This window comes from Phragmites australis, chromosome 1 (genome assembly GCF_958298935.1).
Source record: "Phragmites australis chromosome 1, lpPhrAust1.1, whole genome shotgun sequence".
NCBI classification, from domain to species: domain Eukaryota; kingdom Viridiplantae; phylum Streptophyta; class Magnoliopsida; order Poales; family Poaceae; genus Phragmites; species Phragmites australis.
In genome coordinates this window covers 36,901,168-37,044,640 of record NC_084921.1, presented here as the reverse complement: position 1 = coordinate 37,044,640, position 143,473 = coordinate 36,901,168, and the positions used below count along the sequence as shown (strand labels likewise).

Sequence of the window (143,473 nt, the reverse complement as noted above, 5' to 3'; positions counted from 1 at the left end):
ATGCTCCGTATATATCAGAATACAGTTCGAGTGGGTGTGGCAGCGCTTGGAAAAGTGGATTTGTTTGCTGCCTTTACTAGAGCAAAGCTGATGAAGACACAATCAACATACGAGCAAGGTTGATTCTGCAGGACCCAAAGCTGGATGGATTTCCGTGCTTTTTGCCATATGTTTGTGTATGTGTTTTCATGTATTGTTCTCTTAGCAATTTTTTGTTTTATCTGCAGCCAAGATTTTAAACTTGAAGTCAACTTGCTAATAAAGCCAAGACATTCAAATATTGTCCAGTTCCTTGGACCAGTGATTCAATGTTGTATGTATTTGTGCATCATGGTGTATCTATTCATAAAATTCATGTCATTATCCAGCTGATGCATATTCATATGAGTTTGTTAATCACATCAAATCTAAGTTTTTTAGTCATGTTACTATTGATGTATTTTGTTAGCTAGCCAATACCTACAGATGATGTATATGTGCATTAATGAGTACAAATCTAGCTAGTTTATCTTTCTTTTTTTAAAACACACATCAATAACGGGTTTAGATCCGACCCGTCACTCCAAACGCGTCACTAATATGAACTCATCAGTGATGCGTCTAAATCCGACCCTCTACTAATAAAAAGTCCTAGCTAATCATCAATAACGGGTCGGATCTAGACTCATCATTGATGTACAGTCATTACTGATGGATCTAGATCCGTCACCGATGAGTCCATGTTAATGACACGTTTGAAATTATGAGTGTGACACATAGCACTAATAAGGGTTAGTATCCATTACTAATAAGCTTTTTTAGGCAGTGATTCTAGATGTAGCTTGACATATCTCTCTTGACTGTCAATCTTACGCTCGACTACAACGTACATACGCATGCATTTCTTAGTTATTGAGTATGCGTTGGTAAGTAGTATATTATCTAATCTCAGGTACTGGTCCTAGCTGATTAGCTAGCTTGCAGGACAAGTCTCACCGTCGTCCTAGCTAACTCCTCCGTCATGTTGAAAAGTGGCGGCAGGTGCTTCCAAATAGGAATGAAGGTAGTTTGATTTCGACGTTTTAACGCAGTACTTTTTCAACAGATGGGATCAAACGCATGAAAAAAAAAAGACTTCAAGGATGCAATCGATCACTTCTCTCCTAGCTAGCTATTCTACTGTATGAATTCGAAGTTGTCCAGAGAGAGATGCACCAGATTTCTTGATTTGGCCGTTATAACTCATAGCTGTCGTCAGTGTCACGGTCTCTTTGGTCCCCATAAATGGGGGGGAAACATAAAACACTATAAGAATAAGAAAAGGAGTAAACTTACCAGTATTTTAATATAGGTTATAAAAAATATAATTTTTTAAGATCTACTTACATAAACCTACAACTATTTTAACATATAATTAGAAAATTATAATTTTCTTATCGAACCGTTGCTGCCACCATGGCTCACCCATCAATCTCTGTAACATGCAACGCTTCCTGTTTTCGAGCTGGATGCAGACATGATTGTTTTTTTTTTGGGAAATAGGCGTGACTGTTGTCCACATAGATCGAGTAGGCCAGAATAGGCGCACGTTATAGCTGCCCAGGAAAAGACCCATGGCGGTCACCTAACCGCTCCCAAACGCAAAGGATGATGGCAGGAGATCAACGCGAGCTGGTTGTAGTTTTATGTAATAGAGCCACCAGTAAGGTATAGTTTTTCGTAACCTATATTAAAATACTTGTAGATTTTGAAAATATAAGAATTTCGTTGGAATGCAAGTTTAATATAGAGAATAACAAAACAAAGTAATATTTGATAAATTACATTTTGGACGGAACATATGTCGGGACTGGTCTAAGGACAAACTAATACCTATATTATATATTGAGCCAATAATCAATCTCAATATATAGGGACTTCATAAATAATAAACAAAATATAATGTCGTTAACTTAACGTAAAAAGTCGTTCTTACGGAGAAGACCTTCAAGGGTCAAAAGAAAATAAATACCTTAGCGTGATCTTCTTATTCTGCATCTCCTACAAGCAATCGATGTAGAGCACCACCTTAGAATTCTCTATCCTCAGAGTAATCTTCAGAATTTTCTCCGACTGAGCAGTATGGTTATAGAAAGTGTGAATACGTCTCGTACTTTGCAAGTTGTGGTAAAGTAACGAAATGAAGACAATCACAATAATAAAGCTTCATTTAAATAAATCGAAAGTAAATAGCTTAAATTAAATAACCTCAAGAATTAACATTCTTGACATAAACCAACTCAACCGAAGTTGACCACCTCAAACATGGTTCCCACAACCATGAATGAATCATCATCCCAAAGTTATTCGAAAATAGTGTATTCTAATCATGTGTGTCATTCCTCACTGCTCATGACCGTGAGCATGACTGATTAATCAGTTTTATACTTTGCAGAATTGTACACTTTACCTAAAAGACGTGATTATCTGTTATGCCCATGTTGATCAAATACTTACACACTTCCAAGGTGTGTTGCTAGGATTCTCACTGTAAAGACCTTTACAAAGTTTCTCCCAATAAGTGTCTACCTGCTAAGATTTTACTGCCGTGTGACACAAATATCCTCAACAACCGAAGCCCCCTCTTGCATCATACGATTCCAAGAAAATTCATCTATTCCTCATTCCACCACCAGGTCTACACTATATTAGAAGAGACTAATTAGTTAGCTAGGCCCATCCCATAATAAACTTGTGGTTGTATTGTAAAACTCGATCCGATCACACCATGAACCGGTCCTTAATGTGGTATGGGAAAGACCGTCATCATCCAACAGAGGGGAATCACCATTTATCTGATAAACCCACATTGGCCTGGAACACATCACAAGCCAATCCAACATGCCAAACTTGCCCATACCCTAAGTTCCATATTGCTAAAAACATTATCACAAGTTTATCTCATGTTGCATAAACTATTGTAAGTTATTATACCAAGTGTGATCCAACGCCCAAGCATTGCTAAGCCTTTCTACCCTTGAACCATCAAAACCGTGGTGACAAGGTAGGTATGAGAAAACTAAGCTATAGCCTAACTTGGGTTTCCCACCGACAACTATAAGCATGCAACTTTATAAAACAAAAATCATTTAGAAATTGAGGACCAAAATGCATCAAAGACAACTTGACTTTACCCTAGTGCTCAACGGGATCCTCAAACTCCTGGTTCTACAAACCTGCAAACTCCTTCTCCTAGACATCGGTGTCTAATCGCAAAATAAAACAAGGCAATAGACACGAAGAACCAAGAAAGAGCCAAAATCACACAAGATAGCTCGATTTATTATTTCTATGATTTTTGGTGAGTTATGGCAAAGGAAATGATTAGATAGGAACTGCGACGGTGGATATATGGCTTTGGAAGGGTGAAAGAAAGGCGTAAGAATTGTTCTGGAATTTTCTGGAGGCTTCTGGTATTTTCTAGGATTTTTCTTAATTTTCTTGCAATTATTTAGAATTAAAAAGGATTTTTTAGGAATTTAAGAAACACTAAAAAGAATTAAAACAGATTATTCCAAATTATTTTACTAAATAAAGCTCATTTTTTATAATTATTTACTATTTTTATAATTAAAAACATTAAAGAAAACCTATTAAACATTATTCTAGATCATTAAAACATTATTCCGAATTTTATTTATTACTTTTAACACTAAAAATATTAAATATAATTTAGACATTTATTTTATTATTGGAAAAGATATATAAAGAATTATCAGGAGTATTAAAGAATTTTACCCAATTTTATTATTTAGACAATCCTATTTTCATATTTATGAATTATTTTCCTAAGGAAAAAGGGAATTATTGTGCATGGTTGATGTCAGCAGAGGATTAAAAGAAAATAGGAAAAGAAAAGTTGATGTGGCATGTTGACTCGGCTTGGGCTGCTGACGAGGCTTGCTACGTCAGATAAAATGCCTATGTGGCATGCTGACGTGGATGGTTGACTTGGATTATGTAAGTTGACTGGGGTAGAGGTGAAGGGGTACGTGGAAGATCTAATCGTAATCGTATGTTGGGGATTGAATAGTGAAGCGCGAGTTACCTCGGCTCTAGCGATTGGGCGACGACGACAATGAGCATACATGGCGGCGCGGGCTCGAGAGGTCGCCAAAGTTGAGCTCCGGTGGCCAAATTACAACGGTGAGCGATGGCGTAGGATACCCATGTCATGGTGAACCTGTTTTGGGGGCACGTCGGTATCGGAGTGCGGCATAGCGGCCTAGCATCTGTGCACGGAGCACGGTGGGAAGGCTCTGGGGTGGCGTTTGCGCTCGGAAGAGATGCAGGAAATGATGTGGGGAGGTTGAGGATGCTTGTGAGGGGTCTGGGGGGCTTTTATAGGCTGAGGAGGCGAATTCAACGTCGGGCTAGGGTACGGGACTTGCGTGGTGTGTTTCCTAATTGCCGAGCTTCAAATCCGAGCGTCGTTGATCTCTCTTTCCTTCTCTATGGTTGAGCCTTCCATCTGTGCGGACATGGTGAGCTGGCTTCCCCTTCTTCGGCCCGGAATCGGTGGTTGTGCCGGACGTGGCACATAGAAGAAAGGGGCGCGAGGTAGGAGACAACGTTGACATGCGAGACTTGGCAGCAACGGGTGAGAAGTGCAAGCGCATGGGGGAGGGGGAGAGGTTGGGCTGACGCGAGTGTGGCCCAAAGGGTGGCGTGCGCAGGAAGGGAGGGGGCGGGCTGGGCCGATTGGTCACGTGTGAGCGTGAGAGAGGAGGTGAGTCGACTCGGGCGACTGGGCCAGGGAGAGGGGGGAGGAGCGGGGGTGGGCAGGCCGGAGCAAGGATTAGGCCAGAGGGAGGCAGTGGGCTACGGTGAGAGGAAGAGAAAAAGAGGGAGGGACAGTGGGTTAAGCTAAGCTGGAAGAAAGGAAGCCCAAGAGGGAGAGAGGGCCCGGGTAAGGTCTTTTTTCTTTTCTCTTTCTCTTTTCTTCCCAAGCATTTTCTTTATTCTTTCTTAAGCAAATTCATTTAATTATCAAAAAGGGATTAACATTTCTTGAGAAAATTTTATTTTGCAAAAATTGGGCTGTTACAACACAGGAAACCCCCATGAGTTTTAAGAGAAATAACACAAATGCATTTTTCCAAGAGATATTCATGTTTTATAATTTATCAAAAAATTCCTATGAAATAAGGTATTATGTATGAAATTCATAAGATCTTTAGAGGCTTGCCTCTTTGTTTCAAAGGGGAACATCATAGGATTTTTTTTCTAAAGAAATTGTCTATTTTTGTTTGAGTAAATTTTAAAAACCTACAACTATTTTGACATATATTGCAAAAAAAACTACAACTTCTGGTGTCTATTTCAAAAATCTACAACTATTTTGACACATGTTGCAAAAAACTACAATTTTTTTACCGTGAGAAAGTTGTAGTTTTTTACAATATATGTCAAAATATTTATAGATTTTTAAATGAGCACTAAAAGTTGTAGTTTTTTGCAATATGTGTCAAAATAGTTGCATGTTTTTTAAATTTACTCTTTTTGTTTTTGTTTCAAAGAGGGCCTCAATTCACTTAGGTAATATATATTTTTTAATAATGACTGTCGTCAGATTAATTAGTTTCTTGCCTCTATGAATACTCATTTTTTTTCACTAGTAATTATTACAAGCATTTTTATAGGATAATTTGCCCCCATTAAGTTTTAGTGGAGCGTGGGGAGGCACACACATCAGACCTTGGACCTACAGTTAGTTTGTAGCTGTTGCGCTATATATGCTGTGAAATGTAGCTAGTTATAGGAATCATTAGTAGTTTTAATTTGAAATTTTGTTGTTTTAGCTACGATTCTTCCAATTAATGTTTGTATAAAAAATATAATATAGAAAAAGAGCTTTTAAAAAGCTACCACGCACAATGGCAAGCTAAACCTCACAATTTCCACTAATCCAAATTTGCCGGGTAGTTGGCAAAAATAAAAGGAGACTGCTATTTTTGAACCGAACCGACAGGACCACTGCCTGTTAAATTAATTAAAAGAAATCCCAATGGGCAACGAACAAAGTTTAAAGGAGAGGCTGGAAAAGAAAAGAAAAACACAAGGGTTAGGATCCTGGCAAAATCCCAATCCGGAAACAGACGTCCTACTCTTGCGCTACAAGGCGCCCTAGGTGGCGCGCTCCCGCGAATGCTCAAAGAGAAGCTTCGTCCTTGATGACCTGGACGAGTTGGGTCATGGCTTGCTCTTGATGGTCAAAAACACACCGATTTTGCTTCTTCCAGATTTCCTAGGAAACCAATATGATGAGAGATCTGACTCCTTTACACAGGGAGTGCTGGATGTTAGTGATGGCCATCCACCAATCGTGTACTGAGTCCGTATGGGGTCACTTGGTCAGGTCGATGCTAGGCTGAGCGAGCCAAACCGCCACTTGGGCTCAAATGCGCTTAGTGAATCTGCAGTCTGCGAGGGGATGATGACAAGTCTTAGGGAACCATCAGCGGAGCCCGCAGATGGAGGTAAGGAGATTGCCATCTTAATAATGGGACAATTCCTCCTATGCCACTGAAAATTCACCAATTCTTTTATATGTCACTCAATGTGTTAATGACATATGGGTGCTGCATTGGCACATCAAGTGAATTGTTGAATTCTCAGTGGCAAATGAGAAATTTACTCATTAATATACATGTATTGCTCTTTGTGGAACATTCATGTGATATGTTGCAAAGTGGATAAAGACACATCCACCTTAAAGAGTGAAAGGATGTTACTTGCTTCATGCGACACTGATATTTAGGGTTGCTTCTGAATTCCACTGATAGAATGCATGTACCTAATTAAGCTCGATATGGTCATTCGTGATATAACCTACCACGGAAAGGTCATCATAAATTTTGCCGAGAACGAATTAACGAGAAGCTATATTATAGCGTATTTCTTTTCTAGAGTTACGCTGAGGAAAATTTATGTACACATACATAAACTACAAGATCATCTACCGCTATATGGGTGCTTAGCTGAACTAAAGCTACTTACATGATCATGCTATGATGCAGGATGGATGGAAAGAGAGAAACACATGATTAAAGACATATGCTGTCGTACTGGCAATTTACAATGTTCCCCCAGACTCCTGGTGAGCGCTACATGATATGCTGCAATATACGTGTTGGTATCTTTCGTTCGTCAGCAAAGCTGCTGGATGAGCAGGTGGACCACTGCAGAAGAGATTTTGTCTTAAGAAAAGCATTTTACTTGTCGGAGACTAAAATGGTTTGTTCCATTGATTTTATTGTCTCATGCATATGGCATGCGTGGAAGCATATGCTCTTCTTCTTTTTCATGGAGAGAGAAAGAGAGATCTAGAGAGAGAGGGGGGATGGAAGCATATGCTTGCCTGCATTGTTGTTCTGAAACTATGCATCAATGGATGACCAGGTGGCTCTAGGTTGGGCTTTTGATCAACAGGTCGGCCCATATATGTTCGGCCTGTCTCACTTTCCGTGGTCTTGGGGCTTCCTTTTTATAGCAAGCTATCTTCCTGCCTTTTACCCTAGTCCTGTAACTTCAATACGAGGCAAATAGAAAAGGAAGAACCAGCAAAAGTTTGCCCGTTGTCCGTTGATAATGTGTTCGACTTGACAGCTACGGAAAATGACCAGTAGATACAGAGAGAGGGGGAGCGGAGTGTTGTTAAACTATGCTAGTCAAGTGAAAAACTATTGCCGTGGCAGGACCATATCATCAAGGCATCGAGCCTACAACCTGTCCATGTTCTTTTCACTTAGAACACAGCAAAGTAAAGACGACATGATTCTTCTACCAATTATCGACAAAACATTCACATATCAGTTCACCTAGTAGGATATCGACCTTTGGACGCAGTACCACAATAGCAAATTGCCCTCCTCCTGGTTCTTAACACGTCCAGTTCCCCCGGAGAAGAAAACAAAGCCGAAGGTCATAGTTATGCATTTGCGTGACTACCATATAGTAACCGAATGCTTTACACCGCTAGTACTAATTACTGTTCTCGCAGTTACCCAAATGTGCGTTAAAACAGCTGGAGTGAGCACCAAAACTCTTAGTGTTTCTCTCGTCAGCAACCTAAAAAAACTCCCAGCTTGTTTCGGTTTTGCTTCCTATTTTTATTGCAAGGGCATCCAAAATGGGCAGCAAACAGAAACCGACCACCAGCTTACTTACCCTTCAAATCCCTTCCATTACACCATAGGCAGAAGCGCCAGTCTTCTCTCCGCTGAATCTCCGATATAATATCCCTTGAGGCTTGTTATACCGAATTAAACTAAGAGGGGAGCAACAATGGCTGCTCCACACCATGATGCAGAATCGCAGCATGATCAGAGGCGTCCTCTCTTGTCGAACAGAACTGATGGCAACAACAACATGAGCCCCATGCAGAAAGCAATAGGCCAGACATACCAGAGCACTGGGCACCTTGCCAAACTCCTTCCTTCAGGCACTGCACTGTACTTTCCTTCCAGCTCCTGCAAAACAAGGCCACTGCGGTAACATGAATCAGATGATGACAGGAGTGCTCGTGATGCTCTGTGCACTATCCTGCTTTCTTCTCAGCTTCACAGATAGCTTCAAGGATGAGGAAGGAAAGGTACGATAAGGGTTCGCCACATTCAATGGATTGCGGGTCATCAACGGTGGAGCTCCTCTCGACCCACTTTCAGCAGCGGAATACAAGATACGGTTTCTGGACTTTGTGCGTGCCATTGTTTCGGCAATGATTTTTGTTGCAATCGCACTGTTCGACCAAAATGTGGTGTCTTGCTTCTTACCATCCGAGTATACAAAGGAACTTCTCACAACATTGCCAGTTGCTATTAGAAGCATGCTGTTTGTTAGCTTCCCAACCACCCGACATGCCATTGGCTTCCCACTGTCTCAACATTAATGGGGTCTTCAAAACGTATGTTCGTTCTAGTTCCTGCTGAGAAATCAATCAGCTGTAAGCCCCTTTAGTAGGAGGTCAGATTTATAATGCATTACAGCACCTATCTTTGTTCAATAATGCCTTAGGATTTTGGAGCTTCGATTCATTTAGTAGTAAGAAAGGAAATTATTCAACATGTACAAATTGATTTTGTGTATGCAATCTATGCCTGACATATATTATCTTCTTTTAATATGCACTGTGGACAAACGGTGGGCACCTGTACCAAAAGCATGAAATCATTTGATATACCAGCAGAACCAGGCAAAATAAAACATTTACTCATTGAATTAAATTTGTATTGGTTCAATTTCATAGTCACTTGACTCGCTTCTGCTGTTGAACAATTTGAATTATCAATGATGCATCTCCAACGAAGATACGCAAATGTAAAGTGTATCCACTGCATTGAAGAGATTGCAGGTTGCAATAAACTAGCTTTGCACATGATGGGGACCGTATATTATACATCTTTTTGACAAACTGTACGAGTATCAAAATCTTTGTTTGGGTTTTTGAACAATTAGGAATGGTGAATGGTTGAAGAGATTGCAGGTTGCAATAAACAAGCTTTGCACATGATGGGGACTGACGGACTGTATATTATACATCTTTTTTACACATTGTACAATTATCAAAATCTTTGTTTGGATTACTGAACAATTAGGAATGATATACTTATTGTTGTACGATTGTTTGCATCTGTTTCGTTACATGCAATCCAAGATTAAGTGTCCTGGGGACATCCGAAACAGAAGTTCACAACGACTAGCATGCGTCCTAAAAAAACTAAAACTTTTATCAGTACAAGGAAAATTAGAATTTTTCTTTCCAATTTCTTTACATGATATTTTTCTTTCTTGGTTAGGAAACAAAACAAAAATAGGCATGCAAAATTAAAGTATTTGCAATTTCTTTTTGTAAGAAAAACAAAGCTGGCAAATAACAGTGACAGGTAGCAACACAGCATTCGTATGGCCCATTGTGCAATAAGCCAATAATCCCGAACAAATGGTTAGGCTATCCATAAAATGATAAAAGGAAACATAAGACAGCATATGCAGCACACAAGAAACTAGTTGTTTCACTTTGCCGATAAACCAAACACCATTGCTAGGACGCATATGTCAAGTTGTTGACTATTGCATTTAACTTATCAGCATTGAGGCTATGCAATAGTTTGGTCTATAGGTTGTATTATCTAAACTAAAAAACCATGAATATTATATTCTACAATTACTGGGTGTTTGGATTAGGGGGACTTTCTTTGTTTTTTTTCTCTTTTTGGAATTTAGCTCGCCGCACCCCCCTCCTTAGCACACTCATACCCACGCTCACCATTTTGTATATCTTTATACACATTGCGCATGGAAGAAATCATCACACCATACCTGAAGAGTAGCTGGCCAAGATTTACTTGCTAGTTGCTAACAGTTTGGGCACAACAGGTAATAGCACACCATAGCACCATATTTTTCGAATCAACTAACAGTTATCTGGTTCCACATCTCCTCGGCTTCTTGTCTCACCCTCTTCTTACTCCAGTACCCGCTGATAATAACATCCCATGTTTCCCTCTCAGGGATGCATCTCTCTGACAGCATGTCAAGCAAAACACGAGCAGCTTTCTCTAAATTGTTCTTTTTGGAGAAGCTCTCAACAAGGAGATGGAAAGTGGTCGGCTCTGTAGAAATGCTACGAGTCCTTGTGCTCTGGTACACCTGAAAAGCCCTGCCAAGTTCACCCGCAGCACACAATGCTGTCAGCACAGAATTGTTTATCCTGGCATGCAAGCTCCAAGTCACCCGGTTCGGTTCAATGCCAGTAAGAACCATCTCATCCAGGTAATTTGCAGCCTCCATGGCCCTTCCTGCATTACACAGACCAGCAATCAGCTTCCCAAACAACCCAGCGTCAGGCTTCCGCCCCTGTAGATGCATCCGGTCCAAGACCTCCATTGCCTCACTCAGCCTGCACTCCTTACAGAGCCCATCAATCACCGAGCTATATGTGATTGTATTTGGCAACTTCCTCTCCTTGGTCATCCTATCCAATAATTCCAATGCTGATGCTGCACGTCCACCCTTGCACAATCCATCAATCAGCGAACTATAAGTGATCAAATTAGGCGAGACCCCTCTTCTCCCCATTTCATCAAATATCTTCAAGGCGTCATCAAAGCAACCCTCCCGTGCAAGCCAGTGGATGACAGTGGTGTAAGTAACCACCGTGGGCGCAATGTCTTTCGCTACCATCTCTGAGAACAGCTCGAGGGCCTCGGCCAGGTGGCTACGGCGGCAGAGCCCGTCGATGACGGTGTTGTAGGAGCAGGCGTCGGTTTTGGGGATGCTCCGGAAAAGGCGGAGGGCGTCATCGATGGGAGCGGCGGCGTCGGAGCAGTGGGCCTTGAGGAGGACGTTGTAGGTGGCGGTGGTGGGGGCGAATCCGGCGGCGCGCATGTCGGCGAGGAGTGAGCGGGCGAGGGGTAGGTGGGAGTGGGCCACGAGAGCGGCGAGGACGGCGGTGTAGGAGCGGGCGGAGTGGGGGAGGGCGAGGGTGGAAGGCGCGGAGCGGAAAAGGTGGAGGGCGGCGAGCGGGAGGTGCGAGCGGGAGAAGGCGCGGAGGAGGGTGAGGAAGGGGGGCTCGAGGGCGGCGGCGGAAGGGAAGAGCGCACGCGAGCGGGAGAGGAGGGAGGCGGCTAGCGGAAGGAGCCCGGCGGAAGCGAGGCGGGAGGTGAGGAGGGAGACGGTGGCCGGGGACGGGGTGATGGGGCCGGGCGTGGAAGTGAACGTTGACGGGGACGCGGCGGTGGCAGCGTCGAAGAGCGCGAGGGCGCAGCGCGGGTCGCGTTCGGCGCGGACCAGGCGGTGGAGGTGGTCGGCGGTGAGGGTCTTCGGCCATTTGGTCGGGGTGGAGTTGGCCGGCGGCATCGGGGGCGGTGATGGGAGGTATGCCTGAGAGGTGTTCGGCGGAATGCCGGAAGGCGCGAGGATGTGTGGGCTGCAGCTAGTAATTTTTTTCCTCAAACTTGGGTGGGGTGGGGAGGGATCCAAATCCTCTATGTAGACCAGAGCAATTTGTGGGGCCGGACCGGGCTCGACCAGGCATTCAGGCCAAAGAAAATAACCCTGAGGAACAATTTGTGAGTTGCGTAAGCTTGCTATGCTAAGTTGCGAAATCTAAAATAACCACTGATATCATATATATGCAGTACTATTAAGAGAAATATAAGTAGAGTTAATTGTCGTATCTCAGTGCTCAAGATTTTTCTAACCAACTTAAAATGAGAGTTAGCTTTAGGAGTCCGATGTGGAAAGTGTTTAAATTGAGTTTCAGAGTATTTCTAGTTTGATCCAATATGTTTGAGATCGTGAATTCAGATAGGATGTATAGCTCTCTGAATAAGCTTTTCGTAGAGTTCAAAATCGTCGAAATCAGATTTTTAGATCAAAAATTATCATCATTTTTTAGATGGTCTATTGTGTTAACTCGGATACTACAGGTTGACCTGGATACTCCGGATTGACCGGAGTCTTCAGATTTAGCTCCGAGCTGAGTGGTCTGTTAGGGCATTTTTTATTTACTCGGATACTCCGGGTTCCTGATACTCCAGGTGAGGTTCTGAGTTATGGTCTAGGTTGTGGCCTTTTTTAGTTTACTCAGAGACTCCGAGTTAACCTAGATACTCCGGATCAGCACAAAAAATATTGTAACGGCTAGTTTTGGAAGGTTGGGTATAAATATCTCCTCACCCCCCTCCTTTGTGCAGCTGCTAACACTTTCTAGAGTAAAAAGAACTCCCTCATACTCCGATCTAGTGTGTGATTTGAGAAAAGAAGTGAGTTGAGATATTAAAAGATTGAGTGTAAGTGAGCTAAACTTTATTCTTGAGCGCTTGAGTTCATCTGCAAGAAGTTCGTGAAACATTTGTTACTCTTGGAGGTGAAACCTCCTAGTCAGCTAGGCGTCGTCATTGAGCTCTCGTGCTTGTGGTGAGCCGCGGGAAAGTTTGTGAAGGTCTATCTCGCCTCCATAAGGGGAGAGATCAAACTAGTGGATCGAGAAAAATGGTTGAAATAGATCCAGCTTCTTGGAGCTTCCTCAACGGAGACATAGGATTCACGGTGGTAAATTTGAACTTTGGGAAACAAATCGCGTGTCTCCTCCCTTGTTTTCGTATTCTTGTGTTCTTGCTTAATATTTGTGCATTTTGCTCGATCTACTTGTTTGTGTGTATTTGATTGTAGATTCTATGTGGATCTACTTGGAATCATCACTTGTAACACATGACTTCACTTAGTTTGAGCTAGAACCCTTTAGGCGTTGTTTAATTTTAATTTCGAGTTCATTCTCTCTTAAACCCGGAGGTTCCGGATTTAACCCAAAAACTCTGGATACTTTACAATCAACTCTGAACTCGGAGTCTCTAGTGAATAGTATTTTCAAGATTTTTCAATTAATGTTTTCTTGCATATCTTTTGCTAGATTTGAGTAATATTTGTCACACCAGGATTGTAACCTACACACTTACTTTGGGTGATTGTGCACTAGTTGAGCCTAGCATATTTAGGATTTTCACTTGTAAAAAATTCGTTAGTTTATTTTTCACTGTAAGTTTAGACCAACGATAAAATGGGATGAATTTTTGTACAAAACGTCTATTCACCCCCTCTAGGCGACATCATTGTCCTTTCAAGTATTGAACCCCTTCCCACTCTCTCTTCCTCTAGGGTACCGTCTTTCTTCCCTCGCCACATGCGCTTCCCGCCACCGCATGCCATTATCGGCGTCACACTATCACCTTATCTCTCTGATTCCGCTGCCTCCCTTCAGATCTATAGGCACCATGGCCAGATCGACGAGCTCCAGGGGTGATAGGTCAACGGGGAGCTCGATTGTGAGGCTGCTGTCATGGATCCCTTACCGAGAGGGACCCTTGGACTACAAGCCAGCCATGTTTTGTGCTTGTGGGAAGAAAGTTGCTCGGTGGCTATCATGGAGCGACGACAATCCAGCGAGGAGGTACATGGCATGCGCTCATCGTCGAGTAAGTTTGAATTTCTGATTCGTTCCTTAAGTTTTGTTTGGTTTTTGTGTTGTCCTGAGTTTGGATTCATGGCCATTGCTCAGGTTGAGGGTTGCCAGTATTGGAAGTGGTTTGACTCAGAGAGCACACCATTTCTCAAACAAATTTTGTCGAGTTGTGTGATGTGGTTATCGATTTGAGGAGGGAGAACAATGAGCTTAGAGGTGTTGTTTCAGCTGCAAATGAAGAGGTCCAGGAGCTGAAGATGAGGCATGGAGAAGAGGTTGCTACGCTGCCGAGCTGTGTGAAGCAAGAATCTGAATCTATCGTTGAGATTGTTGTTAGCATTAGCAGGCTAGAGAGGCAGAAGAAAATGCTGATATGTACACTTGTATGTTGTATTGTGATGCTATTTATTGTGCTAACAGCTTGAATCAATGTAATTTACTATCAATAATGAATGTTTAGTGGATATTATCTGAGTTCAATTTGTGAATTAATAATTTAATGTCAGTTCTGGTAGGAATATATCTCATTGTCAACACTTTGGTGATAAATACAAAATCGTCTGAAGAAACTAACCATACTTAGTTCTGATAAATAAGCATATAAATCTATAGAATGTCAATTCAATACATTACAAGCACTTAATTATGAGCACATTACACACATAAAAGCACACAGTTCTGGTAGGATGGATAAGCCAAAGTTTGGCATTTAGGTATGATAAGCCACATTGACGGCACATTACACACATAAAAACTTGAGAACTAGATCATTATGAACTAGAAGATGGCAGAAGCCTTGGAGGTGGCTTGGTGCTCTTGCGTGGCCTCATTTTCTTGCTGGGTTTCTAGGCATGGACTTAAGCAGATGCAGAACCAGAGGTGACATAAATGTTCACCCTTGAACTTGCTCTGGCTGGCACATTGGCCTCCAGATTAACAGAAGTAGTTCCACCTTGATGTGTGGAGACTCTGACCTTGCAGTAGTTATGACTATCCTCTGATTTGACATTCCAGGCTGCACAAAAAGGATGTACTTAAACTCAGTACCTGGTGGATTCTTGTGGCAGTACTTGCATTCAGTATGGGTACTTACATTCTGAATTGTTGCGCCAGTCCTCTCTGAGTACAAGATCCCTAATTCGGAGCACCTTCTCTTGCTCTGGCGTGATGGGTTGGTGTCTCCTTGATCTCTGGAGCTCCTCTTATTTTGGTTAGAATAGCTCTGTTGTGAAGTAGGGAATGAAACCTAAGAGAGCAACAAATTCTTAAGGAATTCCTATTGCTAATGAAGATACTTAGTCAACATGAAAGGAATGTGTTAGTGTAGTGTAATTACCACAACATTTTGTTCTTGTGCAGCAGATTTTCCAACACTTGCAGCCGGTGTGTTCTGATTGTGTCCATTTCTCTTCTCACAAGTGGACTTGTTGTGACCTATCCCTTTTCACTTCCTACACCTTATGATCATGCCAACTTTGGACACCTTAGTAGTAGGTTTGAGCTTCTCTCGAGGCTTCCTGATTCTGCAAGTCTTTGGCCTCCCTGGCATTTTTAGGTTCTTAGGAGCCATTGGTCTAGACCTGTCAGATGTTGGCCAGAAATGCATTCCCTCTACTGTTTGTAAGCAGAACTCATAAGTCTTTTGTACTCCTCAATTAAGTAGCAGTGAACAATATAGTCATCAAGTTTGTCGATTCTCCAATGAATGCATGCAATGGCATGTGGGCAAGGCAGACCAGATAACTGTCAATACCTACAAGAACATGTATTTGTGCTCAAATTCACAGTAAATCTATGCTCCTTGTGAGTCACCTCAAAAGCAGACTCATTGATGTATCCTTTTAGCTTCTTAAAAATATTGGGGCATACTAATCCTTTCCAGTTCTCTGCCTTACTTAAGTTGAGTTGGATCCTTACCATCATTTTTCTCCTGATCCACTCTAGCATACTAATGATAGGGAGGAACCTTGAATCAACAATGGAATGATTGAAACTCTCACATATGTTGTTGTCAACTGACTCGCAATTTGATCCAAATCTGAACCACGATCTACTCTAATGCTTTGGATCAGTTCTCATGATTGTCTCTTCCCCTGCAGGTGTGTCTTCAGCCAGCTTTGCCTTATGATAGTTGAAGAGATTAACACATAGAGATTTTACACATTTCTAGAACTTCTTCTGCAACTTCCTGTCCTTGAACTTCTTCCTCCAATTTGCATAGATGTGCCTAGCACACATCCTATACTTAGGTTGTGGCACCCATTTCTCTATAACAATGATTAGACCTTTCTGTTGGTCTGAAATAATAACACATCCTTCACCATCGCCTAGCTACAAGTCCCTGGATAGAATATCACAGAACCAATCCCAAGAATCATTTGTTTTCTTCTCAACAACAGTCCAAGCTACTTGGTACATTTGGTTATTTCCATCTCTACCTAAGGCACAAATCAATTCTCCAGTGGTATGACCCTTGAAGAAACATCCATCTAGTCCAATTACTTTCCTGCATCTTGCAAGGAAACTTTTTTCAGATATCAAGACAGATGTACATTCTTTGAAATACATCCTCTGTTCTGTCTGGATGGAGCTTAACAATCACAATGCTGCCTGGATTGCTCCTCAACAACTCTTCTTGGTAATCAAGCAACCTTGCATACTGCCTTTCCATTGAGTACAACAACTTGTGCATGACAATGGACTTGGCTCTCTTGCACTTTGATATGCTAACATCAGCATGTATCACCTCTTGCATTCTTTGTTTCATATGCTCAATCTTCTAAGCTGGATTGGCCATGACAGATGTCTCAAACTTTTATGCAATTTTTCTTGATGTCACTAATGAATTATTGTAACACCCTGATTTTTCAGATTTCTCAATTTTCTAAAATTTTTCAAGATTATTGAATAGCTTCACCACTAGAATAGGTTTAAAACCTATTTTCTAAATCAATCAATCAATATAGGTTATTATTTCTTATGCATTACATGCTGAGTTTTGTTAGGAGCCAGGTAAATGCATTAGAGTTCTTTTTTCTTTTTCTTTATCTTTGATGTTTTGGGTGAAAAAGATTTTGAAAATGTTTTTACAAAACTCAGTAGCGAATAAGTTAAGGATCTTAATGGTTGGAATTCAAAATCTTTCAATTCATCATCTTTCAGAATAGAGAGCTACGAAAAAGAAAATCGTAACCGACTCGAACTCAAATCCGATTCGTATTCGGTTTGGACTCCACCTCAACCAGCCGCCCCTAGCCCTATATATATGAGTTACACACCCTCTCCTACCTCTATTCCACGCCCCCAAGCCCTAGAAATCGCTGCTGCCCTGCCCGTGCATCGCTGGAGCGCCGCCGTTCGCTGGAGCCGCCGCCGCCGCCTGTAATGCGCTACATCGTCTTCTCCGCGAATCCTCCTTCCTCGACCATCAAAGCAATGTGAGGACCCCTTCTTCTCATCTCTTACTACTATTTTAGCATCATACTAAGTCTCTAACCAAGCCCTAGTCCCAGCCAAAGCCTGATCTACGCCGCCATGGTCATCGCTGTCGCGGACATTCGCGAGACAGCCGCGCTGTAGCTGATTGGCATCGATGTTCCCGACCGACCAGAGGTCAAATCACCAAGCCCTTTCACCGGTGCATGTCCCATGATGTTCCCCATGCCCTCACCAACCAGGTCGGCCAGTAGATTAGCCAAACTATCGAAATCAAGATCGACATACCCGTTGTTCGGTTTTTAGACGTGTTCTGCACGCGCACCGGATTTGCATTCGCGTCCCCCATCAATCCGAAAGTCATATGGATGCACCAACCACGTCACGGCGTGTCCCATGGAGTCTTCTACGTTACCCTAGGAGCCCATCCCCGTTTGTGCAGCGACACGACCAGGACGCCTTTGCCAACTACAGCATGTCACAGCCATCACCCGTCTCATCTATGCTGATCGTTCTTTCTCTCAGTGGATGATCTACCAAAATCCATACCATAGTATTGTGTTCCCGGGTTATATGAACATGCTTTTTCAAACGGTTCCTCAAAATTCATAGCCAATCTCCTGGAACGCGAGCGTCTTCGTTCCTATATCTGTTCGCGGTCACCACCAAACCTAGAAGCAGTCATCGCTATTTTGCCGCTACCTCGGATGACCCCTTCCAAAATCAACCATACCGGTTAGTTAGTCTTTCCGCGTTCTACGCCATGCTTCCCTCATTTCACTAAAACACCATTGAAGCTGACATCAATGTCTGTGGCCACATGCCCGATCGCCATCTCCGACGAAACCCGAACCATCACCGCTATATAGAGTCATCAGTAGTATCCTTAACCTAGAAGCGCAACTTTCTGCTTTTTTAATCCATCATAGGTAGTCGATACTAGATCTCAGTGTATCCTTTCTTTAATCCAAGATGTTACTTGCATAGCATGTCAAGTCAGCATCACATCATTCTCCTTAGCCTAGTCAGTGAAGTCTAGTCTACCCTACACTTCTTGAATCTTGCGCAATAATGTTGTCGAGCCTAACACAGTGATTGTGCAATAAAGTCTTTCCCATAGGAAGATAGTTCCGAAAAATCAGCATTTCCTTTCCAATCTAATCCATCTCCCGAAAGTTGTTCTCTTTTCATCTTTAACTCCGATTTAGACTATTCTTGTGTCTAAACATTTCTAAAATCTTACCTATCCAATCATAGTGTTTTTAAAGTGTTTTAATGATATTTGGTATGGTGTTCTTAGTGTTTGCTTTGTGTTGTTTGTCGGTAGTTCTCGTGATTAGTTGATAACGTTCCGGAGCAGTTCGAAGGACTTCAAGACCAAGATTTCGACAACATTGAGCAGCATTGGGTAAAAGGTAAGTGTCCTTAATCATATTGAACCTATGTTTTTAAATGTTTTATTTTACAAAATTGCATGTAGTGTCAATATGATGGGTTGTCACCTATGTTAGAGTTTTCCCTAGATTTTCCCTTATCATCCCTTGGGACCTAGATAGTTTATGGTTAGACGTCTTTTATGGGTAGATTGCTTAGCCATGCTTTTGGGATGTTGAGAAGTGTCATAATCTTGACTAATGAACATATGCAACAATGTTGGTTAACTGTTTAATGGTCTAGCAACATGGAATCTTAGGCTTTGAGCAAAGTGGTTTTGATGGTTATCATGGTTATGATGTTGGTTTAGTGTTTGCTCAAGTAATATAAGTAAGGACCGGTTTGTGAAGCGACAACCCAAGAAGTAACGTACCAACCACGAGGCTGATATGGGTAAGGCGTGACATACTCATTAGAGTCTATCTAGTGTGTGTTGGGTCAATACAAAAGGGGGCTTCTGGGTAGGAGCTTAGCTTGCGTAAAGCCTGACGGTGAAATCTAGTGGGCAGACACATACTGGATTAGTCTCTGGTTAGTGGAAAGTGTCATATAGTGATTCTTGGTGGCACACCACTGACGTGTGTTAAGTGTTTCGCGAACATGTTAACATTGAATTCACTGACTCGTGGGGAAAGCTGGACAACCTCTGCAGAGTGTAAAACTGTTATAACATCCGTGCTCACGGATATGAGAGACTTGGATCCTCACATGATTAGTTGGGTTGTGGTTATGGGTTTAGTTGTGGTTCTGGTACAGGGAGTACTAGATGGTTGTGGTTATGGTTCTGGTACAGGGAGTACTAGATGGTTGTGGTTTTGATTATAGTACAGGGAGTACTAGACGGTTATGGTATGCAAGGTGGGGAGTCTTGTATGCTGCGTATTGGACTGTATGGGTTATATTCACTTAATAATTACTTAATGCTTTTGAGTCTAAATATGTTTTCATTACTCGCATTTATGCAATAATACCATTTGTTAGCCTATTCTTGATAAAAGCCTACATATCATTATTTTCCCCTAATTACTGAGTACTCTATGTGTTCACACTTGCTATTTTTCCTATACCATGCGACATGTATGCTGCTACTCAGTGAGTGAAGATGTTGAAGACTATCAAGACGAGGTTGTGACGTTCTAGGCACGTGTCTCCCGGTCAGTTACCTGCGGTATTGTTGGGCACCGGTTCTTCTGTTCCGCTGCAGATATCTTCATAGAAGATAATATATGTCAATTGCTGTAAGAGTTTAACGTTTATTCTATAAAAGTATTACTTTTGTTACTTCACATGTGACGTCCTTATGTGTGTTGAACATCCTGAGCACACATACTGACCGTAGGACGCAAGCCTAGATAGAATAATCGTGCCATAAGGTCATATTTAAAAGCCTATTTTGAAAAAACCATCCCCATGCTTTTCTGACCTCTCAGTTTCTCTCTCTACTTACCCATTTCAATCTGTTGAGAAAAATGAATTTCCAACACTCCTTCTTTCAAACTATTAGTTGTTGAACCATCCCAGTTACTCTGTTCGAGGAGGATGCAATTGAAGATCGCTCTTGGCGCTCCTACCTTGCGTGAAAATTTATATGATAAAGATAAAGATCCATCATGACAAGGAAGATTCATCTACCACAACACTGAAGATATGAAGATCTGCCTCTGCGCTTCTCCTAGTTTTAGTTCTTCGAGTTATAGGAGGATTCTCCCCTCTTCTTCGTAAACGTTAGAGCAATGTAGGGTTGTGTGCTTGTGTTGTGTGCCTTGTGTGATTTGGATTTTCTGTTTGAGTTCTAGAATGCATTGAGGGATGCTTTAGGATCTGATAACAGCTACATTCCTTATATATCTATATAGCTGATAGTATAGTTGGGTTTTCTCCTTCTAGCATTTTCTCTTCATGCCCCAACCTTCCTCCTCAATTCCGATCAGATGGTGAACTCGAAAGAAGGTCAGCCCGGTCAAGGTACCACCACCACCAACAACAACAACAACCAGTGGATGCCACCTCAATTCAACAAGGAACAAATTGTGGAGACGCAGACTCAAATCCTTCAAGGCATGACTCAGAATATAGAAAGTTTGCTACAGATTGTTGAAGCTCTAGGAGCAGAAGACGAGTGTGGAAAGCAAGGCAACATCCAGAAGAGGAAGAAATCCTTTGAAGACCATCAAGCAAACAACAGTTCTCGATTACGTTCCACTCCTGAACAAGCACTTTGTTCTGTCAACTAAGAAGTTTCACAGGTCGAGAGAAAATTTGCAGAGTACCCCTACAAGGAAGGTGTGTTTTGTTGTGAAGAAGAAAGACGCTATGCCAATCGATGTCCCCTGATCATAAGAAGGTGTGTGTCCACTCTGGAGAACCTACGCGTTGGGTCAAAAGATGTCCCACGAAGCACCCCGCACGGAACTGGATCAACCCCAAATCCCATATGAAGATCTCAGTTCAACATTCAGACTGTCACGACTTTCAGGCTGTAACTCAAGATAGCCAAGATCGACGAGATCCCATCAAACTCCCAGAAGCTCAGTAGGCACATAAAAAAAGTAATATATTCCATGTCAAAGGCTACATGTATCTCTACTTCTCATGAACTGGAAATGTAAGTCAGAGAAGTCCGCTCCTTTTTAAGGGGTAGACTTTCTAGCCAATCTCTTGGTTCTGCAACCTCAAGACAGATATTGCAAACGACTAGTCAGCAATGGTAATGAGGTAATAAAGTGTGCTAAAGGACGGACAACACCTAGAAGATGCACTCTAACCATAGAAGCGACTGCTAAGAACAAGTATTCTTTCCTCGGAATTAGGATGAAAAATATGAAGTATCACTGCACTCATGCAAAACATCCGTTTGTTCATCCAGTTGCATTTGCTCGAAGACCTTTTTGGTGATTGCTTCAACACCTTGAGGATCCACATGTACCATGTATTCTCCCTCCTTGAACTTCTTCTTGAACTCCTTATACTTTGTCAAGTTCTCCAAAGTTTCTTCATCTTCCTTAGAAGTGTTATTATCTCTCGGAAGATAGTCGCCATCACTGCTGTCATTATCAACTTCTTCTTGAACTGCAGATGTCAGAGATGTTTTACAAGTGTCTGGAGATCTAACACTACTGCCTTTTGAACAAGATGGAGATGAATAGAATGACTTGAGAAATGCTATATCCCTCTTTGTTTGTTCTGGTGACATTGATGGTTGCTCAACAATTTATCTTCCTAAAGCCTCACCAGCCACCATCTCATTCTCCCAATCACTGCAATTGTCTTCTTTATCAGCATCAGATTCCACTGACTCTACATAAATGTCAACAACAACACCATCCGTGATGTAATCTGACATTGTCTAGCATGTCTTGTCATCATAAAGCACTCTTAGTCCATTTGACAACTCCTTGCCAAGGAACAACCAACTCAAAAGCACAAAACCAATGTCTTTGCGGTGGTATTCTAGATGGCCTCTTATCTCTAGTAATGGCATGTTATCTTTTTCAATATAGGACATCCCCTTTAAACCTCCATAATACCACACAACCTTACCATCATTGAAAAACTCCCCATTGTAGTGAAATCTCACTGCAAAATTATCTATTCTGTCAACCTACAAGTATATAGAATTCACTCAATACTACATGGGACAGCACAAAAAATGCAAGCTCTACCAATAAAACAATCGCACAACAGCTTAAACAAATGCAACCAGTATCTTAAACAAGTGCAACCAATAGCTTAAACTACTCAAATCAGCAGCTTAACTAGGTCTATTTTATTCAATTCACATATCGATGTGAATATTTCCCAATACAATATAATTGCAGCTACACTCACCTTTTTCCTCATTGAGCAATGTCAATCCGTGCATAACTCCCGCGTATTCTCCAACAATGTTTGGGTTCCAGACCTGTGACGGCCAGTTTTGAACGGCGCGATGACGACAATGGAGTGCGGTGGTGGGATTGCGAAGGCGATGGTGGCGGGAGAAGAGGGGAATGGGGGCTAGGGATTTGGGAGCATAGGGCAGGACAGGGTGAGCTCAGGCGTGGGTTTGTAGCATTGAGACCCCTAGGTCAGTGGTAAGTGTTTGGTGATTAATGACAATCATATCATTATGACTAACAAATTTGTTTTGAAGCATATAACATTTTTAATTCACAATGATGATTGGGTATTCTTAGTCATTAAGTTGATTATATGGATGATCAAAGAATATGTGCATCAAAATTAAGGATCTTCTAATTCTAAGTGTCACAAGGGAGAAGAAGGACACTTAGAGTAGTATATGTTTTCTTTTTTAGTCTTTTGAGCGTACTATAAAGAAGGACTAAGGGTAGTAGTTTGATCTAGTTGAGTCTAGACTTGGTTTTATGCACACTTGTGAAATTCTAGCACTAGGTAGCTCATAGAAGCCTATGGTTAAGATATCGTGAAGTTAGAGCTCAAAAAAAGATTGAATTGGATGAGCTTAGTGAAGTTAGCCTCACCAGATAATCAAATGATGTTACTTGTATTCTCACAAGAGCATTTTTTTTGTTTAGATAGAAATCACATGTCTTGACTGGATGGTCCGGTGATTAACATGCAGGATCAACGGAACATTTTCTTGGTGACACATGTTCTAAACTTTTCGAATGTTGTAACGGATGGTCTGGTGTTATCACCATGAGAGCACCAGAGCTTTTTCAGCCGAAGCATTTTTCTCAGATGAAATTGAAGTTAAGCTCACTGGATTATCCGGTGATGGAAAGATGGGAGCACCAGAGAAATTCTTACAGAGAAGAATTTTTTGTTCCAGAGGAAGTTGTACTCACCTGATGGTCCGGTGAAGGTAAAGAGGAATCACCGGACTAATTTTTGCAGAGAGATTGCTTCAGACAGTTTAAAGTTGCTTAGATCATCGGATGATCTGGTGATGGAAAAAATGAGCACCGAAACAATTCTTGCAGGGGAGGGTGCAAATGCTTGAAAAATTGGAGGTCAACTGACCGGATGGTCTAGTGCTAAATGTATGATCACTAGATGCATACACCAGATTATTCTCAGCATTAACAGCTAGTGACAGCTGGCATAGTGTATTTTTGATAGTTGTGCTCACCGGATTGTCCAGTGATTGTGAGGAGATACTCATCAGATCATCCGGTGTTAACAAAAAAAGTGGGTTGTAAGGCAATGGCTAAATTTGGATCTCTAGTCTATAAATACCTGTTCACTTGATTTCAGTTGGTTCTCTTGCGACCCCAGAAGAGTTCATACACTGTGTGCTATCAAGAAGTAAGAGAGTGCACTTGAGTGAATTTCAAAGTTCTTAATTGAAGGTTAAGAACATCTTTAGTGTTTGGAGAGTAGCAAGTGTGCATCTAGCTATAGTCTAGGCTTGATCTTGGTCAAGTGAAGCAATTGGCTTGTTACTCTTGGTTGTTGGCAACATCTAGCGAGTCTTTGGTGATTGAAGGTGTCTCGGTAAGCTCTTGGAGTTCTTGTGTGAGCCTCGGGAAGAACTATATGCTTGGTTTGATGCCCACCAATCTGGAGATAGAGAAATGGTAATAATGAGTAAGCATTTGAGACTTCGTGACTCAAGAGGGAGCGATATCCTTTGTGGATGCTCCAACGAGGACTAGGAGTGCCAACTACTCGATACCTCAGAAAAAATTGGTATTCTCTTATCCGTCTCATTACTTTCCCGTATTTACATTTGAGCATTTTACTTATTTGCAAGGTTTACTTTCCGCATTTACTTTTGTGTTCTAGCTTGCTTATTTTTCATATTTTTGTCTAGTTTGATCGTGTAGTCATATTTCAATTCATCTAAGCTAAGGTTGCTATTTATTTTAGAATTCGGCATGAGTAAATTCTTTTTTAAATAGTCCAATTCACTCTTTCTCTTGGGTCATTCGATCCTTTCAGGATTAACAAGGGGCCTCGCGGCTGACTCAGCACGTCAGTGCCACGTCAAGTACTAGTCGATGACGCAAACCACTCAAAACGGTGCGAGGGACAAGCTCTGAACGGATTTGTGACTTGGAGGACTTAGGATTTCTGATTTTTAAGATGAGGAATGATTTTTAAACCAAATCAATAGTTGAAGGATAAAAAATAGATTGTTTTCCCTGTACACCCTCATTTTTCACATCACCTTCTTTGTACTCTCTGTAAAAACAAAGCATCCCCACACTTATAGCTGCTCTTGGTTCGACGCCATGAAACCAAATGGGTAGCTTGTCCTTTGTCAGCCATGACACGTAAGCCACCACTTCCCTGCCTCTCTCTTCATGTCATGCATTAGTTAGCACTGGTTGTGGTGCAACCAACAACTATAATCTTACGAGCCATGCATGTGGGAGGAGAGGATTGATGACAATAAGACTAGTAGGAGAGGAGATGATGGAGATGAAGGGACATGGAATTGGCTATGGCCATCCAAGCTTGATGGAGAGATAATGAAGAAGGTGTATGCTCGCTTACATGTGGCCTTATCATGAAGATCCTTTTTATATATTTTGTTCCCTGACTAAGTAACACATCATAGCCACATCATGGCCTATAATGGCAACATTCAAAACCAACAACTGAAGAAGTTATTTGGCTCGGTTCAAGAGTCAAGAGCGAGGGGAATGTATTTAGACAATTTATGTTTTAGGGTGGAGACCAAACACATTTTAATAATAGTTCATGAGTTTAGATATACTTTTTTATATAAAAAGAACTCATTACTCGTCAGGCTTTGTCTTGCAAAAAGATGGGTTTAAGCTCATGTGAGAGTTTGGGCTTCAATGGTAGGGTTAACTAAGAGCCTTTTTGTTTTATTTAGGTATTTTGAAAAACAGTTTGTATGTTGTGGATTGTAAAAAACTGAATTGTAAAAAGCTTTTAGATTGTAGATTTAAAAAACTTTAACAGGCAATTCAGTAAAATAGCTTATTGAAAAGCTAAATGAAACCAGCTTATTAAATTTCCATAACTATCTATTTATTTCAGCTTCAAATTGTAAAAACTGAAAGTCACAATCTAAAATTGAAACAAATAGACTCTAAGTCCACTACTAGACTAACCTAGTTTTTTAGGCAAACAAACCTCGTTTGACATGCACGTATACGAATTTTTTTATATGTTTACAGGCATATTTCCATCAGAATAATAAAAAAACTAAAGATATGAATTTGTATTTTTTTTCCCGAGTTTAGTACTGGGATCATGTCAGGCATTCAAGGACGAGATTTTTTGGGCCTGGTACAGACCTCATCACAAGAATAATCCGCTTGTAGTCCGGCACAATTAGTATGACTCGCAGTTCAACCATCCGCCCCAGACTCGAGTACTCGACCCAGGTAACCCCACTACCAGTTGGGTCCAGAGGCTAAACAAAACCTTCTGATACACGCAGCAGCCCAAGGATGCACCCAGACCCCGCCGCTAGCCACGTGCACGGCTGGTGTCCCCGTCCTAGCTCCCAGACACCTTAAGGACGCACTTAGACCCCGTCGCTAGCCACGTGCATGGCTGGTGTCCCCGTCCCTGCTCCCCGGACACCCTAAGGCTTTATTTAGGATGCCTAAATCTTGCCTGGATCTCAGCCCTTTCTCAAGGCAACGAGCCTACAGGAAAGAATTTATAGGCTATGTAAAATATACATTTGAAGGCCCACACGATGAGGATCTCTAATCCGACCCACGCCGTTTCTACAGAGAATCATGCCTCACCTATATAGGTTGGGGAGGACTCCCCCGTCTCGCTTGCGACTCATGGCTGATGCTCGCTCGCGACTCCCGACCGATGCCGCCACCTCCTCCACCTCTGCGGCCGGCCCTCTCCACCTCAGCCTCCACCGCCATCGCCTCCACCACCTCTGTTGCCACCGTCACCACCTCCGTCGTCACCCCTTCTCCACCTCAGCTTCCACTACCACCGCCTTCACCATCTCCGTCGCCACCGTCTCCACCTCCGTCGACGCCACAACCACCCACCTCCACGGCTGCCCCCTCTCCACCTCTACCTATGTGGATGCCACCTCCACTTCCTTCTCACGTGGCGACTACATGAGTTCTCCTCCCCTTTGCCTCTCCTGTTGCCACTAGGGTTCATAAGCTCTTCACCTTTTCCTCATAGATCTTGGTCCGAGAGGGTCAGAGAATGGATTCATTCAGTCCTACCTCGCAAGAACGGAGAGCAACAATGTTCTGATCACTCAAGCCAGTCAAGGAAGAGCTCCCTATCCTGTCCTACGCCGATCTCTACTAGGTTTGCCATGATCTTGCTCCAATTTGCTTTGATATGACCAAATGGATGTGATTTTTGATGGGTTTTTTTCCCACTTATGCTTATGCTCTAAACAAATTCATGCAGTCCTACCTCACAAGAATAAAATAAATTTCAAGTAAATTACCTATCATTACCCTGAGTCTATTAAATCATCTAGGAGATTAGATGCTTCTTGTTAATCTGCAATTCTTTTGGGCAATGCCATGTTGCTGATGAGAGGTCCTCTTCCGTGATCAATCATGTCTAGTTTTTCTATCGCTTCCAGGTGTACAGAAGAGATATCTTTACATATCGAGCCACATTTCTTTTCATTTAAATACACCATGAGATTCTTCATATATAACTGACCAATGGCAAGATGATTCATGATCCGATGACAAGATGATCCATGATCTGATGATAAGATGATCCATGATCCATGACCAATAAGCATCAAAATGGATTTTATATTCTAAATTATCTATGTGGATGTATGGATGGAGAGAACCATATGATGTGGATTATGTGCTCTATTTTTACACTGATACGGATCTACGGAAACAAAAGTTATTGACATATGATTTGCATTGCTTAGTTACAACGAGTGTACAAGTGCTGTTACACACCTATACTGTTTGATGCTTGGATTGTTTAAGTGAGATTTGTTTGTGGATTGGAATGAATTGTCATGAGTATATGTGCTGGTTTGATTAGTTTTGATCTTAATTATTTCCTCACATATGATAACTTCGCATTTCATGTTTATTTGGTTGGTAAGATGTTTTGGTTGTGATCCGTGTGAAATTTCACAACAATTAATAATTTGATTCAATCATGTGTGAGGTTAATTGTATGAATCATCTTGCAACGTTGGTGCAGATTCTTTTCAATTTTAATGATCTTACATTGAGTTTCGCATGGATTTTTTTTCTTCTGGTTTTTAGCCTTTCTTTTGTGTTCAACCGGTCTCATACTCCCAGTTTTATTCCGAGCAGGTCGACCGGTGCATGTTCAACAGTATGTACCACCAGCAGTAACATACTGCATGCTTTGTAAGCTTTCATCTCGAGGGAAATCCCGGAATAAGACCTATTGATCCCAAACATCAGCAGGGGTGGATCTCCTCCTAGGGTTTGCATGTGCTATCAAAATTCCCCAGGGACGTCCTTTTTCTGGTTTGCCTCCTTTTGCTTCCAAACAAGAACTAAGGGTGTGTTTGAGTCTGATTTGGTGAATACGTATAATTTTAGGAAGAATTATGTTTGGTTACTTGCATATACTGTTCTCGTATGTATGAGCGGATACAAATATATGATTTTATCCTGCCTGAGCGAATGCAGGCTCTGCATCTGGTTATACAAACGGACACACTTGTCAATATCACAAAATTATCTTCATACGAATAATCAATTATAATTTTAACTCTTGCATTAGCTTCTGACGATCTCAGATTCAGTCAACCAAATAAAAAATCAGTTCAGTCTATTCAGACAGATACCATCAACAAAATATATATTTTTAATATATATAACACCATTTAACCTGATTATAATACAATTCCATAAAACCCAGTTCGAACCACCAAACTCATACTAAGCCAACGCCGCAGAGGATCCGGTCAAGTTCTAGGCCCCCCTTCCCCGCGCGCGCTTTCGTCCAATGAATCCTATGAACAACACACACCAGCACCCAAATCCATCTCCACCTCGCGCGCGCACACCAGCAGTAAAAAATTTCCCACCGAACCCAACTAGTCAAATGCTACCCCAGAGATCAAAACCCCGAGAAATCCAAGCACGCACTAATTATTCCATCCCCTCATCCATCTCTCTCTGCCACCGATCCAAATATTCGTTTACTTCTTTCTTTTCCCCATCACACAGCAGCACGGACGGAACATACAACCACAACTAGCACAACACAAGCACAAAGAAAAAGGAAAGGAAATAAAAGAAATAAAAAGCCTGAGCCCCCAAACCGAAAGGGAAGGAAACAAGGTTTGGTTTTTATTAGCTGCAGAGAATGGCAGCGATCCGAACCCAATCCACAACGCCGCGCGTGGGTAATAATCCCCAGTTCGAGCAGTATTCTGTATTCCAGCCCTCCTGCCTGTTGCTATTCCTCCTGCTTGCTTCCCCAATCTCATCTCCCCATCCCTATCTCCGCCGTGTTGTGTTCGCCTCGCCTTGCCCCCACTTTCTATCGCAGTGTTGTTCGTCGTGGCGTTCAAGTTATTGTTGCTGCCATTATTATTCCTTTCCCCTCCTGCTGCTGCGATCGGCGCTGGTATGGTATCCTTCGCAGCGGAGATCCGGCCGCACATCGATTCGCCTTTTCTTTGCCCCCCTCGGCGAGGCGGGGGTATATAGCGAGCGGGGGCGGCTGGCATTCGGTGCCGGCAGACGCTACGAGGTGGGGTGAAAAGGTTGGGGAGTTTCGTTTCTGCGCCTCGCTTTGGTGGTCGCGGAGGTGTTCGGATCTAGGATTCGAGGCCTCCGATTGTCGCCATGGACGCCGGCGGCGGCGGAGACGGGGACGGCGCGGCGAAGGCGGAGCTGGAGGCCCCCGCCGAGACGACGCCCCCACCTCCGGCGCTCGCGGTGGCCCCGATTTCTGCGTCCGGGGCGGGCGCGGGGGCCTCGGGGTCTGGGGAGAAGCCGGTGAAGCGCACGATGAAGAGCCCCTACCAGCTCGAGGTCCTCGAGAAGACCTATGCGGGTTTGTGGATTTCGTTCGATGGTCTCTAGTGTCTTTTCGGGTTTTGAATTTTTGATGATTTTTTGATCGAGTGCTTCGGGCGGTTTTGGTTTGGTGCAGCGGAGCAGTACCCGTCGGAGGCTCTGCGGGCTGAGCTATCATCGAAGATAGGCCTCTCGGACAGGCAGCTGCAAATGTGGTTCTGCCACCGTCGGCTCAAGGATCGGAAGCCGCCATCCAAGCGGCAACGGTGGGACGAAGAGGCCGCACTGGCACCACCGCCAGTACTGCCACTACCGGCAATACCGCTGGCAAGCAGTGAGCTTATGGTGGGTGCGTCTGGACCGTATGATGAGCCGCTGCACCCGACTCACCCACGAAGGGGTGCTGGGCGGTCCTCAGCAGTGCCCAGGATTTCCATGCCGGATATTGGGACGAGGTATTATGAGCCACTGCCAGTTATGCTACGGCCACCTGTGGCATCAATGCAGCTCACACAATCTGAGCTCTGTGTGATTAATTCTGTGGAGTCACAGCTTGAGGAACCATTGAGGGAGGACGGTCCAGTGCTTGGCATTGAGTTTGATCCGCTTCCTCCTGGCGCCTTTGGTGCACCAATTGGTACGTATATTGAAATCCAAAATATTTGTGTTTTACGCTGAGCTTTAAACCAGCGAATGCTCAATGTTGCCTGTTAAAGTGGTAAACTGAGTGGTAACATTCATCCTCTCTGATGTCTGGGCTGAATGTTTGTAATGTGATTTTGCAATCCCCTTTGTGGAATGTACTAGTGTTAAACCCAATAATCTTCTGTGTTCTTTTTTCTAATGGTAAAATCTTATGATTGAGTTTACTCAGTCTTTTGATATCCCTGTAATTAATAGAGGCAGTATGGATGGAGATGGGTGTCTATTTAATAATAGAAGCATATGGTAGATGATATGTTGAGGGAAATGAATGATTGATCAATGAAAAATCAAGATGAGAAGTAAGGGTGGAAACTTCACAGGTCACTTTTTCGTAAGAGACAAGGGATACCTTGGACCAAGAAGTAAACTAATGTTCTTTAGAAAGATGAGAAGTAAACTACTATTCTTACTAAGGATGAGTGATTAAGTAAATATTGTACATCGTAGGGTCCTATTGAGGGAGCCCATTTCTTAGATCTTATTGAATAAAACTGAGAAACACCTTGTCAAATAAATATGCAGGCGTACTATCCCTGTAATACACACAACCCATTCTAGCTCTTACTCAAATGAGTTATGTCTTAGATTTCTTTTTATGTTATCAGTCTTTTTGGGGAATCATCTTTGTTGTCCATTGACATGCTTCTTCAACTGCCATTTTCTTGCCACAGCATACACCAAGTTGCCTAAACGTTCCATACATTTGCTTTCCTAGATACATCCTTATAGTACTTAGTCAACACTTTCCTTGTTTTCTCTTTTCAAGTTATTTGCTTTATGCTGCGTGAATCTTCCGTATTATTTTTTCCATCTGTACTTTGTTGTATGTATCATAGGAGGAAATTTGAATGCTGCTACCAACATATACTGCAGCCCGGTCAAGTGAAAGTGTGCTGATTGCCGCGCCTTATGTCCAACTGGTTCATTGGGCCTAGGTGAGGCTCAATTTAGTTTCAGGACAGGGTGGAGCAGTGCAGCAGCCTCCCTAGAAATTTTGCATGGCTCCATTGTCTATTTCCATCGCATACCAGAAGAGAGGGAGGGATCAAATGGGAGACCACAACACGAGGGCCTCCCTAACTCCAAGAGCAAGAACCACCTCCCCGAATACCGTCTTGCACGTCCAGTCGTGACCATATAATCTGGTTGTTGCAGCTGCTGCCACTAACATCTACTATAAACCATCAAGTGAAAATGTGCTGATTGCTGGGCTTTATGACCAACCGGTCCATCTGGGCCTTAGGTGAGACCCAATTTAGTATTAGGCCATGGAGAGCAGCCGCCACCTACCCCTCTATTTCCATCGCATACCAGGAGAGAGGGAGGGATCTGAAGGGAGGCAGCAAAACGAGGGCCTCCCATCTCAACTCCAAGAGCAAGACTTGCCTCCCATAAGTCTTTCCCGCCCATCTCCATTTCTTACTGAGATGGAGGAAGGGTACCAACTGGGAGGTGAAAGCGACAACGTTATGGCAGCGGCGGGGCCTCGCTACGGTTTTGCTTGGCCCCTCGTATGCTCTCTCCTTGATTCGTGGCTTCTGAATCTAGTATGACTTCTCATGCCCTGAGCCAATACTCCCTCTTTTATCCCATTATGGCCTTCCACCAGACTGGGATGGCAATGGGTTGGGTTGGGTACGGGCAAAGCAGATCCATATATGACCCAAGACCCGAATCGGGTTGTCCGACCCATGCCCGCGAAGGGTGGCAGGCAGAATTTCGTACCCATGCCCTTGCTTGCCGGATATCTGAAACCTGCCGGTTATTTGACTAGCAAGGCAACAACAAGCCAACATCCAAGTTCCACCAATCCAACAAGTCACAACAGGAAGCAATTATAAATTTAGGCAAGCAAAGAACATTACAATACTAGTGGTAAGTTATAAGTTTAGTCTTTCAGACAAATCCTAACCAAATTGTTGGGTTCAAACAAGTCAAACGAATGAATCAACAATTGGCAACCAGGTCTTCCCTAGAGTATCACTGATTTGGTGGTGCTCCAACGAATCCATAAGTCCTAAATAAATCATGTTTGCAGTTCATCAGGGTAGATAAATTAACCCCAAAATCCACCATAATCACTCGATGGAAAGAATCATACTAACCATGGATGGATCTTAAAACTAGGGAATCGACTACTAGAATCAAACTAGCTGACAAAAAAAGGAAAGGGAGGATGAGAATAAAGCACATACGAGGATGAGGTCGAAGAGGTAAGGGAGGGCGTTGACCACTGTGATCAAGAAGAGGGGCAACAAGCACGTGACGTAGACCTAATCAACATACAACAATCAAGCCATTAGGTGAGATTAGAATTTGCCATGCAACAGGTGATGCAATTGCAATCGGAAGACAGGGCCGGCTAGGGGTGGCACCTGGCTAGGAGCGGCACTCGGGGACTGCGGTCGGTTGTGGATGATGGCTGGATGGGGGTGACAGTCGGCTGGGGGCGCCACCCGAGGACGACGACCGGCGGTTGCCGGGCTGGCGCTTGGGGGCAAGGTGCGTGTGCAGTGGCTGGGGGTGCGCCGTGTGTGTCTGTGTCTTGGCCCTTGGGGCGTTAGGGGCGCTTGATTACCTGAGTGAAGACTGAAGATCTAGGGTTAGATATTTAGAATTAGATGGGCTAGGCTAGAGCCTCATGTAATTGGGCTGGGCCGTTGGGGTGTTCTTCCCATGGGCATACCCGTGGTTACTCATGGGGGGATTGTAATACCGACCCGTGACTTCATGGGTACCCGACCCGCTGTGCCCATGGGCGAAATCTCAGACCCGTGCCCGCGCCGTACCCGTAAGTAGGATTGCCATCCCTAATCAAGTCGCTGAACCAGCTAAGGCTAGTTCAAGTGGATTAGGTCTAGGGGGACTTGAAGACCATGTGGATGAACATTTTCCATTTTATAAGCAGATTCCACTTATCTCTAAATCCGATCCATCCATATCTCATCCGATGCCCAAAGTATGATTTTGCATGCTAGCATGCAGAGAAGGCTTTGCACTAGAGTACACCCCTTTAGCATTGTACAAGTAAAAAAAATAGATCATCACTTCTAAATTGCATTTGACTAAGGCCTGTATAACTTTCTCTATTTGTTGAATAGAAGTTCTTTTGTGGATTCCATTAATAGCATTCACGTACTTACCAATTTATTCATATTATTCTAATTATTGACATTCCTCTTCCCCTTGTATTTTTAGCAGTTCCAGAGCAACAAAAGCAGCCTGTGCGATCTTATGATATGAAGATATATTCTAGGCACAACCCAAAGCTCTTAAAGGTACATCTGTAAGCAACTTACAAAATTAAGTCTGCATGTCTTATAGCAATGTATGGTGGATTTGTGTCATTGCATAATCTGCTTTCTGATCTTCTGCGTGCTTACTTTTTGGAGTGGCATTGTCTCAATATTAAATTGTGATGGTGTTGAGCTGATATCTGCTCTTTACTTACATTACCATCTCATATGATATAGCAATATATGGAATCATGAATATCACCGTAGCTGTGCTGATATGTTAGCTCCAAACGTCGAAATGGTGTGCCCTGCTCAAATGAGTGCATGTGCATCACACCTCCTACGGGGTTTTTCCAAGTCAGTCCGGAATAGGACATTGATTTGGATCTTCTAAATAATAACAATGCCTAGGAGGTTCAAAATCATAAATCATTTTGTGCCAGTTTTATGTGAACCCCCCTTTACCTCCATCTCCTACAGTGGTCAAGAGTTGACCTATAATTAGTAACATTGCAGGCTGAGTGATATGACATGGTGAGGCTATTAGGTGTGAGTTGGTGCCAACAAATAATGGCTTGGCACTATTATTGTGTAGTGCTTGGTGGCACTATGTATGTGTGTGTTAGTTCTTCTCGTCTAGCTATAAATGAATGATTTATGTTTCCTATGGCCTTAGTAACGGAAGTGCTCACTATCTTTACAAGTGTTACCCCATGCACATATATCCTTTATTGATGAGTATTCATGCTGCAATCTTTGTTCCCCTAATGATCTTTGCAGCAATGTATATTCTGAAAATTCAGGGTGAGACTACTTTGTGTCATATTTACCTTTTTAAGGCCTGTATTCCTCCCCCTTGATTTCCTTCATAACACCTGTAATCTTCTGTTCCTCCCCTTTTCCCCTTAGGCTTCAGCATTCTTACCTACCATGGAACCCCCTTTTGCTCCAAATTCATTTGCTGGGAAGAGAAAATCAACTGTTGGTAATCCACCCATAGTTCAACCTCATGGATCATGGGCAGTTCATGAGTACCAATTTCTTCCTGAGCAATCAAGCGATACATATGAGAGCGCAAGCCGATCTCACTACTATGACACTCCAGTGGAAGTTTCAAATTCGAGAATATCTCCTCTCACCTCAGGATCACAGCTTCTCCATGGATCTGAGGAGGTGGCACCTAGTTATGCTTTTCAAGGTCAAGCATCTGGTTCTGGCCTTTTGCCTCAATCTGGCAGGTCTCAGGCGTTTCCAGCAGTACCGGCAGATTACACGATGACTCAGTCTAATAGCAACCTTAATTCTGTTCCAGTTGAAGGCGAGTTTGGTATTTCTCAGGTTGCTGGATTTGAAAACCCACTTATATCATCTGACAGAAGGGTCTATCATGATGAAAATGCTTCTCGATTGAATAGAAAACTAAAAGTATGATTTCTTCTGACTTCATATATGCATCTTGCTTTTCAGCCATAGATATATACATATTAAATTTATCTAGGATTTTCTTCAGCGTTATGAAGAAGCAAAGATTGCAAAGGAAGTTGAAGCTCATGAAAGACAGATCAGGAAGGAACTTGAGAAACAAGATATTTTGAATAGAAAGGTATTGCTTGGTTTCTATTACTATAGATCAGTAGATCCGAAATGTCTTTGGTTTTAAATTCATTTACAATGTGATTGATGCCTGTGCAGAGAGAGGAACAAAGGCGTAAGGAAATGGAGAGACTTGATCGTGAGAGAAGAAAAGAAGAGGAGAGATTTATGCGTGAGAGGCAGAGAGAAGAAGAGAGGTTCCAAAGAGAGCAAAGGCGTGAACATAAGCGAATGGAGAAATTTGTGCAGAAGCAATCTAGACAGGTTAGTTTTCTGGTTCCTATAGTAAACTGTAATGCAGTGTAGTAAATAGCTTATGCCTCTGTTTAGTGATAGCTTCCACCTGCCTACACCTATGCAGGCAGAGAAACAAAGGCAGAAGGAGGAACTCCGAAAAGAGAAAGGGGCCGCAAGGCAAAAAGCTGCCAATGAAAGGGCTACAGCTCGCAGAATTGCACGGGAGTATACGGAATTGATGGAAGATGAGCGCTTGGAACTAATGGAATTGGCTGCACAAAGCAAAGGGTTGCCCTCAATGCTTCATCTTGACATCGACACATTACAACAGCTTGATTCCTTTCGAGGTATGTTAGTCAAGTTTAGGTTCAAACTTCTTAATAATACACTCTCCTAGAAGTAATAATTCACTTTAAATGAAGTCCAGTTTCTCGTGCATCCTTAATAAAGTATAAATAGAGGTTGTGACATCCCAATTTCCCCTCTCTCGCTGCCAACCGGGCCCACTTGCCAGAATCATCCCCAACCTCCTCCCAATCCCCTTTCCAACCGATTCCGTCAGCAGCTGCATCAACTCTTGTCGACTCCATGCGAAATCAAGGCAATTCAATGCCGATTGAAGCCACATTTGGAAACCGCCGGCCACTAATGGAAGCAGGTCATCAAGTCCGCGAAGGTCTTGGTCAATTTGCATGGAAACCGAAGCCTATTTCCGTCGCCACGATTGAACCCCGGCCGATCCAAAATCCGCCTCTTGGCTATAAAACCCGCGATTGAACCCTGAACGAGGCTTCTTTCGCTACACCGCACTCAAAGCCCCAATTCCTGTTTATTTCCCCTCACCCGAGAGCTCCCGCACCGCCGCTGTCCTTCCCCCAAGCTCCGTCGCCATCTCCGGGTCACTTTGCGTCTCCCCAACGCTGTTCGAGTACACACTCGTGTTCACTGACCACATCTCATCGACCTTGACCGCTCGCTGTCAAGTTCCGCCGCCGCAGTCAAGCTCTAGAGGCCGCCAAAGCTCGCCGTTGAAGCCTCACCATCGCTGAGCCGCTCCGGTCTTCCTCGACTCCGTCCAAGCCCTCAAGCGCGTTCACTGTTGTTTTCCGAGCATCGTAGCGCCGTCTCCGCTCTTCTCCGACCGTCCTCCGCCATTCCCGAGCTCGTCGTCGTCGTTGCTTGTCTCGCCAGAGTTGAGGTAGCTCCCTCTCATATGTCCGATCTCTTTTGTACGACGTGGATTAGATCTGAGATACCCCTTCGCCTTAGATCATCTCAGCCGCTCGTTCCCAGATCAACGCGTGTGATTTAAATAGCCTCCGGTCGAGTCAGCGATCCTAGTCAGCATCCACGTCGGCATTCTTGTTCGATGTGGCAGTCCAGTCAGCATGTTTTTCTGAGTTTGCAGCCCAGTCAGCCTAGAGATGTCGGCGCTTGCGCAGTAAATCCAATTTTCTAGTTAGAAAATAATTTGTGATAATCCGATTAATCCGAAAATAGGTTTTCTTTTAATAGAAAAAATTCTAGAAAATATAAAATGGTTTAGATAAATATTTATAATTTTTTTTACCTCTGTTTTGTTTCTGAAAATGTTATTTAATGTTTTTTAGTATAAAATCTATTGCAAAAATGTTGAAATAAACGGTTTATTTTCCAAAAAATATAAATTAATTTTGATAATGTTTTGAATATATTTTCTTTGATAAAATAAATACTTTTAATATGTTTTGTTTCATAAAAATAGTTTTATTTCATAAAAATGTAAATAAATTTTACAAAATTGTTTTACTCAGTTTTATGCTATAAAATAATTCTAGAAAATTTTAAATAAATGTTTTAGGCCTTTTAAAAATTAGGTTTAATTCTAGAAAAATAGTTTTTATCGTTTTTAGCTGTTTAAAAATTCGTTTAGCCGTAGTTCTCGCATCGTAGCTCCGATTTAAGCAAATCTAAATCTTTCTAAAATCGTGCCCTAACTAGCCTTAGCATTTGTTCTTAGCGTGTTGTTCTCTCCGCATGTAGACGATCATGTCCCGAAATCGTTTAAGAATTTCCAAGATCAAGACTTCGGTGACTTTGAGCAGTACTTCGAAGAAGGCAAGTGTCTTTGAACATATTGCACATACTTTTGAAAAATATTTGTTTATAAATTGCATGCTTGTCAAATATGTGAGATCCCATAGTTAGGGTTCACTAGTTTTCCACAATATTTCTTGTAGACGTAGTTTGGTTTTCATGTTATGGGTAGATTGTGCTTAGTGTTGCTTATTCATGGGTAGCATAGGCAAATGATGACTTTTGATTAATAATGTGAACTATGATAGACTTTGGTAAAAGTGCTTAGACATGGAAGTTAGAGTCTGGGAAAGTGTGGCATGATGGTTGGCATGTAGATGTGTTCCAGCCAGATTATGGGTTTTGTCAGATATTGGTTATTACCATGTCGTTGGGATGATGGTGGTCTTGCCTACATGTTAAGGACCGATTTTTGGAGCGATCACCTATGAAAACAGTACAATTACAAGCTTGGTATGGGACGGGCCTAACCAAGTAATTCGCTGTTCTCTCAGTATTGTGAAGATCAATTGGTGGTGCGGGGACGGAAGGGTGTACTTTCTGAAACCGTAAGGCGAAAGAGGGGGCTTTTGGGGTGGAGGGTGTACTCCACTTATGTACGGCGGTGAAACCTTAGCGGGGCGACACGTGCTGAGAGAGGCGTTGGATAGGCTTTCCAGTAGATTCATGGCGCACACCTCGAAAATGTGTAAAAGTCATCCGTTGGCCAGCGGGTGCTTGGGAAAACAGGAAGACACGTCTTGTGGGTAAAGTGTACGACCTCTGTAGAGTGAAAACTGATATACTAGCCGTGCTCAAGGTTATGAGCGGTATGGACTCACATGATTAGTCGAGTAGTTTCGGAGGGTTTGGATGATTTTTGGTTGGTTCGAGTGGATCACAATGGTGGGAACTGTGATTTGATCTTGGTTTTGGGTAGAGGTGGATGGAACCTTAGATGAGGAGCAAGGTGGTTGGAACCTTGGCTCATGTCTTAAAGAATCATCCACATAGAAATAGATTGCTTTTATAACCGTTTTACTAAAAAATGGCATTTATGCAAATAAATCCCTGAGTTAAGTCATTCTTGATATTGGTTCGTATTTTATACTTTCCCACACTTGCTGAGTATTCCATGTACTCACGCTTGTTATATCCAAACAATGTTGCTCAGTCGAGGGAGATTTTGAAGACATGCTCTAAGGTGTGTTCTCCGTCGATTGCTTGTGGTGTCGCTCGGAAGATTGAAGAGTACGTTTAATTCCGTTGCCTCGCTAGTCCATTTTGTAGGAGCGAAGGTACGTTTAAGTTAATGATATCGTTCTGTTATTCCACTAATGACGTCATTGTATATATATGTGTAAACTGATCTTGGCATACATATAGCTACATTCGTTTTGGTCTTAAAACCGGGTGTGACAGATGTATATACTAATTTAACTGTATTTATAATCTTTTGTACGTTACAAACCTCTGGAACTTCTAGGTAGGAACCTGAGCATTAAAGAATGCCTTACGCTTACTGCAATATGTTTTAACAGTAACGCTATTAGGGATTGTTTGGATCTCGAGTTAGGCCTTACTGCCTAACAGCTTGATTGGTTAATTTGAAACCAAACGACAAATCTAGTTTTTCTAAAATGGTAAAAAGAAAAGAACAATATTGGTTTTTGTGAAAAATCACTCGAACCTTTTTCTTTCAGAAAAACTCAAAGTAGAATATCCAAAACCCACTTTTTAGCAAATAATGTTCTCACTTCACACTATTCTAATTGAACAACAAAAATCCCCTTCCCCATAACTCACACGAAACATTCTTTTTTTTTTTTCTCGAAAATGCAGGAGAGCTGTGTTTCTTTGTATTATAGATAGAAGAAAGACCGGCCACCATTTACAATGCCCCTAGAGGCTGAGCAAGAGAAAGCAAGAAGAAAAGGTGAAAGACAAACAAAGAAGAAAGCAAAAACAACAACACCAGGGAGCTAGGCCGAGACAGGACTATTCTTGCCAAAGGGCTCCAAGCCCTCTCGCCCCCGCCAAAATCCATAGTTGTGTCTCCATTGAGATCTCTTGCAGAACCACTTCAACTCTCGATGTAGTCTTGTTGAACACGTAGTCATTGCGGTGTTTCCACAGCCATCATTCTCCGAGGATGATTAGTGAATTAAACCCTTTGCTATGGTCCTTGCCTGCATGTCGAAGCGCTCGACGTCACCAAATAGCGAAGGTGTCCTTGGTAGGAGAAGGTGAGAGGCGCTGAAACTGACCTGGCTAAGAAGCCTAAACCACATCTCATGGGCAAAAACACAAGAGCAAAGGATGTGCTGTACTGTCTCTTCTTCTTGGTCACAGAACGGGCAGTTTTTAGGCTGTAACATGCCACGACGCGCCAAGTGACCCACTGTCCAACAACGATTGAGAATCGCTAGCCAAAGGAAGAATTTGCAATAACGCGACACCCATGACTTCCATAGTCTCTTCCACAGCTAAAAACTAGTACTGCCGGTGAAGTAGGCGAGATAGGCCGACTTGAGAAATGACCTGAGGCCATATGGTGCCAGATATGCCAATCAACCTCATCGGGGTTCAGCACAATATTTTGGCCATATGGTGCCAGATATGCCAATCAACCTCATCGGGGTTCAGCACAATATTTTGGAGTGTCCCATAACTGACGGTATTGAATCAAGGTTGCTGTTGAGGGACCACCTTTTATGTCACACACTCAACATCGGTCCTTTAAGGCCTTCTCGACTGTCCTCATTGATTGAACCCACTAAGGTACTGAAGCTGTGAGGGCCAACGCTAAATCTTGGATGGACTTGCTGTGTATCCAGTGGTCAGTCCAAAAAAGAGTGGTGGCGTCATTGCCCACCAAGGAGGAAACCGAAATCACAAACATGGCTCTGGTGTTGGTGCTCACAAGAAGCTCAAGTTCGGCCCATGGTCGCTCCGGCTCAACCTTCCTAAACCAAAGCCACCTCATGCGTAAGGCCCAGGCAAGAACATGTAAATCATGAATTCCCAGACAACCTAACTCCAGCGGGCGACAATTTTTTTGCCAAGCAACAACGCAATTACCTCCATTAGCCTGTTTCCCTCCCTTTCCATAGAAACCCACATCGCAGTTTATCTATTGCTTTAATAGCCCACTTCGGAAGACCCAGGGCAATGAGGTGATGGATGGGAATGGCGGTGAGCACCGCACTAACCAACGTTGCACGAACTGCACACGGCACAACAGCCGTCACTTCCTCCATATCCTGTTCTTGACACTGGATGGGAAGAACTGAACACTTTTGAACGTTTGTACGCAGACCAGAGGCTTCTCCAAACATATGAAGAATGCTCATCACAAGGCCAAGCGTAGTCGCATCAGGTCTGAAAAACAATGCCACATCGTCCGCATACAAGGACACCAGGTGGCTGAGAGGCCTTGTTGCTAGAGGCTGCAAGAGACATTCCTCGCTTGCCTTCGTAAACATAGCATTTAGGACATCCATGACAATGATAAAGATCATCGGAGACAACGGATCACCTTGCCTAAGTCCTCGGCGGCGCTCAATCACCTCTCTAGGCTCGCCATTGACAAGAACTTGAGTGCTTGAAGTTGAGAGAAGAGCACATAATAGATCGCACCATTTGTGACTAAATCCAAGGTGAGAGAGCACTTCTAGAAGGAAATGCCAAGAAATGGAGTTGAATGTCTTAGAAATATCCAACTTCATCGAGATCCTTGGCGCTTTTTGCCAATGCAAACATTTTGCAGTCTGCTGGACAAGCAAGTTGTCATGGATAGTGTCTCCCTGAACAAATGCACTCTGATTGGGAGATACTATCATGCTGAGCCTTGGAGCTAGCCAATTCGCCATCAATTTAGCCACGGATGAGGCTTATCGGCCAAGTCCTTCACTAGGATGGCATCAGTTTTTTTGGTAGCCATGTGAGGAGCGCAGAGTTCAACAATCCCATCTCTAAAATTTGTCACCAAAACAATCACTTAAACATAACAGATGTTTAACTGATTGAAAAATTGACTCACTCATTTGACAGGCATTGTTATTGAAGGCATTATCAAAGCAACAGATTTGTGATGTCATAATTAGTTGGTTTTCATGCACTATTTCCAACATGAGAAGCCTAACTGCATAATGTGATTTACATGGTTTTGATATTGTTTTTTGTCCCCTTGTTCCAGGCGTGTTGAGTCAATTCCCTCCTCAAATGGTGAGACTGAAGGTGCCATTTTCAATAAAGCCTTGGACCGGATCCGAAAATAATGTTGGAAAGCTTTTGATGGTAATGCTGTATGCATGTTACATTCTTGCTCTTTTAGTTTGGTGTTTTGTTACATTTCTTAAGGGATTTCAAGGTCCTAAACTTACTAACTAGTATTAGAAAAATATTCACAGTTAATCTCAATTTATAAAGGCCACATTATATACATTTGCACAATCAATTTCTAGGGGACATTAAATTACAACTGTAGGACCTTGTTGCTTTTAATTAATTGAGAAAGCATATTTGTATTGTTCTTGTTTATGGATCTTTGCTTATGCTGCACTAGTACTCATGGATAAATGAATTCCCTTGTTAATACATCATGCATCAAGTCTGCTGATATCTATGTACTATAGTATGTATGGTGTTCATATAACTTTATACATATACAATATTCCAAGAATGCATTTTCTCACAAGACATTACATTAGTAGCACTAGTCTTTTATTATGTCGTTTGACAATCCATTTGTGATTTATTTTCATCTGTTTTTTCTCGAACGCGTATGAGAGCTGCGTGTTATTTCATTAAAAGAAGGGAAGAAGAAGTTTGTTAGGTTACATGACCTAATTACCTACGAAAAACATATAACAGACACGCCACAAACATAAAAGGAGCGACCAAACAACCCGACCCTAATCTACCCATGTAGCAACACCCGGGAGTCTTTGGCTCCGGCTGTACACCACAAGGAGCCTTCATTCATCACAGCTTGTAGCATTTTGATCAGGTCAGGTGACGCGCCATTGAAAACACAGTCATTGTGGTGCTTCCATAGCTCTCAAGCAACCAGCAGAACCAACGTGTTGAAGCCCTTACGAGTCCCTTGATCCACTCTTTCAAGCGCGCCACTCCACCAGCTAGAGAAGGAGGTGTCCTGCTGTGGCATTAGAGTCTGGAGATTGATCCTTTGGAGGACTGAAAACCATACCTCTTGAGACACCACACGAGACGAGGAGGTGTTGCATTTTTCCTCCGACTGATCACAAAGGGGACATTGCGCCGGGTGGGGTAGACCCTACCACGCCAATCTATCCGCAGTCCACCACCAGTTCAGGAGGGTGACCCAGAGGAAAATTTGCATCGCAGTGGGGCCCAACACTTCTAGAGCCTTTTCCATGGAGCAAACCTTATGGAGCCAACAAAAAAGGCTGAATATGCTGACTTGCTTGAGTAGTTATCGGAATCCAACAACCTCCAGTTATGCCGGTCCAGTACATCATGCTGTAAATATACCCTTTCCAGCATCTCCCAAAGCTCAAGGTACTCGACCAGAGCCAGTATCATTAAAGCTCCTCGAATATCATTCACCCAACGGCGATCAGCAAGCACCTCTTGCACCATTCGGTGGTTTTGTATTCGTTTAGAAACAAGAGCAACAAGATTAGGCGCCAGATCCAGAATGGTCTGTCCATGTAGCCAGCGATCTGTCCTGAACTAGGTGGACGCTCCATTGCCCACCGTTGTGTCCATAGCCAGCGCAAACATTGCCCTTGCGTTCGGATGGACTTGTAATTGCAATCCATACCAAGGTCACATCGGATCAGTTTTTTTAGCCATAATCACCGCATTTGAAGGACCCAACCAAGCGACTGAAGGTCATGAATGCCCAAACCACTATACTGAATCAGCCTGCACACCCGCTGCCATGAGACCAAGCAATTACCTCCATTAGCTCGCTCCCGACCTTTCCACAAGAACCCTCTCCTCAGTTTGTCAATTTCTTTTAGAGCCCACTCAGGAAGATCCATAGCAATCATAAGATAGACGGGAGCAGGCGAGAGGACTATTCGGACCATGATCAATCTGCCGGCTCGGTTCATAAGAGAAGCCTTCCAACCCGGTAGATAATCGACAATCTTATCAATAATCAAACGCAAGGCAGCCTTGGTTGGTTTTCTCACTGACAATGGAAGCCCAAGATAAGTGCAAGGGAAATCCTTAATCTCGCAAGGCAAGAACTCATGGATGATGAAGAGGTCCTCTTCTTGGCATTGTATGGGTGTGACCGAACATTTTAGCATATTGTTCTTGAGTCCTGATGCAATGCCAAAAAGGTGTAACAAGTTTTTGATGAGATCCAAGCCAGTAGTGAAAGGACGAAGAAATAGCACCACATCATCCGTATAAAGAGATACATGATGCTGCAGCCCACGAGCTGCAAGAGGTTGTAGCAGTCCATGTGAGCTAGCTCAGTTAATCAATGAATTCATCACGCCCATTACCAAAATAAATAGCATGGGTGAAAGCGGATCACCCTGCCTATGTCCACGTCAATGAAAAAACTCCTCCCCATTCAGCATCACTCGAGTGGAGGAGGTTGCCAGGATAGAGCATAAGAGATTGCACCACCCATGACCGAATCCAAGACTCTGAAGAACCTCTAACAAGAATGGTCAAGAAATCGAGTTAAAGGCTTTAGAAATATCTAGCTTGAGCAATATGTGAGGTTCCATTTGCATGTGAAGCCGCTTAGCTGTTTGTTGCACCAGGAGAAAATTATCTTGTATGCAACACCCCCGAACAAAAGCACTTTGGTTTGCTGAAACCATAGAAGAAAGGCGCGGAGCCAATCGCATAGCCATCAGCTTAGTAAGCAATTTAGCAAAGCTATGGATTAGACTTATGGGTCGATATCTTTGATTTGAATCGCATCAGCTTTCTTAGGTAGCAGCATGAGGAAAGCCGTGTTCAACAGCCGAAGCTTGGAATTATGCCCCCTCTGGACAGCCAGCAATGCATTCATTAGATCTTCTTTGGTAATCGACCAACAGACCTTGTATAAATGCCACGTGAAACCATCGGGGCCGGGTGCCTTGTCTGAAGGGAGTTCCTTGATCGTATACCAAACCTCCTCTTCCGTAAAAGCAGCATCTAGTGACTCAAGCTCATGATGTTGCTGATGAAATGCATCGAGAACTAGGGTGTACTCCTGCTGGTCAGCTGAACCAAGTAACTCAGAGTAATAATAAAAAACAACAGTTTGTTTATCCTCCTGAGTCAACACAACCGGATCACCCACTTGCAGTTTTGCAACAAAATTTTTCCTCTTCATATGCCTGGACTGAATATGGAAGAATGATGTATTGGCATCCCCATCCTTCAAGTATAAGATGCGGGAGCGCAGTCGGGCGATAGTACGTTCTAGAGATGCCAGCCTCAAACAATGCATCTTGAGCTTCTTCCACAGCCAATCTTCAGCACTCGAAAGCTGCCTAGAGTCCCTAGCAATCTCCAGGCAGTACAGAATCTCCTTTGCAAGGGCCAACTAAAACTTGATGTTGCCGACCCGATGTTGGCTCCAACTTTGAAGGTCTTTACTCAGCCTCCTCATTTTGGTGTATAGGTGTTCAATGGGGCATGACCCAGAAACTAGCACTTCCCAGCTACGCTGCACCTCATCATGGAAACCATCCAAAGTGGGCCAAAAACTTTCAAAGTGGAACCACGGTTTACCACAGATAGAACTCTTGAGGCCAAGCAAAAAGGGGCAATGATCTGAGACAATTGACACTGAACTTTGCAAAAATGAATCAGGGAACAACTCCTCCCAGTCAGCTGAACAAAAGGCCCTATCCAACCTGACCAGGGTAGGGGACTTATCCAACCTGACCAGGGTAGGCCCTATCCGCGAAATGAACTGAGACCGAGAAGGTGTCGTCCCTTGTGCTGATCACCCGGCAAACTGAGCTCTTCCAAGCTATCAAAATTCCACCCCGCGTGCCATCCGCGTGAGGGCAATATGTTGGTCGAAATCAACACCGAGGACCGGGAGGAGCAGATGTGTGGTGAATGAGGTTATCTTTGTTTCCTGCAAGCAAACGATGTTGGCCTTGGAAGAGAGGACAACGTCTCGGACCGAATTGCATCGAGCAGTCTGGTTGAGACCCCGCGCATTCCAAATTAGTATGGATGAAGGATTCATAAGGTGCTTAACAAAGGAGCGACTAGGAGTGCCAAGAGTATAGTCCGCACTCAACTGGCCACCGCCATGCCATCTAAATTCCTAGCCTAATCCGTGTCATCCGTAGTCCAGCCAAAAAGCATGGCCAAGGCCATCAGATGCATTGGCGTGAGCGGCTTCTCAAACAATTTACAATAATTATCTACAACTTGTTGATCCACGTTTTCCCGTTCAGAAATCAGCTCCAGGCAACGCATGACTTTCTTCTGAACACTTATTCCCCCTCCCTGAGGGGGAGATGGGCCAATTCCAGCTAGGCGTCTGCTGTGTTGAGGGGCCGTGCCTGGTGGTGGCCCCCTCTTCCTTTTCTTCTGCAGTCTCGACAATGGTTAGATCGAATCTATAGCCCTGGAAATCTTTGCCAAGAACTCCTGTCTGTGAGTAGAAGCTTGGGCGGTCGGAATGCATGGTAAAGAGATCCTCACATTCCTATTTCGCTGCCTTGAGTAGACCAGCAGTGGCTTCGTCGTACAAGGCGTGTGTGGCATGGGCCCAGCTAGCGTATAATTAGCAATCAACCCAGATTCAGTGGATGAACCAAAGTCTGCCGACCCATCTTGGTGAGAAGGCATCATTTGCCCAGGCCCACAAGCAAGTTGGCCACCCAGAGACATGATTGGTTCACGAGCAGGTTCGATCAAATGCGCAGCTTCTGGAGGTGGAGAAGATTGCACAACCGAATCATTCGTACGACGGTCCACATAAGGCAATATATCAGAAGAATCAACGCGCATCATGTCAGAGGAAAAAGGAACTTCCAGCTGATAGCCTGCTGTCGGATCCACTTCATGTCCTGAGCCGTACTGGGCATGAGACGGTTCGCCCACGTTCAACATTAAAGGGCTTGCTCCTTTTGCATGGGTAGAAGCAGCAGCGGCGATCACGCTTCCAACAATATCGGTGGCTGGGATGCCATCAATGATCGCCTCCCTGGGCGACGGGGGAGAATGGCCGCTTGGGGACGCCTCCTGGTAGTGGATTCGCCTGACCTGTCGCCACGTGGCCTGTACCGCAATTGGTAGGCTCACGCGATGCATGTAGCACCGGAGCGCAAGAAGAACCCCACCGCCGCCGTAGCCAGAGTTACCAGAGCCCTCACCGCCATCGCAACCGGAGTTACCAGAGCCACCACCGCCGCCTAGATAACCACCATAGCTAGCTTGGTTTGGAGCAACAGGCTCGCTTGCTCCGAGCACAACCACGCCGACAGTCGTTGCCATCGTCCTCTTCTGAGGAGGGCAGGTGGGAATCCACACCCCACACCTTGAGCACTCGAATATTCACCGTGTACGCCAAAGTCCTCTTTACTTGCAGCTCATCTATGGCCACCACCTCTGGCTTAGTAATGAGCAGAACCTTGCTTGTCGGAAACAATTTTGGATGACAGGTCTAGGCAGTGAGCCGTAATGTGGACAAGTTCGAACGATCAGTTGTAGCCAGATGTAAGCTCTGAATCCAGAAATATGGGTTGAGAAGATGCTCTACTGCTGCCAGTCCCCATGCATGAGCTGGAATGCCATCGAGATCCAGCTCGATCATGTAGGGTAGTGACTTAGCGATGGCATGGGCTTGCTGAGACCACCGTTTGAGCAGCATACCGAAGCGCGAAGTGCGAATCGGCCTACCACCGTTGAGAACCAGTGTCGTTGTCGGCTCATCTGGCAGGAGGAGAAAATCTTCAGGCCTGGAGCGATGGATAGATAGGGACTTGACATCGAGACCAAACTCCTCCGCGATAGCCACTGTCGCCTCCTGTAATGAAAACCACATGACGCAGGTCCTCGCGCTGAGCGATGTCAACCGATCGAACAAGCACGCAACGATCCCTCACAACCCGCGAAGAGTTAGCCTCCGAAAGTGGCACCGACGCATGGATCATCGATGGCTTGTCCGCCCCAGAGTCATGGCTGTTGGGCGAGATCGGCGGTGAGGAAGCCGACGGAATCCTCCGTTAGCAGAAGAGTGGCGCCTGCGAGGCCGACAGCGCGGGTGACTGCACCACCCACCATGGCCCTCAGTTGGTGCAGGGGCATCGACTGCATGCTCCTTCATCCCTAACAAGGCTGAAGCATGATCAGCTAGGGCAATTGAGCTTGCCGCTAGTGGAGGGGAGACGCAACCCCAGTTGAAACGACGGCCAGTTAGAGACTCAAGAAACTTGACACGGCTCCAATCGAAATGACGACTAGCCAGAGGATCCGGAGGAGTGCGGTGCCAGTCGAAACGACGGCTAGTCTGCAGCTCAGGAAACTCGACATGGCTAAAATCGAAACGATGGCTAGCCAGCGACTCCAAAGAAGTGCGGCGCCAGTTGAAACGACATCCAACCGACGGCCTTGGGTTAGCACCCATGGACGAAAGCGCAGGGCGCTGATGACCGCCCAATCGCAGACAATCAAACGATCGATGGCCCAGGAACGGCAGCGAAAGCAGCGGGTCTACCGCCGACATTGGGCCGCATGGTGATCCGCCGCATAACATTTGAAGCACTTCCCCATAATGTCTTCGGGGATAGTCTTGCACATCCGGCGCGGAGAACGAAGATGTTGCCGACGGGCGCGTTTGCTAGTCACCAGCCAGTTGTCCACATCGGGGCTGTGCGCGATGCCGGAGACACAGTGAACCATCGAGCGAATGGCAGGGTGGGGCTCTTGTAGTGGCACTCATTGAACCGAGGTGTCGCTGGGAGAAGACGAAGCAACACGAGTCGACACCGAAGTCAAACGGGGGTTCCCCATCACTGCATCGTGGTAGGAAGTCGGGGTAACAGCACGCAGCACTGACACTGAGCAAGAGCCGCCGGACTTGGGAGAGCCAGGGTCCGAGTCATGCCACCGCAGAATCTTGTGACGGCCCGCCAGAGTGAAGGAAGAGGGGTGAGTAGGGGGCACTCCGGGCTGCATGAATGGTGGTACTGTCTATCCGCCAAAGTGAAGGAAGAGGAGTATTTATTTATTTTGATATTGCTATTGACTTTGACTCGTGGTGCTAAATTGCATATGGATAAATTAAGGGAAGTCCATGAATTAGCTATAGCAGTTCATTTTTCTTTTCTAGATTGGGCATAAAATTTTAAGTGTATCATTTTTAACCAGGGATTAAAATTTCATCGAAATTTCCGGAATTTTGGAGGGGAACGAAATATCTAATTTTGGAATTTTCTTCCACTGACATGTGGGACCCATAGAGCAGAGAACAAAAATGATCGAAATTTCGGTGAAATTTCACAAATTTTGGTCTTTTTGCCGATGAATGAAAAAAATTGTAAAATGAAATTGAAATCCCTGATCACTTATATGTAATATCTTAGCTTACTACACCATTCACAGATATATATTCCAGCTTATTAGAATGCTAGTGCTTATTTAAGCTATTAGTGGTTTTAACATTTGGCCTTGTTACTTCAAAATTTTTAGCTGAATAATTCCCTTCGAATGTGTATTTGTCAGTGTTTGTAAAGGGAACTGTTGCTACTTGAATTGCAGGTGTGGAAATTCTTGATTACTTTTACTGATGTTCTAGGGCTTTCTCCAGTTACACTTGACGAGCTTGTTCAGTCTCTTCATGATTATGTAAGTTTTTTCTTTGGACAAGGATAATAGCTTTTTTTGGCATGTACAGTTATGGTGAAAGGGATTTTTTTTTTTTGGAAGAACAGATTTGTATGATTCAGTTATTCACGCTTTATAATATTGGTAAGATCTAGGTACGAAGATATGTGTGGATGATTGATTAAATGTTATCTCTGGCTCTGGGCAATAAATGAATAAAATTAAAATAAATAGGAGTTACCACAAGCCTTATTTTTGTCGGGTTAGTTTCTGCCATTGCTTCTATAGCATTTCTTATGTCAGATTCGATATTCCGGATTTGGTTGCTTTCTATGGGCATACTTATCTATACTGGTCATAAGAAATTTATTTATAGTTCCCTTTGTATATTTTGTGAAATATTGATAATCAAACATGGATCTTAGAGACCGTGCAAAGCTGAAACAATTCCAAGTTCTTTGTTGGTCCAGAGGGATATTCATCAGGAATATGGTTTATATTTGACTTAGAAAATGGAAGGGACAGTTTTGTTTCTTTTTTGGGTCTTTTTTTTTTTGTATAGTTGAACTCAGCAGAGTTCTCTCTTGTTGTTCCATTTAACTTCATAGGTGCCATAAGCAGTGTTACCGGGACTCGCGTATCCGAATTTTTTTGCCGTGTCGAGGCGTATCCGCGCGTCGACTTGTGTCCAACATGGCGCGACGCGGATCGGACACTTGAGGCCGCGTCGAAGGAGAGGAGGGGGCGGCAGGGGAGTAGAGGAGGCGGCAGCGGGGGAGTAGAGGAGGCGGCGGCAGAGGAGGGGAGGAGGCGCGAGGGAGAGGAGGCGGCGGCGGCAAGGGAGAGGAGGAGGTGGTGGCGGAGAAGAGGAGGTGGAGGCGGCGGAGGAGGGGAGGAGGCAGCGGCGCGGAAGAGGAGGCTGCGACGGCGAGGGAGAGGAGGCGGAGGCGGCGTGTAACTGAGGCGGAAGCGGTGGGGAATTGAGGACTTGAGGAGAGGAGGATCGGCCGATTGGGAGGGGAGTTAAGTAATTGAAGCCCTAGTGGGCTTGTGGGCTCACTAGGCTGCAGTTGGGCTGGATCTGTTTTTCTCTTCTTTTTTCTCTTTTCTCTTTTCTCTTTTTCTTTTCTATTTTCTGCAGCTTTTGTGTAGTTATTTACACGTCCTATATACCTATAACCCGGTGTTTTGATGTTTGTTAATTACAAATTAATGTGTTATCTCAGAAACACTGATATTATTTACTAATAAAAATATAAACAATGTATTTTTAATATAATATTAATATAAATTAGAGGAATCCCAGAATCCTATTTTTTAGAGGTTGCTGAATCGGACATCCGTATCCGAGTCGGACTCCAACACCTGCACTGGTGTCCCGGTAACACTGGCCATAAGGCAGTGAAGGTATTCTTGCCAGAGTTGTTTATTATGCTATCTACATCTTATTTCTTTTCTTTTTTATGCTATCTACATCTTATTTCTTTTCTTTTCTTTTTGGTAGCTGTTGGGTGATTTAGTACTGGAGGAGTCTGTTGTAAACTTGTAATGTTATATACTTCTCCTTTTTTGTGTGTGGATGTTATATAAATTCATATAGGCACTTGGAGTTATCTTACTGGAGGAGTCTGTTGTAAACTTGTAATTTTATATACTGCTCCTTTTTTGTGTGCGGATGTTATATAAATTCATATACTGCTTTTGTAAGAATTAATAGCTTTGGACGATTTAGCCACTAGGCTGGGAAGCTAGCATCTTATGAATTAATATAGTGATGATTTACGAATATTTCTTATATTTAGCGTTTAACCTAAATGATTATCATATTTCTTTTGATAGGATTCAAGGTTGTTAGGGGAACTGCATGTTGGTCTTCTCAAATCCATCATAAAGGATATCGAGGATGTTGCTCGAACTCCATTGGTTGCACTGGGGGTGAATCCAGGAGGTGGTCATCCACATATTGTTGAAGGGGTGGGTGTGTTTGTGTGTGCAGATTTAATGCTTTTTCAAAGCTTCTATATTTCTTTTAAGCTTGTCTGTTATGTGCTACTCTCTGACAGGCATATGCTTGTATATTCTTGAACTTTCATGTTTCTCTCTGACAGGCATATGCTTGGGGATTCAATATACGTAGCTGGCAGCGCCACCTGAATCTTCTTACATGGCCTGAAATATTACGACAATTTGCTTTATCTGCTGGTTTGGGACCTCAACTAAAGAAAAGGAATGTCGAAGATGCTTATTATCATAATGATAATGAGGTGTGTTATCTTGTACTATCCACCTGCCTCTAAGATGATCTCAGTTCAGAAACTTTCTTGATATTATGTATTTCTCACTGAAATCATCAGCACATTTGTGTTCTACTATAAATATTCTTCCCAACTTTTTGTTCAAAAAAAATTTCTTCCCGACTAATACATTACTTTGTAATCTAACTCTCAACTGATTCCTGTGAGATTCAAACTGGAAACAGCCAGCAACTTACTAACAATACTAAGGCTATGCCTTATTTTATGCCTTTATGCCAAATTTCGTGTACTCAATTTGCATCACGTTGCACCTATTTATGATGTTGTGCAATTACAAGTCTGGAGCATTGCTGTCAGAAAAATGACAACAATATTGTTTACAAATATATAAAAAATAAGGATAAAGAGCTTCCCTATTCTTTTTTCCAGTATTGACTGCAACAGGCTGGGGTTAGTGTGATCTGTCTAACCTAATCTATGATATATTTGGGATCTTGGTTCTAGTAATCAGAACAAAGTGTCAAGAAACTCAAAGTACTTGGATTCTTTGCTCTCTGTTGTTAGGGCTGAGGTGGGCATGCCCAAACTCAAAAAATATGATTGGGATATATTGAAACTTCTCAGGGCAAATTGACATATATGTTTAGTCATGTGGATAGAAAATTAGTTCTCAGAAGCAGGATCCCTTAGTTCATTATTTACACCATATTCTCAATTTTATGCATGTCAAGAAAACATCTAGAAGAGTTTTGACGAGGTCGGTGCAAAATTTGATGCAGGGTCATGATGGCGAGGATGTTATATCAACGCTCCGAAATGGTTCAGCAGCTGTGAGTGCTGCGACTTTGATGAAAGAAAGAGGCTACACCCATCGCCGTAGATCTTGGCATCGTCTTACTCCTGGAACTGTAAAGTTTGCAGCTTTCCATGTGCTATCTCTTGAAGGAAGCAAAGGTCTCACAATATTGGAAGTTGCAGAAAAAATTCAGGTATGTTTTCCTACATATATATAGCTCCGTTTTCCTTTATTTTTCTGCCTTCTGTTTTTATCTCTAATTTAATAAGTTGACTATTGCCCTGTTCAGAAATCTGGATTGAGAGATCTCACAACAAGCAAGACACCCGAGGCATCCATAGCTGCTGCCTTGTCTAGGGATACCAAACTTTTTGAGAGAACGGCTCCTTCAACATACTGTGTGAAATCGCCTTATAGAAAAGAGCCAGCTGATTCTGAGGCTGTGTTGTCAGCAGCACGTGAAAAACTTAGGGCTTTTCAGAATGTGCTTTCTGACTCTGAAGCTGAAAAGGAGGTGGACGATGCTGAGAGGGATGAGGATTCTGAATGTGATGATCCTGATGGTGATGATGTGAATACTGAGGTAGGAGATGACAAGGATGATGTGAATACTGAGGTAGGAGATGACAAGGACCCCCTTCTTGCTGTTGATGCACAAGATGGCGTACCAACTACAACTACAGTTGATGGCATAAAGACAGAAGCAGATAGTGTGGGTAATGCGTTAAACACACCAAGTTGTTTTACTAAATCTGCAAAAGGTGCTCCCCTCTCTTCTTTAGGCAACTCCAATACAGCTGGCACTTCAAGTGATTCACCTCTTGGAGCCTCATCTGATTATCATGAGGTAATCCCTGGCGATTCTGAAGATACACAAATTGATGAAAGCAATCAAGTTGAGTCTTGGATACAGGCACTAGCAGAAGGTGACTATTGCGATCTTAGTGTTGATGAACGCCTTAATGCACTGGTTGCGCTTGTTGGTGTTGCCACTGAAGGGAACTCTATTCGTGCTGTTCTTGAGGTAACGATTTTACTTAAACTACCCTTCTATCTTGTTATTTCTCATCGGGAAACACCTGATCAAGAGTCTTGCAGGAACGCTTGGAATTAGCAAATGCCTTAAAGAAGCAAATGTGGGCAGAGGCGCAACTTGATAAGAGGCGTTCCAAGGAAGAATTTGCTAGCAAAATGCAATGTAATTCTTACATGAGTTTGAAGGCTGATATAAATCAAGAAAACAATGCTACAGAGAGTACTCCAACTCCAGCCTTTCATGCTGATAAAGAGAATGATGAAAATTTTGGGGCCATTAACAACTGTGAGATACTTGATCAGCATAGTCAGGGTAATGCTGGTGGTATGTCTTATGAGAGGAATGGTGTAGGCCCGGAAATCAGTGCAACCCCAGATACTTTATCTGTTCAGCAATATGCTTATGCTGACAAAACACGATCTCAGTTGAAATCATACATTGGTCACCGGGCAGAACAGCTGTATGTTTACAGATCCCTGCCCTTGGGTGAGGATCGGAGGCGAAATCGGTATTGGCAGTTTACAACGTCGGCATCACCAAATGACCCTGGCTCAGGAAGGATCTTTTTTGAATCCAAAGATGGATATTGGAGAGTTATTGACTCAGAGGAGGTAATCTTCCATTGGCTAAATCCATAATATGCCACTGAATAACTGCATATGCACAATATGCCATTCATTTTTTTCAAGAATAACGGAGGGAGAAGCACCTTCCTAATGTGAGCACCCGAGTTCGAGCCTGGGTGGGTGTGCCCCTCTCCTGTAGCCTTTATCAACCAAGCTATGCTCAGTCCCCGAATATGCTATTCATTGTGAGGTTGACATGTGGGACCTAGGCCCACATGTCAGTGAGACACCAATGGCACATAAGGATCATTCGAAGTTTTTCAGTGGCATAAACTATGATTCAGATGTTAAATCCCATGCCATTTTCTGGATAATGTGTTCATTAGCATTGTGTTATCTTTTCCTGTACGTTGTTATTTATCAAATGCCATGCACTAATCCACTTGCGAGGATCTAGGTGATGTTTGCATTTGGTACTGGGATTTCCAGTATTAATATTTGTGTTATAATTTTGGCCGTTACTGCTGGCTTGCTCAGGTCAGTGTATTACTAGCAAATGGTGGTAACCAAGCAGAAACTACCAGCTTACTTCACAGTAAAAAATGTTGGAATTTTACTTATAAGCAACACTTTTTTAAATAAAACAACAACAGTAACTTGGATAGTTGGATGTTGATTTTTATAGTTTTATTTAGTGTGCCAAGTTTGAAGTTATATTTGAACTAAGTTTAACTGTTCTAGATTAAGGTTTGAATTGAGAATTTTACTGCATGTCAACATTGCACATACCCACTCTGGTTCTAAATCCCGACAGTGACCTCGCAGCTATCACCGGTCACTTGGAATCCCGGTTGGTTACAGAGATATGTAATACCTCCCAGTTTTGGTGAGTCTAGATGTTATTTCAAAAGAATATGAAGCACCAATGTTGTTTGAAGGTTTAAGAATTATCAAAGATTGAGAAACAGTAATCCACCAGGAAACCAGCTGGTTACCGTCCAGTCACCAGCGTCCCTGTGGGTTCCAAGATCTGTCTGCAATGCAGGAAATGAGACTTTTTAGTCTTGAATGCATATATTCTACAGCTAACTACTGAACTAAGTTCCACCGCCAGATGGCAAAAAACCTTTTTACTTGGACTCCACTTGCAGCTATTAACATTTCAGTGACACGCTGTCATGTCCAGCCCATTAGGGCCATTTAGATCGGTCCATTATATCACTTATGTGCACGAATTACTGTTCCAAGAATTAATCTAACTCTCCCCAATCTATAGTCTAATCTCTCCCCTAGCAGCTGACACCGCCTAGCTATCCTCCCGGCGGATGTTTATTCCCCTAATGATCCTAGGATCTTAACACACACATTGTTATTGCTGCTGCATGGTTCTTTAGCACTTCGCTGTAGTATTATCTTTTGTCTTTTGCGCGATAGTGCCAGCTGTTCATGCTGTTGCATATAAGCCAGCTAGGCAGATATTCGCTAGGTCATTGTAAGCTCGATAAGTAGAAATCTGCTCGACTCTAATTTCAATGTTAGTTACATTAGCATCCGTTTTAACAAGCATCATATATATCACATTCTCTCTAATTCTTGGATATGGTGTCTGATGAAAGTGCAGGCCTTCGATTCTTTAGTAGCTTCCCTCGATACACGTGGCAGCCGGGAGGCACAGCTGCATTCAATGTTGCAAATGATTGACCCATCCTTTAAGGAAGCTATTAAGAGGAGTGTGGCTATAGAACAATCTGCTGGAAGGAATATAAACGAAGCTACTGACATGATAAGGGCAAGTTTTCATAGTGAGTTTGGAAGCCCAAGCAGTACTCCTTTTAGTGTTGCATCTAATAGTGCCACAGCATATTCTGATTCTTTCAGAATAGAGCTGGGGCATAATGATTTTGAGGAAGCTGCTATTTCAAAAAGGGCAGATGGATTTTTAAAATGGATGTGGAGGGAATACTACAATCAAGAATTGACATGTGCCATGAAGTACAGCAAGAAAAGATGCTCTGAGTTGATGCATTCTTGTAATTTCTGCTATCAGATTTACTTAGCTGAAGAAAGACACTGTTCTTCTTGCCATAAGACCTTCAAATCCATTCACAGTTTTTCTGAGCACACAGCACAATGTGAAGAGAAGCGGAGAACTGACCCTAACTGGAAGATGCAAATTGCGGACTATTCTGTTCCAATAGGAATGAGATTGCTCAAGCTGCAGCTAGCTTCCATCGAGGTCAATTCACATGTTTCCCATATGTTGGTTCCTTCTCAGTTTTTCTTATTTTGCTTGTGAATTGTTTTGGTAACATGTTAGTCTTTTGTTTACAGGCTTCAATACCATCAGAAGCACTTCAATCATTTTGGACTGATGTGTATCGGAAATCTTGGGGTTTGAAGTTGTACTCTACCAAATCTATGGGTGAAATATTCCAGGTTCTGTATTTTTTTCTCCATTACTCTGGTGAAATGCATTCTTTTTTTTTAACGGAAACTCTGGTGACATGAATTCAGGTTCATTTGCTTGGCAGGCATATATTAGATTCAGTTTTAATGGATTTTCCAACACTTGTTGGCTAGACCAGTTGCAGTACATGGTTGAGGACTATTAGAAAACCACCTTAAACAATCATGGAAGTATAACTACCTTATTACGTGTTAATGAATGCTGGTAGTTATTGAATTGCTGATATAGCTTACCCAGTATCCTCTTTTAGCTGTCATTAATTAGGAGGTGATTTGGGAAACTGGCTGTGACCAGGACTTTCCATGACCAAGAGCATGGTAGCTTGAGTCATGCTATTTTTTTTCAAGTTCACAAGTCACGCTCTGTTTTACGAGTTCCAGCCTTGCAGCAGACCTAAATTGAACTACTGATAATATTAGCATAGCTAAATAACCGTATTTTCCTTAGTAAATTTACATTGATTCAAGCTATGCCACTTCTGTAGCTAGTCTTGTCTGTAAAGGTGTATGTATCACATGCTTATTTATGGTTTGGTGCTTGTTTCTTATATCTGTCATGACACTTAACATCTGAGGCTTGTCTTCCACTCCCTTGCAGCTTTTGACTCTGCTGGAAGGTGCAATAAGACGGGACTACCTCTCTTCTGATTTTGAAACAGCAAGTGAGTGTCTAAACTCAAACTCACAGGATATTGCATGCCAGAATCTTGTAGGATCGGTTGGATCTGCTGCTGTGCTTCCATGGGTTCCTGACACTACCGCTGCTGTCATGCTCCGAACGTTAGACCTAGACTCGGCTATTTCATACATACAAAATCAAAAGATGGAGAGAGATTTCATGGTAAGCTAAATTCTGATAACACTGAATTTTTAGTAATTACTTAATATCTTCGTGCCATTGGATTGATAATCACATGCATCGGATTTATAGTTCATGTTTTGGTTGAGCTTATTACTCTGCTTCTTTTTTTTGTACAATTAAATTATGAGATGTTGCCAACTTGCCATGTATTTGATTTATCTGGACAATCTTGTCGTTAATATATGATGCTATTATCGCTTGCCTTACAGATTGTATAATTATGGTCTTCCTGCAGAAACTTCCATCAAGGTATACAGTTGCTAAGAGCACACAAGAAACAGCTCCACTTGAACCAACTGGTTTTGATCTGTATGATCGAAGGTGGCTTCCAAGTGGTGGCCGTAGGGGTCGTGGAAGAGGAAGTAGAGGTGGTAGCAGGGGAGGCAGAGGTCGAAGTCGAGGTGGAAGGGTCCCAAGAGGTATTAGCAGCTCATCTAGGATTGAATTCAAGGATGACAGTGTTGCGTATGAGAAAGCACCAAGGAAGAATGCACGTCGAGGGCGTACACGTGGTTGTGGTCGTAGACGAGGACGTCGAACTGTTAGGCCTCGGCAGCCATCTGAGGGCAGAGCCAGATCAATTCCGAAGGCAAATTTGTTAGGAAGCTTTAGCATGGTTAGCAGTTCAAAGCCTGCTACCATTGAGGAGTCTCCACGAAGCTCTGGTGCTGATGAGTGGGGTTTGGGGACCAGAATGCCATATACTGAAGGTGGTGGGAACAGTTCTGCATCTCAGTCAGATCAATCAGAAGATAATGAGGAAAACGGCCAACCAATGGATGAGGAATACGAAGATCAAGTTCTAGATTACTCCATAGGCTATTCTGGTGGGTCCAGGCTGCCTCATGGAATGATGTCCACGTTGGATCATGAGGAGGATGAAGATGCTAAGGGTGATGAGTATGTGGAGGAAGATGGTGCAGACCATGCTGTTGATGATGTCGACGGTGAGATGTATGAGGATGATGAAATGGCTGATAACATAGGTGAAGATGACGGTGATGGAGTGGAGATGAATGCGGACGAGGATGAAGGTGCTACCTCATATTCGTCTGATTACAGTAAATAAGAGAGGCATGAAGAAGGGCCCCTTATCCACATATCTTCCCTGGACATCTAGTTCAATTAATACTGAATAGACATTACCTTCCTTTGTGGGTGAAAAAATGCCTAGATGCGTTGATTTTTTTTTTTTTAAATGCTAGATGCGTTCATGAGAAAAAGAAAGAGGCTAGATGCGGAATGGGGAAACTGATGTTCAATGGGTGGGGTATGCAGTGCTACGTTTTAGTACTGCAGGTTTCTGTGGATTTTCTGGCACAGCGTGGCTGCCTATGCAATCGACTAGGGTTAAGTTGTATCTTGGTGGTTATGGCGTTGGGGCAATTTCCAGATTTGTACAATGTGCCCAAGGCAAAGTATAATTAACCGCATTGTCTGCCTTACATGTACATTCTGTCCGGCACTTCCAAGCCCATATGCTTCTGTACATTCTATTTTTGTTTACTGTCACTCGGTCACTACCATAACTAAGATGACATCCATAGTCACTCGGCGCACTGTTTCCACCTTTTTTTTTTTATGATTCTGTGCGTCAACGTAGCCAATTTGGCATAGTAAGTTATGAACCAGGTAGAAACCCTTATGGATCTTGTTGGTCACAGGTACTATAGAATTAGTGGCTGCATATCCAAATGTTGTGCAAGTGGTGATAGCTGGCATGCTAAATTGATGTGCCTTGGTGGTTTTCTGCCTTCGACTCAGCTACTAGGTTTTGTGCCATTGGTACTTTCGCCCACAGCTAGAGTCGAACACTAGAAACGATCGACCAAGTGCAGCAGCGGGAGGTATTTGGGTGCTGTACTCCTTTGCTTCTATCCACTTCACTATGTAGCATGTCAATCCTGGTAGGTTTGCAGCATTGCACGATCGGGCGGAGTACCATTGGTGTGAAAACGCATCTAAGCAGCCTGGAGTGGATCTGGATTTTGTGCACTAAAAAATACATACATGAACACGTGCATTATTTGAAATTTAAACTTTCAATGGTGCAACACAGATCCCAACATGACAAGGAAGAATGTTCCCACGAAAGATCAGCAGAAGGTAAGAAGACTGAAGCAATGGCTGAAGAACTAACGATCAGTCTTTCCAAATGTCTGATCCAAAAAATGGTTGTGAATTTGTTCTTACATGTTACATATAACATATATGTGCACACGACCTGTAGAATAAACGCCGAGACAACACAGCTATACGCATACTCCTCGATGCACGGATAAATTAAAAGAAATTTTACGGTGGTCTCGGAGTAACTTGAGCTATTTAATTTTTGGATCGGATAGTCTAGACTGGTTAGAATACTATTTATTATGTAGATGTAGAATATGTAGTATACGGGTATTTTTGAAAAGAAATAGCAACATTGCCATTGAGTGCCCCTACCTTATCCAACTCTGCTTTTACTCATAGCACAGAAGTCCGGTTTGTTCGCTTTTGGTAAGAACGACTGTTTCGCGCGCGGGAAGACAACGAAGTTCAGACTTCTGGTATAGGGTGACACCCTTAATGAATCAAGTACTGAGGTGGTAGAGTTATTAGCTACATAAGTGAAAACTAAAGGATATTTACTGACAGTATAATACTCTAGAAAAGGAATATGCGCAGAGAAAAGTGTTTTTCTTTCGCTCAAAGGCGGTGGTTTACCCTTTGGCGGATGTCAGCGGTTCGATTGGCAACATTGGTGGACCCACCTTGATGCATGGGTATGCAGTTGCATACCTAATTTTTTGAGAAAAAATCGATTATATGTATTATATATTAGACATATGTGTAATACACAGGTAATTTGATCTAAAATTCACAATCTTAGCCTTCCATCAGGTATCCGTTGTCAGCCTATCCTCACTTCTGCATACTCCCATTGGCCTACGGCCTACGCACGCGCGTACCAGTCACTCACCAGCCCAATTAACCTTCGCTAGTTCGCTCCCTCGCAATCTTGCATACATAGCACAGAAATCCTGGGTCCACCATTGATTGGCAAAATGTAAATTACTAGATTGGCAAATAGGAAAAAAAATACCACTCACTGGTAAATAGCGCAATACTTCCTCGTGAATCTACGATGCAAGATTTCTCGTGCAATCGCTTTGGGGTTGATATTTCTCCTGGTCACTAAACCTGGATTCATTCATGCAGCTTATAGTATGGTGAAACAAAACCCTAGCCTCGATCGACATGTTCTTCCAGCACGAGCTTCCTTTGCAGAGTTGCTTCAGCTTCTTTACCTCCTCCTCTATATTGTTTTTTTACTAACCTTGGGTATATAATGTTGTACTCCAGGTGAAACTCTTCTCAAGCAAGCCGAAGAGTTGTTGGCACGTGAAGTAATAACGTGTAAAATCATGGATTCAATGTATGGATTCATGGTGGCTCCTAGTTGGGGTTCATGGTGTGTGTCTGTCGTTGTTGTATGTTCTTGTAGTACTGGTTGTCCAGCGTGATCAACGTTACCACGTCCTGCACCACGGTGGGGTCGTTGGTCACGTTCGGGCTGGGCAGGCACTGCCGCCGTAGCGAGTCATCTAGTGCTGGGTTCATGTCGGATGTTGATGAGTTTAGATGGTTGTCTAGGACGAAGGGAAAGTAGTGGGACACACCGACGGTGTGTGCGCCGGAGAGGACGACGAGGTCATCCACGTCGAGCCCCTTAGCGATGAAGCTGGCGATGAGCTCAATGAGGTTGAATGACGGCAGGGGCAAGAACCGCAGGGCCTCACTTACGTTGGACACGCGCAGGGCCTCAATAACTAGACTCAATAACTAACTCTTTGTTTTGCAGGATTTCCCGGATGAGAGCGGCATCCCAATAGATTGTAAGTGTTTTCCAATTTAAGAGCTTGACTGCCTGATCGATAGCTTTCCCGCCGACTAGGCGGTCAAGGGCTAGAGTAGTTCAGATATACTCCTTCTTCCCTTCTTTCCCGTACTACTAGTTACTTTGTCTGTTCATTTTTATGGTGAGTACCAAGCCGTTGAAAGGGGGTTCAAGTTGTCACTCGCACAATTTCTAGGATATGGGCGGCCGGGGGTAACAACCTCGAAGCCACAAGTTCAAACTCAGGTTGGGCGTTGGTCACCACCGAAGAGCTTGTCGTGTCAATGGTTCTCCTAGGTGCTACGAACCTAACTAGCGAGCGGTACGGAAGCCTTAGTCCCCCCTTATTGTAGCGGGCACTTAGAACCTACTCGCCACTTGAATCCATGGAAAGTTTACATAAAAGTAGGTCCTTACATTACAAAATAACCGTCCAGGGATTTCTTAGGGGGGGGGGGGCTATTTCTAACATTTTCATTCAGTATCCCTAGGATCCGAAGATGCCCCTCAGCGGGTCAAACTGGACGGTCCAAAGGAAGGAGCAAGCTGCGTACAGAAATGAGTCTGTGAGAGCGCCGAGCTCCTCTGTGGACCTCTGAATCCTGCCAAAGCTGGCAGCAACTACTGAAGTAAGGTCTAGGTCGGGGATATGGTCACGAACGTAGACAAGGGCAAGATAGGCGCTGGTGACTCTGGCCTTGAAAAGGTGGTCGCCGACAGTTTCACGAAGCTTCCGCTCAAGATCGCCAGCCTCCTCAGAGGCTGCTAAATACCAGTCGACGTGACCAGTCATAATATCTCCAGGAGTTGAGCGAACCTGAATGTTGGTGGACCACAACAGCGAGTCAAGGGGTGTAAAAGCTCGACTGAGGTGGTTGTAGAAGTATTCTCATCATTGGTCACTCTCTGGTCATTCACTCCAGGTCTCTCCGCACCGTGAGTAGCTCCTCCCGGCAAGCTGACCAAGCAAACAGGTCACGGACCTCATATGGCTCAGCTAGTCGAGCCTCGCTTAGCTGGCCTAGGACTACACATGACTGAGTGGTTGTAAGACCAACACACTTCAGAGGTCACTCTGCAGGATCTCACGCTCGACTGCTGTCAGTGTATTAAGTAAATGAGTACCATGACTAAACGGGCTCCACAGGGGATCTAACAACTAGAGCCACGTACTCCCCCAAAATCTGGTCGATCGTGCGACCACAGTGACCAGTCTAAATGCCCGCCCGACCAGTCTCCCTATACCATCACTTACACCCGCGACCAACCCCATTGGTCGCAGGGCCAGAGTGCAGTCGCTAATATCCACTCAAGTGTTTTTCTTTCCCCAGGCACCAGCACCAGAGGACGAAGTCATGGACGACGTAGTTGGGTATTGTCCCATCTCATAGCATTAAATGCGACGGCACACGGCGGATGAGACATTGTCAGCAGCCCAACCAGGCAAGTGGACGGGATCGATGTCGAAGGGCCCTGTCCCGTCCCGTAGCATTAAATGTTGTAGGATAGAACTTTGTAGGCCGGCATGATGGCGCACAACGGATTGGACATTGTCAATAGCCCGACCAGGCAAGTGGATAGGGTTGGCGCTAAAGGGCATTGTCCTGTCCCATACCATTAAATGTTGCGGGATAGAACTTTGCAGGACCGGCACGGTGGCGCACGGTGGATGGGACGTCATTAGCAGTCCGACCAGGCAAGTGGATAGAATCGGCACAGAAGGACCTTATCCTGTCTCGTGGCATTAGACGCACGGCAACTAGACGCATGGTGCCCTCAGAGCAAGTTGGCACGCTGATCCTCCATAATGATGATCTGTATTAGATATTAGGATGAGTAGAGACTTTTCTATTCAGACCCACATGTAAATACTCCTCCTCCCTACTATATAAAGGGACGAGGGCCTCGTTCTAACATAGGGGCAGGAAACTAGGAAAAAAACATCATCTGTAATCTACTGAGATCGTTCATAACATACACAGGACATATGACTATTATCCTCCGGGAGGCCCAAACCTGTATAAATCCTTGTGTCCCTCAGTCCACCAAACACACACAGACCCATTTGCTGAAACACCGTCCACGCGCCCACTATCCAGCAGACCCTAGAATCATTGTCAAGGATTTACCCTCGATAACCGTGTACCGCTCGCACTTGGCCACCGCTTCCCGATTGTGCTGGTCGGCGAAGTAGTGAGTAAACGTGGTCGGGGGCTCGAAGCGAGTAGGTGGCCGGATGCCTCTGACTACACTCTATCTACAGGCATGGTCGGGAGCTCAGAGCAGGCTGGTGGTTTGGTCAGTTCAGGGACCCTATGACCACAGCAGCGATGCATGCTCATTAGAGAAATTGAAAGCATCATTCATACAATATACCTGCCTAAATTACAATTCGAGGTTTACTCCTCTTCATTGGCTTCCTCGATGGTCTTCACCCAAAAGATGGACCCCATGTAATCCGCCGGCTCTTGGCACTCATCTTCCAACCTCCCCGCTCTTGTGGCACCTGCTGCCATGATCCCCTCCCAGACAGTCTCGAGGTTGAAGTGGGGGTCGTGGCTGCAGTAGCACTTTAGGACATACACTGTCGTGGCCTTTGTCGCATTCACCACGTCCTTCGACATCCTCTCCGCCAGAATGCCCAGGAGCTGGGCAAACCTCTTCATCAGGATGCGGACGGCGAAGGCCCAGCCCTCAGCAGTCCTTTCATCCTTCGGGTCGGGGGTGTCCAGCCCAACACTCCTAAAGGGCTTCCTAATATCCTTAAAGGCTTCTTCAAGAATACTATGGGTCCTTCATTTCTTCTCCTTAAGCTTAGCATGTTCAGCAGTGAGCACGTATTTTTTTCGTTGGAGCTTGGTGTTTTCCTATTGAAGCAGGAGTCGCGCTTTCTTCTCCTCGGCCACCCACTTCTCTAGCTTGGTGCACTGGTCATCTGCCACCTCCTTCTCGGCAATCAACTTGTGGATGGAGGCAGGGAAGCAATTGACTAGGGAGAACAAGTCGGAGGCCAGAATGGGCTCCGCAACCAGCTCTGCACACTCAGAAGTCACAAACAATGCTCCCAACGGTGGAATTGCGCCTGGCTGGGGCCCGGGAACACCTTGTTGAGGTGCCGATGGATTAGGCACAACCAAGGCTAAAGGCGGGGTTAAAACCCTACAACGAACATGGGTCCCAAAGTTAAGGAAGAGCTCGAAAGATCCACTCCTAACCAAAGAACTTATCGCGTCAACGGAGGAGTAAGCACAAGTCTCATCCTCATAAAGCCGTTGGGCGAGGAAGCCAATGCCATTGATGAGCCGCCAGGGATCGGTGTCCCGAGGGTGCGTTTAGATGTTCCCACAAAACCCAAGTATTCTATCGGTCTGTCCCCCCCCCCCCCATGCGCGGACACTTGGCCGATGGCAGCCTGATCGGCCCCAATCTGATCGGGGCGAGGTTGGTTAGGTCGGGTCGAGTTTGGTTGGAGCAAGGCCGGTTGGGGCAGTGTTGGTCGACCCTCTGCTGACTGGTCTTGCTCCCAACACCATCGCCCGCGGTCAATACCTGGCTTCGAGCAGTCTGGTCACCTCTCTGGCTAGCTAGGTCGGCTTCACGACCGGGTCGATGGCTGACTGGAGCGGTGCTGGGCGGCGGAGAGGACATGCGGGCAGCAAGATCAACTTCTCGGGCGATCATTGTGACCTCGTTTATGATCAGGCGTAAGACATCAACCTCGAGAAGACCCTACGGCGACGTAAATCATGAAACTCTTACCTAGGAGAAGGCATGGAGGTGGAAAATTCGTAAAAAGACCAAACATATCAATCTGACCTGAGGCCTTTCTAACAAAGGGAGGTTACACAGTGATGGAGTGTCTCACGGAGGGCCATTCTTCCTCGGGGCAGCCGCCATTAGGAATTTGACCAGTGAATTGACGGCCTCATCTGGGAGATTTGAATAAAAGAGATGTCATCATGAAAATACCACACGACTAGCAACAAGCGCCATGAAAACAATTGCGGCATTACCTGAGGAGCTCTCCTGGGTGTCGTCCTCACTTCGGGAGTATAGGTAGGCCAGGCGTATTCTCCTCCGCAAGTGGCATAGCCGGCACTTGATGAAGTTCCGTATGATATCTAGTCCCAATGGCCTGACATCTGCGAGCTACTTAACCTGAGTAGCGAGGCTCAATAGCTCTAGAGTTGTCGTAGGGGTGCTCCCTTGGTTCTTGGTGACTTGGGCCGACCTGACTAGCAAACGGATATTGTTTAAAGAATTTTCTATCTGGAGGTAGAACCACTCATCACTCTAGCCAGACCATGATGACTTGAGGCCCATCTAGAGGTAGGAGCCCGCAACTCCATCGTGGAGTCAAAACTCGTAGCTCCTAGTGGTCAGCTTGATCTATAACCTGGTTGTGTAGAAGAATCAAAAAAGATCAAGGCATGGCTCGACCCCTATGAAATTCTTGCACATGTGAGTGGAAACACTCACCATGATGATCGAATTAGGGTTGAGGTGGAGGTGGAAGATGTCGTAGAAGGCGATAACGGTGGTGAAGAATTTAGAGAAGGTTAGAACGAGGCCGGCGAGGAAGAAGGAGGCGAACATAATGATCTCCTCCTCACGGACAGCAGACGCATCTTCCCTAGGGCGGTAACCCAAAGGCAGGCGACGGGGAAGCAGATGGTTCTCACGCATCTGCCTCATCTTCGCTGCAGTGCACTTGGACTTAGGAAAGTAAGGTTCTTTACTGGAGCATGACGCCATTGGAATGTGGTCAAGGCTATGGTGAGAGCACAGGTGATCACGGAGAAGAGGGGCACTGGACATGAGGGCTGGGGGCTTGGAGAATGACAAAAGGATCTGCAAAGAGCCATCGATGCCCCCATTTATACGACGGTTGTGGTATCTCAACCGTCGTGGGGCTCGGCCAGTTTGAAATTCAAAAAGCCACATAGTAGAAGCAGAAATTTCCTTAGGTCCAACGGCCATCATTCTCTCTCTCTCTCTCTCCCACGTTCTCCTTTTCTCTCTCTCCCATGTTCTCCTTTTTATCTCTCCCACGATCTCTCTCTATGTTTTTAACCTCCCCTTAGGATGTCATTTCCTAGGCCCACCACGCGGGAAGACTATGTCGACGACCACTCCCGGGGTAAACTCTTGTCCACCTGGGGCCCAAGTGGTATGACCAGGTCCAACCATGACCACGTGGCAAACTACACAGCCGACCATATCTGCGGGACATCTTGTGGGATAGTGTCAGTGTATTGAATAAGGGGGTCCCCTGTCAGGGGGAGTCCACATAAGGGAGCGCTAGATGACGGTAGATATTTTTTCATAATATTGTGGCCCTTTAGTGCAATTAGGCAAGGCTCTCGCAACCAGTCCCTTGGTCGCGGAGGTAAGCCCTGCGACTAGCCTCACTGGTCGTAGGGTAGATATTTCATATTAACCAATCAGGTCACATTAAATGTTATCTACTCAAGTGTTTTTCTTCCCTAGACACCCCCTCTAGCGAACAAATTCTTGACCGGCGCAGATGTGCAGTATCACGCCCTGTAGCATTTAATGCTACGGGATGGCGTTACAGACAGACGTGGTGTCGCACAGCCAATGGGACGGCATCGCAGGTGGGCATGCGGCGTGGGGCGACGGGACAGGGCAGGTCGGTCGACTAGTGTAGGGTCTGCATACCTACCCTAGCTAGGGGTAGTTGGTTTTGACATGGTTAGACCGGTCACGCTATTGGCACGGTCTATTTATATGTACACCACTCCTGCTATATAAATAGAGAAAGATCGGGCTTGTAAGAGGATGAGGAAGACATCTGTAAGTAGTTTCATGCTATCCATAAAAGAAACATAGGACTTAGAGTTGTTATCCTGCGGGAGGCTAGAACCTCGATAACCCTGGTGTTCTTGAGTTCATACACGCACACACACATCGAACATGTCGATCACGCACCCATCGACCGGTATACCCCGGAAGTATTGAAGAGATAACTCTCGACATCCTCCTTGATGGTGTAATTGCTTCCACGCTCACCCACAGCTGCCATTTTTCCCGGTGCCTCCTCTAGTTGTTCCACCTCTATGAAATGAGGTGGTGTACCGATGATGCCTTCTTGGGTGGGCAACACAACATCATCCTAATGGATGCCATCATCGTCACCACGAAGGAACTCGACATACTCTATAGAGTTCCTGCACACCAGTAAATAAGCATCATCAACAGAGTAGATTGAACTGAAGGGAATATTAGAATTCCGGTGCTAATTTCAACAATATTACCACAGAAAATTATAATGAAAAAATTATCTCAATCATACTACAATTTGCACAAATCATCAGATTGTTATTGCAAACCTAGACATGCACGAATGACACTAAGCAACTGGTTTGGGTCCCAAATACCAAATGCAAACAAATCATATGCTACAATCACCATTATTTGACATGTCACCAGAAGCATATCTTGTGCAATTGTACCCATACCATTGTGCTTAAAGTAAGGTCATCTCACAGGCACTAACAGCCAGAGTGGGTGTGTGCTGCTTCTAACCTACTCGGTTTGTATATCCATAAGATCTTGCGAACCTTCCTTCAATTGATCGATCCGACAATAGCATAGGAGCCCCTTGCATCCCTAGACAACGACAAGGGGAGTTCTAGTCACACATTCGCATGCTGTACCATAAGCTTGGGACCATGTTTTCCTTCAGTATTTGGTATGAGCATACTTAAGCTTTCTATGATGGATCTGAAGGTCACACAGAGCAAGCAAACTGAAGGATCTGGCAAGCAAGCAAACTGAATCAAGTGAACTAAACGAACTCGATGCAACAGATCTACAGGATGGCAAGCAAGAACCAAACTAATACCAAGCAAGCAAGACCTTGACAAATACACGGTATTTGCTTCACTGCCGACGGCAACCAACCTCAGATCTGGTTAGTTGACCCGCAAAGAGAAGGATGTAGGACTTGAGGACTTACCAGAGGCTTGGGGATGACCATAGACCTACTATTGCAGTCTTCTACTTCTTGCACGAGGACACCGATGATGGGAACCTAGGAGCTCAACCACCGGATTTGCGGCAGCCCAATCATCACCCACGAGGTGACCGTACGCTGGACTCCCAAGATGATCCGGGTGCCCAGTCTCCGGATATTGCTCGCTTTCATCGGCCACCGATGCCGCCCACCTCGCCTCCACCAGGGCACACCATATCCTCTTCCAATACTTCGCGGGAGCCACGATCCGTTCCAGAGTCCCATTGTGAACAGTGAAGTGGGCACCGCATTCTGGCCTCAAAAAAGCCATCATCACTCCCCTCCCCGCATCACTGTAGATTGCGATATGGGCTCTACTGGAGATGAGAAACCAATGCCGAGCGGACCGCATCCGATGTGGATGCCACTCGTGGTCAGGATATCGACTTTGCTGGAGTCGGCCTAAATTCCATTTTGCAATGGATAGGTGGCAAAATAAAATACGTAGACTTCAACAATATTTGAGGGGCTGGGAAAAAAACATAAGGAGTAACAATAAAAGATTGAAGGAGGAATTAACAAAAAAGATAGATGCTCTTGATAGGATGGCTGAAGAGGTGCTTCTATCTCCATATGGATTTGATATGTTACATTGTTTCAAAGAAGGCCTAGCATAGATTTTTAGGGAAGAGGAGATAGCATGGTTTAAACTATCTAAAATAAAAAACTTTTTGAGGGTGATAGAAATACGAAGTATTATTGCAAATGGTAAACACCAGAAAACTCAAATATTTTAGCTAGAATGTGAAGGGCGAACTTTAACGAGGCAAGATGACATCAAAGAACATATCACCTCTTATTATTTAGAGTTGTTTGGACCGCCTATGAGTAATCAGTTTTTGATGCTAGAAATAGAAAATGATATGCTTATACAAAGGTTCTCTGAAAAAGAGGTGAGAGAGAGGATATATTTCAGATGGAACATAATAAAGCTTTAGGACCGGATGGCTTCCCTCCTGAGTTCTATCAGTTTTTCTGGGAGGTTATTAAGGCTGATTTCATGGCCATGTTTGATGATTTCTATGAAGGAGCTTTGCCTTTACATTGTCCCAACTTTTGAGTTATTACCTTACTCCCAAAAAATGAAGATGCAACAATAATTCAGCAATATAGGCCTACATCTCTTTTAAATGTAAGCTTTAAGATTTTCACAAAGGTGGCAACCAAGAGAATAACAGGGGCCAAAAAGATAGTTCGACCTTCATAGATAGCTTTTATGCCAGGTAGAAACATTATGGAAGGAGTGGCTATACTACATGAAACAATCCACGAAATGAAAGGTTTTTCACAAGTAAAAGAAGCTTTGAGAAAGCTTATGATAAAATTAAATGGCCCTTTCTTTAACAAACTTTGAGAATGAAAGGTTTTTTACAAGTATGGTGTTCGTGGATATAAAATTTCATAACAGGAGGAGGCATTGTACTTAAAGTAAATAATGATATTGGGAGATATTTTCTAACTAAGAAGGGGCTAAGACAGGGGTCCTTTATCCCCAATACTTTCAATATTGTGGTGGATATGTTGGCCATTCTTATTGCTAGGGCAAAAGAAGCAGGGCAAATAAAAGGAGTAGTGCCTTATTTGGTTGATGATTGTCTTTCCATTTTACAATATGCGAATGACACGATCATTTTTCTGAAACATGATATTCAACAAGCTATGAACATAAAGCTTTTGCTTGTACATTTGAGCAACTTTCTGGCTTGAAAACTAATTTTCATAAGAGTGAACTATTTTGTTATGGAGAGGCCAAATATTTTGAGGAACAATACTCCTAGGTATTTGGCTGCGGGATGGGGAGTTACCTCTTTAGATATCTCAGAATTCCAATGCATCACAGGAGGATAAGTAACAAGATTAGTTAATAATGGAACAACACATCCAAAAGAAATTAAGTAGTTAGAAAGGAAAACACTTGTCTGTTGGAGGTCGCTTAGTGCTCATAAACTCTACTTTAAGTAGCCTTTCGATGTATATGATGTCCTTTTTTGAGGTCCCGCGTGGGGTGCTTAAGAAACTGGACTATATAGATCTAGGTTCTTTTAGCAAGCTGACGAGCATAAGAAAAAAGTACTCCTTGGCTAAACGGGGAATCTTAAATAGACCCAAAGACCAGAGGGCTTAAGCATACAAAATCTATACATACAAAATAAATGTTTGCTTAATAAATGGTTTTTCAAACTCATAAACGAGGATGGTGTGTGTCATCAACTTCTTACTTAAAGAATAGACTATTGGATAAGTAAAATGGAAACCAGGGGACTCTCAATTTTGGTCAAGCCTTATGAAGGTTAAGGACCAATTTTTGAGTTTAGGATCTTTGCAACTTAATAGTGGTACCCAAATTAGGTTCTGACGGACAAATGGTTAGGAAACCTTATGTTACAAGAACAATTTCCTTCTCTTTACAGTATTGCAAGAAGGAAGAATACAACAGTAGCTGAGGTTTTCAATTCCAACATCATGAACTTGTCTTTTGGTAGGGCACTTGTTGGCAATAAATTAATAGCTTGGAATAACCTAGTAATTAGAGTTGCATTAGTGTAGCTTAATGATAAGAAGGATACTTTCAGATGATCCTTACATCCCTCTTGCCTATTCTCTATAGGAACCATGCATAAAAAATTAATGAATGAAGGTTTTTTTAGCTCACACCGCTTCATATGGAAATTAAAGTTGCCTTTAAGGATAAAGATCTTCTTGTGGTATCTGAGTAGGGGAGTTATTTTAACAAAAGATAATCCCGCTAGGCGTAATTGGCAAGTAGCACTCTATGTTGTTTTTGTAACAACAAAAAACTATCCAACACTTTTTTATTTTACTGTCAGTTTGTTAAGTTCATTTGGAGAACTATACTAATTACTTTTAGAATTCTTCCTCCTCTTAATATATCACACATGGCTAATGGATGGTTGAGTAATATTGATTCCAAGATGATTCCCCATGTTCTGCTGGTTGGGACAAGTGTATTATGTTAGACTATATGGTTAACCAGAAATGATATTGTATTTAATAAGGCAAAATTCAACTCATATATGCAAGTAATCTTCGAATGTACTGGCTCTGACTTTTATTGCATAAAGAGGAAGCACAAAGTCAAATGAAATGGACATGTCATATCATGGAGATCACGATAATAGAGATCTTCGCTAAGCATAAGTGGATCTCTAATAAGAGAATTTATACTTAGACTTCCTATGTTTATGTTTGATACTTATTTTCTTTTAGCCATTTGGTGATCTTCTCATCATAGTCGGAGGCTGAAATTATGTAATAATAAATGATCGAGTGCAAATCTTATATAGAGGCTGAAATAATAAAACATTTCCTTTTTTATAAAAGAAAGCCCTCATAAAGTACCTTCTTCCTTTTGCATACCTCCTTCTCCTGTCATCATCTGCAGAACCAAATGTACTTAGTCTCTTTATGACTCCCGACACTACGATTTCTAGAAACCATCCATTTTAATCACTATTAGTCCTCTGCCACCATCAACTGTGACATACAAGACACGGTGCTAGTGACAAGGAGCAAACGGTATCTAAGAAGATCATCTTACGTAACGTCATCGTGGTTGCCGATATATGGATTACCTTAAAGTTCATGTGTCGATAATGTTACGTGAACTTCCAAACAGCACCGGGCTCCACGCCTACCCCTGAATTTCCCCGTTGCGTCGTAGAAAGTCCCGCCCGTCCGATCGGCCGACCGCGTGTCCCCATCCTCGATCGGCCCCTAGCCTAGGCGTCCGCTCCACGGAAAAAATCCCTGCGATTCCCAACCAACCACGCACACACCCGCTCCCGCGTCGCACACCCTCGCCTGCCGCCCCACGCAGTGTCCCGCGGACGCCGCGGCCCTTTCTTTCCCTCGCCACACGGCCCAACCCCAGGGGGGCGCGGCGCCAGCCAAACGCCCCCGCGTCAAGGCCCCGCCCCCGCTCGCCCCACCCGTCATTGGCGTCGCAGCGGCCACCGGGTGGCAACCCGTGGGGAGTGGAGGTCGTTGTCGCTGGTGCCACGCCACGCGCTGACTCGGCGGCGGCGGCCCGTACGTCGAACACGCCTCGACACTACGCCCCCATTTCTCACCCGCTTCCTCTCTCTCTCTCTCTCTCTCTCCTGATAAGGAAGCTTCGTCGCCGTCTCCTCCTCTTTCTCCGTCGCACCAAAATCCACCCGTATTGAAAGCCAAAAAAATAAAACAGCTAAGGTTTAAAGGCAGGGATCCGGCGAACTACGCAAGACATTTTCTTCCCCGGGGAGAAAATCGGGACAGGCTCCGGGTCAAAATCTTCTCGTCGGGCAAAGTTCAGCTCCGGTTGGTGGTGGTGCTGCTGCTGCTGTCGGAGTCGAGCAGGGAGGGGTGCAGGAGCGTGGATAGCTCAAGAAGAAGGGAGAGGGAGTTCACGAGGAGGAGGTGCCAGGCGCGTGAAGAAGCCCGAGCAAGGGCAGGAGGAATCAAATCAAGCCATGGACTCGGAGCACTGGATCTCGCGCCTCGCCGCCGCCAAGCGGTTCTACGCGGCGCAGCTTGGCCACGTCGACGGTGAGGCCATCCTACCCTTCCTACTTCTCCTCTCCCCCCATCGCATCATGCGAGTGATTCTGGTCTTGATTTGCGGGTTATTGTTGGATTGGGTGCAGATATGCCGGGGATGGGGATGGAGGAGATGGAGATGGGGCTGGAGAACGACGGGGACATGGAGATGGAGATGGCGCTGGAGCTTGGGGAGGCGACGTGGCCGGAGGTGGCTTGCCCCTATTGCTACGAGGACCACGACGTTGCGTCCCTCTGCGTCCACCTCGAGGAGGACCACCCCTACGAACCTCACGCCGCGGTGAGTCAGCTCGCCGCCTCGCCATGCCCAGCAGGACTTTGATAGTGAACCTGTGATGTCATGCACATAACTATCGCTCTTGCTTATTTCTCCGATTAGAGCTGGAGTAGCTTACGGCTTGAGGGGTTGACCTGACAAATGAGCTCAGGAGCTTTGTTATTTGCGATAGTACTCTTGTCGGGGGATCTTTTGAGTATTGGGGAGTATGGAAATTCCTGAGAGATTGTAGTTTTACACAAAGTTCCTGCTGTCTTGACTCTACATGAGCTGACTAGTTGGCATATGCAGTGGTAGGAGAACCAAGGAAAGAAGAGCGCTTTGGACTGGAATGTTGTGAATTGGTGACAGATAGAATGTTTAAGAACTAGGGGCTTGAGAGGAAAGAATGTAACTTAGTAAGAGATTAAGCTTCATTCGTGTGCTTCAGACTACAGATTCAAGGACAATATAATTCCTCTAAGAAATTTAAATGTAGCTTGAGTGCTTGAGTAAGTTTTGGATCAATTGCTAACCCTTTTTAGTTCCATGTTTTGAAAATTTCTTAAGCGTTCTGCTTGAACTTGAAGACATAATTTTGGAAACAAAGTGGTGTAGTGGTGTGCATTCTATTTGATTGTGAACATAATGCTTCTGTCACACTGCATAATGCACATTTGTGCACACTCAGTGGCTAGTTGCTAGTGTCTGCACTAAGAATATTGGGGAAGGGAATAGCTGAGTGTGTAGAGAATACTTTCATCAAACTCAGGTTTGATTAATTAAATTCCTGACTACATAAGTTAGGGGAAGTAATCCACTTATGATGCACCCTGTGTTGTTCATCCAGTTTGAGCTTTGTTACTTGTTAGCTTTATTTGACAGTAGGCAAAAAGGATGCTAGAGGCCTAGAGCTCACATGTCTGGAACACTTGAATGCTTATGGGAGAAGTTTCTATCTGTCTGAATGTGTAATCTAATTTCATTGGTTTAAGAGGCAAAAGTGCAGGTAATGGATTCAATTATTATATCTGATTAGTGTTGAGTATAGTGCGAATATATGAGCATATATATCAATATTCCATAAAGGAAAGAGCTATAGGTAAACAACAGGACTCCAAAACACATGATAGCACAAAGTAGTACTGCAATATAACAGATAAACAAGTACTAATCATGTGAACTTTAGCTGCTGAAACTGAACAGGGAGGACAGGTAATAAAGAATAACATTGTTCTCAGATTTAATTTTGCAACACTTGGCTCCAGGTCTCAAAGAACCTGCTCCCTAAACATTGCAAAATTGCATATCATCAAATTGAGTTTAATCTAAGCCTCAACTAGCTTCAGAACATGTATATCAGTGAATTCAGAATATGGACAGATACAAACAGTGCTGCTGAAAGAGTCAAAATCAGACCTCCAGAAGTCCTTTAATCAGATCATACCATCTACATAACAGTACCAACTCCACAATATACTGAACTAGCATTTCAGAAGGATCAGGGACCAAATATAGCCATAAGAATGATCTGAATCAACATATCATAGACTATATACCAGATATAGCAACAATAATGGTCTGAGTAAGCAGCAGCACTGATCTAAAACATCACATACACGTCTGAAGCTACTTTGCTTAGACTACTCTACAATTTTCAATGCAAATAATCATCATTGAACTAAACCCAAGCCTCTGATCAGATCAAAGAAGAAGAAAAGTATACTCACAGAGAGATGCAATCAAAAGCATGAATAACAGAGGCTAGGCACGGCTCTTCAGCCGCTGTCCCAGAAAACCTATCACCCGCCGTTGCCGGAGGGAGAGGAGATCGGAGATACAAAGCCCTACCACACTGCGACGGCACGTGTGGGCAAACCTCGGCACTGCAGCTCTGCATACCACCAGATTCCCACTTCCCAGTACCAGCCGCACCGGCCAAAGCTCAACAGCAGCTCGAGCTCAACACCAGTGCACAGCCGAGAAGCGAAAACAAGGAAGAGAAAGCAAAATGTGTGAGTTAATCTCTTCTCTGCTGCTCCATAGAAGAAAGGGGGGAGATAGATATAGGGTTGAAGGAGCACAAACATCACAGGGATCAGACCCCTCCGATCCAGCCGCGCCCCCATGGACCACGCGATTCCAATCGGATCCGGCCTCCAACGGCAGCAAGCGCAACCCCAGCCGAGCACATCCCGCAGGATTCGGAGAGAGCACCGGCCGCCGCCAGCCCCATCGCCCGAGCTCCCTTATCCCTTCCCCTTTCCTTTTTCTTCTGAAAAATTCCGAAACCCTAGCAGCCGGTATAAATACAGAGAGCATACGGGCCTGGGCCGAAAGGAGAAAGGGCTGGGCCAGCAGCAGAACTCGAGGCCCAAAAAGAGATTCCTCACATTAAAATTTCCATAAAATACAACAATTAGTTGTGTACAAGAAATGAAAATGTAGTCTTAAAAAGATACCTGCTTGTAACAAGGATTGTGTCACCTCGGTTTAAGTGATCTGATGCTCAACAAAATTAACTACGCACACAGCGAAAATAAACCCTTATTTTTATCAGTCTGTCTCTATGTCAAATTCAAATTTGAGCAACTTATACTGCTTTTTGTTTATGCTGTACTGTTAGACTGTTACCAGAGATTGCTCTCTTCTCATTTCAGCCCTGTCCCATTTGCTCCCAAAAGATTACAAGAGATATGCTTAACCATATCACCGTGCAACATGGTTACTTGTTCAAGGTTCTCCCTCCCTCCCTCTCTCTGGAATACTGTTCTTGTTCAAATTTGGAAGTCTTCTGACACTCTATTTTTATTTGCCTTTTGCAGAATGGTCACAGGTCTCGCAGATTTATTATTCCTGAGAGCCATGCTATTTCTTTATTGAGTCGAGATCTGCGCGGTACTCATTTACAGGCTCTTTTAGGGGGTGGTCATAGTCACAGATCAAATAACACAGTGACCACAAACATTTCCAGTGATCCTCTTCTTTCATCATTTGGCCTAAGCTTTGCAGCATCAGATGCACTAGAACCATTAAAATCACCATCTTCTATTCCAGATGGTGCCTCAGTGTGTAAGGAGACACCACCTCAGCCTTGGGAATCAAGGTATATATTACTCCCTGGTAAAAGTTTAGTAGTCCTGCCGAATGCTTTGTGAACTATTTTTTACGTTTATTAGCCTTAAAAAATGCTACTATCTCAAATTTACCTCATATTGTGGTGACTGGTGAGGCCCGAATTTTGTAGCTATTTTATCAAGTGATTTGCATGTCTGTTCAAAACAATCTCGTTATAGCTATTGCTGTTCTCCTTTCTACTATTTTCAATTTCGTTGCAGTTTTTGGATCATTGTACTTGTACCTTGGTTTCTTGATATAAGCCGTTCCCTAGCTGAGGTTCAGAGTTGGATTCGTACTAGTTTCACATACAACAAACTTTTCTCTTCAATGAAAACAATCTTACTCTTAAATGGAATTGTTGAGCAAGCAGTTCTTAATACCCTCAGCATCTCAGCACTAAGACTAACAAGAATCACAAGAGTACACTGAACGAGAATTCCCTTCGCTGTTTAAGGATGCACACTTGGGCCATTTGAGACAAAGGGATAAATCACTTCGTAGATGTTGTATACTGACTTCTCGTTTATGTATGCTGTCAAGTGACGTGCTTTCAGTTTCAAGGAGTTGCCTAAAATCCCTATGAAATATGTTTGCTTCAACTTTTGTTTTCTTTTCGATGGCAGTATTGATTTGTCTCTCACGAGCGAGGAAAGGGAACAAAAGCGGAAACAAGCTACCGACAGAGCAGCATTTGTGCAGGGCCTGGTGCTCTCAACTCTATTCAGAGACCGACTGTTCGAACAGCCCTAGATTCTTGCTAGTTGGGGCGCTTACTCCTGCCTGGTTCGCGTAGATTGATAGTGCTCCACCAGGGTTGGTGGATCTAACATTCTTTATGGCAGGAATGCGCCTCTGGAAACTGTAGTCCCGTTCTTTATTTCAGTAAAGCGCGAAGTTGATTTGGTCATGATACAGCTTAATTTAAGCTAGCTGTTGTACCCTTGTTTTTATCGATTCATCATCCAGCAATTCCTTAAGTGTAACTCATTGGTACATTGTGTTTGTACCAACATACATAATAGCTGTAACATCTACTATACAATGCAAAAAAAAAAAATGGCACTTGTATCGTATGAGAGCGTGCCAAAGTGCAAGTCCTTGTAAACCACTCCAGTGCTGTCAGATGCATAGGTGAGACACGAATGTTGTGGTTGGACCAAGGCTGTGTGTTTACTTCTTTACGTGCGATAGGCCTCTGTATTGCTCTTTGGTGGACGACAGCTGCTGCTGAATTCCACGCCGACTGAACCGGTCGTTGTGCATTGATAACACGCTCGCGTCGTTAGGCAAACAGTGCTCTAGCTCTAGCGGCCTCGCTATCCCGCCCGTCAGCGTCATCTCACTCGCCTTACTAAGAAGAAGAGTCTCTTGTAGCATCGCTATTTCATTCATCATCCCTATTCACTGACCATCCAGTCATAATGGATCGGCAAATGCAGCCAGTGCTCCTGCCTGGATTGGCTCCTTTGCACGTTGGTGGGAGGAGAGAAGACAGCAAATTAGCCAAATACTTTAAAACTCCATTTATTCTTTTCTCTTTCATAAATTTAAAAGGTAACTTTATAGAACTCCTAAAATCAGACTAATTTTTATAATAATAGAATAAATAACGGAGAACCTATTTTTAAATGGTTCTAACTAAAAATCTCTTACAAATTTTAAATGAAAATTTCCCAAATTTGACAGTTTTTTACTTTGCTTGAATTTTTAAGACATAAATTTAATTCCCAAAAATAAAAAAAAATCATGAATATTCATCTAAACTAATGTACTAATTTATATCCACTGCAAAGAAAAAATAGTTGTTTAAAAAAACTAACCGAAAATATAGGTAAATAGGATATGAAGAGTGTGATTTGCTAGTTGTTGAAGTGTGTAGAAATATAAAGAGATAATCTTTTGGAGTGGATAACCAAATAAAGATTTGGCGAGTAAAATTTAGCTAGTATGCTAGAAATACTCTAGTAAGGTATCTTTAGCTCCACGAATTTATATAGCTGGAGCTATGGTACACTTCTGATGTTCGGTTAAACTATTTTATTTTTATTTTTTAAACTAAAAGTATATATTTAAACCACCTTACTAAACTCTAAATCTAAGGTGAGCTGAAAGCTGGAGCCGTGCAGAAAAGGGCAGTAAAGAAGGCTGCTCCAGGGAACTTGTTCATGTATACTTCGCTGTTACTGTAGTATAAAGACTTTCATCACTCGTAAACAAGTTTGCATGCAATGTTGCTTTTGTGGCTATCACCGGAACGAACATGTTCCATAAAGGCGTAAACATGCTCGTCCAGGTTAACTGCTTCCAGTGCTACAAATTGAATTTTTAATCGTGACTGCTAATTTCAACACCTGATGTGTCATCAGTTGATTTTCATTTTCTTATCTTATTTAAGGACGCTCTCAGGTCTGCAATGCGCGGGGATACCACGGCAATTCTCGATAAAAAATAGCGCCAAGTGGGCAGCAAAGGATCTGCTCCATGTATCGACTGATGTTGACAGGCAGAAGAAAATTACGATTTCGATAGCCTATTAGTGCAGGTACGGATTGGGAGTCCAAAAGGCAAACATGACTTCAACGGCTCAATCCGTTTCCAAGTCCCTTTTGTGATCCTGAAACCCAAAGGACACAAGCAACGACATATTTTTCTTTAGAAGAACTGGGTAAACACCAAAAGAGGAAATGAGGCACAAGCATGCCAGATCTCATGCGTAATGAACACGAGAGCTTAGGGCACGACAAGGATGCAGCACTAACCCTATGCGTAACAAACTACGCACAATAATTAATCTGAGAAATGTACAGCAAGTTGGATTCAGACCTGTAGCGCTGCCAAAAAGACCCGGCAGAATGGCATTTCCGGCTATAATTTAGGTTTGCAGACTTCCTGTCTCCCCACAATGCAGCGCGATATGTGCAGGTAAGCAGAAACAGCAGTTCGCTTTACAACGAAAAAGGATGGTGTGGCAAGAAACCTCGGCATAAAAGGGGCACATTCAGGATGAAGTTCGTACAACTTTCACTAAAGATTCTAATGAGCTAACAAAATCTGGTCTATGAATATGAGCTGAATCGACATCATCTCTACCACAGAAATCCATGTGTACACCAAGTTAAGAAGAATCGGAAATAAAGATATCGCCTGTACAGGGAACTAGCATCCATCTACTCTAAGCCAGAAAGCTTGTATAAACCTGCAGAGCAATCTCAATGTTAGACAACAATTTGAACAGCTGTACATTTACTTATTTGGACAACTTAATGTTAACGTACCATACACCACGGAGACAAACTACTATTCCAAAATATTGAAGCAGCTCACTTTGAGAAATGGAAGGTGAATCTAGCTGCAAACAAAAGGCAAGTGGAGATGCTCTTAATCTGCTGTTCGGTGTGAGATAAAAAGATAAAGGCAATGAAGTAACTTCATGAGGGTAAGGACATCCTATTGTGGATAAATACATGGCATACAAACAGTGTTGCATACAAATAACATTGAATGGTCGGGGAGATAGACATCAGTGGCTCTAGAGGGCCAAGCAGAGCAACAAACTGGCATAATACATTTAAGCCCCCAAGAAATTTGTAGATATGTTCAAAAACCTAAGATTGAATGCAAAAACTAACCTTACACAGGGACAGGGTTAAACGGTACAATATAAGGACAACGATGCTGATGCCCATGTGCAATGCAATCAAAAAATGATAACAGACCAAATACTGAAGTACCGAGATTGCAATAGAATCAAATGATTCTCAATCTTTGCTTTCACTAAAGTGGAGAGTAATTTTGATTCTAAAAAATGATTCTCAATCATTAAATCAATCTCAGTTATTATGTACAGCTAGCCTTCTATAGTAAGACCACATACTCGCAAATGCATTGTTAATAGGTTGTTGTCAACAGCAAAGAGAAAACACAAGTTGACTACATGCATAACATACCTCAAACTGCATGAGCCTTTTTTCCAGTAATGATCTGGGAAATATGAAGTCCCCTGCTGAAGGCTTCATTGAATAGGATCCTTGTTTGCATTTCCTGGAGTCCAGGCAACCATGACAACACAGCGACAGGTGCCATAACAATTACTCCAAACAATATATCATACAAACGTGCCACAGTAACTACAGTTTTCCAGATCATCTCAGACCCCCTCAGATATGGCTTGAATACCAGAGCAATAGATATGATTCCCCAGCCAGTCGGCAGAAAAGCCAAAAGACTAGTGAAGGTATCAACGAACTGAAACTTTGTGAATTCTAACAATACAACAATAGCAGCTACTGTGCCACCAACAATGATTGCCTGGACAAGACGATAGCGTATGTGCTTTTTGGCTGAATATCTGTCTCGAAAGTAAGCAACTGTCACAAGAGCCACAAAAGCCAGGAGTATGCATGTCCATGAAAGCAGATAGATAAGGATGCTTCTACTCTGACCAGCAATGTGAAGCCGATAAACAATGGCATACTGAAAGAAGAAAAATCGAAGGTCTAATATGATTTCCAAGACACTGCCCCACAGACCAGTTGTCCGGAGATGATCAGTTCCCTCTTCCCACCACTTCTCCCAGCTTTGATCTGACTTAACTGAGATCCCACCCCGGAACCAAATCCAGTTTAGGAAATCCTCAAAGTCATTGAAATTCTTCAGCCAATCCAAACCTGAAGGATTAAAAATGAAGGGAGCAAGAATCCATGATGACACTAGAAACCAACTTGAAAGTGTCAGCAGAATATACACCAACGTATTCCTAGAGGCACTGCCATAAACTTCATAAACAGTCAATATCACACCAAGCTCTATTGCTTTGATGAAATGGCTGCGAGCATAGAGCCTATAGTTCTCAGCAAACTTCTTATGCTCCACAACAAAACCTCGGCCAGTAGCCCGATACTTCGCGCCTCCATGAAGGATTGTCCTCCCATAATAGTGTGTCTTTGTTCCCATGGAGAAGGTGTAGAAAACAGATGCCAACTGCAGTTGCATTTTCATGAAATCCCAGACAGCAGTGAGGAACCCATGCTCAAGTGAGTTCTCAATAATCATGGGTAAAGCTGTGAACAGGCCTAGCTGTATGACGAACTGCTGATTAAGTACAGCTCCCAAGGCTGCATTATTAGTAGAGGAAGTGTTCTTGCTGATGTAGTCCTCAAGCCCACTGAGTGCAAGGTAAAAGCGCCCCCACACAAATGCATAGACAGTTAGCACAACCATCATAGTGTTGAAATAAAATCCAACAGTTGTATAGAAGAAAGAGAGCATCCTAAAGAAATCCAGTCTGTGACCAAGTCTGTAAACATCTCGGCTCAAAGTTTGCTCACCATTGCCACTAGCAACCTTGGCTTCAAACATTGAAACCTGATTGAGTCCCACATCCCTTCCTTTACCCACCTGAATATACTCATGGTGTGTAACATTGCCGCCACGGAGGGTACAGTTGAAACCAGCAAATATGTCCTCGCTAATGTTGATTACTCTTGATGCTTTACTGATACCACCTCGGCCCAAGAACCAAAGACGATCAAAAACATCCGGGTGGCCATAATGCATTCTGACTTTAAGTGGATCAGCCAGAACACGCTGCCCCAGAGTGACAAAACTAGTTTCTTGGGCAGACATGAACCAAGCTAGAGAAGAAACCGAACCAGTAAAGACATGTTCCCGAACACCAAGAATCTTTGGCTTCCGAATTCCATAATGACGATTGAACTCTTCTAGCAGGTTTCTCATCTTTAGAGCTTCTTCAAAGTAGTTGTCTTGGTTCATGTCAATCGTTTGAACCGCATCACCCCTTGTGAATATGAGTGCATGATTCTGATTTTCTGGCTTACCTTCACCAAGCTTCAACGGTCCAGGCAACTTAACCCGGTAAATTTCAACCTCCCGCTGAAGCTGCTGATCGTATTTCACAAGAACAGAGAAGTACTCTGTTTCGCCACCATTGGACTGCCTTTCGTCAACATAGGCAACTCGTAATGCTTCATAATTCTTCATTAGCTCTAATATTTCAAAAGCTTGGGGGTCATTCTTAGCTTTCTGCTGACCATATATCTGGCATGCAACTACATAAGTGTATTTCATGAGGACGGTCCCATACTCACTGCCTTTAAACAAGGAGCTCACGCTGCTGCTTGCTCTGCTCAATGCACGCGAGGAAGACGCCCTGCTGTAATGCCCTGACCCACCAGCAACCCCATCACGCCTTGAGGATCCAATTCTTGAGGAACCCAGTGTAGCAAGCTCTCTTGACCCAGTTCGTAAGTCATGTTCAGAGGCGGAATCCAGAAAAGTCAGAATCTTAAGAGCTTCATAGTAGTACATCATCCCCCTCACAGTACGTGATAATGTCTGTCCCCTGTACGAGACCCAGTGCCGTAGATCTCTCAGCCTTTCCTTCTCACTGTACAGTTCCTTAATATCGGACATCCCCTCACGCTTCATTCGCTCTACAAAGAACTCCCACTCATCCGGGTAAATCTGTTGCAGATAGTATAAGATTGAGATGCCATCTTCATTCTCCTTATAGAGTTGGTCCTTGCTGTACAGCACCTCCTCATTATAATAAGGCGTCAAGACAGTAAAGGCCATCATCTTCTCCACCTGGGTTGCCCGTGGTATGTTCATGAACAATGAATTGCTGAAGAAAGCGATCCTCCGACGAGCTTCAAGGTTACTTGGTACATTGATCATAGAATCCCTGGAGGTCAGGATGGTGTGCATGCGCCTCACCTGCTTATAGAAGGTGACTTTCTCCTCTTCAGGCAGAACAACTGCATCCACAAAGAGAAGGCTGGTGGGCCTTGACTGTGCAAGACCTTCATTCCTCAATTGTTCCATGCTCCTTTTCTCAGCCTGGAAATCACGAATCACAGCATCATAGAGAGTCTGCAAGGCATTGACAATCTTGGTAATATCTTTGGTGGGCTTGAGAAGTAGGCTCAATAGAGTTACAAGCTTTGCATGGACTGTTCGCAGCATATCCATATTATACTCCAGAGTGAACTTCTCCAACTTCATGGATTCATCAAACTCACGGAACAATTGTGTCACAATGCCATGCTCCTCCATTCTCTCTTTGATGATTTCCAGTAGCAAGTATTTTGCACTATCATATACCTCAATCACTGCACAACGCCGATAATCGTTCTTGCAGATCTTCCTCCAGAGCCTACGATCAGATCGTTGGACCTCCTTTGCTTGACCAAGTGCAAGAGACAGCTCATTACAGAGCAAGAAACAAGGCCACCGAATTACACGCACATTCCAAAGCTCAGGTGGCAGCTCAAGAAGCTCAACCTCGCGATCACTAACAATGTCCTCCTCCCGGAACTTGTTTATTATCTCGTTCCAAACAAGTGCAAATCGCCGTGCCTCCACCTGATTTGACTCAATCTTTCGGAACGACCGGCTGAAACCATACCTTAGTTGTAACCGCTGCCAGAAATTCCTAAGCTGGCTGGGCAAGAAACTGCGTTCATTCACCTGCTGCTCCTCTGGCATGATGTTGAACGACATGGCACTTGCAAAGAACTGGAACCGAAGCCGGAGCTGTTTCATGTCCCGGATCTCCCCCAAGTGTGCAAACAACCCCACAAATGCGCCAGTCAGAGAAGAGAAGATAGCGTACCAAATCTGGATATCCATGAGGTAGATCAACACCACTGGTAACCACAGCACAAACACCGCAAATCGATTGCTTTTGCCAAAGAACTCATGCCAAGTATATGTGATTCCACTCAGCTTGTATATCTCTTTTGTGGGTTTTACAAGCGGCCTGATCTGGAGGAAGTAGCTGAAGGCAAACTTCACGGCAAGCAGAAGCACCCAGAAGACAGAGTACTTGACATTGTCAAAAGTGCCCTCACGTAAGCCACGGCCGACAAAGCTGCGGCTCTGGAACCACCAGGTGAGCGCATAACAGATCTTCCAATTTGTCGTCTCCAATGCGTTCCGCACCCAGGGCACAATGAAAAGCACAATGGCAAGGACCTCAGGGATTAAAAACGCTGCAGCTGCATAGAGGAACCTCATGATCCGTGAATCAGCTGTTGACAACCACTGCCCGCTGCTTCTCCTCTGGTTCCAGATTCCTTTGTACAAGACAGCAAACACAAGGACCCATCCGGCTGCAACAATGGCCTTGAGCACCATGCGCACGGCAAGCATGCGGCCATCCCTGAAGGCACGGCTGAACTGTGTGCCGATGTCCAGCAGTGACTGGAGGAAGCGGAGGGCGGCCCAGGTGATGAAAATGGTGAGCAGGCGCACCTGTGTGTCCTTAGACTTTGGGCCCCGGGACGAGCGTAGATCCTCCCACGGCCACTTCGCGCCCTCCCACGCCACGATAGCTGCAGCTTGCAGGTAAAGCAGCAGCATCACCCACAACCTGTCGAAGCTCCGGTAAATGTTCCAGAACGAGCGGACCTCCACAAAGCCCGTCTTACGCACGCGGCTGCGGTCGGGCGGCGTGCGGAAGAACTGGCGCGACTGCTCCATGGGCCAGCCGAGGCGATCGAACACGTCACGGCGCCAGAAGTACTCGTTGATGTCGTCGTAGTTCCTCCAGGCGGTGTGCGGTGCGGTGCCGTTGCGGCTGGACTCGACCTCGGCGCGGATGACACCGTAGATGGGCGTGACGACGCGGGTGAGGAAGGCGTTCTCGCCGTGCACGGCGGGGTTCGCGGGGCGGCCCGTGGCGGTGTCGATGTAGCCCTCTAGGATGCGGTGCAGCTCGAGCGCCATGTGGTGGTAGATGTAGCAGAGGCACTCGGGCACGAAGCGGAGGTTGGCGGCCTCGCCCCAGACGAGGAGGTGCAGGCCCACGAAGAGCAGATCGGCGCGCGGGTCGGCGTCGGGGACATAGACGTTGGGGCGGCGGCCAAGGAACCCGCACCACGAGGTGTAGTTGCGGAGCAGCTTCCTTCGGATTTGGCGCGCGATGCGGGGTTCGAGTGTGTCGGAGAAGTCGGCGGAGGAGAGGCGCATCTGCGCGTTGGCGAGGAGGAGCACGAGGTGCTCCCGCTGGTTCCTGACGTTGTCGCGCTGGAAGCCGAAGAAGGCGCCGAGCCAGTCCATGAGGTCCTGGTCGGCACGCCACTGCGAGAAGGGCGGCGGGCGTAGGCCCCCCACCGCCCGCAGCGCCGCCGCAGCCGCCCGCACCTCGGGGAACCGCAGCGACGGGTGCTCGGCGAGGAGGTCGTGGATGGGTAGGATGTTGTAGGGCTCGCCGCCAGCCACCGCCGCCGGGGCGGCGCCGGCCGCGCGGCGCTGGGTGGCGCGCGGCGTGGTCATGCTGGCATTGGGGTGGGTTTAGAGCTAGATCTGGGGGTGGAATGGCGTGAGTGGCTGGGATGAACGGGGTTGGGTTTTGGGGTTTGTTTGAAAATTGAATTCCGGTCCAGCCGGCGTTGGGGAGGGGAGGGGAGGGGAAGCCGGGACGGGGCCAAGCGCATGCGGCGTGGGGATGTGCCGTGCTGAGGTGGGATTGGAAACGCCGATGCGACGGGAACCGGGGCGTGCTCGCGTAATTAGCCGGGAATCCGTGGGGTGATCCGGCGAAACAGGGATACAGGGGTAGCGTGGTGGATTGCGCAGCTCACAGCTCCTGTTTGGTGTTTGGTTTTGGAATGGTTCGAGACTTCGAGTTGGATGATCGATCTGAGAGGGATTATTTGGGTAAAGAACCTTCTTCTGATTGAAGTCTTGCCGTTTTTATGTATCCGTGTGCTAGTTGGGTGTGGGTTGCGCATGTTCCGTCGATTTTCTGGTGATTTCAGTGCACCCCACGTTTGTATGTTTCGCTGTTTGTAGGCTCCTTGCTAAAACTTCAATGAATGGTGCTTTTCCTGCCACAATCAAGAAATTTAAGGAGAGACTAACAATAGCTGTAGTTGAAAAGATATATCGTGGTTTTATTAAGGAAAAAACAAGTATTTCAATGCTATCCCAATTCACATGTGTGAGATGAGTTGTTCGTCTTTATTTTTTGATCTAGTTTTTCTTTGTGTCTGTTTCTCCGTATAGAAATGACAATTAAATCGTAAACCGCGTAATTAACGTGTTACTCCTGATGGGATGCTAATTGAATAGCATTGACTTCTTGTGCTATTACCTTTTTTTCTTTTGTCAACATCGAGCGATTATCTACACTTTTGATGTATTCCTGCCAAATTTGCTGATTCCGTGCTTCATGTGCTCGCTCTAACCGTGTGTCGTGGTCTCTACTTCTACGATTTCTTTTTTTTTCTTATTTGGGCCCTATTTGTTTGTTTTCACGTGATTTCTCAAAAGCCAGAAACTAAACAAATAGTCTATTTTTATTTATTTCTAGCTATAATTTTTAAGAAAACAAAAGCAACATTTACTACTATTATAAAAGTCTAAGAAACCATAAACAAATCTGAATGGGCTTGTACTATAAAAGGCTTCCGGAGAAACTACATCTTGTAGAAGCGGAAAGAAATAGACCTTATTCTGTAACTCCATCACATTAATGAGGGCATCACTAGTGTTTAAGCTCTTAATGATACTTAAGATGGATTCCACATGTGCTAATTTGGATTAAGGCTTGCTTGTGTTACGTGTAAGACCCATACCGAACTTTAAATTCTTCATGATGGCATCATTAGTGTTTAAGGGCTTTGAGAGTCTTAAAATGGATCTCAATAAATCTTAAGATGGGTCCCACCCAAAAATAAAAAATAAAAAATCTTCACGAAGGCTCCGATTGGTAGTAGACCTAGCAACAGGTCGGGTAAAAGCTATGTGCAATCAGAACGTACCCGATCCGAAATCCGAATTGAAAAACCTGACACGAACCCAATTCACCTAACATGTGAAAATACGTCCCCAGCCTCGAACCCGACGGGAACCCAAAATCTGTGCAGGGACCTGCGGGTGCGAAGATGGCCTGGTGCCGAGGCGGGCGCGCCGACGCAAGCGGCGGCGAACACGGGGCAGCCAGGAGGCGGGCACGGGCAGGGCAACAGAGGACTCATGACGGCTAGGAGGCGGGCAGTGGTGGACTTGGGGCGGCTGGGAGGCGGGTGAGGGCGGAGGTGGGACGATGATGGCTAGGAGGCAGGCGGGCACAGGTGGATGCAAGGTGGCTAGAGGCGGGCGTGGGTAGGGTGGCAACAGACTCAGGGTGGTCGGGAAGGTAGACGATGGCGGACTTGGGGTGGCCAGGTGGCAGGTGTGGGCGAAGGTGGGGGTGACGGAGGTCGAGAGGAAGGCAAGCAGCGGCGATCAGGAGGCAAGCAGGCACGAGCGAATGCGGGGCGGATGGAGGCGGGTGCGGGGCGGCCAGCAATGGTTGAGAGGCGGGCGAGCGTGGGATGAACGTTCGACGACAAGCAAGAGTCATATGCCCACCAGGGGCCGCACGCAAAAATCGACCTCAACCCTCGACTTGACCCAAAATCGAAGTCCCGACCCACGACCCCCACAGGCAAAAAGCCACCCTGCTCCCACCCCCGTCGGGTGTAAAACCCATGAAGATCCGACCCAGCCCGTCCCATTGCCGGCTCTAGTTGGTAGTAGTTGATAGGTAGTGAAGAGAAGAAAAGAGAATCAATAGAAAAATAATATTTTGTTGTTTAAGATCTGACTTTTAAGCTTAAAGATCACTCATAACAATATGAACATTAAACTTTCATGCTATAAGATATAAGACCGGGTCTTAAAACCACCTTTTTGTGCTTAGACCACTTTCAACATTTTCTCTTCAGGAACGAAAATTCCGTTGTGAAGAGATTTTTGTTTCCTTTAGTATTTTAATGGTTTCACTTCACGGTTCTCGTCACGAAAGAATTTCTAAGATCATTCACTTCAAGACAGGATTCTCTCTCCTTTCCCTTCGCGATTCTCCTCGAAGTGAAGCTGTTGAATATGAGAAAAAATAAAAGGAATGAAAATGAGAAATAGAATTAGAAAGAAAATAAAATAAAAAATATATGATTAAAGATGATCTTACAGTCTTTTTTGCGCACACTACAGGTGTCCTGAGCCACGTCCAACGATTAACGCGCAAAGTCCGCCGGTGTGCATGGAGAGTGTACAAAATACTTCTCAAGTGCCTCGTTGTTGCCACGTGGCATTTTCATACAGTACTTTGCAAGATGCTATTTAGGTTTTATTTGATACACTTATCAGCAGTTTTTTCTTCTCAGGAACTATAAACTGTGACAAACATATTGAGTTAATACTGTCTTTTGAAAAGCTGATAAACTGACTTCAAATAAAATAAATTAAAAACTGATAAATTGATTGAGAGTTACTTTAAAAAAAATATGGACTGAGAATCTAAAATTAAGTTTATAAGCTAATAGCTTTTCTCAGAAACCATAAACATCTTTTAAAAAACAACTTTTCAATAAAAAATCATAAATTTTAGCTGTAACAAATAGATCTTAGTAATTACCTTTTTCTTTTAAACGGGAATCAGCTCATCCGTTGTATAATGTCTCTTTTAAACGGGAGTAACATAATTTTTATGTATCAAATTATGCATACATATTATGTTGGCCCTTAGAGCACCTTAATTTTTCTAATAAAGGAGTTTTATTTTATTAAGAAAATAAAAAGAATTCTAATCTCTCCATCTTGCGGCCGAGCACTTGACATTTGTGCGAAGCAAACTTCAATTCGGCGGTGTCTGTTCGTTGAGAGATGGAAAGTCGTTCTTTATTAAAATGCATGTCATCATGCCATGTATCAGTGTAAACAAGGGAAATGTCTTTCATCCGTTCATAAGAAATACTTCAAATTTTCTCCGTTACTACAATCGCTTAGGGTATGTTTGTTTTTTATTGTGATTCTTAAAAGTAGATTAAGAATGATAGATTTTAAAAAGCTAGATTATAAAAAATGAGCACCGTTTAACATTCTGGATTCTGGATATTTTGGATGGTTTTTTTTATGTGTAATATCTATAATATTCCTAGTTGTTAGATTAAGATTTAGAAGTTAGTTGGGCCCCAAACCTAGTTCTAGCCCATCTATATGACGTGAGTGTTGAATGTTGTAACTCCGGCTCATCTATTTCGTGTTTGTTAGTTTGTGTTGAGGCATACAATATTGAAATTAACGTGGGTGTTGAGGATTACAATAACGAAATTGATCATGTCGTCTATGCTTTTTTCATTAACCGACTAAGAAAATAAAGGTAATCTGAAAGGACAATGATATCTTTTAGAGGATGTAAATAGACGTTTTTATAAAAAATTTATCTATTTTTATCGTTGGCTTAAACTTACAGTGGAAAATAAACTAACAGATTTTTCACAATTGAAAATCTTAAATATGTTATGTTCAACTAGTTCACAATCGCGTTAAATAAGTGTGAAAGTTACAGTCTTAGGGTGACAAAAATTATTCAATTCTAACAAAAGATATGTAAGAAAACTCTAGTTAAAAATCTTGAAAATACTATTCATCAGAGATTCCAAGTTGACCCAGATACTGTAGGTTTAGAACTGATTGTATAGTATCCGAAGTATCTGAAGTATCCGGGTTAAATCCGGAATCTCTGGGTTTAGCAGAAAATGGGCTCAAAACTGAAAGTAAACAACGCTTAAAGAGTTCTAGTTCAAACTAAATAAAATCGTGTGTTCCAAGTGATGATTCCAAGTAGATCCACAGAGAAACTACAATCAATTTTACACGAGCAAGTAGATCGAGCAATATGCACAAATATTGAGCAAGAACACAAGAACATTAAACAAGAGATGAGACACAAGATTTGTTTCCTGAAGTTCGAACATCTACTCTAGAGGTTCCTACGCCTCCGTTGAGGGGCTTCGTCACACTTGAGCCAGGTCTCTCTCAACCCTTTTCCTCTCCAACCTCGGTCACACTTGAGTTTGGCTTCTACTCTTGATTTCTTCCCTTACAGAGGCAAAATCAAAGCCTTCACAAACTTCCCACAGCACACCACAACCTTGCGTGTTTGCCGGTGACACCTACCCGCCTAGGAGCTTCAAGCTCCAAGAGTAACAAACGCTTCACGAACTTTTATGTCGATGAACTCGAGTGCTCAAAAATAGTTGCACTCAATCTTTTAATTTCTCAACCCAACTCACTTTTCTTCTCAAATTTCTCACTAACATGGAGTGGGGAGGAGTTCTTTTAGCTCTAGAATATTTTTTTTTCGTGCCCAAGCAACAACAACAAAGAATGGAGGTAATAGGGTATTTACGTCCAATCCCCAAAAAACTAGCCGTTACACACCTTTTTTAATGATCTGGAGTATCCGAGTCAACCCGGAGTCTCTAGGTTGGCACTAGAACGCATAACCAAGAGCCCTGGCCGTAGTACAACTCGGAGGGTCTGGAACCCGTAGTCTCCGGATCAATCCAGAGTATCCAGGTGAAACACTTAGGCCCTAACAGACTACTCGGCTCAGAACCTCACCCGGAGACTCCGAACAACCCGGAGTATCCGGGTTCAGCACGGCTAGCCCTCTGAAAAACGGTGATAACTTTTGCTCCCGAAGTTTGATTTCAACAATTTTAGGCTCTAAGGAAAGCTTATCCAAAGGACTACACATCCCAACTGAAATCATGACCTTTAATAGATTGGATCAAACTAGGAATATTCCAAAACCTAATTTGGACACTTCCACACTTTCTGCACTAGACTTTTAAAAGCGAACTCTCACTTTGGGTTTGGTTAGAAAACTTTTGAGCACCGAGACATGACAAGTAGCTCACGTTGCATCCCTCTTATTAGTGTGGCATACCTATACTCAATTTCAAAGATAAAACACGTTTGCATCACATTGAGCCTTTGAACACCTTCAAATATCGCTTCTTTTCTTCAAACTTAGAGAGTTGCCAACTTTTATATCATCGTCACTACATCTCTTCTTGATTCTTCATGTGATTGATGTGAATCACCGGTAGCTTCACATGACCTTTCACGGTATAGGCGCAAAGCTTTCACTCGCTCTTCACCACCGCCTCGGTCATTCGGCACCAAGCCATTTGCTTGCTCCTCATCATCGTATGGTTCATCACAACCGAGTCTTGTTTGTCTTTCATTGTCTTGCCATAGAAAACCACTTTGTATTCAACATATTCAATAAAATTCACTTTATCATATATGAAGTCCAATCTTGTTCTTCACTCTTGGCATATAGAATATCTCAACTCAACCCATGCCTTCTTATGGATCCTAACCCCAACTCACTCTTAAGCACAAAGCACATGGGTTAGTCCATAAAACTCAATTGACAACTTTTATCCTTAAATTACTTGATCTCCACAATTAACTTATTAACCTTCATGCATATTGTTAATCTTATTGAGCTTCTCCTTTTCCTCATAAGCACCACCTAGCATCCCTAAGAGCTCATTCATCTTGATGCACTTTCAATTTCCTCATTTATTTAGAGCTCATGCATATATCATCCATGCATCACCTATGTAATAACATACTAATAATTCTTAACAACGTTATTAGAACATATGTATTGTCATTAATTACCAAAACCACATATAAGAGCTAGATGCATTTTCAATCTCCCCCATTTTGGTAATTGATAACAATCTCACTAGATGATTATATTTGAAAAATTTAAAGTTCTAAGTATACATATAATCCGAAGATGAATGTATACAAAGAACAAGTTTTAGAAACATTAAATATCACAAAGATATTTAAGATTACTAAAACTACTTTTACTATCTTCAAACACCACACATGTTTTGATATTAGTAGAACTAAACATGTATAAAGCAAACTCTCCCACAATCTATACATGTGTGAATGATTCTTGAATATCATTGTATATATTGTTTATCTCAAATTTTGGACAGAGTTTCTTTTATACATATGAAGCAAGCATGACTAAGTATATATGAAGATGAAAAATGAATATGCTCATGCAAAGCAAAACTTTTTCAAAAAGGTTTCATAGATTTTCTTTTAAAACTTCCCCAATTGATATTCACATTACAAACATAATGGATTACAAATTCTCCCACATGAGCAAATAATTCTCTCTATAAGCAAAGCTCTCTTACAGAATATAACATCTAGTCTAAATTCTCACCCAATTAACATAAATGCTAAAATGGAATCATCGAAACGAATTCTCCCACAATTAACGTCAAATTGGTAAGAATTATGGAGGACTTGCCAAAAGAGAAATTTTCTTCAAAATATGCTAGCTCTATCCACAAAAGGAATCATCAAAAGCTAGTGCAAGACCACGTATAGTGTAAGCTCCTCATGATATGTGTATTTCTCATAATTTGAGTTAAACCAAATACACTTATCCAATTATGGCTCATGTGAGTAAATCAAGCTATACAATAGGTCAAAGGGATTTAAAGAGATGACAAATGAGATTTCAAAAAGAAATACCAATTTAAACTTCAAAACGATATCAATTAGATACCTACAGAAGATACCAATTGAAAATCAAAGTATAAGAACAAAAAACTAGGCTCAAAATTAAACATAGCAAAATAGTTGATATTATAACGAATATCTCGTAAGCATATATGTTCAATAGAGACAATCAAACTGGACTAAAAATAAATTTTCATCAATTTTTTATATAGGAGAAACTCAAGCATTTGATATGGATTCTTTTGCATATTTGGGATTGGATGAATCATAAATATAATTTTAGAGATCGTACAAAAATATGCTACTTCAAATTGCTCATATTTGCAATATAGAGGTTTTTAAACATTTGCATGAAAAACAAATTGCAAGTTATTTTCATGCTATGATGCAATCTACACAAGATTGAAACTTTGAAATTAAATGCATGAATTAAGAATAAATTATTTGATCGCGGTAGATTGTTCATCTCGGTAACTTGCTCATCCTTGCTTGGTATTATTTTGATATGATGCACACCCAGGAAGGCCTCATATAGGTGCACAAAGATGCTATGCATGGCGATGGAGTTGGGGTTGAGATGGATGAGCTCAATGCTGTTAAAGTTGAGTTCTTGGAGAAGAAGCTAAAAGGGGGGAAACATAAACCACAACAGAAGAAATCAAGAAAGACAATAGTCCAGATGATATCTGGACTGGGGATTGTCTCGCTCGCCACTGGTGAATAGGCGATCAAAACGCGTGAGGGGATGACCTTGTTACGCTCCACCCATGCCAGAACCTCCTCCGAGACTTCAAATTCTGGCCAGACAGGATCACACCTGCAATGACACCGGCAGCAGAACTCTTTGCCATATTGAACTTCTTGCGGCCCCTGGCATCGAGAGGAACCAGCTGGAGCGTTTAGGGTTTCAAAGGTGGTTGCGAGCGAGAAACACAAGAGAAAATGGCTCTCAAGGTAAATGATGATGGAGGAGGTAAACACTGAATGGACTTCCTCATCTCAATTTATATAGGGACGAAGGGCAACTCTTCGAATAACGTCATGATGGTTTTGAGCACTACTCAGGGCCACGTTCTCCTGGTTTACCATCTCATCGCATTTAATGCTTGACGCATGCAAGGGCAAGTGGAGCAGTAACCCAGAGAAACCAGAGAACTACTCCGCCATGGCGCAGTTTCCCAACATCATCATAACCTCTTGTCGGATAAAAGATTATCACCACTACTCGAAATCTGCATTGTGATGGTTCAAATTTCTAACCCTGTTAGCGAGTAGTCTTCTCTCCTTGTTCTTTCGAAAGATTAGGAGAATGTTTCTCGAATGAATCAAAATTCATACTCAGAGGAAAAACCTTCTTGAGGGCTCGTTTGAGTACTCGAAGGTGTTCAGAATACCGAATAGATGGCCCGATGACTCCTAGAACCCAATTAGACATATCATCCTAACCGGGGACCCAAATTCTACTTGAGGATGCGGTCGACCAAAACGTTTCCTTTACTAACTAAGTCTTTGATTTGTCGAAGCCTTATTTCATGTACTGATGGGGGCTTGACGATGAGTAGTATAAAACTATCGTATCTGAACAATCTAGGGTTACATTCCTAGAGTATATCTCTTCCTAGAAAAGGAATCCTTAAACGTATAGAAACTGCCCGCAGATACTCGAGATATCTCGTAAACATGGAAGTTTATCTCCAAAAATGATAAGAAAATATTACAGGAGTTGTGCGACGACCCCCTATATATAAGGAGCCAGGGGACCCTGCAGAGAACAAACCAATAGAAGTCAACACAACTCCATTAACGTCATTCAAGCCTACAGGAGCTCTGGACTATTAAGCATTCTGTAACCTAGATTTGTATTGGCATCACTTCCCGACTACTCGCAAGGGAGCCATCCGACTAGATTTAGATTTGTATAGGCTAGCCAACACCCTCTTGTAAATAGTTCTAAAGATTAATACAAGATCAATAGGATGTATAGCTATTATCTTAAGGGAGGTATGAATATGTATAAGATCGTGTGTGTGCTATGTGATTCGTATACTCAAAATATCACCTATTATTTCTATAAATTTATAAGATATGTAGTTCATTAATCGTTGACAATGATCATATGATTGGCTAAACTACAATAACTAAGGGTGTGATTGGTTGTCCATATGAGTCTTACCAGTATGGATCATATATGCAGGCTGAGGAGAAACAGATTGAGTGAAATCATGTTTGTTGAAAAGAAGAGTATTTAATTGTTTTTATTTGTCTGAACATGTTGAGCTAAGTTTCTGTTTGGTTGATCGAATCTGAGGCCATATGAGTAGAAGCAAATATTGGGATTATAATTGGTTGCTCATATAAAATGATTTTATGACCCTAACTAGTGAACCCGTCTGTATAAGCGGATGCAAGAGCCTATATCTATCGGGTCAGACCGCGAGCATACAATTACATATGTCAGATCAGATTAAAATAGTATATACGAGCAAATAAACATACTTTTTTTTAAGATTATACGTATCCGCTAAACCACTCTTGACAACCAATTAGACCCTACATTCACTGGTCCTTGCAAAAGGCAACTACCCCATCTGCTCATATAAATTTGCCCAAACAGGCATGAATGCGTGCACTGGAGATAGGGCCCAGATGGCCATTTAGGATGAGTGGCTTTATTATTACTCTAACATAAACACAAAGTACAAATACTTTTAGCTTTAGTTTCTTTTTGGGAGAGGAGCACCACCTCGGGTTAGAAAGGAACCCATGTGACCATCCCGGATCCGATTCTAAACAAAAAAGATGTGCAAATGAAATTCTATTGCAAACAAAAGAACAGGCTGACAGATTGCAAGACGAGAGCTTGCTAGTCACATCAACCATCCCTTTCAGATCTCACCAGTGGGGATCGTCCCTGGATCAGACAGATAAACAGATTCCAGAGGAATTGAGGCCAAGTCTTCATTACGGGTTAACGCGTGATCGAGGCAGAAAACTTCTTGATGGGCTTATGACCGTGTCCCGTGTCTTTAAGTCCAACACATCGCACTCAGAGAAAGCGGCTTCGGTGCCTGTGTTCCTGAGCTGAGGTACCAAGATTCAAGCTGAGGATATATGTAAGCTTCAGCCCTAAGATTTGCCGACGTTGACGCGCCTAACTAAATACTACAACGATAACAACATGGCACGGCCTGTTGTTACATACATGGGACTACGTAGGCATGGTCCGTTAGATTTTTCGCTCAACTGACACGGTGGGTTGGACGCCGCGTGATCCCATCCGCTTTTCAGATTGGAAGTGACCGTCATGATCATGTGCACTCCCGTGGATGGTTTTCCTAGCTGGGCACAGGATGGACAATTCAAGTCAGATCTAAGTCCATCGGATGCCCGTTCGCGGGTGGACATCGCTCAATTTGCCAATGGTATGGCTGTGGCTGATCTACATGGAAGCATTGGGGCTAGACTTCTCGCAACTCCGCTCTAAATCTTCTTTGAAATCGTAAATCTCTCTATGACATAGCTAAACAGCATTGATGTCCAAGCACATTGATAATCCAAAGAAGGAGGTCCTAGCACCCCAAATGACTTTAGGCCGATTAGTTTGATTCACTCATTTGCAAAAATTACTAGCTAAAGTCTTGGCTACCAGGTTGTCCAAACACATTGATTTCATTAAGGGTCATTGTATCCAAGATAACTTTGAGCATTGACATTGCTAAAGCATTTGATTTAGTTTCTTGGGAGTATCTTCTAGAACTGCTACAGGCTAGGGCTTTGGTGCGCGGTTGAGATTGGATAGCCATTACACTAGCCTCCTCGAAGTCCTCTGTACTGTTAAATGGAGTCATAGTGAAACAATTGACCCGCTACATCACATCTTGGACTTGGCAACTGAAGAAGGAGCATTGTCTAACCTCCGAGGACGCTCGACACACCTACGACTATCCCTATATGTTGACAATGTTACCCTCTTCCTCAACTAGGTGAGATGAGAACTAGCGACCCTGCTTACTATCTTACAGGATTTTGGAGACTCTATTGGTTTGCAAGTAAACTTACAAAAGAGCACAATCTCTGCAATTAGATGCCATCACATAAACCTACATGGGATCTTGGAAACCTTCCCTTGGTTTGTGGCAACTTTCTCAATGCAATACATTGGTTTGCCATTGATATTAGGACGATTGCATCTAGTACAATTGCAACCTATTCTAGATAAGGTTGCCCATCGTCTTTCAGGATGGAAGCCGAAGCTCCTAACACCAGCTGGGAGACAGACTTTGGTGAAATCAGTTCTCTCCTCCCTGCCAACCTATCTCCTCACCGCCATCAAGCCACCCAAAGAAATCTACAAGTCGATGGACATATACCGCCGCGATTTCCTATGGTTGGGAAATGAAGATTGCAGCGGGGGTGCTTGCAAGGTCGCATGGATGAAGGTCCCTCGGCCCTTGGAAAAGGGGGGATTGGGAACAATAAACTTACAAAAATCCAGCCGGGCACTTTGACTGTGTTGGATGTGGTTTGAACAGACCTAGCTATAGATTCCTTGGATAGGACACTCGGTACTATGTGACTGAAGACAAGGCTTTGTTCTACTCATGCACCAAGATCACACTTGGAAATGGGAAAAAGACACCTCTCTAGTGTTGTCGATGGCTTGACGGTGAGGCCCCGAAAGACATAGCCCCGACACTTTACTCGCACTCAAGAAGAAAGAATAGGACAGTGGCTAATGCATTATAGGGCAACAAATGGATTCATGACCTCCGCCACAATCTCACCACGACCTTAATTGACGTATTTGTCCATCTGTGGGATAGGATCAATGTAGTGCAGCTAAATCAAGTGGAGGACACAATCTTTTGGACGCTAACGACACATGGAAAATACACAACACAGTCAGCATACTCGGCTCAATTTAGGAAATTGCCGAACAAATGATTAAAAAAAACTAATTTGGAAGGTATCGGCACCACCAAAATACATTTTTTTTTGCATGGCTTCTTATTCAAGATCATGTATGGACAACTCAACACTTGCTGCTCCAGCGGTATAATAATCAATATTTGTGCCCAATTTACCTTTGTAACCTTGAGACCTCGGTGCACCTGTTTATTGAGTGCATGACCGCTAGGAGCCTATGGACATGCATTGCAGGATGGTGACATCTATCTTCCTTGCACCCAAATTCATGGACCATCACAGACTCCATAGAATCTTGGTGGAAAGAGCGTATTTGCCAACTGAAAAGTTTCCAGAAAGACGTCAAGACACTGACCATTTTGATACCCTGGGAGTGGCGAAAAGAACGAAATCAAAAGATTTTTTAGGGTGGAGAACTCACGAAAGGCGCACTATTGCACATGATACAAGATGAGGCAATAGTATGGGGTATGGTGGGTGCCCATGTTTTAACAACTTTTAGAGATAGCCAGGAAAATTCATCTTAATTTTGATCTTTCGACTCTCATATTGTATGGTTCCTCTCCTAATTCCTAATTTCGGCCTTGGGCCCGGCCTGAGAGCATGTAAGCTTAATTGTTAGCCATCTATGACACTGTTTTGTCATTCTTCTCATATAATCGTCAATATGGTGGCTTTAAAAAAACAGCATTGATGTTTAGAAGAGTGACCAAATAAAGTTTTTTTTGACCCCCCCCTAGGTCTGGTTGATGGAATGAGCTATGTTCCTTTTAAAAACAAAGTCCATCGGAAGACTATATGTTTAAGCTGGAATTCGAGGGGATCCTGGATCCCAAAATCCCAATCAACCGTGCCATTAGCATATAAACTAATCACCCCACGGTATTGGCAGAAGGCATTCCAGGACAGGCAATGCAACGAGGGTCAAAGGCAGACGATAGTGGGCTGGTTTGCATTAACCGCACCGAAAAAGCTACGGTCTTTATTGGCAGAACTTCCGTATCAGATCCTATAGTAAAATTAGGAATTTTTTTACTAAATAACAATTTTTAGTTTTTAGATGTGAGAGTAATTCTTTGAAATAAACTAGATATTAAGAGCTAAAAAAAGTAGCTCTCTGATTCATTTTCTACCAGAATCATTTTTTCTATAAAATTTATTAAAAAAAATCACTTTTAATCATATAATTAATTTTCTTAAAAAATCCTTTTTAAAAAAATTTTTTGGATGAGAGAACTCTGCCAAACCAAACTTAGCTTTGGAGGGCTCGGATTCGCCATGCACTGCGATTTGCAAAGCAGGCGCACTTAGAGCATCTTGCCTGCCCCCGATGGCTAATGGCTTCAACCGGGAATGCCGGATCAAGATTAAATCAACCACAGGGCGAACGGCTTATCAAATCACGAGCGCAAAACACGAGCGCATCCATTGTCCAATGAGGTCGGGGGCGGTAGGATATCCTCGCCGTGAAAAGGAACTGAGCAAGTGGGGGCTCTGGTGCCTGTCTGGGTGGGGCAGATTTGGCTGCACTTGCCGCCGTCCTTTTCGACGCCGCGGTGCTGCAGTGCCTGCCGAGGGAAAACGAAGAGGAATTGACCGTGCAACTCCTCTCGGCGGCGTTTAGATAGACCTCATCATAGCACGTCGCTCTCGGGTCTCATTGTCCCACCGAATGGAGATTGCTTCATGAGCAAGGTGGGCATTAACGTGGACAGTTCATGGATTGGGTGCGAACGCCGAATGCATTGTGGCATGCCATACCTGATACCTCAGATACTCTATTCATTTCGCAATATTTATCTATAGGCTCGAAAGTATCTGTCTCAAATTATTTATCTATTACGATAACTAAGTATGCTCTATGGTTCATTTTCCTGCTATACCTTTAAATACATATATGCATTTACTCACACGCTGGTGAGTTATTTGCTCTCATACTTATATTGATTAAGATAGTATAGTCATCTCAATATATTTTTTAACTCGATTTTAGTATTTCTTAATTTATACATAATAATGAACGTGAATAAATATTGCGAAACGGATTAAGTATTTTAAGACTTCGATGGATTTCAATGGATCCTGGTCCATTGCATTTATATGGTCAGGCTACGGGCTATATGGTGAACTACATAGGGCATCATTGTAACTGAAAATTCAGTAAACCACCATTCCTGCTCGTGCTTTATCATTTGCTACCAGATATTATCAAGATATTTTGTATTTCGTGGCCGCTTAAATTGGTCTGCAGTGTTGGTTTTGAGAGTCGAAACATAAATCTCTCTCTCTCTCTCTCTAGTAGGAGTAATAGATTTTTTTTAGGGAATAGTAGGAGTAATAGATGGAAATTGCAAAGAAGTCCGCTCTCGGTGTGCGGGCCGCAGATAAATCGTGAAGAGCTCTAACTCTATTCGGGCCACCGGCAAACCCCAGAGGGCAACAAACTTGCCCGACCCGCCTCCCGACTCCAACCAGGCCGCACCTCCCAAGCGGCCAACAAGCCCAATCCATGGCTTGCGAAGCGCACAACGCGGGGCGTCGGCCGACCGCTAGCGGAGGAAGGGCAAGACAGCCGTCCCCTTCCCCGCGCCGCCGACCCAAGCGACCGCCCCCGTCGCCACCGCAGCAGCAGCAGCAGCCGACATGGAGGCTGAAGCGGCCGCGGCCGCGGCAACCGCGACCTTCGTCTACGACGCCCTCCCGGGGCTAACCCTGGCCTTCTCGCCGGAGGAGGTCCTTGACGGCGGCGCCGAGCCCCGCCCGGCCCCCGCCGCCGCGGGGCAGGACGAGGATGACGCGACCGCGACCTACGCCGTATTTCGCAACGAGATCACGGCGGCCGGGGATGCGCTCGTCGACATCCCCGCAGCCGACTTCTTCTCGCTAGACGTCTCCGCCTCCGCCTCCGTCGAGGTCGAGCCGGATTCCCCGCAGGCGCCGGCGCCTGCCTCAACGGCGGCGGTGACGCCCTCGAGCTCCCGCGCCGCGGATGAGCAGCCAGTGCAGGGGTCGGAGCGCGCGTGGTTCATGGGAGGGAGGCGGTTCAGGAGCCCCATGCTGCAGCTACACAAGGGTGAGGAATTTTTATTAGAAAAAATTCTATTTTTCGTCCCTTAACTATTGTTACGGTTTAATTTTTGTCCTTCAACTCCAATATCAGAAATCCTTCATCCCTAACATTTAAAACCGTTCGGAAGTCATCCCTCTTGTTTTAGAGTGGTTTTGTACTTGTGCCGCTGCTGATTTGCATCCCGCGTGGCCTGACAATGCTGACTTAGTCTCTCTCACATTGGGGCCCACCTGTCAGCCTCTTCTTCTTCTCCCCTCTCCCTTCCCTCCTATTTCCATGGTTGCCGTCTCCATGAGGCCCGGACGCCCGCGCCGTATGTTTGAGCCTGTGGTGCTGCTGCTGTCGCCTCCCAAGCCGTCTCTACTACCGCCTGCCGGAGCAGAGGGCTGAAGGCCCTTGCTACTCTGCTGCTGCTACCCATGGAGGAAGACGGAGGGGGGAGACAGAAGCCCGGTTGCCGCTCAAGTCTGCGCCCCAGCCAAGACTGACTGCCCGCCTCCATCACCGAAGAAGAGGGCCAGAGCTCTTACTGCGCTGAGGCCCTGGCCGTCGAGCTGGGTGCGCACCTAAGATCCCCATTCCTTCCCTTGCCTTCCCTCTGCTCAGAACCAAAGCTGTCAACCTTGCTTCTTCATCTCCACCTCCAGTAACCATTGCCACTCCCTCTCCGATGCTCCGTTGCCCCAACCGAGCACACCACCGTGCTCCTGGTAACTCATCGGTCCCGTTTTTTCCCTTCCTCGAGCCCAATTTTGGCCGAAGCCGAGATGCCCTAATCGGCCCGCCGCTGTCAAGCCCGATTTCTTCTCGTTGGTAAGGGCTCCGTCCAATTCCCCTCTTCTCCACCATCTCCTAGGCTCTATCTAGCTTATTCCATCTCCAATTTATGCCCTTATTCATCGAGCTGCACCGGCGCCGTGTCGCCACCTCCCCTGCCGACGGCACGCCGCTGTGAGCTCAACCTTGGCAAGCATTGATCCCTGATCCACTTACTCGCGCACCATAACGTCCAGCTTTAGCTCGAACCGACTCCAATTGAACTTGATCCCTTTCCTTTGCCGTGACCACGTCAGACACCCGATGGGCTTTGCTACCGTCGCTAGCTGCCGTTGGCCTTTCTTTCTTCAATCCACTCTGAATACACCATCTAGTAGACTCTACCCCGCTCCCTGTATCTTCAATTTGAGCCCTAGCTCACCGAAAAGCTCGCACGCCGAGCTGCCTCTCTCTCTGCCTTTGTGAACCATCGTTGGCCCATCTCCGGCAACCACGCGCGCTCTTCCCACCTCGATGCGCGTTGCCTTGCCCTAGAGATGCCATAATCTGGAGCAATTGAGCCCGAGTGCCTTCCTCTGCCGAATAGCCGCCAGTGGCCAAAACAAGGGCGCAGCTGCCGCCAACCTCTATCGGCCGCTCACGAGCCCATACGAGCCACTCACTCTCTTCCCCTTGCTCTCCTCTTCTTCGGCGATGGAGGCGAGCAGCTGGTCTTAGGCGGGGCATGTAACAGAGCGGCAATCAGGCTTCTGCCTCCCCCCTCCGTCTTCCTCCACGGGTAGCAGCAGGGTAGCAAGGACCTCTGGCCCTCTGCTCCAGCGGGCAGCAGCAGAGACGTCTTGGGCGGCGACAGCAGCAACACCACGGCGAGGGATCACACCGGCCGGCGCCACCAGATCACAACGGCGGTGACACAACCTTGGAAATAGGAGGGAAAGGAGAGGGGGAGAAGAAGAGGCTGACATGTGGGCCCCAATGTGAAAGAGGCTAAGTCAGCTTGGTTAGGCCACTTAGGATGCAAATCAGCAGCGCTACGTGTGCAAAACCACTCTGAAACCAGATCGAGGGATGAGCTTCGGACGGTTTTAAATGTTAGAGGACGAAATATATCTTGTATTGGAGTTGAAGGACGAAAATTAAACTATAGCGATAGTTAATGGACAAAAAATAGACTCTTTCCTTTTCATTTGTTGCTTCGCGTGGTGGATTTCTGTTGCGCCCTTGGTTCAGTTGTGCAATGTTTATGCTTGAGTCATGGTCTTGTGGGTTAATGGAGTGGCTAAATGGTTTTGATAAGCTTAGAGAGTAAAATTTAAAGTCTAATTTGCAATTTGTAGCTTGGTTCGACTTTGGACTTTGCTGTTCGAATGTGGTTTACCATGAGAAGCAATTTGCAAGTGGTGTTTCTGAAAGGGAGTTCCTTTGCAAGGTATTTTGGATTTTGGAATCGTTTGAGGGCCTGTTTGTTTTTTATTGTGATTCTAACAATCCTGTTTTCGATTCTCACAATCTAGAATTTGGATTGTACAATCTAAAACAAACATCACTAGATTATTAAAATCTCTCATCCCCTCACCTGCACGACCTCAATGTCGTGTACCTGCACGCACAACTTCAAGCGGCACACCATCTTCTGCGGCGTCATGGTTTAGCCGGAGGAGGAGCGAGGAGGTGGAGTGAGAGAGGGAGACGACGGATGGTGAGGGAGCTCGTTGCGGCGGTGCTCCGGTGAGGGAGGGGCTAAGCCGACCCCCAAATGGATTCTGGGCGTTAAGGTGGTGCTATAGACAAGCAGTGAGGAGAAGGGGCTCACCGAGGAGAGAGATCGACGTGGTGGTGCTCGGAGGCAAAGATTGGGTGCTGCAGCAATGGGCTCTGTCGTCTGCGGTGGTGGCCATTCTGTTGGCAGGTGCGACGAGGAAGGGATGCTACGGCACCGCACGGACTTGTGGAAGCCATAGCTGGACTCGGCTACGGCAGAGATGGTGCGGTGAGGCGGGATGACAACAAGATGTGGCTGTCGGCGAAGATGCTCGTCGTGGCGTTGCTGTGGTGGGCGGGGGCCAAAGGTGAGGTCGCGGAAGTATTCCTGGCGGTGGTGCGGTGCTCTAGCCACGAAGTCACGACGCGAGGCTCACCGTGGGCGGAGATCAACGTGCGTGGCGTTACACCGGAGTTGGGGAAGAAAGGCGCGAGAGTGGCGGTGCTTTGGGTTTGGAGGGATGACGAGAGCGGTGGCACCTTCGATGGAGAAAGAAGCAAACCATTATTTTGTAATGGCATGGTGGGTAAATATGTGTCACAATATGCTAGAAGCAGTCTGGATTGTGGCATAATCTGGTCCCAAATTGTGAATTGTGGAATCGCCCTGTTTGTTTTAGATTTTGATTTTAGAAGCTAGAATCCACAATCAGAATAAAAAACAAACAGGTCCTGAATTTTGTGGCTTGCTTTGTCAAAACTGCTGTCTCAGTTAAGAACTTTAGCTCAGTTGTGGCTTGTTGTGTTTAAATTATTGATAGAATGATGTGATCAGAGATTAATTGTAACAGACTTAAGGTATTGAGTTGATTGAATAGTTGCTTGGGAACTATGGTGTTATACATGTTAGGATTGAAGGCCTGCACAAACTGTACGAGGTTTTCTATACCAGCACGAGAGTCAGGAACTTGTAATGTCTTCTTGATACCAGCATGAGGTTTTCTATACTTTTTATGAATAGGTGTCATAATGACATCCTTTACAGTTATCAAACAAACAAAAATGATGATTGAAACTAACTTGCTGTAGTTTTCTTGTATTTGTGATGGAGAAAGTATTAAGAGAACATTGTGATGTCAAACAGTGCTTTTGTGGTTGCAGTAGAGCTTTTCTTTATTGGAAATTGTTAGATACTGTCTCAAGGATCAGTCTTATTACGTAAAAAATAATGAAGCTATGTTATGTAGTCGATCAACGCCTGCAAATGACATTTACTTTTAGGGGTTGAATTTTAGTAGAACTTGAGATCAGTAAAAACTCTCTGCTGTATATATTGTTTGAAAATGGAGAATTTGATTGATTCTGTACTGAAATACTGTCTATTTGCTGCAGAGATTCTTGACTTCTGCGATTTTATCTCACCTTCTGCTGAAGAGCAATCTTCACGGACAGCTGCTGTGCAAGCTGTCTCCGATGTTGTCAAACATATATGGCCTCAGTGCAAGGCAGCTTAATTCTCTCTCTGTCTCTCTCTGAGACTTCTATAGTTTGTATTAGATAGCTGTGAACCATTTGGTGATTCCCAGCTTTGCATGGCAGGTGGAAGTCTTTGGATCTTTCAGAACAGGGCTCTATCTACCAACAAGTGATATTGATGTAAGCATTTCTTTTTCTACTCTTCTCTAGATTTCTACCTTGGCACTTAACTTGCTGTTCCCTTGTTTTGTATTAGTCGCTGGAGCATAGTGCTTACTTTGTTTGACAATATTCTTCTTCTCTATCCTACTATGGAAAAGAGCTGAAGATTTGCTTTCTTGTCTTCTAATTTTTTTTATTGCACGATAGGTGAAGCTCTTATAGCCCTAACTATTCATTATCAGATTCAAAGCAATAGCAAAACACTAGTACCTGATCATAAAGAAGAATCCTTATGACACAGTGGAAGAGTTAACAACAGAGGAGGAATATATACCAACAAAATAAAGTAGATTGGACTTTCAGCTTACATTTTCTGTTTTCCTAATTGCAGAAAAAGCAACAGAACTGCAAGATAGGGAGACTAAAAAGTGATTTGTGTGGCAGTTAGTATTAGCATTCTAGCAATACTAGATCCAGGGGCGAGCGGGGGCATAACAGTAATTGGACCTTTACAACTTCACGAAAAAAGAGCTAAGTTCACTAAAGTCCACTAAAAAACAAGAATTTAAGTGAGGGCCTATGCCCCCGCTCCCTCCACACTGAGTCCGCCCATGACTAGATCTTGCTTGCCTAGGTCAGAAGGACATGCTATGTTTCTATGTTGCACTGGCTAATTTGATAACAGACATACATACTTTGTTATGTTCTTTCCTGATAAAGGAAGTTTCTTGGGTACATCATTGATGGCTTGTTATAAACTCGCACTTCCCATCTTTCATTGGGAAACATATGGTCATCTATCTTTTTTTTTTAATTTTTTTGAAACACCTTTCTCCTTTACCTGTTTATGTCCACATTTAGTTTGCTGTTGCAGGTTGTTATATTCGAGTCCAGGGTTAAGACTCCTCAAGTTGGCCTATATGCTCTTGCAAAAGCATTGACTCAGAAAGGTGTTGCTAAAAAGATACAGGTCCTAATTCTCACCCTTCTCTAATTAATTATGCAAGAATCTCTGAAAGTTCTTTTTCTGGTTCGTAAACTACTCATAACAAGAGTTTCTAGAGGAAAAAACACTGTTTTTCCCTGATGAAGAAACAACACATTTGTTATGAAGTTGAATAAGCATGTGGGATGATAAGTGGTTACTTGGTATCATGGTTGTTACGGCGGCGTGGCGGGGCTCGGCGACTCACCATATTCACAACTATACAACGACATGGTGTGTGGCGTGGCGACACCATACACACCGTGGCGAACACACACATTATAGTCTAGGATATTAGCAAAAGGCAATGTAAATATAGCTCAACAGTTATAGTCTAGGATATTAGGAAATGTAAATATAGCACAAAAGACAAATATCAATGTAAATGTAGCACAAAAGACACAGAACACTCTGATATTTCAAAGTTTCAAATCTCTCATCTCTCAAAAATCATCCAATGCAAACTCATCGAGATCGTTAGAAGCATCCACGTTCTCCGCACCATCTTCAGTAGCATCCATTGGTTTGTCACCAAAATCATCAACATCAACATCATCCACAATGTCTTCTTCCTCTCCCCCCTCCTCGGCGTCTTCAACCACTCTTGATATATGTCTTGCACGACGAGCATAGGTCCTAGGAAGGTTACGACCTCGAAGCTCATGTGATGCACCAATTGCTTCATCAACTTGGTCCCATATGAGGTCCGAACCACTAGCACCTTGAGGTTGGGCCGTTGGGTCAACCCATTCATTTTCCCAATCAAAGTCTTCCATAACCAAAGGGACATAGCTTTTACCCGCTTCCTCACGGCGCTTTCGGAACCGACTAGTCATTTTTCAATTGTAGGCAACATAAACCAAATCATTCAATCTTTTATGCTCTAGCCGGTTTCTCTTCTTAATATGAATATACAAGCAACCATAAAAGCAAGCAAAGTTAATAAAAATATATTACTAATTTTGCGAATTGAAATGTGGAACTTGAGTACTTCACTTACAAATTCAAAAGTGCTCCAATTACGCTCACAACCAGATGATGAAGCACAAAAACTAGCAATACGCTTTGCAAATCTTTGTAAGTCAATGGATCTACCACCATACGCACGCAGCCAATCAACTAAATTAACAATAAACGCGCATATATTACGAGTTATGCCTTAAATAACATGCTGAAATTACAATTTTAAATCACTTACGGGGGTTCTTTGACTTCATAGTTTGGAGGGCCATGCAATTCTTGAAGATGTCTTCATGTTGATCTTCGTAGAGCATGGATTGTTCTTCAATTTTGTTTTAAAGGGTCTCATCTTCCACCATTCGTGCAAGCACATCATTAAAACAACCCCTTAGGTGTCTAACATATTCATCATTCTCTTTTTGGATGGCATAGAATTTTTTTGGGTTTAAAAAGAGAGCAACACCATAGAGTGGGGTGTCCATTTGCCTATCCCAACGGCCCTCAATAATTAGTAAGATCTTATTGAGCAAGCTTCTCTTGTTTTCAGTACAAAAGGCAACCTTTATCCTCTCTTTTGCATGATTCATGAGAGAAGCGACCTCTGGCATGGCAGGCCTCTCATCACCATCAACCACCCTCAACGCAATGATAAGTGGCAGAGAAGCTCTAAGGCAATCCTCAACGGAGTTCCAGAACTCCCTAGAAAGCACAATATCATACACTTTTTTCCCGTCTTCTGTCTTTGCTAGTTTGCAACTAGTCCAATCATCAGAGGTAAACAAATATCTCAGTACATCTCTGTGCTTGTGCAAACTCTGCAAGGTGAGAAATATGGTAGCAAATCGAGTTTTTTTTTCCTTACTTTAGTGTATTATGATCTGCTGCTGGTCTCACAAGATCCCTACCACCTGTCTTCTCCCTTATTGCACTAAGAAGTCTTCCATACCATATTGTACAGTGGCCTCTATAGCAATCTCAAACTGCCTAGAATTTGCGGCATTAAATGATATGCCACACTCATAAAAGAACCTGGTCCATTCCAAGTTGACAGCATCTCTTTCTTTCTTTGTCCTCATGCTAGCTTGGATACTGATTTGAGAAGAACCTTTCGAATGTCTTTCTTCCACTACCTCTTTTGGATTTCTCCTAAGCATTGAACCAACTGACTTCGTGTTGGGCTCTTTTGGTTCTTTGAACTTCAAGGTAGATTGTTTCCTTTTGGCAGCTGTCCCTGAACTAGGATGCACAGTGCTTCTAGTAACATCTTGGGACTCTTCTATCATATCAATCACATCATCATCTTCTCCTTGAAGCCCTTCTTCATCATCAAGCGGAAGTGGTCTCTTCTTGCTCTTCAAAGTAGCTTGCATCTCTCGAGCGATAGCTGATGTGGTTTTGGCACACTTCAGAATATCTCCATAACCACCCACAAGATGCTCCAAGTTGGTATAGACCAAATGCCGTTGTTTGGAAGCTATCACCACCCTGTTCTGCAGTTGCCACTTTGTCAACCAATCAGATACTAAGTTGCTTATTTTGTTGATGGACCATTGTTTTTCCTTTATGGCAGGTAATTGCAAAGGCTCGTGTGCCAATTGTCAAGTTTGTGGAAAGAAATAGTGGAATATCTTTTGACATCAGGTAAATTTTGTTTTCTCAGTTAGTCATACCAATATTTGATGTTTCCCCCCTTTGTGCCAGTACTGTGTAATAATATCCCTTTTCTGTTCCAGCTTTGATGTGGATGGTGGGCCGCAAGCAGCAGACTTCATCAAGGTATTTGTTCAAATGAACAACTAGCTACTCTATTCGGGAAGGCACTATGTACTCTGTTGAATCTAATCTGTGGCAGATGATCACATGTACTTTTGCTGATCTGATTTTCTTTGGACTCCGGACAATGATCTATTTCATTTTTGTATTGTAGGATGCTGTGAAGAAGTTGCCTGCTTTAAGACCTTTATGCATGATCCTGAAGGTTTTTCTGCATCAAAGAGAGCTCAATGAGGTACAATTCAATTAAAAATTGGTTACTTGTTGCTCCTTTCTCAATTAAAAGGTGACTATCTAGAATTGTTAGTTTGACTCAGATTTGTAATGATCATTGCCTTTTTTGGTAGGTCTATACAGGTGGAATTGGGTCATATGCTCTTCTCACGATGCTGATCACACATCTACAGGTGAAATGTTTGTTTGTGTGTGTGTGCTGCTGCAAGGCCTTGTATTCCGTATGATTTATCTAATAGGACTGGAGCTGTTTATATTTGAAAGTTATAAACCTATAATCCCTCAAAAATATTTGAAGTGTTCAACAAATAGAACAAATTGTTTAGCTCTATACACTTTAACGCAACTATTTCAATTGCATTATACTTCCCACGTAGCGTCATTGTTTACTTATCCGAAGTCTGCAAGTTATTTGCAAACCAGAGGATTCATTGTTTCTAATAAATAATTTACCACTAAGGATTTATTCTTTGATAGTTGGTCTGGGGAGGAAAAGATATTCTGGGGTGTCATCAGTCCAAGGAGCACAATTTGGGAATTCTTTTGGTAAGTAATACTTTTCTTATTATTGGATACTAATTCGATATGATACACTCAGAGTACTTTCATATTGGCTCTCTGCATACTTTGAGCTTTGTAGTATGTCCTAGTTTTGAAATCATTGTTTCATTTTCTCTCTTCTAATCCATTAGACAATCATGCCATTTCTCTTTGTGATGGTGAATACATGTGAAATGACACCCCTTTTTTATGTATTTATTTTCCCCCCTTTTGTGGCAGGTCAAGTTTTTTGATTTTTATGGACGCAAGTTGAACCATTGGGATGTTGGAATATCTTGCAACTCCGCAAGGAACTTTTTCTTGAAGAGAGATAAAGAGTAAGCTGATGATTTACTAGTTGGCCTTTGCCAGATAAATCGATGATTGCTATAACTCTCATTAGCCCATTGCTCAATGGTTTTGTTCAGCTGTACTTGCTTTCTATGTTACCCATTTTTTGGGCAACGCTGCGGAGCTAGCAACATATCTCAGTTTCATCTAATTTGGTCATTGTTGTGAAAATGCATTCTATTGTTGTTTGTAGGAAAAAAAAATGCTGAGATTCTGTTTGTATGTGATGGCATTTACAAACCACAGCATTTATAAACCACAGTTTTCATTGTTCCACCTAAAAGATACTACGGTTTCTTAATACTACATTTTTTTTGCCATTTCGAGAAAAACCAAGGTGTATTTGAATGTTCTGGTATTTAAAGCAGTATGTTTTTGGAGGGATAGCTGTTGTTGAATTTAAATGAACCTTCAAAATATGAGAATTTACCCAATACATTTTTATTTTTCCCTTAGAATATTAATTGACCTCATAAAAGTTGAAATCAAACATTCTAATCTAAAATTATAATCTATTAATTTGAACCGAAACTTGGAGGCATGTTTCCTCGAACAACACCCATCCAAATTTCATTAGCTTCGCTGAAAAAAATAAACGAATTACTGCAACGAATGCGTGTATTGCATGATGCATGCATACTATTGGCAAGGTACTATGTGCATGGAAAACGAGACATGACTCATGTGCAGTGTTACCGGGACACGCAAGTCAGAATTTTTTTTGCCGCGTCGACGCGTATCCCTACGTCGACACGCACCGGACGCGGTACGACATGCATCGGATTCTTCTCCAGCTAGTCCAAGCGGCGGAGAGAAGGAAAGCACTACCTGATGATGGAAGAGAGGGAATGAGCTAACCCAAGTCACCGCTGTCGCTTCACATCATCCTTTGCATCTCATCTCCATCGATGCCGCCGTCGCTGCTCGCCATCTCCACCGCCGCTGCGCGCCACCGTCGCGAGCGGAGAGGACAGAAGATGCAAGTGAGGAGGATGGCAGACGGCAACTTAAGCAGTTGCTCGCCCTCCATCCGCAGGTGTGTACTGCGTAGCTGCGACGGCGTGAGCCTGAGTCCTATGTTGGGACTTCCTTTCTCTCTGTGTGATTGGGTGATATGTGTAAATGAAGCCCTAGTGGGCCGCAGTAGGAAGGTATTAGGCTGGGCCAACCCAATCTCTTCCCCTTTTCTCTTTTCCTTTTTCCTTTTCTTTTCTATTTTTCTGTAGTTTTTGTGTAGTTTGTTTACACATCTTTTTTACCTACAAAGCTACAACCGGATATCTTGATGTGTGTTAATCATAAATTAATGTGTTGTTTCAGAAATACTAATATTATTTACTAATAAAAATATAAATAATGTATTTTAATATAACATTAATATAAATTAGACGAATTTCCGAATCCTATTTTTTAGAGTTTGCCGAATCGGACACCCGCACCTGAGTCGGACTCTGACAACCGCATCTGTGTCCCGGTAGCACTGCCCATGTGCATGCGAGTGAGTAGTTGGTCGAGCTCAGTTTCGTAAAAAAGATGTGTCGAGTGGATTCTTAAAAACTCCAAAAATACTATAGTATTTCCCATACCTCGGTTTATAAAACTACAGTGTTTGTGGCATCCAATCACCTCAAAGTTATCAATACTATGGTGTTTTTGGGAAACCATGGTACCTCTAAAAACTCCAAAAATACAACGAATCCAAACAGGCCCTGATATGTGAATTTTGTTAATAATTGAAAATTTTGTCAGGTTGCATCCCAATTATTTAAGTTCTAACTGTGTTTGTTTTTGGGTACAAGTTCTAACCGTGTTGTTGATACCTCAGTGCCAACTGTTATACTATGTCATTCGTGACGTTCACTGATCCAATATCTAATATGCTTTTGTAGCTTTGTGAATCTTGACCGGCGACACCTTTTAGCTATTCAAGACCCCATGGTAAGATTTTTGTCCATCCTTGTTTTCGTAGATTTAACTTGAGCATCTTCAGTAGCAGTGGATTTACAAATTGAAATTGTGATGGCCAGGTACCAGATAATGATATTGGAAAGAATTCCTTTAACTATTTCAAGGTAATTGCTCTACCAAGTTTTTACCCGTCTTTCCGGGCTCCATTTTGTCTATGGTGTGGATGTGATACCTGAAATTATTTGACGCTTTAACTCATTTACTGTTTCATAACGCTTACACTTTCTAATGAATAACTATTAGGGTCCTTTTGGATCCTAGGAAATGAATTCGATTCTAATTCTAATTCCAAAGGAATTGAATTCGATAGAATCCGATTAAATTCTATTTTTCTTGTTTGGATGCAAATAGAATCTCTTTCCTGGAATCAGATTATAAATGATTTTTGGATGATTAAATATGGAATCACACCATCAATACAATATAGCTTTCAGAGCTGAATAAACAAAATAATGTTATCTCTGTCATACACAGATACACCAATAATGTTCTGCTTGCTCGCGGATGATGCAACACTGATTTCTCATCAAATTGCTTTTCAGCTGACCTCATAACTCTATCACTGCTAACGCCATCTTTAATTTTGCAAAAACATCCAAGAGCACTCCTTAAGTTCTCCACCTTCCGTTGAATAAAACTGAATTCAAGCCTATTTTCAGTTACAATAGTTATACATCACCACAAAAGAAATATTATTTTGTATGCAAGTGAAGACATAGCAGAATGAATTTCAAAGCTGTGAAGATTCTCTACTTTATTTTGCCGAATTGGAGCTTACATGATGGTAGAATCAACATAATTTACTCAAATAATGGGTAAAGAAGAATGAGATAATGGAACAAAGTGGTCTTATTATCACAAGAATATAAGCAACAAAGGCAGCAGAAACTGTATAGCTGTACAAGGTGGTAGTAGAAGCATGTCTACTCAAAGTTTGGAGGTAATAAATCATAGCCATGGTAGAAGTTGAAAAAGATTAACCATTATTGGGTGTCAAACCGATCGCCTGTCTGTCTACACTCTATAATTGATTCTATATGCAGGCTTCCCAACTGAAACTAACAAGGCAATTTGAAATGTGTGATATGCATGATGCATTACTAGAAACAAAGCCAGAAAATTCTGTTGCAATTCAGTGTAAACATGGATTACCTGTCCGTCACTAAAATTGGTCAAAGTTGTTGCATGAAGAGAAGCGTCATTCATTCATCCAGCATCTGAAATCTTAGATTTCAGAAAGCAGCACACTTGAAGTCTAACTTGACATATATGAGCTTTATTCTGACAACAAAGAAAGAGGTCGACTCAACCAAAAAAAAAAAAAAAAAAAAGGAATTCAATATAACCCCGAACAGGCAGAACTTAGGAATGAAAGGTACCAAGGTTGGTGCTAAACTGACAACAATTTCTTATACCATTTTTAAAAAATAAAAAGGGCTCTACATGATTATCTCAATGTAAATGCACAATTCTTGTAACCCTACTGAAACACTTGATGCGAAATTAGAGCAGCATTAATCTGCAGCTGCAGATGCAGCATTAATCTGAGATTTAGCTTTACAAACAGCAATAACACTCGGAAAAAGAAAGAACAAAAACAACAGTCACAACCATATCTTCATTTTTGTCACAACGGTATCGTGTATGAGAAGCTAAACTAAATGGGTCATTGCACAGCTAGACTGCACATCACATCAAGCTTTGAGTATTGGGGACCTTCAGTGATTCACTAAGCTATTAATCAACTATGGAACCTACTAAGCTGCTACTGGCCTACTACTACTGAACCACTGAACCGGTTACTACTGAAAATACGAACCAACTACTGCTGAACTACTACTGAACCAACTACTAAGAACCAACTACTACTGAAGTATATACTATTTTCTTTTTTATGTATATGTACATATATGTATGCATATATATGTATATGTACATATATGTATATGTATGTATGTGTATGTATGTATATCAATTCTAAACCTGGAGTGTAGAATACCCTCCCCTGGTACGCCTCAACCGGTTGTACCGGGACAGGGCCAGGCTATAGTCGAGACGTGCGAGCTCGTGCATCGGTTGGATGTGGCGCGGTCAAAGGGCTCAGAGACCAACAAAACTCGGCCTTTTTGCCCCCCTTGAAGCGATCGGGACGCCCGTAGGCCGCGCAAGGTGTTTAACGAGTTTCTTGTGTGTGGGTGATGAGTATGCTAAAAATACTTCTAGGAAAAGCCGCACAGTAATTTGTTGGTTCATACAGCCGACTGTAGGCTAGCTTTTCCCGATGACGCACACTTGGTTAGTGAAAGCACCCTTATGCCCTAGTAGTGATTAAGAGATTACACCCTTATTTCGCTACACCAACCAAGGGTTCTGTAGGTAACAGAAGCACGCTCTCTCTCTTTCTATATTTTGCATATTTTTTTTGTGAATCAGGAAGGGGGTAAAATGCATAATTGCAATAAAAAACAATACTCGTCATACTTGCATATGTCATGCCTTCCAAATCCAGCACGCCTTATGCCGTCACGGAGTGTATGCTTGTAGCTAAAAGCTAGTAATCTTTAATTGCTAGAATTTGTTAGAAAAGGCACGGATTAATGTGAAAACAATTGTAAATATTTGTGTTATGAACAAAACTACTGAAAACTATTGACACTACCCAAAAAAAACTACTAAACAAAAACTAATGACAACTAGTGACACTGAAAACTATTGACACTACCCAAAAAAACTACTAAACAAAAACTAATGACAACTAGTGACACTTCTGACACAAACTATTGAATAAATTTATTATGACTTGTAACTACCGAATAACTACTGACACTAATGAACAAAATTTATTATGATTTGGAACTACTAAAAACACTACTACAATTACAGGGCTGCTACGAACTACTGAACAACTACTGGACAACTAGTGACGACTACTGAACACTACTAAGCAACTAGTAGCGTTATTCTACACATAGGGTCTAGAATAACTATTCTACACCTAGACCCAGACCCGCCCCATGTGCCCTTGCTCAGAACCGCTCCCACACGCCCATGCCTATCTCTCGCTGCCCACGGACCTACGTCGCCCCGGTCACCGCGTGTCGCCCCTGCCCCCACGGCCCTCCTCCGTCGGCCTCCGCTATCGCGCCTCTTGTCGCCTCCCTTGCGCCGTCTCCTCCCTTGCACCTTCTGCCACCGCGTCGCCCTCGCCCCCCTCGGCCCTCCTCCGCACGTCTCCGCCATCGCACCTCCTCCCACTGTCCCTCGTGCCGTCTCCTCCACCGCGCCCTTGGCCACCACGCCGCCCTCGCCCCCCTCGGCCATCCTTTGCCCGCCTCCACCCGCCGCCCCTCTTGCGCCGTCTCGTCCCCTGCGCCCTTGGGCATCAGCACCTCCGCCGCCCCAGCCGCTGCACCACCCCTGTTCCTACTGAACAAGACTACTAACACTACTGAACAAATTTACTATGATTTGAAACTACTGAACTATTGGTAGCTACTGACACTACTGAACAATAACTACTGGTAACTACTGAACAATAACTACTGGTAACTACTGAACAAATTATTAATAGTACTGGTAACTACTGATAACTACTAACACTATTGAACAATTTTACTATGACTTAGAACTACTGAATACTGAATTACTAACACTAATGAACAATTTTTCTATGATTTGAAATTACTAAACAACTACTGACAACTACTTACACTACTGAACAACTACCAATATTACTGAACAAACTACCAATACTACTGGCAATTACTGACAACTATTAACACAAATTACTAAACAATTTTTCATTGTCAGCATTCCATTTCTTTCTCACTCTCTCCTTCCAATCCTTGGACCTCTGCTGAGTCTCCTTTCCTCCCTCCTAAGAGAGGTGTGCTGGCATGAGGGAAGTCCGGCGAGCGGCACGTGGGGACGAGCTAGCGCTGGGGCAAGCGGGCACAGGGGCACAGGGCTGGGAGTTGGGCTGGCTAGGGAGGTTGTGTTGGGCCTAGGTGTAGAATATATATATATACCACAGTAGGGTTTGTTTCTTTGCTGTCTTGTCATGGCAATTTACCATGGAATGATCCTTTTGTGGTGCTATTCCAGTTTAAGATTGGCAGTGGATGGTTTGGTTTGGCCACTATCTGATACCATCAGTTCATGTCTGGAACCTGATCCCTGTCATTCCTTTCAATAATGAATGGTCCAGAATGGTATTTAAGATTCCAAGATCTGGTTGGAAAGATCCATCTGAGCTTCTTGTAGGGCATTAAGAATTTGACTATTGTCACAGTTAATGTTGGAAAAAAAATGCTGCTTCTCTTCGGTTTGGAGCAAGTTTCTTTAAGCAACTTTTAGGTTTCTGACCTGACACTCCAGGTTCTTTACGCAATAAGTCATCTTCCCTGGGATTCACAATATATATTAATTGACTTGAAGTTGAAGTGTATTTTTATTTTACCTATGGTACTACTATGCAATCTTTTGATATAAGAAAGCTGTGCATTTTGGTGTTCTGATGATAAAATCTTTGTTCATGCTTCAGGTGAAATCAGCATTTTCGAACGCATTCTCTGTGTTAACTGATGCAAACTTGATTACAAGCTTGGGACCTAATAGGAGTATTCTGGGTACCATTGTCAGACCAGATTCGGTTCTCCTTGACCGGAAAGGCTGGAACAATGAAGGCACGATAGCTGACATGTTAACAGAACCCTGGGAACCAGTAACCCGACAGTTTGACAGTGAGAATGATGCTATGTATAATTGGCAGGTAATAGACGAGGAACCATTTCCCAGAAATAGTCAATCCACATCTGAGGACACTAGTTCGTCACCATTGCAAAAAAGGAAGTCCAAATCAAATCAGAAATCACGAAAAAAGGCTAAGGCTGATGTCTCGGGCAGTGATAATGTTACAAACGGGTTCAGAGAGGATAGAGTCCACAAGCGGGTCAAAGGATTGGTACAAGGTGAAAGACGGCATCATAGCGCAGGAAGCAGCAAACGTAGAAAAGGACCAAGGGTGTATGACAGATTTACAAATACACTCCCACAGTACGCCCACGTTAGTAAGTGGTGACATATAGGAGGTTACTAACTGTATGGTTTCAAAGGTCCAACAAAATTTGACAGCAAGAAGAGCATCATGCTACATTATGGCATGCCTGCTGAATTTCGAAGTCACCAACAGCTTTATCGAAGCCTCACTGTGTTATTATTATTATTTGTTTATGTATTGGATTACAATCCTTTTCGCAACGATCAACTAAGATTTTTAGCTATATTATTTGGGTTGCATCAATTTTGGAAACTAGATTGTATTTTTAGTTGTTTAGGTATCTGGTTGTGATAAAAGTTCAGACTTTTCGGTTGAACTGATCGCTGACGTGAATTCACATTCCATTATATTGACAGCGAGACAGCGCCTCGATTGTTGGCCTCAACCACGGAATTTCCTGTTTGAAATTGGTCCATCTTGTACAGGCAGGATGCACAGGAATTTGCAGGGTGCATTTTAAAAGAAAAGGCATGGGTATAAATTACACTTCAATCACAGGCAATAAGTAGAGCTGGAAATAAAACTCGAGAGTGGAAGAGTTAGTTCGGGTTTTAAAAGGCTTGACTTGGCTTGGAGGTCAAATGAGTCGAGTCTGAGCCGCCTCCTGAGCAAGCTAGCTTGCGAGTGGCTCATTGGCTCGCTCGTCGGCCCAGCCGTCAAAGCCCATTGCGTCTCCACATAATGCTGCTGCTTGTTCGCCTCGTCTCCGCCTGATGCCATCGCTCGTTTGCCGCGTCTCCACCCGCCATGTCGCCTCTTCGTCCGATGCCACTGCAGCTCGCCCATCGCCTGTGGCCCCACACTCCCGCTCCTTGGATTGCTACGTTGTTCTGACTTTGGTTTGTGAGCCAACAACGAGCCTGAGCCGAGCTCATTTTTTAGCTTGGTTATCTTTGGCTCGGCTCGCACATAGGTGAGCTACTCAACAAGTCTAACGTGTAATTTTACAACCACTTTATTCTGTCTTCTGATTGAACAAAACGGTCACCTCCGGAGGGGGGGGGGGGGAATCTGTAGCTCCAGCGACAGAGGTTAGTAACAGTTTCAGTTGCAACTTCTAGTATCCTACAGCCAACAATTCTAAGTGGAAGTCCCCAGAATTATTTTTGAATGTGCTAAAATAACTTAGGATCATGCCAAACAAAATAAATTGAAGGAGAATGCCGTTTATAAATTTTCAAGCACAGCTATATTCATCTTCATTGCATGCACAAACCTACCTAGATCCAGAATGACAGATTCTATGAGAAAGCATCAACTGTTACTTAAAAAGTAAAAAAACCAATGTTGAAGGTTACCTGGCTAACATCCGACAAGATGATGTAAAGTCGTCATATATTCATATCGAAAAGGCATATAAGCTCACCACCGGTTACAAGGAGATATGTCCATTAAAAGTGGGGACATATGCCAACAACATCACTCGACTAACCTAGATTTCTTATTTCAGATTGATCCTTCAGCTGAAAAAGAGTAGAAGGTTTTCATCCAATCTGCTGGCTAATTTAAAAAGAAGCCAGATGTGATACCCACACAGATCTGGTAAGCTTATACATATGGCAATAAGCTGTGGAAGCCCCAATATGACTGCGCATTGCCCACTATACTCACCATTCGCGTGGGGAAGTTACATTGCTGCCAGCATTGAGCCTGTCAGCCATGGCACTGGAGTCTATAGGTTGGGCTGCAGTGACCACTGGGAGAGTCTCGACTCGATCCCGTGCATACCCTACTACACTAGCTGTTTCAACCATATGTCCAAATGTATGATTGTGCACAACTTGTGGTCCCAAATGATGAAACGCCACAGGAGCAGCAGCTGGAGGCTGAGGCAGAACAGCAACAACAGTTGCAGGGCAGTTAGAAGGGTTCTTGTATGTGGAGCTGTAGGTTTGGCCACTTCCCTGAACAGCATAAGACGCAACACTGCAGTGATTGGGTTTGCTTGGCTGAGGTGGACAAGGGCTCTGATTGTGTGGCTGCAGCGATTGTGGCTGCTGATGCTGGATGTTATGCTCTGCCATTGGAAGCAAAATTGTGTTGCCTTGGCCATAAAATGAATGGGCGGCTTCATGATGCTTCTGCTGCAGTGAACAGTATGGAGGCTGCACAGCCACAGCTCTTGAAATTGGTTCAGTGTTAGCATTGACAGGCTTCTGGGAACAGTATGGAGGATACAAGGGTGTGACTTGAGGAGCACTCTGAGACTGCGGAGACGATGATTGTTGTTGAGCCATCTGTCGAGGGACATGCTGAATAACGTATTGCTGCTGTTGCACCATGGGCTGTTGGGAATGCCATGTATGTGGATCAACCTGCTGGTTAGGCATCTGTAGCCTGTGATTCTGGGGTTGGGGGTATAATTCTGTTGCGTGACTAGAATTTTGAGGCAGTTCAACTGCAACCATGGCTTCAGTATTCTGGACAAGAGGCTGCATAACTTGAACTAAAGGTTCCAATGGTTTGCTATCTGTGGACTTGGCATGATCCTGGCTTTGCATATAGTACACAGCAGCTTGGTTCAACTGCTGCTGATCATGTTGCGTGCTCAAAGAAACAGGCACTAGTTGCTGCAGAACAAATCCATTGCTGCTCTGGACTTGCATACAAGGGGTTTGCATCCCATTAACTTGGTGAAGCGGCAAAAGGGCAACCTCATGCTTTGCAACTTGATCATTTTCCCTTGTTGCAAGCATCGAAAAGGCAGTAGCTTCACTCTTTTGAGCAGGGACCTCGTGCAATTGTTGAAGTTTGGCTAGTTCTTTTGGAGTTTCAGCTAAATCTTGCCTATCCTGGAGAATCTGCACGTCTTTCTGGACCTGGCGAGCAAAATGTAGATCTAGTTATCACAGATACGCTTAACATGAGAGCCAAGTGATACAAATGTCATATCTGAGTCTGAGAACAGTAAAGTTAACTCCACAGGGAGTACTAGCCTGTGGGGAAACAAACTATAACTCTTTCAAGCATAACCCAACAAATATAAGTGAAAAATCTAACTTTTACTGTTAAATGTATCATTACTCCGCAGCATTACCAAAAAAATTATGACCCCAGAAGCTAATTGGTGCGCCATGTGTACCTGGATCCAAATGCAGAGCACGCACGCACCTGTCTGAGATTCTTCTCGATGCATCGGAAGTTGACGGTGGACTCGCTGTGATAGTCCATGACGCCGCTGCGCAGCTCCCCGATGGACCTCTCGAGCTTGTAGCAGTAGAGCTCGAGCTGCGAGAGCCTGCCCCCGATGCCCTCAAGCGAGTGCAGCAGCGCGTCGGCCTGCTTCCGCATGCACTCCTCCACTGCCGCCATCACGGCGTCCTTGGGGTAGCAGGTCTCCTGCTGCCGGTGCCCGTAGGCGTCCACGAACGTCCTCACCAGCCTCTCGTCCTGCAAACCCTGCTCCGCGCCCGCCCATCACCCTCTGAGAGCCAGACCCCGAGGAAATCGAAATCAAGAGACCGCCGGGAGAGCGGGGGTCGGGAGGGTACCTCGCGGCGGCGCGGCTGGTCGAAGGAGCAGCGGGCGTCCGGGGGCAGGCCGAAGGCGCCGGAGACGGAGGTGGCGGCGGGGCGCGCGGGGGCGGCCATGCGATGTTAGGGTTTTGGGTTGGTGTTGTGAGGTGGGGGAGTTCGGAGGTGGGAATCCGAAGCGGGAGGAAGGAGCAGGGAATTAGAGGCAGGAGAGTACAAGCAAGCTAAGCAGGAAAAAGCAGAGTAAAACAGCGAAGTAGAGAGAGAAGCAAAGGGGAGAGGGCGGTGGTGGTGGTGGGGAGTTCGAGGCGTGGGGACGAATAAAAATGGGGCAAGCGGCGAGCAAGTGGGGAAACGGAGAGCGTGGTGGACCTTGGAGAGAGTGCGACGCGAGCTGAGCTGAGCTGAACTCGGAGATCTGGTGGTGCACACGCAGGTACGGCACGCGAGAGCGGGGCGTGGGATTCAGGCGGTGGGAGGGACCGAGGGAGGCCGGGAAGCGTTGCGTTGGGTGCCTAGATGATGGTTAGATCATCTTCAATTATACTCTCTTCGATTATAAATATAAATCGTTTTAAATTTATACACAAGATTAAGAAAATATATCAAATAATCTTATTATTATTTATTTATTCTGTATTAAAAAAGATAACTCATTCATTTATGAGAGTAATAGTATTTATTAAACAAGAATAAAACGAGAATAAAAAAGAAAACAATGCATAGAAGTTCGAGAATAACTTATATTTAAAGAATATTTGAGAGGCTAAAACGATCTATATTTGTAATCAGAGAGAGTATATTTTTTATTTTATTCTCTTCTTGATTTTTTCTCTTATCTTCAACAGTTTTTTTTTGAAAGAAAATGAGACAATTCCGTCCTGAAGAGAATAATTTTAGAAATACTTTCATTATAATAACTGTAAAGAGAATTTATTAAGAACGTTGAAAATAATAAAAATGTCTTTGCGAAACAATTCTGAACTCGACAATGGTGTTATCAGCTGACGGTTTGGCTGGGAGAAGCGTGAGGCAGGCGGTCTCTGTCCGCCTCGTGAGCCATGTGCGCGATTAAGAATGAACGGATCACGCAGGCTGGCCGTGGGCTGCATGCAGGTCAGTCTCACTGTGGTGCCTCGTTGATGCCAAGGTATCATTGGCGCAATGCTGCAATGTATTTTTTTTAACCAAACATGCTACAATAAGAGTAACTTTCAGAGAAGTTTACTTATATGCTCAAAATTATCGGAAAGCAATATATTTTCAAGTCTTTTATCACAGGACTTCACTCTAGAGCTTATTTGGAACAAAGAAAAAAATAAAAGAAAATTTCATACAAGCACTTTGAAACAAATGGAACGAACCTCTGTATTCTTACGCAAAATTTCTATAGAATGGCTTGTTCCATATGAATTTTTTGGAGGATTCTAACATGAGGTCCAACTCTTTGAACAAATTCCATGTCTATCACTCTCATCTGGTTCTTTTTTTTTTCTACACTCCATCCAAATAGGCATTATCTTTTTTCGTTTTCAGTGTTTTGCAGTTCTCTATTTTGCACTTACATTTAGGTCCTATATTTTTTCTATCCCCGTACTTTTCCTTTTCAACGTTCCAAAGAGACTCTTTATATTCACATACTACCATGAAACTACACTTTTTAGCATGAGCTGGTATGTCTGGCCCACATGCCAGTCACTCTTAAGCCAAGAGAATCATCGCTACAGAATGGGTTATTATAGATTATCAGTGTATTAAGTAAAAGATATTCTGCCTAACGGGTTCCATAAATGATCTAACAACTAGAGGAGCATACTCCCCAATGTCTGATCAATCGTACGACCAGGGTACGACCACAGCGACTAGTCTAACGCTTGCACGACTAGTCTTTCTATACCATCGCTTACACCCACGACAAGCACCACTGGTCACATGGCTAGATTTGACGCAACCTGTCTAGAGCGCAGTTGCTAATATTCACTCAAGTGTTTTCTTTCCCCAGGCGCCAGCACCAGAGGACGAAGTTATGGACGGTGCAGTTAGGTATTGTCCTGTCCCGTAGCATTAAATGCTACGGGGTAGAACTTTGTAGGCCGGTACAGTGGCGCACAGCGGATGGGACGTTGTCAGCAGCCCGACCAGGTAAGTGGACGGGGTCGGCGCAGAAGGGCACTGTCCCGTCTTGTAGCATTAAATGTTGCGGGGTAGAATTTTGCAGACCGATATGGTGGTGCACGGTGGATGGGACGCCATCAACAGCCCGACCAGGTAAGTGGATGGAGTCATTGCAAAAGGATATTGTCCTGTCCCATGGTATTAAATGCCATGGGGTGGAACTTTACAGGCTAGCACGGTGGCGCACGACAACAAGATGCATGGTACCCTCAGAGCAAGTGGGCACGTCTGGTTCTCCGTAATGATGGTTTGGATTAGATATTAGGATGAGCAGAGGTATTATGTTTGGATCCACATGTAAGTTCTCCTCCTCCCTACTATATAAAGGGACGAGGACCTCATTCCTAAAGGGAGAGAAAGGAAGGGTCTAGGAACTAGCGAGAGCATCATCTGTAATCAACTGAGATCCTTCATAACACGCACAGGACGTAGGGCTATTATCTTTCGGGAGACCTAAACCTGTATAACTCTTTGTGTCCCCTAGTTCAGCAAACACACACACACCCGTTTCCTGAAACACCGTTCACGCGCTCACTGTCCAGCAAATACCCCGAAATCACTGTCAGGGATTTACCCTCGACATAGATGTATTTTAAATTTTATCGCAGATGGTTTGTAGGTTCAATCTCTATAAAAGTGTCTATGATATCGAACTTGTTATAGACGGTAACAACTCTGTCTGTAATAGAGATACACACATACGAATTTTCTGAAAAACCATATATATAAAAAAGTGTTATAGACGGAGTTTTTTTTTTTAAATTGTCTGTGTGACCCTTTTCCCTATAAGCAATTTTGTTTCCTGACTGTCCTCGTGATATGGCATACACACTTCATGATTCACAAATTAAATAATATCATATGCATTATTTACATATCACACATTGACATATTGTTTAGAATATCGATCACACATTATTCAGAACATCAACATAGGCATTTGCATATCATAAATATTAAGAACATTATATAGGTGCATATCATATATTGTTTAAAACTCATAAACCTAGCTAGCTATATACAATCTCTAGCTATACATCATTGTTGACATTGTACTTCAAAAGGACGAATGATAGACATTATTCGCGGCGCCGTCTTCCAAAAGGATGAGATGCTTGACATCATGACGATGTTGTCTTCCAAAAAGATGAAATGATTGGCATCATCTTAGCCTCCTGCGTTTCAGCACAACGTCAACCCAAGCATCATCTTCAATTAGCGTCTTGTTATCATCTAGATCAGGCTCCATCCTGACTATCTCACGCATGAGCCATAACCAAACATCATTACTGCCAAGCCGCCAACCATGGTTAAACAAGAAATGCACGTTCAAATCAGTCATGTAGTTCATAAAAATATCTCCATTGTGATGAACAACAATAGAGAAATTTTCATTTGCAAGAACAAAATAGAGAACACAATTGACAATAAAAATAGGGTCCATGAAGGGACCATTCATAGCAGCGAAAAACACGAAGTCCACCTGCCTGAAGTCGATGTCAAGCATTCGCACCGTGGAAGCAAGCACAGGGGCAACCCCATCCTAGCCTCGCATGATAGCAATGAATTAAGCCATTGCAGATCTACGACAGAAATAAGGCATTACCCTCCATTAATGTAAGGAACCTTCCAAAAAGTATTCCAAATAATTATCAGGATGATTATTTACTTAATTACAACAACGATGATTAATCAGAATACCATCCCGGTAGTCCCAACACGTGTTTTGTGTCCAAGATCGAAACACATGTTTTTCAACATATAGCATTACAATAAAGCTTAAGAAAGAACGAGTAATTAAATTATATTATAAGTTCTTAAGCATTCGATCGTTTACAACAATTTATAACAAAATATTAGAGAAACTATGCAGCGGATTAGTAACACCTATCAACACCATATGCCCTTAGGATCCACCCAAAAGCAGGTCACACAAGTAGTTTACACTACTCATTCCCGCCACCTACATCGGTAGACGTGAAGTAGCTAAACACGAGCTCTTCCTCACCGGTAGAACCTGAAAGAACAGTGTGAGTATGAAGGTACTTGTAAGACTTAATCCATAATGGGTACATATAATAGTACGACTTTAAGAATAATGCATTGAGGTATTAGCAAGGAATCAGCCACATGATTAAGTAATTTCATAAGCAAAATTCAACTTGACATATACATGTGAGCTTCTATACTTAACCAAAAGTAACTTTCTACCCTGTAACCAACAACTTGAATATAAATGTAACTGGAACTATCTCATGTAATCAATAATAATTTTTGACCATCCCCCAACGCACCATCCCATATCACACATCCTGAAATCGGAAACTCTACGACCAATGCAAATAGACAGAAGCATGCTCATAACCGAGAGCATGGTAATTTGAATTGTTTTTACACCCTGCAAGGATACTCCTTTACCTACATGACTCGGGGACCATACGGCTCACGTGTCCACATAGGCCCACGTAAGGGGGTACTCATGTCAACCCTTCCCAATAAGCCTCAAACGTTTGATCATGCATCGATAGGTGCGGGGATCATCTAGAATTACTCCCGGAGCAAACTAGATACCCCTACAAGCCTATTATGCCCACGACACCATCGACTCGCACACCAAAAGGCCACATCTGCAAAGGCATTTAGCTTATCTTTCTTATATCCGACATGTAATAAGTACGGAAAGTGCTAAAACCAACTGCACCGACAGACGGTACTTAAACGATGCAAGCGGTCTATGGCATCCGAGCTCCTCTCCCGAACTACACCAAGGAACTCCTTCGGTGTAGAAGATACCCCTAACACCGCCCACATCTCGTCTCATTCTCACATCTCATACAACCCACATCATTGTCATTGCATTTATAAACAATATGTAAGCCCTAAGCTCACGAACAATGGTTGAATCATTGCTTGTCTTCTACCGATGACCTATGCATTGCTAAAATTTTGAATAATTTGTAAGTTAGATATTAGCAATGTTATCAAAGCTACAAGGACATGGATAATCAATAACTCAAGATAGAGGTAATGCAATTCATCAATATAGGTTCTACCCATCTAAACCTGACAATAGACTCACTACTCATGCAAAAATATATAAATCACAATTTATCAAGTTATATAATACGAGATCCAAAGTAGTATGTTGAGTATGCTTAGATGCTTGCCTTGCTGCTCTAGCAGTTGCCTGGTACTCCTGGTGAACCACTCACAAAACTCTAGTAGATTGGTGTCGCCTTCACTCGCTTGGATCATTGGCGTAACGCTCTCTAAATGAATCAAGAATGCATTGCAAAAATAATCAAACGATGGAAAAGTGTGCATATGATACATGCTTGAAAACTAATATACCGACACGTTTCAAAAATATTTGGAAAAGACCACCAAATAATTAGGGTTTCTAAGTTTGAAATCATGGATAAGACAACCTAGTGCATAAGACTTTTAGTGGCTGGCGGTCAGACTGGTGTTGAAGTGGCGGTCAGACCACCGACGTGTAGAAGGTTTTGGCCTCTAGCGGTCAGACCGATGGTATGTCGGCGGTCAGACCACCGTCTAGCGGTCAGATCGGCCCTATTGGTGGTCAGACCATGAGATCCTACCAGCGCCACTTTGCGAGGTCACTGACGAAGGCTCTTGCGAGGCCTTCGACCATGAAGGGTACCAAAATTCTCTATGGGACTAGTGTAGTGCTTCTAAAGTGATCTCGATGTCAGCCAAGAACAACACGGAGATGCTCAGAATGCTTCGCTTCAGTCTTGGAGTATATAAGAATGTCATCGACAAAAACCATGACAAATTTGTCGAGCTCCTCCATGAAGACTGTGTTCATCAAGTACATGAATAACGCTAGTGCATTGGTAAGGCCGAAGGACATGACGGTGAATTCATAAAGCCCGTAATGGGTAGAGAAAGTCATCTTTGGAATATTCTCTGGTCGGACCTTTATCTAGCGATAGCCCAACCTCAAATCAATCTTGGAGAAAACTCAGGCACCGGTCAGTTGATTGAACAGAACATCAATTCTGGGAAGCGGATATTTTTTCTTGAAAATGACCTCATTCAATGGACGGTAATCAACACACATCCGTAGAGTCTACTCCTTCTTCACAAAGAGCGCCGAGCATCCTCAGGGTGACGAGCTCGGATGAATGAAATCCTTTGAGAGCAACTCCTGAATCTGCTTCTTCAACTCTGCCAACTCATTTGGAGGCATCTTTTAAGACCTCTTCAAAATCGGGGCCATACTAGGCAAGAGTTCAATAGAGAATTCCATTGCTCTGTCGGGTGGCATTTCTGGCAATTCCTTTGAGAAGACATCAAGAAACTCAGACACGACAGGAATTTTCAAGACATCCTTGACCGCGACAACCTTTATGGCATAAATGCAAGGATTAACTTCCTTAAGCTGCAAATGGACTTGGGTGTCGGACACGTCGTTAAGAATGACAGTCCTATGAGCACAATAAATGACAACCTTATTCTTGTCAAGCCAATTCATTCCCAATATGACATCCACTCCCCTAATATCAACCAAAATTAAGTTTGCAGAATACTGAACTCCCTCAATGAGAATATCGGCTAAAGGAACGACCTGGATGGTTTGCAATCGGGCATCGGGTGCATCAATATGATAAGAGGTAGGTAGGGTCTTGGTGATCATGTTGTGACTCGAGACGTAATTCTCATTGACAAATGAATGAAATGCACCAGAATCGAAAAGCACAATTACAGGGTAAGAATTCACAAGCAACATACCCATCAATACGTTGTCTCCCTCGTGAGCTTCCTCGGTTGTGGTGTAATTGACTCGACCACGTTTGGGAACTTACACAGCCTTGGAGGCTTGGGGAGGGGGTTGAGCTGACAGTGATGGCCTTGGAGCAGTCAGCACGGCTCTCGGCTTCGCGAAATGACAATCCCACGCATAGTGACCAACACAGCCACAATTGTAACACAGGCCGCCAGGGCCACCTATCACACTCCCCTGAGATATGGTAGGTCCTGGTAGTTGTCTTTGCGGAGCGGAGAAAGATGGGAATCACACTATCCACATTGGCCGTGAACCAATCGAAGTCGACATGTGAGATGGAGGAGGAGAAGCGCAAGAGGGTTCCATCTCCTTCTATGTTAAGAGTTCCCGCCCATAGAAGGCGATGAAACCCTCTTGCGCTTCTCCTCCTCCTGGTGGTTCTTCAGCTTAAACTCAACCGTGAGAGATGTGCTCACCAGCTTGTTGAAGTCGATGAACTCATGAGCTGACAAGCGGTCTTGTATCTTGGAAGAGAGACCATTCACAAAGCGGTATTGCTTATGCTCATCGGTGTTGACCTCTTTTGACACCTACTGTGCAAGGTGGTTGAACACCTATATGTCCAGAAACTCCCGCCTTTTGATCTCCATAATCCCTTTAGGAATGTGATAATCACGGAAGGCTTGGCGGAACTCCGCCTAAAACACCCGGTGATTAGGGGCATGCATGGCCAGAAAGTTGGACCACCATGCACCAACAGCACCCTGAAACTGATGGGCGGTGAAGAGAGCCTTCTTGTGGTCCTCACAATGGAGTAGCACAAGCTTCTGCTCGATGGTTCAGAGCCAGTGGTCTGCATCAAAACGATCCTCAGCCCGCATGAAGGTGGGTGGCTAAGTCCTAAGGATCCTCAGCCCGTGTGAAGGTGGGCTGCTGGCAATCAGACCGCAGACAATATGACAATCAGACCGCTAGAAATCTAGCGCCAGCAGCAATGGCCTTTCCACCCCATTCCACACACGATGAATCCTTATCTATACGTTTCTTTCTTGGGCGCATCACTCCGCAACAAACATCAAGATCACAGGCACCCATACATACCATGACTACCAATCATCACCCTTCGCACTACTTTTTCTTTCTCACGTGAACAGTGCATGTACATCTCACCGCACAAGCGACATTTCATATGTTGTTACCAACGTATTCACTTCTCGTACCGTCGCCTTATGGGACACCCTATGTAATCGCCACATAGGTAGACAACCATAACTACCATCATATGGTGGATGTTCATATGCTATTGCTAACGTATTCACTTCACGTATCATCGCCGTACGGGACATGCAAGGCCCCTATCTCGCACCGGTTGAGCTCCCGATATTCATCGCCATTGAAATATGTTACTTAACTTTTTCATCAATGCAACAAAATCCATGAAGACATCACCATGTGGAAATAAACACTCAATGCAGCATTCAACTGTTCATTACACTTAGAGGTATAATATAGCAAGTTTATATATATTCACATGAAGAGATGAAAAGAAACTTTAGTGGTTTGCTTAGTGATGTTGACACCTTTTACTAACCCACGTCTTAAGTGTTTTTGGGCTACTTCATTAAACCAAGTGCTGATGCAACGCTGTGTGGAACCGTTCAAATAGTATTCTAATTAATTATGAGGATGATCATTTGCTTAATCATGACCACAATAATTAACCAGAATAGCATCCCGGTAGTCCCGGCGCATGTTTTATGCCCAAGATCAGAACACATGCCTTTCTAACATATAGCATCACAACAAAGCTTAAGAAAAAGCGAGTAATATATTACAAGTTCTTAAGCATTCGATCAATTACAACAATTTACAACAAAATATTAGATAAACTATGCAGCGAAAAAATAACACCTATAAACACCAAAATTAGGTGAAGCCATATGCCCTTAGGCTCCACCGAAAAGCATGCCACACGAGTAGTTTGCACTACTCATTCCTGCCACCTACACCAACGGGCGTGAAGTAGCCAAACACGAGCTCCTCCTCACCGGTAGAACCTAAAAGAGCAGCGTGAGTACGAAGGTACTCGCAAGACTTAATCCATAATGGGTACATATAATAGCTCGACTCCAAGTAGAATGCATTGAGGTATTAGCAAGGAATCAACCACATGGTTAAGTAAATTTCATAAGCGAAATGCAACTTGACATATACATGTGAGCTTCTATACTTAACCAAAAGTATATTTCTACCCTGTAACCAACAACTTGAACATAAATGTAACTGGAACCATCTCATGTAATCAATAATCATTTCCGATCATCCCTCGAAACACCATCCCATATCATACATCCCCGAATTCGGAAACTCTACGACCGATGCAAATGGACAGAGAGCGTGGAAATTTGAATTTTTTTTACACCCTACAGGGGTACTCCTTTACCTACACGACTCAAGGACTATATGGCTCACGTATCCACATAAGCCCACGTAAGGGGGTACACGTGTCAACCTTTCCTAATAAGTCTCAACCGTTTAATCATGCACCAATAGGTGCAGAGGTCATCCAGAATTACTCCCAGAGCAAACTGGATACCCCTACAAGCCTATTATGCCCACGACACTATCGACTCACGCGCCAAAAGGCCACAACTACAAAGGCATTCGGGGTTATCATTCCCATATGTGACATGTAGTAAGTACAGAAAGTGCTAAAGCTAACTGCACTGACGAACGATGTTTAAACAATGCAAGCGATCTATGGTATCCGGGCTCCTCTCCCGAACTACAGCAAGGAACTCCTTCGGTGTAGAAGATACCCCTAGCACCGCCTACATCTCGTCTTATTCTCACATATCATACAACCCACATCATTGTCATTGCATTTGTAAACAATATGTAAGCCATAAGGTCGCGAACAATGGTTGAATCATTGCTTGTCTTCTACCGATGACCTATGCATTGCTAATATTTCGAATAATTTGTAAGTTAGACATTAGCAATGTTATGAAAGCTACAAGGATATGGATAATCAACAACTCAAGATAGAAGTAATGCAATTCATCAATATAGGTTCTACCCATCTAAACCTAACAATAGACTCACTACTCATGCAAAAATATATAAAACGCAATTTATCAATTTATACAATACGAGATCCAAAGTAGTATGTTGAGTATGCTTAGATATTTGCCTTGTTGCTCCAGCGGTTGCCTGATACTCCCGGCGCAACACTCACAGAACTCTAGTAGATTGGTGTCGCCTTCACTCACTTGGACCGTCGGTGTAACGCTCTCTAAACGAATCAAGTATGCATTGCAAAAAATAATGAAACAATGGAAAAGTGTACATATGATGCATGCTTGAAAATTAATAGAGCGTCGCGTTTCAAAAACATTTGCAAAAGACCATCAAATAATTAAGGTTTCGATGTTTGAAAGCTTGTATAAGACAACCTAAGTGCATAAGGCTTTAAATGGCTGGCAGTTAGACCGCCGGCGTGCAGAAGGTTTTGGCCTCTGGCGGTCAGACCGACCGGTATGTCGCCAGTCAGACCGCCGTCTGGCGGCAAGACTGACCCTATTGGCTGTCAGACCGTGTGATCCTATCGGCGCCATTTGCGGGGCCGCCGGCGAAGGCTCTAGTGAGGCCTTCAATCATGAAGGGTATCAAATGCTCTATGAGACTAGTAGAGTACTTCTAAAATGATTTGGATAACATTCACCGAGCTAAACTCAAAATACCCTATGGATAAGCCCTAGGCTAGGTTGAACTTGGGTCCATACGACATGGGATCGACTCGAGTTTGGGAATGATGGAAAAAGTGTAGTGGATGGCTCACCTTTATGTAGGGAAGCCTTCTATTGGAGGGTATCATTCTGATGAAGCTCCGATTTTGAGATCGGGCTTCTGGGTGGTTTGGGGCTTTAGGTGGATGAACAAGCATGGAAACTTCACTGACGACGAGGGTGAAGGGATGAGCTCGAGGAAGCCTTCGGGAGCTTGGGGAGGTTCCCACTGTCGATCTCCAGTCGTCGTGGACGTCGAGGTGGAGCTCTCCTTCTCTCTCTAAGGTGGATTTGGGAAGAGAGTGAGGGAGTGAGTGTGTGTGTGAGAGAGAGCACGAGAGTGATCAATTCACTTAAGTCGAGCCTTTGCGCTCTGGCAATCAGACCGCGGGAAGTCCCGGTCAAACCGCAAGAAATCCACGTGGCTGCCCCCAGCGGTCAGACCACGGGAAGCAATTTTCCCGTATTTTCTTTCTTTATTTTCTTGTCCCTAAGGTATTTAGGGTTTTTTAAAAAGCACTCTAAACTATCTCCAAGTATTTTCGAAATATGTTTAAACTCAAATTATCAAACGGATACGCATAAACATAATGTCATGATGATTATGAATGCTTAATCACATGTAGTGTTTTGGGACGTGACAATTACACATATCAAAGTAGACTCTAACAAAACCGCGATGAGAACCCTACAATACTCACCTCAGTATGGTGAAGGGGATTCGACACCCAGATCTCGCTCCTAATGTGTGTGTGAAAGATGAATACTTGGATGACAACGAGTAGAGCAAGAAGATGAACACTCATTGTCGCTTTATATTGATGTGAAACGAGCGGGCTGTGTGTGTGGAAAGCTAAAGAGCAAGGGGAGACGAACGAGTTGTGTGTGGAAAGCCAAAAAGGTAGGAGAGATGAGTGATCACATTTAAAACAGTTCCTAGGTCTTTAACTACATACGGGTTTTCATAAAATCTATCTATATCTATTATACAGATACAGATGAATCATACAAGAAATTGTCTGTTACAATATCACAAACGATTTTTTTTTCTATACACCACCTGTGTCTGTATGATAGTAATAGAAGGGTTTGTAAAAATCGCCTGTGAGTTCAGACATACCCAAACGACAGTCTTTTTATATACGTGTTTGTCTTAGCAAGCGTCTGAGGTTATTTTGTCAATGACAGATTAAAAAATCATCCATGTCACTCCATCTGCTTTCACTGATTCTATGGTAATGCATATATGTGACATATGGATCTTAGTTGTCAACTAATGCAGAAATATATAGTTTTATGAAAACATGTGCAATAGTTACGTGATAAGTGTTAAAATGTATGATTTTGTGATAATTTTAAACAAACGAATGTAGTTTTCTAAAATTTACCTAGAGAATAGCACCATCATTTGTCAGCACTCACTTTGACCGAAGATTATAGGTCAAAACCGGAAAAATAGGCGAACTAGGCATAGCTCACTTGGTTAGAGTTTTGTGATGAAACATGTTCCCGGAATGCCTAGTGCCTTTGCAAGCTTTGCCTAGAAAAAAAAAAGGCATACGAGCACAGCCTTAGCAATGCTCAATCGTATATAGGCTCGGAAGTCGCAGTGGGAAATGACGATGCGACCCAAAACCCATTCCGGGATGCATGCATGAGTAGGCGGCTGGCCACCTCTGAAAAGGCCAAATTGCTTTTACTAGCTTGCATCATCTCCTCTTCTCCACTTTCGACGTAAAGTGCAGCTGTACATAAAGCATCTGAACTGGAATGGCAATTCCGTAGGTCAATATCATGCATTCATGCCACTGATGAGTAGTAGTAGACAAGAGGAGGTGATGGAAGAGCGCGGCTAAATTGTCTTGTACTAAATCTGTACCTTGGAATTGTACTTAGGACATGCCTTCCTATCATTGGCTCGATCTTTCACCCATGCCGAAAGTCTACTCGGTGTATAATGCCGCTAGAGTACTAGTAGTGCGTTTGTTGTTTGGACCCTCCAAATGCATGTAGATTTGGCATCATCATATAATCAATCCTATAATCCATAGTGGTGGAATACGTCAGCCCAACAAAACCGTTGGGCGGTTGCGACAGTTGGTAGTGAGCGGCCGGGTCCATGCATGCATTATCGATCGATCCGGTTTGCCTGTAGTGGCCACCGAGATCCGATCGACGTGCCGTGCTTTGACGCATCAGCCTAGACCTGACGACACCTTTAGACAGCCTGAGGCAGCAAAACGGTTTCAATTGGCGGGAAAACACCAACGCACCACTGCAGCAGCAGTGCTTACAAATTCATTGCCTTGCTCATACTTATCAATTCCCGGCAGCCAACTGGTGCGTGCCGATGCTTTTTTTTTTAATAAAAGAGCTTTATTATTCATAAACAGGATTACAATCTGCAGCGATTGTCACTGTCATACAAACCAGAGAGTGAAGTAACAAAATATTTGTACCTCGACTCGTCCTTAAAAAAATTCCTAACAAATCTAAATCCCTGTTTTGGTTACAATTTACTTTCTTGAGTATACACTCCCCATTTTTTTCTTCATAGCTCCATGATGAGATGATTGCGCTTGATCCGTCCATGGAGGTACCTTTGAGTGCCTGCAACAACACTTCACAGTTGAATTGAAGAAATATCGATTGGATTGTGTGCTGCATCACCAATGTGATGCCTTCAGTAGCCACATGGACTTCAGCTTCAAATGCTTCCAAACAATGAGGGAAATAGCGCTAGGTTGATACTAAGACCTCGCTTGCAGAATTCCTGATAATTCCCCAGAACCTAACGTCGTTGGAATATGAGTCATCCATAGATACTACTACCCACACTGGTTCTGGGTGAGGGCAGGAGGGTGAAAAACTATCATACAGAGGCTTGAGGAGTCGGGCATTCGGTTGCTCTTGACCAGTCACCTGCTTGCCTACGAGTAAATCTCTTCCATCATGTTGCCAAATTTGGAACAGTGTATCGTAGTAACTACATAGATACTTCCTTGTTAGGTTGTATCATTTCTCAATTTCCAGATCCTCCAGATAAGCAGTAGCACCCTACACTGATCTTCTTTAGAAATTCCACGAAGCTCATCAAATAACCACTTCGGACCGATATACACGATATCATCTATTGCCAATATAGACCAGACTTCCCCCATTGCTTGCCATAGAGTATGCGCATTGGTACAGATTATCATAGCATGGAAAAAGTCCTCATCACTCATGCCACAACAGGAGTAGTTACCAATCTCCTCTATATGGTGTTGTTTCTTGTTTAGCATCGTGGGTAACCCCCCCCCCCCACCACAAGTTTTCAGGCATTGATCTTCGTCTTTTGTGGTATAGACGTCTGTCAAATTAGTTTCCAGACTGATCTCTCTCCGGATGGCCTAGAACTCGAAGCCATCACCGCTCGACTATTGATAAGCTCCTCCATAGCAAGATAATATGCACTCCTGACCGAAAAGAGCCTAGTCTTTTTGGGTTGCCAAGCCAAAAAAATCCTCCTCTTGTCGTCGAGACGTTTTAATTTTCAGAACGAGATCAACATCATCAAGGATAAAAAGCTCCCTTAGTAATTTTTCCTTCCACTCTCCTTGCTCATCAATGAAACTAGCCACACTAGTATATCTACATCACCCCTGTTTAGAAATCAGTCGATGAGATGCACTGCGAGGTATCCATGGATCTCGCCAATTCTACTTGTGTTGCCATTACCAATCCTCCATATCATACCTCTTCTCAACAACTACAAGCCATGTTCAATTCCTTTCCATAGAGCCGAATGGGTTCCTCTGAACACAGTATCCACTAGGTTCCTCTTGGGTACTACTTAGCCTTTATCAACCTTGCACAAAGACTATATGATCTGTCAATTAGTCGCCAAACCTGACGGACCAGTAACGCCTAATTGAAGAGACGCATGTCCCAGAAGCCAAGACCATTGTGGTTCTTTGGGAGTATCATTTTATCCCATGCAACCCAGTGCATCTTATGCTTGCTGTTCTCCACACCCCACCAAAACTTCTCATCAACTTTGTTAGGTCATCACAGACAGGCACATGAAGCTTAAACACACTCATCACATACGTTGGCAGGGCTTGAGCTACTGATTTTATTAACACTTCCTTGGCACCACTTGACACATATTTCTCTCCCCAACCCGTCGATCTTTTGTTCATCTTAGATTGCAAAGTCTGGAAGTTTCCTCTATTCATTCATCCTTCAAGAATTGGCAAGCCTAAGTATTTTGCCTCAAAACCTGCATGTGTAACATTAAGAATAGTTTTCACTCCCTCTTAGACTCCAGTCGGGCAAGACTCACCAAACAACATCGAGCATTTAGGGGGTTTTATGAGCTGGTATGTTTTTAGTGCATACCGATGCAAAGCATCTTGAATAATCGCTGCTTGAGCTGGTGCAGCATTAAAGAATAGCATAGTGTCATCCACGAAAAGCAGACGTGACACCGTTGGCACGTTCGGGCAAATCGTGAGCAGGTTGAAACCCCTCGACGACATTGCATCTTGGATCATAACAGATAAAGAGTCATCCACCAAAAGAAAAAGGAATGGTGACATAGGATCATCTTGGCGTAGTCCTCACGATGGGGAAATCTGTTGGAAAAGTCTTCCATTGAATTTTAGAGAGTACTTGACAGTTATCATGCACTGCATCACTCATCTAATCCATTGCTCCGAAAAACCCAATTTGAGCATAGCATGCTCCACAAAAAACCCAATCGACATGATCGTACGCCTTGGACAGGTCCAACTTGTACACACAAAATGACACCTCGTCATCAGTGTCTTGCTGTATAAAATGCAGGTATTCAAACGCCACTATGGCATTGTCAGAAATCAATCTTTCAGGCATGAAAGCACTTTGATTCTCTGAAATAATTTCCTCCAATAAAGGTCGAGGTCGATTGACAAGGCACTTTAATATGATCTTATACAGAAGGTTGCATAAACTTATTGGTCAAAAATCTTTAAGGCTCTCAGGCAGAGCGATCTTCGGTATAAGCACAATAGCAGTGTCGTTCACCTCATGTGGCATTACACCATCTCTAAAAAAGACTAGTACAGTACCTGTGACTTCTTTCTTCATAGTATCCCAATTTGCTTTTATTGGCCCTATTTGAAACAGCGCATCAGACACTTCTTTCTTTGTAAAGTCTTTGCACAAAAGCACATTCATTTTATCTGTAACCTTCACACCCAAAAGCTCCAGAGCAGCCTCTGGTTGTAGGTTAGGTCCTTCGTGAAGACTTCTGAAAATATGAAGTAGCCATTCTCTCCATCTGTAACATTTTCGGTCGATGCCAACATCTAAATCGCCACCTGAGAGAGATGTGCTTGAACGTGACTTTGATACGCATGCATTTGTACATTTCGTCCGGCCGGCCTGTTAAGAAAGGAAACTAGAGCCCATGTTTCGTTTTTCACGAGCAGTTTTTGACACGCATCGCATGCGTTTGGACCATGGAGGCAGCAAAAACGGTTTCAGTTCTGGGCCGCGGCCGCGTGGGAGCACATCATTTGCTTCGGCGACCCTACAGCAAAATATTCTTCTTTCTTGTGCCCCTTTTTATGTCTCAAGTTCGTGCCCCGGACGGCTACTAGGCGTTTTTATCAGTTGCTTTGGTCAGAGCGAACGTGTGTGCAGATCTACAACGAACCCGAGGTGATAATGGTTAGCTTCAGGCCTACAGCCGCAGTGATTATGTATACACGCTAGAGATTTCATGTATTACAGAGTATAGATAAAAATAAAAGGATACTCAGATCGAGCAAGTACATGAAAAGACACCAGAATCTTCATTCATTCAATCTGAAGTGTTAGCTACATACAAACTGACACAAACTCATTCAATGAATTCAGAAAGTCTTGACCTTCGGTTTATTCTACATTTCTTTGCAAAGGAAACGTAAGTATCACTCACTCATCGCGGGCATATACGGCTTCCAAGGACAGAAGCCAATGCAGTACGGTACGGTACAGCTATTATTAATTCTCTGTCTCTGCAAAAAAGTAGAAAACGGCACATGACGACGAGATTCGGACATGAAAGCATCCGATGCCGGGAGCAGGGATCGATCAGTGATGCTGAGGGTCTGGACCCCCAGGGCTCAGCCTCTTGGACGCAGCTACGCTGCCGCCTGCTTCGCCGTCCCCAGCCTCACCGTCTCGCACCTGCAGCGCCGCCATTTGGATTTGGACACGCCCCGTCTCCACCAGGGGCGCCACGGGCACGGCGGCCGTCTCCCTCCCGGTCTCCAGCCGCCGCGCTGCGTCGGCGCCCGAAGCAAACACTGACAGAACCAGCAGGGCGGCGCACACTGCGCTCGTCATCACGAACACAACGCTGGGGCTGAGACGCCTTGTTGCCATTCGGTTTTCGAAGTGCTGCTAGCTAGTTTCAAGAGAAATTGACCTGCTGGGTTACGTGCAGCTGAGAGTGGTATTTAACTGTGTTGAGAACTTGTGCGCGAGTGTGGTTCGCAGCATGAGCGGCGTTATATATATATAGGCCCTTGCATAAGATAGCAACGGTCTCAGTGCTCGCACGCGCGGATCTGAGTGTGACACACAGCACCGATGCTCTATAGGTCATCGGCGTGTTGAAAAAGAATTTCGGTTGGTTGATTGATCTCATAATGCAAAGAATGGGAGTAGGAAATTAAGGATGGTCTAAGCGTTTAGTGTAGGAGTTCATATTGTTCTTTGCCGGAAGCAAAGTTCGATCTCCCTTCAATTTGACTAGAGTAAAGCCCTCCCAAGTTTGGATTGTGCAGATAGGGGTGGACACTAGGTTAATACGGGTACTTCGGTTCGATTTTTTTGGTTTATAATACTTTTGGTTTTCGAAAATTAGATACCGATTTAACCTAAGAAATATAAAAACCAAACATAATTAACCAATTTAAGGCGATGAGCGTCGCGTAGGTGAGGAGTGAGAGAACAAAGACTGTGTAGACAAGAGACGGGGGCAAGGGGCAGTGTGATGGGGCTACAACCATTGCGAAGTGGAAGGGGTTAGAAAGATTAGTGTGTAGCTATTGGGTTGGGTCTATTGATTTGGCCAGAAAGGTATTCTCTATTGTATACATTAATTCGGTTTATCATATTAATTCAATTTTTGAAAGTTGAAAACTAATTACAAACCAAAAATTGGTTAGTATCATTTTAGAAACCAAATATAAAATTGTAACGAACAAACCATAAAAATCGGTTATTTAGGTTCAATTTCGATTTCTTTGTTCGGTTTTCATATTATTTCCCCACATCTATATGTGCAAATGTGGGGACCCGATGGCGCTCGATACGGTAGTTGGTTCTTTAATTAATAGTGACGATACGGTAACTGGTACTTAGAGTAATTAATAGTGAATTAGGCAGCTTTATTACGAATCTTCAGAAGCAATTTTTGAATGGTAAGTGAGATGTCCCGTGGTACCAAACGGTGGGTTATAGTCAGGACCATTCAGCGCCCTCTCTAGTGATACACGCACACTCCAACCATTCTTAGCTCATGCTAGTGTCAAGGGCTAGTTTGAACCAGGGGTGCAAGTGGGTATGTAATCAGTAGTTTAGGTCTCTACTTCAGTTATGTGTCTCCACATAGCAATTATGTGGTAATGACATCTTTAGCTCAATTGAGTAAATTCTATGTCGACCCAGTAACTAAAGAAAGTTAAAACTTGCATCCTTATTTGGAAGACATGAATTCCTCGTTGAACATGCCATTTCGGTAGACAGCTGAAGTGGCACCATTTGGAATGCTATAAGGAATATAGTTTTGTTAACTTCTAATATTACTTTAATTTACCGGACTAGTTACTATATTATTCACAATTGCTTTTACATATCAGCTTTTGTTCACATCGAGTCACAGTCACACAGACACATCAGCAATGACAGGGAGGCCCCTTAATGCTGCTGATGTAGCCATCACTATGCTACCTGGAGGCAATAATTTTCGTGTTGAGCCATGCCCAAAAAATCCTCTTTTTTTTTTTCGGGCTGACCCCGCCTAAGTTCAAACAAGCGTATTAACCAGCAGCTGGGCCAGAAGCTTTTAGGCCCACAAGTCAGAGCAAATATAAGTATCCGACTTCTTAGCAACTCCCATGATTTTTTTTACGCAAAACTGTAGGGAAAATTCCCACAATGCATTTTCATTAAAGGGGAAACGGGGCTACACAGTGAGCAAGAAGCTTACCTAGAAAAGAGTATCTAACCAAAGAAGATACTATGTTTAACTACATTTTTAACTGTTATTAAGTGTAAGATAACAATTTCTCTGAACTTTAAAAGTCAGAGTTGGTGCGAAGGCCGGGCCTGCTTAAAGATCTTGGAATTTCTCTGCTTCCATATTTCCCAAGCTGCTATGAGAAATATCTCCATAAAGAAACGGTAAGGGAACATCTATCGGGCTAGCAAGATTTTTTCGTTTAGATCCATGTTAATGCTCCATCTGATCCTTAGGGTTCTCCAACGTCTTTTGCTAAATTCACATTGGAAAAAAAAGATGATTAATCATTTCCTCCACTTGCCTATTGCATAGAATGCAGAGGCATTGATTTAAGTTTGACAATTGAGGATGTTTTCTTCGTCACAGCATATTTCTTGTATTCAATCTATCTTGAAGGAGCAACCAAGCAAAGAACTTAATTCTTGAAATACATTTAGTTTTTCATATGAGAGTGAGCGACCGTGGGGCTGTTTGATGTTGGAAGACCAAACTGTAAAATATCGTGAGGTGTATGTAACACTACCCCATATGAAACTCCATGAGCCTTTTGGTTGTGAAAAAGCCAAATTATCTTACTCAATTTGTAGTTGCTGCATTTCATCATAAGCTTGCTCTGACAGAGGTATATTGACGAAAGTTTTTGGGCTGTCTGCAGTTGCTAGTAATTTATGAACAAATAGGCGTTCAGTTTCACAAATGAATATATTCTTGGATATTTAACTTGCACTGGAGTATCTAACCATAAATCTTGCCAGAACAAAACCGTGTCACCTTCACCAACTATGTATTTGGCAATACCTTTATAGATCACATTTAGTCTAAATATATCTTTCCACCAGAACGATCCCACCTCCCTTTACACATGGGAAACTTTGTCTTGATAGTATTTGGCCCAAATAAGTTTTACCCATGGTAATTAAGCTTTTTGATAGAACTTATGGAGATGTTTCAGAAGCAGAGCATAATTTTGTATTCTAATATTGATAACACCTAGACCTCCTTTATCCCTTGGCATACACACATTTTCCCATGATGCTAGGTTTACTCCTTTTTTGTTGATGTCATTGTCTCTCTATAATCATTATTTTCTTGCTCTATCAATTAAATTAATCACTCCTGGTGGCAGTTTCAATGTGCACATGGCGTATGTTGGGAGGGAAGAGAGTACTGTGTTAACCAGTTCTAATCTACCAGAGTAAGAAAGAAAAGATGCTGATGCAGTCAACTTCTCTCAATTCTATTCATGACTGGAGTGAGGTCTTGCATTCGCGGCTTTGTTGTTCCCATGGGTAGCCCAAGATACATGAATGGTAGAGAACTCACTGTGCATCCAAAAGTGCCTGCAAGGATTTTCATTTTTCTTCCATTCATATTAATTGGGATCATGAGGGATTTGTTGTAATTTACCTTGAGACTTGTGGAGTCTGAGCATGCGTTGTATGCTCAACAGTGTCAGAAGCTTTTGCAAAATCCAATTTTAAGATGATGGCTTCCTTTTTTGATTGGTGACATTGGTGAATATACTGAAAGGACCAAGCAAGGCAATCCTGGATAGTTCTTGATTTGAGAAAGACATATTGATTGGTGTGAATAAGTTGCAAAATTACTTGCTGAAGTCTGTCTACTAAGATTTTTGTGAGTAGCTTGATGTTGCAGTTGAGCAGGGAGATGGGCCTAAAATCATTCACTATCTCTGGATTTTGCACTTTGGCACTAAGGTGACGTAAGAATTATTTACACTTTCCAGGTTGAGCTCTCCATCAAAAAATCTTGACATAACTTATAGAAGTTCTGCTTGATGATATTCCAACATTTTTAACAAATAATCTGTTAAATCCATCAGGTCCTATGGCATTATCATTTGGCATTTTTTTTGACAATTGCATCAATTTCAGCTTCTGTAAAAGGTTCCACTAGCCATCTCAAATCAATTTAGCAGTCAATGAGGGTGGAAAGTTCAAAGTACATCTCTGGGCTATTAGAAACCCCCATCCGGTTATTGAAAGATTGCCAAAATAATGCAGTCTTACCCTCTTGATCAGTGATCATTTGTCCATCTGAATTTTTTATTTGAGAGAGAGTATTTTTTCTTTCTATAGCTTCCAGTAGGGCATGGAAAAACTTGGTGCATTCATCACCGAATTTGACCCTGTTTAAAGTGCATCTTTTCTTCTATTATAGCTTCTTAGAGCAACTCCAGCAGCTTTCCTGAATCTTATTCCCTATATCTCTTATATAGGGAATGTCTCAAAAAGATTCCAGACCTATATCTCTTCAATCTCCAGCAGCTTCCCTAAAACTCATTCCCTATATCTCAGAATTCTCTATTTCATTTGTATCCAACAGTTATAATTCAAACCGTAAAAATTCAAACGGCTATAAATCAAACGGCAAAAATTCAAAAGATTATAATTCAAACGACTATTTGTCCAACGGCTACATTTCCAACGGCTCCTTTCAAACGGCTCCTTTTCCAACAGCTATATTTTGAACTTCTATATATTGCCTGTTCTTGATGCCTCTCTTCCACCACACCATAATGAGTCGTAGTAGTTTCCTCATGCAACAGGCATTGGAGTCGTCGTCGTCTGATGATGACGACGAGCTCATTATTGCTACCGCACACATAGCACACAATCAATATAAGCTTTTGAATGCCCCACGCCATGGCGGTTCTGTGCCTGGCCGTCAAGAAGTTCATCGCAACAGGGAAGCAGGGCATTCGAGACTACACAATGACTACTTTTCAGATGCTCCTACCTATGGTCCAACTGTCTTCAGGCGCAGGTTTACAATTAGGTCATATGTTTTATTCACCTTTGTTGATGATCTGTTGTTTATAAATCAATTTTCTTTTCCGCGCAGGTTTAGGATGTCGCGTTCTTTATTTTTGCGCATAGTGAATGTTGTAGAAGCCCATGATGGCTATTTTGTTCAGAAACGAAATGCTGCTGGACATCTTGGACTATCTTCTATACAGAAGATTACCGCAGCATTTAGAATGATAGCTTATGGAGTACCAGCGGATGCTACTGATGATTATCTTCGCATTGGAGAAAGCACTGTCATAGAGAGTCTCAGAAGGTTTGTGAAAGCTATTGTTGAAGTTTTTGGAGATGAATATTTGAGACAACCAAATGAGAATGATACTGCTAGGTTACTTGCAATTGGAGAGGCAAATGGTTTTCCAGGAATGCTAGGATCCATAGATTGCATGCATTGGAAATGGAAAAATTGTCCCGCGGCATGGCACGGTCAGTACAGTGGCCATGTGCATGAGCCCACAATCATTCTGGAAGCAGTTGCTTCACACGATCTTTGGATTTGGCATGCTTTCTTTGGTTTACCAGGGTCTCACAATGATATAAATGTTCTTCAACGTTCCCCAGTCTTTGCCAGACTTGCTGAAGGGGAAGCTCCACAAGTAAATTATACCATCAATGGCCATAATTATACAATGGGGTATTATCTTGCAGATGGCATATATCCGCAATGGGCCACATTAGTGAAGACAGTACAATCTCCACGAGGAAACAAGCAAAAATTGTTCGCACAAGCTCAAGAGGCAGCTAGAAAGGATGTTGAACGAGCCTTTGGAGTTCTCCAATCTCGTTTCGCCATTGTTCGTGGACCAGCTAGGTTTTGGGATAAGGACACACTGTGGAAAATCATGACCGCTTGTGTCATCATGCACAATATGATAATTGAAGATGAACGAGATGATGCTGAAGACTTCCAGTATGAAGCTATGGGAGACACTGTCAGGCCCTCCCATGCTCCTACTCCCGAACTGGAAGAGTTTATTCAAATTCATCATAGTATTGGAAACAAGCAGACTCACTGTCAGCTACAAGATGATTTAGTCGAGCACTTGTGGCAACGTCATGGTGGGATGTAGTTTATTGCAGTTGTGTTGGACTATTTTAGTAATTTTATTGATCTTGTATGCCGCATATGTAATAACATGAACTATCCCTAATATGATCGTTTCTGTTGATTTCAGAAAAGCTAACATATGAGTGCCACACATAATAGTTCGTAAAATATAACAAACATTACAACAAGTGTTCTTGCCACTTTCACAGAAGCTAGTAGATAAGTGCTAAACATAATAGTTTGCAAAATATTACATTACAACAACTACTCAACTAGAGGTACGGGCTCGTCGAGTCAGGATCTCATTCTGCAGGCTCATGTAGTATTGTTTTTGTGCCTCACTCATGCCACTAAGATCTATAAACATAATTCTCTCTTCCTCCTTAATTCTCTTCAGTTCTATCGCTTGGCTTTTTACCTCAAGTTTTTTTGCCTCAATTGCAACCTTCTCTTTATCAAGTTCATAGGCTCTCCCCTCAATTGCCAACCTCTCTTGTTCTAGCGCATATGCTCGTTCATAGCGCTCTTCTTTTTTCTTCTCTTTCACGGCCTCTGCCTCTTCCTTCTTTGCCCACAAATT

At 43.4% G+C, this 143,473-nt stretch overlaps 9 protein-coding genes, 1 non-coding gene and 1 pseudogene across 21 annotated transcripts in view; 5 read left to right on the top strand and 6 right to left on the bottom strand.

The window, feature by feature from the left end:
- Window positions 1-7,781: 7,781 nt before the first annotated feature.
- Window positions 7,782-11,973, bottom strand: LOC133917319 (pentatricopeptide repeat-containing protein At5g46100-like). The gene is made up of 2 exons (XM_062361226.1): window positions 10,339-11,973; window positions 7,782-8,941 (listed from the first exon to the last, which is right to left on the bottom strand). The coding sequence occupies exon 1, from the start codon at window positions 11,875-11,877 to the stop codon at window positions 10,429-10,431; it is 1,449 nt and encodes a 482-aa protein (XP_062217210.1). The 5' UTR covers window positions 11,878-11,973; the 3' UTR covers window positions 7,782-8,941; window positions 10,339-10,428.
- Window positions 8,305-8,908, top strand: LOC133884526 (protein DMP6-like; annotated as a pseudogene).
- Window positions 11,974-28,807: 16,834 nt separating the features above from the next.
- LOC133917234 (homeobox-DDT domain protein RLT2-like) lies at window positions 28,808-58,814 on the top strand. Of its 11 annotated transcripts, none has more exons than XM_062361192.1 (19): window positions 28,808-29,803; window positions 29,903-30,403; window positions 33,670-33,749; window positions 34,617-35,132; window positions 35,206-35,310; window positions 35,400-35,564; window positions 35,662-35,884; window positions 41,791-41,891; window positions 49,323-49,409; window positions 51,228-51,362; window positions 51,497-51,652; window positions 52,423-52,632; window positions 52,729-53,022; window positions 53,056-53,463; window positions 53,538-54,086; window positions 55,663-56,277; window positions 56,373-56,477; window positions 57,106-57,348; window positions 57,605-58,814. In XM_062361192.1, exons 1-19 carry the CDS (start codon window positions 29,593-29,595, stop codon window positions 58,436-58,438), a joined length of 5,538 nt encoding a protein of 1,845 aa, XP_062217176.1. In that variant the 5' UTR covers window positions 28,808-29,592; the 3' UTR covers window positions 58,439-58,814. The 11 variants fall into 11 exon arrangements, with proteins under 11 accessions (XP_062217176.1, XP_062217171.1, XP_062217188.1 ...); XM_062361204.1 differs by having other exon boundaries at window positions 28,809-29,803; window positions 34,617-34,905; window positions 35,020-35,132; window positions 35,218-35,310; window positions 52,729-53,463; XM_062361198.1 differs by having other exon boundaries at window positions 28,809-29,803; window positions 34,617-34,905; window positions 35,020-35,132; window positions 52,729-53,463.
- A 1,993-nt stretch (window positions 58,815-60,807) lies between these two features.
- On the bottom strand, window positions 60,808-62,042 carry LOC133884519 (peroxidase 1-like). Its single transcript, XM_062323969.1, has 2 exons — window positions 61,754-62,042; window positions 60,808-61,181 (listed from the first exon to the last, which is right to left on the bottom strand). Exons 1-2 carry the CDS (start codon window positions 62,040-62,042, stop codon window positions 60,808-60,810), a joined length of 663 nt encoding a protein of 220 aa, XP_062179953.1.
- Window positions 62,043-72,367: 10,325 nt separating this feature from the next.
- Window positions 72,368-77,332, top strand: LOC133917218 (protein DEHYDRATION-INDUCED 19 homolog 3-like). Its single transcript, XM_062361184.1, has 5 exons — window positions 72,368-72,836; window positions 72,935-73,128; window positions 75,765-75,842; window positions 75,930-76,210; window positions 76,848-77,332. Exons 1-5 carry the CDS (start codon window positions 72,761-72,763, stop codon window positions 76,972-76,974), a joined length of 756 nt encoding a protein of 251 aa, XP_062217168.1. The 5' UTR covers window positions 72,368-72,760; the 3' UTR covers window positions 76,975-77,332.
- Window positions 77,333-79,048: 1,716 nt separating this feature from the next.
- Window positions 79,049-85,813, bottom strand: LOC133917202 (callose synthase 12-like). The gene is made up of 3 exons (XM_062361183.1): window positions 80,172-85,813; window positions 79,500-79,573; window positions 79,049-79,420 (listed from the first exon to the last, which is right to left on the bottom strand). Exon 1 carries the CDS (start codon window positions 85,519-85,521, stop codon window positions 80,173-80,175), a length of 5,349 nt encoding a protein of 1,782 aa, XP_062217167.1. The 5' UTR covers window positions 85,522-85,813; the 3' UTR covers window positions 79,049-79,420; window positions 79,500-79,573; window position 80,172.
- On the bottom strand, window positions 82,486-82,565 carry LOC133891305 (small nucleolar RNA J33). Its single transcript, XR_009904175.1, has one exon. It is a non-coding gene; the product is annotated as a small nucleolar RNA J33 (small nucleolar RNA).
- A 14,123-nt stretch (window positions 85,814-99,936) lies between the features above and the next one.
- Window positions 99,937-116,884, top strand: LOC133917167 (uncharacterized). Of its 2 annotated transcripts, none has more exons than XM_062361176.1 (13): window positions 99,937-100,585; window positions 104,453-104,565; window positions 104,660-104,716; window positions 105,573-105,668; window positions 108,214-108,284; window positions 108,377-108,419; window positions 108,571-108,651; window positions 108,764-108,823; window positions 109,128-109,196; window positions 109,431-109,528; window positions 111,431-111,479; window positions 111,569-111,613; window positions 116,053-116,884. In XM_062361176.1, exons 1-13 carry the CDS (start codon window positions 100,156-100,158, stop codon window positions 116,587-116,589), a joined length of 1,749 nt encoding a protein of 582 aa, XP_062217160.1. In that variant the 5' UTR covers window positions 99,937-100,155; the 3' UTR covers window positions 116,590-116,884. The 2 variants fall into 2 exon arrangements, with proteins under 2 accessions (XP_062217160.1, XP_062217164.1); XM_062361180.1 differs by having other exon boundaries at window positions 100,363-100,585; window positions 105,560-105,668.
- A 1,002-nt stretch (window positions 116,885-117,886) lies between these two features.
- On the bottom strand, window positions 117,887-120,476 carry LOC133917186 (uncharacterized). The gene is made up of 3 exons (XM_062361182.1): window positions 120,060-120,476; window positions 119,680-119,967; window positions 117,887-119,387 (listed from the first exon to the last, which is right to left on the bottom strand). Exons 1-3 carry the CDS (start codon window positions 120,156-120,158, stop codon window positions 118,176-118,178), a joined length of 1,599 nt encoding a protein of 532 aa, XP_062217166.1. The 5' UTR covers window positions 120,159-120,476; the 3' UTR covers window positions 117,887-118,175.
- A 21,031-nt stretch (window positions 120,477-141,507) lies between these two features.
- On the top strand, window positions 141,508-142,948 carry LOC133889165 (uncharacterized). The gene is made up of 2 exons (XM_062329640.1): window positions 141,508-141,804; window positions 141,883-142,948. The coding sequence occupies exons 1-2, from the start codon at window positions 141,533-141,535 to the stop codon at window positions 142,913-142,915; spliced, it is 1,305 nt and encodes a 434-aa protein (XP_062185624.1). The 5' UTR covers window positions 141,508-141,532; the 3' UTR covers window positions 142,916-142,948.
- Window positions 142,949-143,131: 183 nt separating this feature from the next.
- Window positions 143,132-143,473, bottom strand: part of LOC133889174 (glutathione S-transferase T2-like) — an 845-nt gene continuing 503 nt past the window's right edge. The window contains exon 1 of the mRNA XM_062329649.1: window positions 143,132-143,473. This exon is cut by the window's right edge and continues 503 nt beyond it. Within this exon, the coding sequence (XP_062185633.1) occupies window positions 143,162-143,473 (312 nt within the window). The 3' untranslated portion in view covers window positions 143,132-143,161.

Excerpts from the sequence above, each read along its gene's own strand:
- LOC133917319 (XM_062361226.1), bottom strand. The coding sequence starts at position 11,877 with ATGCCGCCGGCCAACTCCACCCCGACCAAATGGCCGAAGACCCTCACC.
- LOC133917234 (XM_062361187.1), top strand. The coding sequence starts at position 29,593 with ATGGACGCCGGCGGCGGCGGAGACGGGGACGGCGCGGCGAAGGCGGAG. Across the intron at positions 53,464-53,537 it reads CTATTCGTGCTGTTCTTGAG|GAACGCTTGGAATTAGCAAA; the intron begins GTAACGATTTTA and ends AGAGTCTTGCAG. Across the intron at positions 57,349-57,604 it reads AGATGGAGAGAGATTTCATG|AAACTTCCATCAAGGTATAC; the intron begins GTAAGCTAAATT and ends GTCTTCCTGCAG.
- LOC133884519 (XM_062323969.1), bottom strand. The coding sequence starts at position 62,042 with ATGACTGGTCACGTCGACTGGTATTTAGCAGCCTCTGAGGAGGCTGGC. Across the intron at positions 61,182-61,753 it reads CCAGTTTGACCCGCTGAGGG|TTATTGAGGCCCTGCGCGTG; the intron begins GCATCTTCGGAT and ends TATTGAGTCTAG.
- LOC133917218 (XM_062361184.1), top strand. The coding sequence starts at position 72,761 with ATGGACTCGGAGCACTGGATCTCGCGCCTCGCCGCCGCCAAGCGGTTC. Across the intron at positions 73,129-75,764 it reads CCTACGAACCTCACGCCGCG|CCCTGTCCCATTTGCTCCCA; the intron begins GTGAGTCAGCTC and ends TTCTCATTTCAG. Across the intron at positions 76,211-76,847 it reads CCTCAGCCTTGGGAATCAAG|TATTGATTTGTCTCTCACGA; the intron begins GTATATATTACT and ends TTTCGATGGCAG.
- LOC133917202 (XM_062361183.1), bottom strand. The coding sequence starts at position 85,521 with ATGACCACGCCGCGCGCCACCCAGCGCCGCGCGGCCGGCGCCGCCCCG.
- LOC133917167 (XM_062361176.1), top strand. The coding sequence starts at position 100,156 with ATGGAGGCTGAAGCGGCCGCGGCCGCGGCAACCGCGACCTTCGTCTAC. Across the intron at positions 100,586-104,452 it reads CATGCTGCAGCTACACAAGG|AGATTCTTGACTTCTGCGAT; the intron begins GTGAGGAATTTT and ends TATTTGCTGCAG. Across the intron at positions 111,480-111,568 it reads TAGCTATTCAAGACCCCATG|GTACCAGATAATGATATTGG; the intron begins GTAAGATTTTTG and ends TGTGATGGCCAG.
- LOC133917186 (XM_062361182.1), bottom strand. The coding sequence starts at position 120,158 with ATGGCCGCCCCCGCGCGCCCCGCCGCCACCTCCGTCTCCGGCGCCTTC. Across the intron at positions 119,968-120,059 it reads ACCAGCCGCGCCGCCGCGAG|GGTTTGCAGGACGAGAGGCT; the intron begins GTACCCTCCCGA and ends GGCGCGGAGCAG. Across the intron at positions 119,388-119,679 it reads TCGAGAAGAATCTCAGACAG|GTCCAGAAAGACGTGCAGAT; the intron begins GTGCGTGCGTGC and ends TTTGCTCGCCAG.
- LOC133889165 (XM_062329640.1), top strand. The coding sequence starts at position 141,533 with ATGCCTCTCTTCCACCACACCATAATGAGTCGTAGTAGTTTCCTCATG. Across the intron at positions 141,805-141,882 it reads CCAACTGTCTTCAGGCGCAG|GTTTAGGATGTCGCGTTCTT; the intron begins GTTTACAATTAG and ends TTTTCCGCGCAG.